General features: G+C 40.2%; 2 protein-coding genes across 3 annotated transcripts; one reads left to right on the forward strand and one right to left on the reverse strand.

The window, feature by feature from the left end:
• Nucleotides 1–24,759: 24,759 nt before the first annotated feature.
• ralgapa2 (Ral GTPase activating protein catalytic subunit alpha 2) lies at nucleotides 24,760–113,520 on the forward strand. 2 transcript variants are annotated; one of them, XM_079458709.1, is made up of 41 exons: nucleotides 24,760–24,964; nucleotides 44,318–44,428; nucleotides 44,997–45,046; nucleotides 54,237–54,294; nucleotides 55,579–55,622; nucleotides 55,761–55,941; nucleotides 56,799–56,914; nucleotides 57,019–57,157; nucleotides 57,991–58,193; nucleotides 58,341–58,571; nucleotides 59,699–59,872; nucleotides 59,950–60,084; nucleotides 60,249–60,397; nucleotides 60,488–60,599; nucleotides 60,687–60,924; nucleotides 61,604–61,777; nucleotides 65,808–65,918; nucleotides 65,998–66,086; nucleotides 66,162–66,252; nucleotides 66,723–66,899; nucleotides 67,444–67,563; nucleotides 68,548–68,741; nucleotides 68,829–68,927; nucleotides 69,006–69,161; nucleotides 73,390–73,518; nucleotides 73,598–73,726; nucleotides 74,120–74,178; nucleotides 74,320–74,428; nucleotides 75,941–76,051; nucleotides 76,125–76,193; nucleotides 76,329–76,466; nucleotides 78,211–78,394; nucleotides 80,254–81,055; nucleotides 82,703–82,774; nucleotides 84,247–84,370; nucleotides 84,454–84,609; nucleotides 88,216–88,374; nucleotides 89,102–89,229; nucleotides 106,296–106,420; nucleotides 109,313–109,349; nucleotides 111,142–113,520. In XM_079458709.1, the coding sequence occupies exons 1-40, from the start codon at nucleotides 24,859–24,861 to the stop codon at nucleotides 109,315–109,317; spliced, it is 5,757 nt and encodes a 1,918-aa protein (XP_079314835.1). In that variant the 5' UTR covers nucleotides 24,760–24,858; the 3' UTR covers nucleotides 109,318–109,349; nucleotides 111,142–113,520. The 2 variants fall into 2 exon arrangements, with proteins under 2 accessions (XP_079314835.1, XP_079314834.1); XM_079458708.1 differs by lacking the exon at nucleotides 109,313–109,349 and having other exon boundaries at nucleotides 24,767–24,964; nucleotides 111,142–113,130.
• A 2,509-nt stretch (nucleotides 113,521–116,029) lies between these two features.
• On the reverse strand, nucleotides 116,030–118,121 carry insm1b (insulinoma-associated 1b). The gene has a single exon (XM_079458133.1). The coding sequence runs from the start codon at nucleotides 118,043–118,045 to the stop codon at nucleotides 116,663–116,665; it is 1,383 nt and encodes a 460-aa protein (XP_079314259.1). The 5' UTR covers nucleotides 118,046–118,121; the 3' UTR covers nucleotides 116,030–116,662.
• Between the last annotated feature and the right edge of the window lie 26,058 nt (nucleotides 118,122–144,179).

Below are 144,179 nucleotides of genomic sequence, written 5' to 3' on the forward strand. Positions count from 1 at the left end.
TGCAAAAGCTAAATAAAATTAAAACGCTCAGTGAAGAATGTATGATTAATATCTTCCCTAAAGATGCTTGATATTGATCCCCCAAACTAAAAAGCGAAATATCGCTGACAGATCAAATCATGCCTGATTAAACTTCTCTAGGACACTAAGAAGCGACTGCTTCAAACAGACAGGAGACAATTGACAAGTGTGAACCTTTGCCTCCAGTGTCAGCCAACCAGAGTGGGAGTAGCCGGAGGGGGGCGTGGGGGGAGGCCATGGCTATTAAAAGATAAATGTATTTTCTCAATCCATTATTCATGGCAGGGCTAAGCATGGAGTCAGGGGCTTAGCACTGCAGAGAAGCCCACCCGTACCGGCCCTCCCAGACCCCCACGCTACGATAGAGGCCGAGCCAGCGACAGCTGGGAGAAGCAGGGAGAAAGGGTGGGAAGAGGGAACAGAGAGGTCAAAAAAGAGAGGGAGAGAGACAAAGCAGACACAAAAAAGGGTTTTTCGTGTTGGGAAAAGGAGAGGGGACGAGGAGGAGCGAACTGACGCAAAAAATGTGAACTACAAAGACACTTTTGAACCTTGTCTTAGTTCTGCAGACGATACAACATAAACACAATAGTTCACATTAATATTTGTACAACAGAAGTGATAGAAATGCACATTGGTTAGTTTAAATTACATTATAGCTTCGTATTTAACAGGTGTCTGGAGAAGGACAAGTGACCTGCTGCATCTGAACTGATCACGTGACTTAATTTGCATATAATTACAACATGATTATGCAATAAACTCCTCCTCTTTAAAAACAACAGTTGGGTTCAAAAGTCCGAAAAATATTTTTTATGATCATCATAATTTACATAGATTCCAAAATGTATTAAGTATTTGGTACAACCCTAATTTAGCATCATGCGCTCAATCCACGTTATAGCAGAACATCGTAGAGGAAAAGCAATATGTTCTTATTCTAAGCATATACCTGTCTGAAATTGTCTTATGATTGGTAATAATTGAGCACATGCTGCACGATTTACGTGATTCCTGCCAACGGCCATTTAGCGGTCCTGTTAAATTGATGCTCTGATTATAAGCTTTTCTGTGAGATGAATGTTGCATTGCTACCCATCACTTTCCCTGCTCACAGAGGCCACATGTTCTCCGTATGGAGCACAATCGGTGCCTTTATACAAAGAGACTCATCCATCAAACCTATACAAACATGTCTTCTATAGGTGAATGTTTGGATGCATACGTAGAAGACGTGTTCGATTTATGGACTCGCTAGGTTAAGCGGCGATAAGAACGATTTCATCAGTTTTGTTTCTACAAAACTGTGACATGCAGTATTTAAATTACGCAAACACTTAAACAAACTACATTCATTCATCGAGCCTGCAACAAGAGGCCACGTATCCTTTCTTCATCAAAAGCACTTCTTTCCAGGTCCACCGCGACTATATGATAAAGCACTGATATATTGGCATAAAATGCACACCCACGAGCGAAAGAAAAGAACCGCTACATTACATGAAGAGAGGACGGACTGAACAAGCCGCCATGCTGAGCACATTTGTATTTAGACAAGGGAGCACAAGGGTGGGAACAGAGAGTGCAGGGGCTGGAAGATATGCGGGCCAGCGGAGGGAGGCGGGGCAGCGACCGAGTTGTTTACGTGTGTTTGTGTATGTATGGGTCACCATGTCCATTTTTCCCACTTTAGTGTTGTGGGCGAAGCGAATTGCAAAAACAAAGCACGCTCATATTCGGGCTTTGACATGTCAAGGATTACTTGTTCCATTGAATGTGCTGCCTATTATCTGCTTATCACTCTCTCTGCTCTTTACACTCTTTCTTGTCCCTGCTCAATGGCTTCCTCTCACTGTCCGTCCCCAGCACACCCACCCAGCCCCTCGCCCACCCGCCCCCGTCGCCCTCCTTCTCTATCTTTTAACACTTACAAAACTGAAAAGATTCAGTCTGGGCTGGGCTCAGGCCACCTGGAAGCTGCAACAGAGTTTGCACGTTGGCCCCCACCCCGGCACCTCGCCAGCGGCCAGCTGTAGCATTGTGCTCTCCGCTGCCGTCTTAGTTAATTCCAGGCATTGGCGATTGTTGCCATCCCTGTTTTACGGCCCACCCCTCAGCAGCCTTCCCGGGCTCCCCCGGGCCGATTGTCCCAGGCCGTCTCTTGTTTAATGCTGTTTTGCAAGTTATTAAGCCCTGGAAGTCTATTAATCACAGTTCAGGGGCTGCGGAAGCCCACACAGCGGCGGCGGGGGGAGGGGGAGAGGACAGGCACGCTCGCTGGCCTGAAAAGGCTTAGACGGTGGTCCATTCAGATCCCTAACGAGATCATTACCACTAACTAAATACAAACCTGACCCCTTCGACCCGCTGGGAAATTACGTAGGAGGTCCCTCCTGGTGTGGGACATTAATATGCTGTCCCTGTAGCCCTCCCCGTTCCTTGTGCGCATCCCGACCGCACCTCCCCCAGCCTTTGCTCTTCTCCTCTTTCTCCAGAATGGCCAGAAAACTAAACCTATCATCAAAAGAAGTCTAATCACTGCTGTGATTGTGGTAAACCAAGCCTGACAGACATTTCACTGAGACCTCAATAGCGCACATGGGTGCGACCTCCAGGGCCCACCTCCGCCCCCTCTCTGGCTCCCTTATTTTCTCGCTTTTTCAAGCAGGAGCCAATGAGCGGCGAGTGAAGCTGGGAGCTTTTCAGATTACTCGACACACTGTGTCCACTTTTCGGGGGACCACCTGGAAAGCTCATTTTAATATAACGCCTTTCTTTCCCTCCGCGTCCGTCGCTCCTTCCTCTAATTCGGCCTCTCGAGCCGAGCCGTGACGGCGAATTCCATCTAATCCATTGACCCCGCTAGAACATTCCTGGTTAGCGTTCGTCGGAAGAGGCTGGATTTGGGGGGATTACATGGTTGTGGTACTGCTGGGTGGCACCTGTGACTGGGAACCGAGCGGAACAATTACGGCTCGCCGCAGAGAGGACGAGAGCCCCCCGCGAATCCCACCTTTTATTCTTTTATCCTTTTGCTTTTAAGGCAAGGGATCATGGACTATCGCCTATCTAATCTCTACCTGTGACTGTAGCCGTGCGCTCCCACGCAGGGCGGCCTGTGACCCGGGAGAACAGTGGGGTGACCCCGGGGTAAGGCGTATTTGGGAGAGAAAGTAGGACGGAGACCGTTGACAGAGTCCTTCTAGCTTATGTTAAGTTTCTGTCACTCTCAATGTTCAAGTGCCTCCACTTCAGGGTCTGAGAGCTTAGCAGCACCACTGAAAACGAGCGGGCGTGCCTAAAGTTATGTTCCCTGTCCTCGCCACCATTTTGTCTCGCTGTCCTTTCCTCTAATGGGCATTTGAAAAAAGGAAGTATAGAACATTCCTTTGCATTTACACTGTGGTTGAAAGAGCTGTAATATTTTAACTTCAGAACTTTATCCAACTTGTACAACTTTCTGACTTGAGATCGATGAATGCTTCAACACACGAACACCCATGCTTACTCAAAAACTCATCCTGCTAGACAAATTGATACTATATGCCAGAACACTAGAAGAACTGACAACAAGTGTGAGATGTGTCTCGGACTGTACCAGGCTGTGTAGCACCTGTTGCTCTTCATCTTCTTCTGAATGATCACAGCATTAGAAACAAGGATCTGAAGTGTATATTTAAAATAAGATCGCTCTGTACGGTTTATTTATAAATCTATGGGGCCAAAAGAGGATAATATTGAAGAATGGATCATCTACGTGTGTGTGTGTGTGTGTGTGTGTGAAAGAATAATGGAAAAATAAGTCAATCCTACAAAAGCCTCTTAAAATGACACAGCCTTCTAAATGTTTGAACCCAAGATCCTCAAAACTTATTTGTCTCTTCATTTATGTGGTAAAAAGCTGACAACTGTGTTTTTCCAGTCAAAGGTTGTACGTTTGAGATCGGAGCTCTATCGACTTGTTAATCTGTGATAACATCTCTCTCTTTACACACTTCAGAAATAGAGATGTTAAGCAATGAAGGAACATCATGCTTCGCCTGGATCTTATCAGACCCAAAACAGACATTTGATTCTCCATTTCACTACAGACAAACCACTTCTGTTATTGATGTCACTTTTTTTATTGATCGTGTCTGTTATACTTAAACTGCAGACCCACAATATTTGCTTGACATTGAGATCTCAAAAACTTCGTCCACAATAACTATTGCCTTACTTGTTGAATTATTATTGGCCTTTCATTCTAAAAATGCTACTGTAGATTGTTTCAAAATGTCCATATTTTACCCAATTTTGCTGTATGATTTTGTTTTAACGATTTTGTGTTTCACGTAGAGCTGAACTCCCGATTTGCTTTTCCTTTCCTCATTCACATGCGTGACCACTCGCATCCATCTGCATTCAAGCGGCCATACCAGGAATTAAGCGTTTCCGCCGATGTGCCATGTTGATTGTCCAGCGTTGACCAATTGGAATCCTATCATGATGATCTCCAGCATAACAAGTCATTTTAACCTGGCTGCGATGCACCCCCTTACTGCACCGCTGCTTGGCCTCACCCTACAAACACAAACACTCACCGGGCGCTCGTGTTTAAAAGCACGCTAATTAATTCCACTCTCAAGCACTTTTGCGCTTGCTCGGATACAAAGCATCAAATCCCCCTTATGCACGCAAATAAACACTCAGAACAACAAAGAGAACTGAAAAAACTAATAAAGCAATGTTGACTGAAGGTATAAAATGACGAATGCTCACGCCACCCCTTAAATTACCGTCACCTCCGACATTCCGCCAGATTTACGTATGGAAAGTCTCTTCACCACAATTATGCAACGAAACTAGTCGCGCGAAGGATGTCAAGCATTGGTTTACACAATGTTTTTGTTTTCTGAGCACATAGAGTGTGAAAACAAATGCACAAGGTCCCTCTCTGTAACACTCGCGGAAACACAACAACCTCACTTTCCCATCATGTCGGCCACACATGATCTGCTCCATATTTCACGCTCCGCCGGCGTCGCCATCTTCCAATTTCACAGCAGTCCAGACGGGTTGCATACAATCTGGTTGAGTAATTAGATGAAGCCCAACAGGTGTAAGAGAACCGATGGGCTCCGGGCTGTGACACCGCATCGTGCTAGTCATTAGCGTGGCGGCTGCAGCTAGCGTACAAGCCCCTCATATAGTATTCAGCAGGATGGGTTAGCCTGTTCTCATGATCGTCTCGCTAATCTCACTCACTCACAAAAACACAGAAACAGACGGCCCTAGCGACCTTCCTATCAGGGTTAGCTTAGCCCAGAAGTAAGCTCCTGTCATCAGTCCCTGCCTTTCCAGGTGAGTATCTTTCTTTTGGCGGACCAAACGAAGCGGAAACAGACTGTTTGTTTTCCCACCCTCCTCCTCCTCCCACCCTAGTTAGAGCTCATCAGCGGCAAGGTTCAGCGGACTGAAGTGAAGTGATAATTTAGTGCTCCTGCTGGCCAAGAGGGGAAGCCGAGGTGAGCTCTTGCAGAAAATGACCCTCATGCTGTGATTTTCCTCTGCCGCTCTGAGACGAAAACAAAAGCCGGAGATGGCGAGAGAAAGAGAGAGCGAGGATAACCAAATCCACACCGTGACATATTCATGTACTCGGGTCTCACACGAACCCGTGAAATCGTACACGCATGTGGAACGATCTTAGACGAAACCTTTTTTTGCACATGCATAAGCAACAGAGGCTCTGGTTCCCCCGCCATCGCTGTTCACTTTAGCAGAAGGATTAATTGGGCCGGCCTCGGCTCCGTCCTCTGAGAAACTTAAACAAAAAGCCGGGCTCTATCTGAAGATTACAGCCGCACATTACAGGCTGAATGAACCATGAAATTGCTTTTTCCCCACCTGCAGTGCGCTCTTTCTGAAGCGCGGTCACCGCCGTTCTTGGGAAGGGAGCGATGGAGAAGCATTGAAGTTTCCTCACTCTGAGATAATATAACAATCACGCAGACCGCCGGCTCATAACACCAGTCACTGTCCATTTGCCAGCACATGTAGGCAGTAGATTGACTGAAGTTGAGGAGTGTATTACGCTGTTAAACACCGCCGTTATGATATTGGGCCTGGAAATAATATAGGGGCTGAAAATGACAGGTATGAAGAAGAAGCTATACCGTGTTCTGACGTGTAAGTTTCAATGGCGACACAGGTTTGTGTGGGAACTATTTAGCTGTGTGTATTTTTCAACGCAGTGAGTTTACACTAACAAAATCGAGTTAGAAATGTGTTGTATTATTTGTTTCGTTATAAACGCACATGAAACTTCCGTGAACGCAACATTAGGAGGCATATGAGTGATTCTCACAAAATCTTGGTTTCAAGATCACCAAATATACCATTCAAAACAAGGTATGACATGTTTAAGAACATCAATTTCAAAACTTTTACTGACAGTTTAACACAATTTTGATTAACAAATGTTATTACCGTGAGCCTTTAAAACAGGCATCATGGCTTCTGCCATGGAAATGACAAAGCAAGTTTTTATTAATTATACAGAAGACATTAATGGTTTATATTTTAATGTAAGACGTACTTTTTTATGTGGAAAATGACCTGTATCGGAAAGGAGAATGAAAAAGTCCTGTACACAGTTTACACAATATTAAGTTTTTAACTGGAAGAATATAAAGTAATCTGTCAACCTGTTAAACATTTGAAAGGTATTGGCAGATGCGTTTCCTCGGAAAAAACGAGGTGTATGTGTGAGGAGGCGTCCGTCAATGGGTGTTGCTATGTTACCTTGAGATCAGCTGACAGTGGGGGGGCTTAACTTTACAGCAAGAGTGGCTCACTGTTGCCCTTTGATAGGTAGATTTTTTTGCACTTTTGTGTGCACCGTTCTTAAGTACGTAAGACAAAACGTGTCAACATCAAATGCAAAAAAACGTGCAAAAAATACAGACTAGCTGCAAACTCAGCTTAAAAAGTATTTTAAAAATAATAGAATCGGTTTCTCCAAATTCTGTAGTAGTACATTTTGCTTCTTTTCAGTAATGGAACACAAATAGTTTGAGCAAAACAAGTGTTTATGTGTGAGATTCATTTAAGCATTTAATTCAGCTATATATTTTTTAACATAGTTAACTACAACACCAGCTATTTTTCCATCTCACTGTGTTAGGTCCGTTTGGGCGGGCAGGAAAAGGATCAAAATGAAGTGAAATATCCTTTACTAAAGTCCACAGTGTGATTTAAAAAGCCTAAAATACCCGAAGAACCACAAGAGCATAACATACATCTGATATTAGGACAGTTGTAACCCTGGGGTTTAAATGTACAGAACGGATTAGCGCTCTAACAAGGAGAGACGCACCTGGGAAACCAATCAAGGGGAACCAATGAACAAAAGAACTACAAAGGAAACAGGAAATAGCAAATTACAAACTTAAAGTCCACCTAACAAGAACATGGAACATGTAACAGTGTGTTATTTGCATAATGCACATTTTGAAATAAGTATCACAACTTATGTTTTTTATGCTTTTATGGTTTTTTACCAGTAAATAATGAATGGGAGACGCATCTGCATTTACATTTAGTCATTTAGCAGGCGCTTTTATCCAAAGCGAATTACAAAGAATTTGGGGAGCAATAAGCGATATGTCATACAAAGAGCAATAGTACAATAGGTGCCAATAAAAAGTTACTAGTTTCAATAAAAGCTAGACCACTACCTGTTGAGAGAAGAGGGTTAGTGTACGTTTACCCAATCTACCCAAATTTATTCTGACAAAGCCAAAAACCCACTTGACATCTGTTTCTGCAAACCATTATTAACGCTCGGTCAGCACCCCTTTCATAATTATTTATGGTTTTACAACTTTAAATGAAGATGACTTGTCCGTGAATACATACAGTTGGCTCCCATTCCATTCCAAAAATAAACCGAAACATTAGCTAGAAACCTGTCAATCGCGGGAGTCAATACCGTTTCATGTTCAAAGCCAACGAAATGAAGCGATTTGCGTGCCAAAGGATGGAAAACGATGCCAAAGGGGTCTCATTCGCGTTAACAAGTGATGCCGACGCGCGCTAGCGTCCTTAACACCAGGGGGAACGTTCTGGGAACGTTACATTTCCTAATAAAGTATGGTCCCCTAAACGTTCCAAGAATGTTCTTTAAAGGTCCCCAAATAACGTCCCCCTAACCTTTAAAGAACTCCACATCATAACCTTCTCAGAATGTTCTGGGAATGTTACTAGGCAACGTCTTTAACACCAGCGGGAACGTACTGGGAACGTTACATTTCTACCAGGGCTGACCGAGCGTCAATATGCGAAGACTTGGGAGTGAGAATGTGTTGGTTTCTGCTGATGGTGTCTTTCCGGTCTTTCCATGTTTTATTTACTTATGGTTTGCTAGATTACCAATTTCAGCTTGATGGACACGTAAACGTAATTAAATGTTTTAACTTTGAAAAGGTTTCATGTTTTGATGGAAATCCACCTACTGCTGTTCAGTACTCATATTTGGAGTCCCCCTTATTTTTCTATAATGAACAAAGATTGTCCCTTAGTTTTCTAAGTTGACATAAATATAAAGTATGGCTGTCCAACGATTAATCGCATCCAGAATAAATGTTGTGTACTGTGTACATATTAATTTTGTATTTATACACACATAAACATACACATACATGAATATACAGTATATTTAGGAAATATTTATATTTATCTCTTTATATTTTTCAATAATTGAATTCACATCTAAATGTTAATTCATTTTTATATTCAAAACTTTTCTTAAATATAGGCATGTATGTGTATTCTTTATGAAAACTAAATTAACATGCACAGTACATAGACATCGTAACTTAACATGCTATTGCAAGGAATTTTTATACAGTGTACATCATCTGCAGTCCATAAAATCAGCTAAAGATTCTGGAAAAATATCTTGCTTTAAGCGACAAGGCCGTAAACCCACACTGAATGCCTGTGACCTTCGACCCCTCAAACTCGACTATTGCATCACTAGTTAGTATGCAAGACAAAAACTTTTATTTTTGAAACTTGTTTACTGACTTAACAGCAATTTGCTTTGGAATTTGTGCTGATCCGGTCCAGGGACTGTATTTCCAGCCGGGTTCGGGTCTAACTTTCAAATAATAGTCGAAAATGTGGACCGGAACCCGAAGAGACCCGAGAAATGCCATAAATGTACCACCCGGACCGACGCGGACCAACTATTATTTAAAAGTTAGACCTGAACCCGGCCAGAAAGACAGACCCTGGACCCGATCAGCACAAATTCCAGAGCAAATTGCTGTTAAGTCAGTAAACAAGTTTAAAAAATGTACGTTTTTGTCTTAGATACTACATTACTCCCTCGTACCGGATTGTGATGCAATTCATTGCCAGTGTGGTATCCATATTATTCCTTTCTTGCCAATTGAACGAGCAGCATTACTTTGTTATTATCTATGTGTTCTGAGCCGAGTCTGAACAACAATTAAAAAAATAACAAGACGCTTAATTTATATCAATAGAAACAAGGAATGGGATATGTTGCAATGCGCGCAATGGTGGAATATGTCCCATCTTATAAATAAAAGAGCCAATCGTCAATTGAGCTCCGGTTGCCATAGAAACATGACGTGCACATGTGCGTTAGCTGCCGGCCTGACTGAGCTCGCTCGTGGGTTTTTTCACCTAATTTTACCTAAAGTTACAAAACACAAATGGTGTTGAATTTGAATCAACTCGGGTCCTCTAGTCCAGACCTGTCTCCCATTGAAAATGTGTGACGCATTATGTAGGGCTAAATAAGACAACTGTTGAGCAACTGAAGTCGTACATCAACCAAGAATGGGAAAGAATTCCACCTACAAAGCTTCAACAATTAGTGTCATCAGTTCCCAAATGCTTATTAAAGAGTACATAACATGACACCATGACAACTTCATTTCATGTAGTGTGTAATGTTGCCGTGTTTGAAAGTAAGCTTCCAAAGTTATTGGCTTGGAAAAATGGGAGTCGACTCTGAATCACGCAAACGAGTCGTCAGTCCGAGTCGCGAACCGCCGCAGATTTAAGTCACTACATATATTGCTAGGAATACCCGTGAAAACTTCACTCTAAAGGTAAAAGGTAAAAAATGTTGGGAACGTGTTGCAGGCATCAAAATGAGTGAATATTTGCAAAAAACAATAAAGTTTATCGGTTTGAATATTAAATATCTTGTCTTTGTGGTGTATTCAATTAAATATGGCTCAAAAAGAATTTGAAAGTCACTTTATTCTGCTTTTGTTAACATTTTACACAACCAACAAATTTCATTGGAATTGGAGTTTGTATATTGGGTAAACACAAACCTTTATTCTGGATGCGATTAATCGCCAACGAAAAAACTTAAAAGACAAATAAACATTCACTTTATCACATATCAAATACCAACCAACTGACAATTGCATGATCATTGAAGACTTTTCTGTTTTAAAAAAGTGTGAATTTAAAGCTAAGGACTGTATACAAATGTTTTTGTGTACACTATTGCACAGGGTGAAGTTTATCACCTTCACCATGAACAACTCGAAAGTTTCCACATGGTTTTTTTTAATGTAAATTTTTTGAATAAATGGCACTTGGTTTGCCATATAATGCAAAGACATTCATATACATTTTTAGCGTGGCTTCAGTGTCAGAATTACTTTATGTGGCTCCTGTATGTCGTTCACGGGTTTAGATGTCGAGCGGCCAATGCAAAGACGTGGATGAAGCACTTCAAAAGAGCTAAAGCTAAATGTCAGCGAAAGAAATCAATTCTTTATTATTTCAATAGGAGAAACAAGTTGTATGGCTCGGATTCATCATTTAAGTCTCTTAAGCGGCATTCATTTAATCATTAGAGGTCACAGGGGATGAAATGTATGCTGTGTACGCATGCCACTTTCAGACGCATTCAATGCAGAAGCTCAAGCCCAAGAACGCGATGAATTAGTCTATTTTAATGTGCCTCCTTTTCTCTTTGCCGGGGTGTATCAAGGCTATGTTTTACATGGCATTCTAATTTATTTTCACATTATGAAATATCAGCATCAGAGGGAGGGAATAATGGAGAGGAGCAGGAAGCTCTTTTCTCTTTCTCTCTCTATCATCCAATCGCTCGCTCGCCGCTCAGACGGGAGACGGAGTTCAGGGCCACAAGCTGAGCGGGGTGACAGAGAGACGATTCAGAGCCACGATCGGCCATTCAGATTAAAATATTCTCTCCTGCCCGAGGACAGCTCTCCATACACAACCCCTCGTGAACAATCCATCTGCGAGCGCGTGGAAGGGTAGGAGTGGGGGTGGACTCCCTCCGTGTTTGAGGCCACTACCAGACACTTTTAATATCAATGGAAGCCTTCCAGTTACAGCTAAATATATACAAGCCTGTACTGCAACTCATTCCCTTTGTTTAACAATGTATATATATTTATATGTAAATGACATTCTTACTGACTTCATAAGGAAAAACATTGACAATTAGAATAGTGGCGTTTGCACACGTACACTTTATGTATAGACTTATGTGTGTATAATGTTTCGTTTCGTCTTATTTAACTTTTAATTTACATTCATTTAAGACAATTTATCTACACACAATTACATTTGTGTCTTGTGTTCTCTTTTGTAGTTACTATGACTAATAATAACAATAACATTGTTATTATTATCATAATAAAAGCACATTTAGAGCAGCTTTTTCAAGGCAAGTAGCCGAATGTTATAAGGCAATTAAAGGAAAGATCACAAACTACCACACAATGCATTTATGTCCTAACATTAGAGAAAACTCACAGAATTTTGTGAAGCTTATACATAAAAAGAATTTGCATGAATTTGTACGATCTGCTTTCGCGCTAGTTGGTTTAGGGGCGGAGCTTGATTATTGCCTTTTCCTTATATTGTGCGATTCACATTATATGAATTCATACAAATTAGCCTGCTCGTAAAATTGGTACGAATTTGTGATTTAACAGACTTAAAAAATGACAAACAGCTTTTTCTTGATTTAAGCACAAAAAAACCCACAAGACATAATATGTTGTAGCATTTTGTTTATGGGTGTTTAGATAATTGGGGAAAACGTTTTTTTTTTTTGTTGCAATGTATCAACACTCGCTATTTATTTAGTCATAAATGATCAAAAGAAAATATAAAGAAAATAACAATAATATAAATATATTTTTTTTAAAATAAATTTTGAGTTTAAGACCATTTCGGAAGCAGCACTGATCCGACGGCAACTGTTTCAGTTCTTTATAAAACTACACAAACGTTTGAACAAAATACAACCAACGGAACATTAAGAACCTAATGACATTTTTAAACGTATATCTTTAAGATTAAAAAAATAAAATGGACACCGGAAGTGCTCCTGGACCAGGGTTGACATCTAGCAAAGAGGTCTGCTGAGGTGTTGCTATGCAGTCGCTAGGGTGCCTGTAGCAAGCACTACTAAAAAGTAAAGCAAACAGTTCAGCCGTGTTGTTGACTTGCCAGTCTTTTAACTGGCGTGATTGACGGCAGAAGTAGAGCTTACAGCCTAGAGGCATCCATGAAGGGACATTAGAGCAAATCTATAGCAGTTAACTCTGCGTGTGAGCCAAAGCCCAGCGGGAAGCTAATAGACTGTTCCAGTGAGGCCCCTGAGGTATTATGTCAAGACCCTGTCTACACTTCACACTCATTACAGATCATGTGCCACCATTTCACACTACAGCAGGGGTGAGCCGAGTAAACTTTTACTGCTTTTATGCCAGTGCCATCCATCAATGTCAATCGATTCTCAATATTGGCCTCAACGAGCACTGTTTTCATTCATTGGTTGATATATCTTCCATTGACAGAGAAAGTCGGGGAGGGATGTGCGGCCTTAGGTTAGTTTTGTGCATATTTCTGCTGAACGTTTCACAAGTACACCACCATATACGCAACCTCAAACCATAAAGAAAACTTGAAAATACACATTTCGATTTCATAAAGTCAACGATAATGTCTCTATATGAGCCCTTGCGTTTGTTTATTCTATATCTATACAAGCATCGTTTTTGTTTTGTTGAGAGCTCAAACAGCTATCGAGGGTCCAGGAGAACGTTTCTCAATGCCCCACTTCACAGGCGTGAGACATTTCCACTGTGATTTTCCTGCAGTACTTCAGCGCAATTCTTCTCTCCCCTCTATTTCTGCAGCGGTGCGGCGTGCGGCCGCCTGAATTGTGTGTTATTACTCAGCTGGAGACAATATCATTACTACATATTTGCTGTCAAGGGTCTGCAAAGAATGGTACCGCCGTGGGCCTCGGTGATCTAACAAGCTCACACGGTGCGGCTGAATTACCCACTCCTACAGGGAGGAAGTCAAACACTAACCGTTTCAGAGATGACTGAGCAAATGAGCCAACCCCGGAGGTGAGGACACACCTCGCTTTTCTTTCAATTCTTTAAGGGATAGTTTATCCAAATACTACAATTCTGCCAGCGTTCACTCACGTTCATGTGGCTGTAAACCTGTGTATGACTCTTCTGCAGAACAGAACTGGTTTTGTGTTCATACGATGGAAGTCAGTGGAAGAAAGTGGTCAAGAAAGGAACTTTGACAGTCTTCATTTTTAGGTCTACTATCCTTTTAATTCCTTCAAAGTTTTTTGTAAACATGTTTTCTCTGACAAAATGAGACAATAACTCAATAAAAATGGATTTATAAACAGATGTTGTTTCCTAGACGACACTGTGATGATGAACTGTCATGACGAACATTTATTAATTAAGTGAAACATTTTTTACGTCATTTTATTAATGCAGTGTCGAGTCACTAGACTCCGCCCTCTTGCGGTGAGTTGTGGGTAATATCGTCGTTAAGTGTCCACGGAATCACACTTCTGAAGTGAGACAAGCAGCAAGATGTGACACAAAAACATTGATCTCTGTCTGAAAATTGACCAATTGCAAAAATCGTTAATGATGGAAATATGTTTATCAATGATCTAGAAATAAAACAACTAATATTTAACTACACTTTTTGTAACATTTGTTTACTGTTTATCTGCCCCGATAATGTAATGACGTTGAATTAACATTCTTTTGATAGTTTTTATCAGCCTACTGTATATTGATCGGAAGGATCAGGCTAGTCCTGGGGTGCTGAATCGAAGTTTACTTGGCAAGATGGAAGGCATCTTTTTGTAACTTTTGCGAGACGTTATAAACGATTCTATCGAAGTGAATACGTGTATGGGCAGACTATAGCACAATGCCTTTTAGAAAGAAGGCACTTTCATTTACTTTAACAAATATGGCTGTGAAATAGATCCATGCATGAACAATGAGTTTTCTACTTTCACGTCTCACAAAACACAGAATTCAAGCCATCTTTAAGCTCAAACGATTACACGGCAAAAAGAGAATGGCTTTTAGATATGCCGTCATTTTCACAAAGGTTATGACAAAAGCCTTTGTCTGAAAAAGAGAAAACCTGATTGTGAGTAGAACTGATGCGGAGAGATGACAAATATCTGCAGATTAAACCGTGTTATTTAAGACTGCACAGCTTCAGTCAGCAGCTTCACTTTCTTTCACGTTATGGGTGCCAGTTTGTCCACACTTTGAAATAAAAACCAGTAATCAAATCTGTCTCTTTTCTATGATTGATCAGTGAGCTTATAATAATGATTGGAGCTCGTGTACGATTATTTGACTTGAGCACACGAATAAGTACATAAAGTCATTTTGCAATTTTATGTATCAAAAAGAGATGGCGACAAATAGGCCAAACTTATGGATTGTTGCTTTAAGTGTAGAGCGGTATTACATGTATTGAACTATTTTTCAGCCTCAATTCTACAAGCGCTCGGCAATCTTTTAGCTTCATAGATCTAGGTTTTAAAAGGCAGAACTACCAAGCCACCATATTAATATATACTGTACAGCCGTCTGCCTGAGTATGTGAATGCCTGACGGCCAATATTTGATCTAATATGAGTATCTCATATTATCTCTGAGATCGTAAGCTTTCCAAGGGTTATTCAAAATTCATTTGAATACAACAAAACCCAACACAATATCGAATGTCAATTCGTAACTTTGATTACAAACATACTGAGAAGGTGAGGTGCAGATGAGGCGTCTTCAGCACACTTTGGGTATGATAATGGTGAAGAGTCCTTGATTCCTCACAACAATGAAAGAAGACCCGGAGAACGCAGAATTGATGCTTCTCCATTTACTTGTGTTTGACTTGAATTGTAAACTACATTTCAGCATCCGCGCAACACAAGTTATCTGTCGCCTTTGAGGGCCACGAGTCAAGCTCGCTGTTTTGTTCTTTTACTCTCGAAAACTCTTGACTTTAATGTTTATGAAAAGCTATGTTTGATTTCAAGTATCCGGCGACACACTTTATTTTGCCGTCCGCAATACGACTGGCGTTGCAAGTTTACTGATATTCATGGTAACACAAGCCCATTTAAAAGCACATTCTTGTCATCTGCGATCATTATGAATATGAGCATTCAGAAGAGCATTATTTGCTGCCCGCACAGAAGAATCACGACTGGATCGATTGAAGTGTACATACAGTAGACATTCGTGGAATGCAGTGTGTTGGCCACTTTAGTGGTCTTCTGTAATAATGTTCTTAATCCAGACACACACGTGACATTAAAAGTAAATGCACAATAGCTCATTAATTTCTTGAGGATTGTTATGTGATATCATCAGCAAAAATCTGATTCACATTCTGTAACCCCAAATAAAATCAAATAAATATAATAGATATGACACCTTCGACACATGTCGGTAGGATATCGATATAGAAGTCATCTCACAGTGGTAGCACATTAACCCAGTTTTAATGGGATTTCAGACAGATAATGGTACAAATGAATGTTCCTTTCAACTGAACGTGCTAACTTTGGCAAATTGATTCAATATTTTCTTGATTCCCTACCTTGTTCTGTCTATCATAAGAACCCACTCTATGCCGGACATCTCATGTTAAAAGCAGCTGAAAATTAAGACGGAATTTGGACTGTGAGTATGGATTATGGATTCACACCCGGGGATTTTTAATGGAACGATACACTAAAGTCATCCGCGGCCGACGGCGCTACTCAAACCCTTGGCTGCTGTTTGTGTGGGACAAGCAAAATGCATCATTGGGTCTTTTAAAGTGGGCCTAAACACAAACAGGCGTCTGGCGGCACCACTACACAGAAACAATATGTCCAGTCAAGCCCTGTCGCTTCTCCTTGCAGTGAATCTATGAAGAGAATGAAAGCAACAGTATGGTGCATTGTTCAGTTTGGAAACTGTTGTTCTGTGTTCACCGTTTGCTGACCAAACAGATGACTAAGCCTCGCTTTGTTGGTTCGTACCAAAAAGGAAAGCAGTGAACGAAACATACGCCGGTGAAACGTGTCGTGTATCACAAATCTGATATAGTACAAGAGTGCCAGAGTGCCATCTATATTGTTTTTTGGAGGGATGTTGACAAAACAAATAAATGGATTCATTTCTTAAAGAACAATAATGATAAATAACATGGCTTTAATAAATAAACAAATAATGACCTAAATCAATCAAAAAACAAAATGGCTTAAATAAATAATTAAATGACCTGAACAAACAAATAAGTAAATCATTTATAAATGGCTCGAATAAAAAAATAAAAATGGAATTTATAAATAACTGCATGACTTTACAAATAAACAATGGCTTGAACAAATGAACAAATAAAAAAATGAATTGCTTGAATAAATAAATACATCTAATTTGATTAAATAAATAAACACATTTATAAATAAATAATGTCTTGAATAAATATACAAAATGTCTTGATTATGCCTTGAAGGGATATTTGGGTTTTATTTTTGACTTTGACTTGACATGCTGGGTTGTGAGGGGTCTAAACCTGTGGCCCCCAAATAAGGATTTATAATCTTAATTTTAGATTATAACATTTACTCTTAAATTTGAATTCTAAACATATTGCATAACATATTCGGTTATACAATGCTGGAACATCCATTATTTTGGTTGGTGGTCTTACTTTTCTGATGTTTGATCGCAAAAACATTTGATACATTTCTATATTTATAAAATGAGCAAATCCGTGGTCCCCTGGATCAATATTGGCCACCAGTTTAAGAACCACTAGTCTAAACAACCCAGCACAGGTTCAATTATAACCCAGCGGTTGGTTCTGTCCATATCTTTCCCAGCCATGGGTTGAAAACAGCCCAGCATTTTTAGTGTGGATTTTTTTAATGTTACACCACTTGACATTTTCATCATAGTCATAAATCCAAATTTCCGCCCAAAGTGGTATAAACGGTTTTCAGAAATGTACTGCACGAATCCGACGTCAATAAAAAGACCACATTTCTGAGAACTTCACACGCTTTAGACCAGATGTTTCTCTCCTTTTTATCACTTCTCGCTGTTGTTTTCATGAAAAAAGGCAATCTCCAAATCAGAGAGGAAACCCGAAGCGCTTCTTTATAAAGATCAGCCACCCCTCTTCTAGACCCAAGAGGCTTTCAGAGTATTGAGCATTGAAATGCAGAGCTACAGAGACGAGGTCAATAAGGTTATGAAAGTAAGGTCGCAACTAAAACTACAGCGGCATGACAGAAGAGATCTGCTCTGTAACGCTGTTTCTTCATTCGCTTTTTGTCTCCATTCAACTCAGATCTTTCTATGACATCTATTGATTGAATTTATTGCTGCGTAGCCGTAGATGATGTTGAAATTGAAAATGAACAGTATTGAACCGCAGTGCAATATAATAACGCTAGTTAGCTATTCACTCCCGCCGTCGATTCAGTCACAGTTTACGCATTCTCCGCATCGGCTGCGAGGAGTCGCACACCTGTACCCCGAATATCCCCACCAAGGTCGACAGCCATCAAAACAGCGGATATTAAGGAACGCTCGTGGGTGCGATTGGAATTCAATTCTGCGAACGCTGACTCTACCTTTAAAAGGTTTTTCCATCGCTCGCTTCTTTTGAATAACGTGGCACAGCATTTATTCCCGTCCTTCACATCCTCCGCTCTGCAGTCGGCAGATTCTTTAGACGTTGCTTACTTGTCCTTAGAAATAAATAGAGGGGAGGTGGGGGTAAAACGAGCTATTGTTTCGCTCCGATTCCCGGGCAACAGTTCAGATACGATAAGGGCTCCGAACCGTGTCTGCCACAAGAGATGACGGCGGCAGTTTAATAGAAAACCCAAGGCACAACACATTCATAGGTGTCTTGCACTGGGCCGGACCAGAATTCTCTCGCAAGGTTCAGGGGTGTCGTCCGGGGCTGCGAGGGAAGGTCGGGGACCTCGACGAGGACGACCAATCTCCTCATTCAAAGGCTGCCTCCACACAGCTCATATTGTCAGTTTAAAGGAACCTTGAGCAGCATCAAAGATCTTTTCAAAGCCTTAATCCTAATAGGTCGCGGTTTGTTCTGTCACATCAAAGGTGCGAGCGAGGGAGGTACAGAGGGGAAGAATGCGTCAGGGAGGTTGGCAGAGATTCTTGCGAGGAAGATTGGCAGAGGATTTGTGGCGCGGCGAGCGCTAAAATCGGCAATATCGGGCGTGGAAAGCCTGCTGTAATAGATATGAAATGGGCCTTCTCAACACCATGAAAGGCTGACATTTGCTGAAAGATTGTCAGGAGAAGCCCTTTTATTCCTTGCCATCTATCAAGCGTTTGTACCGCCACCTTGTCCGCACTGGAAATTCGCAAGTGTCACTTCTGGTCGGGTGTTTTCCGGATTGGCCGTTTCGAACGTTTCTCTCTATTTTTTTTCACTGTATCTACATCCACAGAACATTCCAGTCAAATCTTAAGCGGAGAAAATAAATACGCGTGTTTACTTCTCACCTCTTGACACTTTAATCTGTAGTTCAGTGAACTGATACGATCTACTGACACAAAGCCACTACCTGTGGACCTGACGTGACACAAGTGTTTCGATAATTAGCCGCTCGTTGGAAAGCAGCTATCGATTTTCTGTCAACACGAGGCTTTTGGTCCACACTTGGTACCCGATAAACCGCGATGGGAAGATACTAATAAAACAAACCTTAGAAAGGAGGATGGATCGCCGAGCTCGCCCGTAGACGGGGGGGGGGGAGATAATGATGATGCTGGGCTCTCTGGCATTCTCACTGACGTGACTGAGAGATGGTGAATGCGTTTCAAAACAGTGTCCACGCCGGACTTTCATAGGACTGTGTTGGTGTGACGGCGACCGGCCTGAAATCCCTCCGGTGCTTGTTATTTCACACCCCTGCGGCTACAAGTTTGAAAACAATCCCTTAAAAACTAGCAATGAAACTTGCTGGGCTAACAGGGTTAATCTGAGGCTGAAAAGACAGTTGCTCTTGGTCATCTAAATAGGTCCCTAAAGAGCCACTTAAATGTGTCTGTTTTGTGGACCGGGAGCAGGAAAATATGGAAGGCTGTATTGGATAGCCGAATGGTGTTATGTCTAGTGACACAAAAAGAATCAAATTAAAGCCAGAAATCGGGTGATCTTTTGGATTGTGGTCTACATCTTGGTTAATGGTTGGGTTCAGATGCTTCACAGGTATTGCCGTTTACCCTTACACATCATCAACATATTCAGTAGAATCAATCAGATTGAATCACAATATGTTATGCTCGTCCTGTAAAAGAAATCCCTATGAACATTTTCTCTCAAACATGCTTTTAATGTTCAGCTGCTGTTGGGGATTGTGTGCATGGGTTGGACGGACACAGCATGTATTAGTATTCAAACTGCCAGAGCATCAATCAGTGTTGGAGAGACGGTGTGGAAAATGCTTTTTAAAGGTGGGGGTATGAAGGGATGTGATTGTGTGATGATGAAACAAGGTGGAATTACCTCGGAGGTTACGTTTCCTTATCAAACCGACTGCTGATTTCTGTATCTATATTAAAGTTTATTATTAAATTGTACTGGTGCATTTATGTTGCTTGTTGGGTGACACATTCTTGTAATGTTTACTAACATTATTTAATGATAGTGATGACATAAAAATAGACATTTGCAGAGATCCTTTCATCATTTACTCACCCACGCGCATGTGTGCGGTATACGTATTTTCTTCCAGATATTTTGACAACATTGACTTGCATCGTCTGAGCATTTCTCCAAATGAAGCTTATCTATAAGAACAACAAACACCTTTTCTGTATTTAAAACAACGTTTTGTTCAAATACAGAGAAGGAAAGCATGAGAACAATCTGATAACTACACAACTGAAGGACACTACCGTGGCATCTGTTTGTCAGATGAATGTTGCTCCTGGAATTCGAGGCTGCTTAAGTTTACGTGCAAGTTTATTTGTGTAAAAGATGAATAATGAACGCACACGTCATTTCCTGCCTTAACTGATGTACTGTTCAAATCGTGTCCGACCGCGACGTTAAAAGATAAGTGCCGATAAGGCATTTAATGTTACATTGAAATGAACTCAATTAAGAAGGAGATGTTTGGATTACACATCTACTATCTCACTCCCTAAGTGTCTGATGACAAGTTTAATTGGAATCAGATTATAGAGGAAGAGAAACTGAAGATCTGTTTGCTGTGCTGCTTTTATTACACGTTCAACACGGAGACCCCTGCCATGTATACGCTCCAAAACACCTTCACTCCATTATAAGAATTCCCCTCTCTAATGCTCAGTCATTTCACACTAGATTATCTGCTCAGATACATCTTGTTTTTTTGGGGGGTCTGTGGTTTTTAATTGAGTGTGTGCATGGGTTTCTAAGTAGGCATAATTCACCATTGCTGGAATAGGCTAGCCAACTGTAATTGTGTTTAAATACTATATTCCATTCATCCAATTATATTTGTTTTGTTTAACTATGATTATATTTATGAATCAATTACATTCTATGTGAATATAACGTCTTATTTAATCGATTTTTTACATTCATCTTTTTTTGTATATCACAAAATGCACGTTTGCCTGTATCTTTAACAATAAAACAATTCAATCAAAACAGTCACATGGCAGATCTATAAAAGCGACTGTATTAGTGAATTAAGAAATTTCTCTTTGACGGATGAACTTGAAAACGCCCCCTGGAGGCCAAGCTCGTCTTCTTTACACCGTGGGGAGAAGAAAAGAAATGCGAAAAGGGAAGCATTTCGAGATATTTCTTATTAACAAATGCACATTTTTCTTTAGAACATTGTTTTTTATATTTATCATTCGTTTATCATTTATAATGCATCATCACGTCTATATAAAGCTGTCTCTCTCAAGGTAAATCTCAAGGTAATGCAGGCCACTGGAAGTCATTTTAATAAAAGCTTCGTGGTCATTGAAAATGTGTAGGAAATCAGTATCGATTTGCACAATAATACAGTCAGAAGTTCACATTAATGGAGGTGATATTGTGTTTAAGAAGTGTTGTTTTATGAATAAATAATCTTCGCCGCATGTGTTTAAAGTTTGAATGACACTTCAACGTATATGAAGGAGAAAACATAACCACACAAAGAGAAAAGTCAAGTATTTCCAAGCTCTCCATGTGATTTTAGTAAAGGCAAGTGCTTCAAGCCTTTCATCGATGTGTTCAGTGAAGCTGAAGCAGTAGATTTATTCATGGAGTCATCTCGCCACCCTGTGGCCTCCAGAATTATTCATCCCGGTAATAAACCGTAGACACAAATCACTTCTATCACTTATCGAAATCATTTGTTAACACTTAAAACACATAAAGATGAAATTCTATTATAGCAGCGATGGAGAGATCATTATTCTATTGTATCATTCATTATCAATTCAAATTGGTTAAAAAATATTTCTAACCATCATTTTGAACCTTTATAATACTCATTTAATCCGTTTTTGATCATTAAGACCTTTTTGCTCAACGACGCCACCTGCTGTCTGTGTTATCCTTCACTTACAAATGCCACCTACTGCGTTATTAATAATAGCTTTACTTTTGCATTTAAATTCCAATGAATTGCATACGATTGTAATGGTAAATGTATACACTTTTCGTCTTATTACCCATATAGAAATGAACATCAGTAAATGTAGTTAAATACAAAAGGTGGCCATTGATGTACTGCAGTACAGTATGTTAAACTGGACGTTATAATTAGATCTGCTCTCCATTTTGCCAACACGTGGTAGATAGCCTACTGTCACATAATCTGACAACATATTATATTTTATATCAAATATATTTTCACAGGTTTCACGCAATGACCCTTTTATTAATTTAGATGTTTAGTAAACAATTTATTTATTCTAGTTCTAGATAAAGAGGTAAAGATAAACAGATCATGCTCGTGTTGCACACAATGTTAATTTGCTGCCGGGCTAATAAGGCGACCATGACAAGCTTTAGTCCACTGACACCACAGGATGTGTTTCTGTACGCAGCTGACATGATTGACGGCTGGTCGTGTGTGCCAATGACCCGATGCCCTTCAACTGCGCAGCATCCCGCTGTGAGCACAGAGGGACTCAGACACAAGCCAGTAACAAACACAACACACACAGAGACCAACTTTCAGCTTCTGTCCATGTACTGATTCGTCTGCATGGGTGTTCAAAAAAGAGAGATTGTTATATTTATTACATGAATATTGGAAACATTTGGTTTAGATTTTCACAAGCATGCCATTTTATTTATGTCTAACTGTTCTTTGAGTTCGATTAATACAGTAATTGTACTGGTTTCGTGTCTTTTCATTGCAATTTTCCCACGATTGAAACAACTTAAACTAAAATGTTATGTTTTATTTATTAGAGCCATTCATTGTTGCAAAATAAACCCATTAGGTCATCTGATCAATCTTTCAAGGCCTGCCATTTGCATTATTGACCAGCTGACCATACAGTATGTCAGACAGCAGTGGGAACATTTTTTAGAGAGCACCAGTTTTGCTGGATGTATTGTGGTAATTCCAGTCCGGTGTCTTTAGAATTTCTGGAATGAACAAACAGCAATGTGAAATACTGAGATAATATTAAGACGCATGAAAGTTGTGAAAAAAATCAGGCTTACCCCAGCATACATTACACATACGTACTTGCTTCCTTTGCGGATTTATTTTCCTATTTTGAGCAGTTGGCTAATAAATGCAAATAAAAAACTATATTTTCAATTGGAATTAAAAAGAAATGTTGTTCACAGAATGAAACAAAAGTGATAAATTCACTAAAGTTCACCCAAAAATGAGAAAAAATATTTTATTTCATTTGTTGTTCTGCATATGAAAAAGTCTTACAGGTTTGAAATGACAAGAGGTTGAGTCAATGATAGCAGAATTTTCATTTTTGGCCAAACTATCATTTTAAACATAGAAATAATCATTTCAGAAAAACTGAAAATAATTTTTGGACTGGTGTCTTATTTTTTTCCCTGCTACACAGGATCCTGTGTTTGACACCCTTCGTGGAAATGCATTTTTCTTACGTTACTTTTTAAAAATAAAACATCTCTTCAGTGAAACATTTCTCACAAAGCTTTTGATCAGAACAGAATGCTTAATTATGCTTGAATGTCTGAAATAAGTTTTGTGGACACAAATATAACCGTTTATTTAATTAGAAAACTACAATTTTATTAGATGGAAATGTGTTTGAATGGATGTCTTGGACTGAATAATGAACAAAAGCTGCCACTAAGAGCCCAAAAAACACATGGACTCCTTCAACACCGTTTAAAAGCATCTCAAGATAAAATGACAAAAGGACATTTCTGCCAATCATTCAAAGATTTGCTCCACTGACAAACAACATAGATTTGATGAATTTGCTAATCCAGAAATGTATGAAAAATTACAAAGAACGAATAAACGAGTGAAATACCCTAAACTTTTTAACGTAATCATAAATGTATTATTAGACCTGGAGCGTATAGTGTAAGTAAATGTGGATTAACGCAACGCAATAATGCAACATCGGGTGGCGCTGTAGTACAATCTACATAACACCACACCTGCTAAATGTCATTTGAGAGCGTTAAAGCAAACGCCTTGACGTAATCACGGCTTACTTTTATTATGAAAATAGAATTGCAGCGTTATATCATGGCACAGTACGACTAGAAAATGTGAAACGTAAATAAAAATACAAAATAAATGATAAAACATAGACTATATATTTAAAGATATCCACTGGATAATGTGTACAAATGTGCATGAAATAAAAATATTGATATTAATATTAGTGATAATCATCATCGTCATTTTTATCATCATCATCAACATCTGAATCTTTCACGGTTGCTTCCGTGTTTACACACCCACAAACGCTAAACATGTGTTGCCATATTTGTGCAATAACCCTTTATGTGTTTCTGCAGCAAACTGTTGTCAATATTTAAATATGTTAGACAGAATATAATTACACACATAATACATTTTAATTATAATACGTTTTCCATGATACACATTATCCTTCGCTGAAGACATTTCAATTCGGTGCAGTCCGAAACCAAACCTGCTTTTAGTTATTCAGTCGCTTTTTGTCACGTTAAAGTTGATTATTTTGTAAGTGAGATTTTATGTCAACAACAATATCATCCTAATAATGCGATAGTTGATGTGATTGTTCAAAACTAAACGCGTGAGGTTACCTTTGATGACTGAGGGGATTATTTCGCGAGCATCTGGCGCCCCGGTCGGTCGGTCGGTCAGTCGGTGAGGCAGCTGCTATTCTTCATTCACACACACACACACACACACACACACAGAGACACACGGGTCTGAATGGTGAAAGGAAGGTAAAACCCGGCCACAAAATCGCCTTTTACAGCGGAATGTTCACTCGAAGGGGTTATGGAGACGTCAAGAAATCTACACAGAAAGTTCTGGACCCAAAGAAGGATGTTTTCACGCGCTTGAAGCATCTGCGGTCGCTGTTAGGTGAGTGGGTCTCCTGACAGGACGATCAGAAACACGTTCCCTTCATCGCGGGTTCGTCCTGATAAAATCATCCCTGTCTGGGACTGAAATGTCGTTCACGTGCTGTCCAGACGACGGCCTGTGATATGTGCTGGCGTTATTTGTGATCGATAATGTATACATTGAATTATTAGCGTTAGCTAGCTTATCGGGCTACATCAACAACAGACTGACAGACTGATGTATGTGTGGACGTGTAAATATATTGACAGAATATATAACAACAGACTGATATATTTGTGAATGTATGCATGCAATTTACCTGACAGACTGTTGTGTATGTGTGCGAATAAATCCAAAATACATAACAACAGCAGCCCTGACACACTCATTTATGTGTAGATATAATATGATCGCATTGGCGAATGTGTGAATGTTTAATAAAATTAAAACAACAGATCCGAGACACTAAAATGAGTGAATGTACACATAATATATAACAACACACCTGACAGACAGACTGGTGTGTATGTGTAAATATACACAGAATATATAAAAGCAGAACTGACAGACTAATATATATGTGTGAATATAACGTAACACACAATATATATCAACAGACTGATATGCAGAGTATAGCATGACTGACAAACTGTAGCAAATATAGAATAAACATTACACTTATTATAATTATTCATCTAGCAATAGACCTTACTTAAGTTATTGTTCATAGCAGCAAACAGGCTAATATATGTGCATATACATATAATATTACAACAAACTGACACGTGTGAGTAAGTAAGAACACTGAATGATGTGTTAATTTATTAAAAAAAAATATTAGACTTGACATTGCGTGTGTTTATTCACATAATGTATTGTAGTGTTGTTTAGGTGCGTGGATCTCTGCCTCAAACCCATGAATGTTATCGTGGGTTGTAGTTAGTTATTGCATGTTTGTGTGATGGTTTTAACAATTGTACTTATTTCATTAATTGCCCTAAAATTAATCCGGCCGTGGTTGTGTTGAAAACAAATTCCGCCAGCGTCTTGCACATCACAAGCTGCCATGATGCACAAAATGTTTGTTTGTTTAGTTTGTTTTACCCTTGAAACTGTACTGTATTTATTCTACTCTTTTATTGTAAGGCATATCTCAATGACATTCAAAGGAGTCTGGCAGAGTTCAGACTTTGTGTGAGTGGTACTTTTCATGCTGACTCATTTCTGGTTCAATGTCAAGACAAGTGAGCAGAGGTCACAGGTCACAGAGGGACCTGTCTGGAACTTCCTGGTGTTTTTACTAGTCTGTACGTTTGGAGCTAGATAAAACCGGTCTGTTTTGCAATCAGCTGTAGTTAGGATCTCCATGTACTCTCACCCGGCTGCAATGTGACATGGTGCAGTGTTTTCTTGAAAGGAAAGAAGGATTTCCTCTTACTGGCTGCTTCCTGTGTGGACAGGAAGTGGGGATGAGTGATGGACACTAAATAGAAAGGACACTAGATAATAATTTTAATTGATTTTTCACAGATTTACTTTAATATCTTTGTGCTGTACCAGGTCAAAATTGCTTGTGATTTTGAATATGATTCTATATCGGTGGTTTAGAAATAAAGCAATAAGCCCCAAGAAGCAGTGTCTTACATTGCATTTTATAACAGCCAACGGCGTGAGACACGACGTGAAGCGGGATTCCTCAAAATAAAGTCAATAATAATGCAATAAGCCCCAAGAAGCAGTGGGATACAGTGCATTTTATAACAGCCAACGGCGTTGAGACACGACGTGAAGCGGGATTCCTAAAATAAAGTCAATAATAATGCAATAAGCCCCAAGAAGCAGTGGGATACAGAGCATTTTATAACAGCCAACGGCGTTGAGACACGACGTGAAGCGGGATTCCTAAAATAAAGTCAATAATAAAGCAATAAGCCCCAAGAAGCAGTTGGATACAGTGCATTTTATAACAGCCAACGGCGTTGAGACACGACGTGAAGCGGGATTCCTAAAATAAAGTCAATAATAAAGCAATAAGCCCCAAGAAGCAGTGGGATACAGTGCATTTTATAACAGCCAACGGCGTTGAGACACGACGTGAAGCGGGATTCCTAAAATAAAGTCAATAATAAAGCAATAAGCCCCAAGAAGCAGTGGGATACAGTGCATTTTATAACAGCCAACGGCGTTGAGACACGACGTGAAGCGGGATTCCTAAAATAAAGTCAATAATAAAGCAATAAGCCCCAAGAAGCAGTTGGATACAGTGCATTTTATAACAGCCAACGGCGTTGAGACACGACGTGAAGCGGGATTCCTAAAATAAAGTCAATAATAAAGCAATAAGCCCCAAGAAGCAGTTGGATACAGTGCATTTTATAACAGCCAACGGCGTTGAGACACGACGTGAAGAGGGATTCCTAAAATAAAGTCAATAATAATGCAATAAACCCCAAGAAGCAGTGGGATACAGTGCATTTTATAACAGCCAACGGCGTTGAGACACGACGTGAAGCGGGATTCCTAAAATAAAGTCAATAATAAAGCAATAAGCCCCAAGAAGCAGTGGGATACACAGCATTTTATAACAGCCAACGGCGTTGAGACACGACGTGAAGAGGGATTCCTAAAATAAAGTCAATAATAAAGCAATAAGCCCCAAGAAGCAGTGGGATACACAGCATTTTATAACAGCCAACGGCGTTGAGACACGACGTGAAGCGGGATTCCTAAAATAAAGTCAATAATAAAGCAATAAGCCCCAAGAAGCAGTGGGATACAGTGCATTTTATAACAGCCAACGGCGTTGAGACACGACGTGAAGCGGGATTCCTAAAATAAAGTCAATAATAATGCAATAAGCCCCAAGAAGCAGTGGGATACAGTGCATTTTATAACAGCCAACGGCGTTGAGACACGACGTGAAGCGGGATTCCTAAAATAAAGTCAATAATAAAGCAATAAGCCCCAAGAAGCAGTGGGATACAGTGCATTTTATAACAGCCAACGGCGTTGAGACACGACGTGAAGCGGGATTCCTAAAATAAAGTCAATAATAATGCAATAAGCCCCAAGAAGCAGTGGGATACAGAGCATTTTATAACAGCCAACGGCGTTGAGACACGACGTGAAGCGGGATTCCTAAAATAAAGTCAATAATAAAGCAATAAGCCCCAAGAAGCAGTGGGATACAGTGCATTTTATAACAGCCAACGGCGTTGAGACACGACTTGAAGAGGAATTCCTAAAATAAAGTCGATAATAAAGCAATAAGCCCCAAGAAGCAGTGGGATACAGTGCATTTTATAACAGCCAACGGCGTTGAGACACGACTTGAAGAGGGATTCCTAAAATAAAGTCGATAATAAAGCAATAAGCCCCAAGAAGCAGTGGGATACAGTGCATTTTATAACAGCCAACGGCGTTGAGACACGACGTGAAGAGGGATTCCTAAAATAAAGTCAATAATAAAGCAATAAGCCCCAAGAAGCAGTGGGATACAGTGCATTTTATAACAGCCAACGGCGTTGAGACACGACGTGAAGCGGGATTCCTAAAATAAAGTCAATAATAAAGCAATAAGCCCCAAGAAGCAGTGGGATACAGTGCATTTTATAACAGCCAACGGCGTTGAGACACGACGTGAAGCGGGATTCCTAAAATAAAGTCAATAATAAAGCAATAAGCCCCAAGAAGCAGTGGGATACAGTGCATTTTATAACAGCCAACGGCGTTGAGACACGACGTGAAGCGGGATTCCTAAAATAAAGTCAATAATAAAGCAATAAGCCCCAAGAAGCAGTGGGATACAGAGCATTTTATAACAGCCAACGGCGTTGAGACACGACTTGAAGAGGGATTCCTAAAATAAAGTCGATAATAAAGCAATAAGCCCCAAGAAGCAGTGGGATACAGTGCATTTTATAACAGCCAACGGCGTTGAGACACGACGTGAAGCGGGATTCCTAAAATAAAGTCAATAATAAAGCAATAAGCCCCAAGAAGCAGTGGGATACAGTGCATTTTATAACAGCCAACGGCGTTGAGACACGACGTGAAGAGGGATTCCTAAAATAAAGTCAATAATAATGCAATAAGCCCCAAGAAGCAGTGGGATACAGTGCAGTTATTTTTTTACTTCTGACTGTTTTTGATTCACTATTCTAATTAGGGCTGTGTATTGGCAAGGGCCTCACGATACGATACATATCAAGATAGATGGGTCCCGATTAGGGATGCTCCGATCTGATATTCGTATCGGGTATCGGCGTCGATACGTAATAAAATTCTAGATCGGGTATCGGTGCAATTTGTCACCGATACCCGATCTGACATCAAATTTGTGCTAGACTATGTAAAAGTTCATGGAGACACCGGCGCTTAAACTCTCTCGTGGGCGGCTGTGCTTTGCGCAACGTGTGACACCATACGCTAGCAACGTGTGACATCATACGCTAGCAACGTGCGACATCATACGCTAGCAACGTGCTCTGTACGCAGTGCACGTGAACAAGTGAACATATAGCAGCGAACAGCATGGAGCGAGCCAAAATATCTGTCATTTGGAGTTATTTTACAACAGCTACGCCAATAAGTTCCACCGCTTTCATTGTTATGGATGGGCAACCGCTGTCCGTCGTTGCGAATAATGGCTTCAGACTCCTTATAAACCACCTGGAGCCGCAGTACGACACGCCGAAGCATAAATATTTAACTCTACCTTGAACTGTACCGAAAAGTCAAAAAGCAAACACATATCCGAAAAAATTAAAGATGTCAATGCGGTGAGTTTTACAACAGATATCTGGAGCTGCGACGTGTCCCCCGTGTCGCTTTTAAGTTTAACCGCACACTGGTTGGATGAGAATTTTGTGCCACAAAATGCCACGTTAAATGCAACAAACATGTGCAGTTTTACTCAGCTAGGGAAGCTAGTGTTTTATTTATCTGTTTCTGTGTTGGATGTTAAATTTTATTTTCACTAAACTTTAGTTTAGTTAAGTGGACTTTGCTTTAGTGACTAAAGCATTAAAAAGATCTGATTCATGTTATTTTGAATATCTAAAGCAGTAAAGCTATTACTTTTTTGCTCAATTTCAGCAGCTTTTTTGCGAATTGATTTTTTAATTATTTTTGCACTTTCTTAAAAATTATTAAGAGATTTTGTTTCCATTTATTTATACCCGTTTATCAAGCTAGTGAAGCTGTTGTTATATTCAGCTGCTTAATTTGCACTTTAATTTTGAATGTCTTTTGTCCAAAGATAGTGAACACTTTTGTTTTATTTTTCATTTGTTTTGCACCGGTGCTGGTTTAATAAACTATTTACTAAATTTGTGAATCATTAGTTTGTTATTTTGTTTTACGGGGTCAGGAAATTTATGTTAAGTCGAGCCTGATGTCTTGCACAGCAATGCACATAGTTTATTAAGTAATTGTGCACTTTAAAATTTTAACCTTAGTATCGGATCGGTACTCGGTATCGGCCGATACTGAATCTCAGGTATCGGAATCGGTATCGGAAGCAAAAAAGGTGGATCGGAGCATCCCTAGTCCCGATACAATATATCACAATACATTCGATACGATACAAACATTCGATATATTGCAATAATTTGTTTTAAATAAATACAAATTAAGAGTGAGCTAAAAATACATGTTGGTGTGTACAATCTATGGTATTCTGGTATGTTCATCACATTATAGTGATAACTCTTCAGACACAAAAGATTCCATTCAATTTTATTAACAAAGCTATTTATAAGAGGTATTTGTCATCTTGCTTACACAGTGTTACTGAACAGCGAACATATAATGTTTAAAGTGCATATTTAGTCATTAAACATTTAAATGCAAATGCCACAAAAAAAATATTTTTTTCAGTATGTTGTTAATAAAAAACAAAGTACATTAAAATTCATTCATAAAACTGAAATTGTCAGTATGCCTCTCTTTTATGTCCCACTCCACCAGTGCAGTGTTCAGTAACTCCGCAATGTTTATGCTATCATGCATGTCTGTGGTTGTGATGTTATCCTAACATACGACTCAGTAACTCGAGAGGTCCACGCGTTGCAAGTCAGGGCCACTCGCTCTGCCGAGCTAAGGGACTTTTTTTACCCTTGTTTTTACCTCTTCGTAAATTCTGGATACTTCTACGTCCGTTATGTGCCTGCGAGTCGGAATCACATAACACGGCTCCATTGTGTTCACCATATGCCCGAAGCTGGGGTTTTCACTGTCGCAAATCCTTACAAATAAAATACACCACCGACTCTGTTATTTTCTTTGCATGAGCTAAGATATACAGAAGCTTGTTGGTGATTATTTTATGAATGAATCTACTTTACGCCATTTGCTTTCTCGCTCCCGCTTACTTTTGAAACATTGACCGTATGACAGCGAATTACAGCGACATCAACAGGAACGGAAAAAATGGTTATGTGATGAAACGTCATTTTAAATCCGTTCAAAACATGACTTATTTAAGGTATCGATACTATAGGTTGGACTATCGATACACTTATCGTAAAAAAAATTATTGCAATAGTTAGCTGTATCGATAATTTTGCACAGCCCTAATTGTAATATGACATTTACTGATCTTTTTTTTAAATATCTATGGGATTCGTATTAAAGCTATAATCATTGACTCAAATCGAGAATCGAATCGAGAGCATGTGAATCTGAATTCAATCGGGACATCAGAATCGATACCTAGCCCAAAACAGGGATTAGGCCAAAATAATCCAAACAAATCTACATATTTTATATTTGATAGTACCCAACAAAAGAGCGCTACGGCCAGCTGTCAGATTTGTTTACTCCATTAAGTATCTACCTACAGCTTCGATGACCAAACACGAAACGTTTATCATTAGAGAACATGGCAACACTGAGAGCACTCTGAAACAAAACACAGCGTCTCTCTTAGCAGTACTTTAGCTCAAGATGTGGAACATAACCAAACAGGATAAACTTTTGGGATTCAAGTTTCCTTACTGCTGTGGTCAACGCGTTGCTATAGTTTCAACTCGCAAAATGCGGGAGTTACTCCTGCTCCGTACAAACATGGAACGATTGTTTGGTGAATTCACTCCCTCATTTAAATGCAGTTGGCACTCCCAAGCTTTGCAGTGTGTATGTGGCCTTGCCGAACTGATGAGGATGAAAATATTTTGTTTTCTATAGATATAAGAACTTTATCCTGACATCAGATTACCAGGAAGCTAAATGAAACCTATTTACATGAGTCCTGTATTTGCATGTGGGTTTGAATGAGGCAAATCATCATCTGGACTTGTCCCGTCAGAGGTCACTTTTGAACCTTAAGCTGTTTGGTTAGGAACAGAGCTGTACAGGAGTCCAGCCATCAGTCTCAAGAATTCAAATATCCTTTGCAAACATTTACCATTGAAGCTCTGATAAATGTTTGTGAAATGTTTAGCTAAAATGCCGACATTAATGATTTGCAGGTTGTGTTGGTAAAGAATCGCCAACTAGGACAGGACCAATATGCAGGGCTGTACAGTTCGCACGTGCTACGAAATAATCGCTCTGTGCTAAGAATACATTTAATAGTGTAGCACGCCTGTGATACAGTCTGGCAGCTGCATTAGACAGAACTTGTTTGTGTGAAGTGCGTTTGTCATTGTGTTTGTTCGTGTGGAAGGTTAACTAATGGTGCACCACTATTTATTTTCCTTTATATCGAGTTTTTGCAATTAAAACCTGTTTTCCGGCTGCATTGAGTAAATTTATCTAGATCCCTGATTTGCGTGACGTGCGAAAACGTGGAAGGAATCATGAAAGCGTAATTCTACTATTTAAATACGTCCTCTGTTTATTCTGTGTGTGTATGAGTGAATGGGTTGCAAACTTTAACATGTTACAAGCGTGACACTCGTGGATTTGTCTGTATCTCACTGTACAAGGACATGACCACGTGAACTTTTCTGAGTTTTTTTTACAAGCGTTTCAATGTTTGAGTGAAGCCACTGTCAAACACACTGAACCTCAAGCGTCTTTGCGACGACCCGCCAAAATAAAAGTCGGGTTAATTTGAACCAGATGAAAAAAATATTAACTTGCAGTAAACACTTTTCAACATTAATGTCCTTTGTCATTTACCTGCTTATTTATGTAATGCACTTTTTATACTTGTGCTACAACTATTACAAAATGTTTAGCCTCTGTAGCAACGTTGCTATGTGCAAAAAAGCATACAGTACGGCCCTGCCAATATGTAAAGTGCCTAACTACATTTCACTTAGCTTTCATGCTGTTTAGGGACAGATACGTCTAAATTAGATAAAACAATACCACAATACTATAACTTAGAATAGAAAGCACCAAATCTGTTGCTATTTCAGATAATTCTTTTAAAGTTGGTGTTGTGATTTTGAAGATGATAAGGTGAACATTGACAGGTCCATTGAGAAAGGGAACGTTGTACTGGTTTGGTGACATTCAGAAGACTTAGGAGTGCCACCCATCTGCTGTTCCCACTTTCATGACAGTTGTAATAATTTTAATGTCATAATAAGGTATTTTTAGGGATTGCTATGCAGGAGGAACAGAGGGAGTGGAGTGCCCCTCCTGTTCCTGCTCAGCAGGCTATAGTGCCACTCCTGGACATTATTCCACACAGGCATGCTGCTCAGGTGCCTTTACTCATATAATAGAGACTATTGTCAGCTGTGAGGCTTCAATGCAAGAAAGATTAAATGTCAACTAGCATTAAGGTTCACTTTGACAGGAACAATGGCTCTTGGTTGCTTCTAAAAGTGACTCTAGCAGTAACTTTGTAAACAAGTTCCATAGTTGAAATTGAGATGACCCAAGCTTTGTTGGAGACATTATTTTCACTTCCCTGTTTGCTATGAAGGGGGTTATTATTGTGCAAAAAAATCAGGACAACATCAAATTAATTGTTGTTACGGAAAGTGCTGTCTAGAATAACAAACATTTGTTTCATGTACTCTTTTTTTGGTTTGTTCTGTTCAATTCTGCACAATTTCCTCTTAAATTGTGTTCCGTTTTGGTCATAATCATTGGTGCAATAAAAACAAACAAACCTGCAAGACATTTCAGGCTTCTGGTAAAGCCGATACATATAGCCTACATGCTATGGATAAGGTAGACAATTTTTGAGAATCCCAGAAGGTTCAAATGGTGTAAACAGCAGTCTACCTGGGCTGAATAAATCACAACCCTCGTGTGTTTTTACTTTGGTTTGTTTTAATTGCACGAATAACTGCACCAACTCTGACAGATGAAAAGGAAAGTTTATTTATTCTGATAAACAAGACAAAAGCTTTAATGTCCAATGTTACTGTCTCCCGACAAGGTCAGAGAGACCGCAAAATAAATAACTTTTCTCATCAAGGAAATTCTGTATTATCTACCGCATGTAGTTGTCTCGCGAATGCACATCGCAGCAAACAAACAGGCATGTGATATTGAGCAGTTATTGCTTTTACGGCAGCGTGCTAACAGGCTTTTGTTATTGAGCTTATTGATGTGGCAGAGCTCCTTTCTTCACCTCATGGTGTCCTGCAGGTGAAGCTTTATGACAGAAACTCGCAGCTCAACATGTTTTCTGATGCTTTCAGCATCTCCATGGGTCATGCGGGAGTTTGAGGAATTGCCTCTGTTTGGCATTGTGATGAAAGCTGTCTGTCCCGCTGAGGTTGATGAATTGATTATCTGCGGCTCGACTGTTGAGGCCGTTCCAAGAATCTATCAGCGTTCAGTGTAGAGCGCTATAAAGGCCATATCTTTACTGCCCTCTGCGTTCATATGGGTTGAGCTCCAGCTGAAAGCCATGGATTTGTTATTAACCCCTGTCACAATGTGGTCAGAAGCTGCGGCCTCTATCATTTTCTCAATTAACTTAATAGGCTGTTGCAGATACACGCTAGCTCCTGATGTCCACATGAAAGTGCACATGTTTCAGCTCACATAATGTAATTCGCTGCTGGTGTATTGACATACATGGAAATTAACCTTTTTTGTATTGTCACAAAAGGCCTGTCGGGACCCTGTCACAAGTCAAGTTAAATTCCCATTGAGAACCCTAAGTGATAAAAAAGGATGAATTCATTCTGATTGGTCAGTTGCTTGCTTAGGATTTGACGTTATGATAACCTTAAGCCAAATCATTACAGTTTCAGGATATGATGACAATTACATCCCTAAAATATGTTGTTTTAAATGTCTGGATAAAAAACATTGAACACGATATATTTTATTTTTAAGATACACTTAATATTTGGAACAGTAGTAAGCATAAACAAAAAATACAGTACAGAACTTGATTCCTACACGTTCCGTCTTTGATTCGTTGTGCTTTAACACAAAGCAGGCTCTTCTTAACACGTTCTTATGATGGTTATTAAGGACACTTTTCATCTTGTTCACAACACAATGTAAAGATAACGTCACATACACATAACAAGAGCATTCTCCTGTCATTCATTCTTGTTGTGAATGGATTGGAAATGATTTAGTGCTGTCTGAAGTAATCAACAGATAAATGGCGTATTCTGATATACGTCTCAAATATAAAATCCTTCATCCTCAGGGTCAAAAAATCTGTCACAGCGAATCGTAGTAATGCGCTCACGTTGTGTCTGTAAACTTGTCAATGATGAGCTGAGACCGATGTGACGACAGCGAGAAACATCAGTCACCAAGCCACGCAGGTACGTGTAGCTCTGTCTCCCCTTCTCACACACAGGCCTACACTGGTGGGCTTGCGATAGACTCGTCTTTCCACATGAGATATAACAACTAGAAAAAAAATCTAATTGGCAGGTCGCACATGCGCGAGAACTTGTAAAAAACGCTTGCGCCGTCTCAAAAACTGGTCGCAAAATGCCATTTAGTCGCAGTCTGGAGCCCTGCCTTGAAACCGCTATTCGGCCCATGCCTGGTTGCAACATCCGTGGAAAGTATTCCCAAATAACAACCGCTAAACTGACAGAAAACCAAGGGGTTTGCATTTGTTGGAAATGCAATTTCCTGCTCATGATTTATTTTGCGATAACAAACTTCTAGATGTACATTATCTCTTATATATTGAAATTCTCATTTTGGATAATCTAGTCAATTGTGCCAGATGCTTTGCAAATTGAATACAGATAATCAATGAACCAGATCTCCTTTCCATGTGACTTTAGAATTTTTTCTCTTGCATTCAGTCACGACAGTCCAAAGTGTGTACTAGTTTATTTATTATCTGCGGTTTATTTATTGTTACAGAAGGCGGTTAGGTCCACGTGTTTAATGCTTTGAAATTGGCATGCTAAAAGCATCTGTTTATCCATGAGTTTCCCAGAGAAGTCTAGCTGTAGTCTGTGATTTCCAGCCTATGATTTCTCTTTTGTTTTGAATATGTCTGATCACATAGAGAATTCTCCCTGCCTTAAATAGCTGTTATTTTCTCCCTGAACGCCCGCTCTGAATATTTCATGTGCCCATCAGCTCTTGCTGTAGGTTGTATTTTTCTCACTTTCCGTTCCCACGTGATAACTTAACAGATGCTGCTGGGCCTGTGTTCATGGCCTCAGGAAACAGGCGGACTGAAACAAGCAGCCCATTAGGAAACAACTCATAACTCATTCTGTGGCTCTCCAGTCTCTTTAAAATCGTTCTGCATGGCGGTGTTTTGTAAAACCGATAAGATTTATTTTGAAAAGCAAGAGGTGTCAAACAATAGAGTTGTTCACTTAAGGAAAAATTGGTTTGGGGTTGAAGAACTCTGTTTCTTTTAAAGGCTTTAAATCAAAAAGCTTTGCAGTATTTCATTACAAAGTGATATATATTTTGTCAGTTGGTAAAGGTCCAGCGTGTAGACTTTTGGAGGCTCTATTGACAGAAATTCAATATAATATACATAACTCTGTGTTCAGAGGTGTATAAAACCTTACATAATGAAGCGTTATGTTTTGATTATTTTAGAATGAGCCATTTATATCTACACACACCACGGGTCCCCTTGCATGTTGTTTCTACAGCAGCCTTAAACGGACAAACTGCTTTACAGAGCATATTTCATAAATACGTTATCGCCATCAGCAAAGCGAATACGTGCCAACATGTTTGTCTTGTGTCAGTTGCCGCAGTGCTTTGAAAGGGAATTCACGACCAGATGATGCTAACATCTCTACACTGCATCTTTAACTTATTTTTTTGTGATTGTTTCACATTCTTCTTTCTGGTGTACATTAGGAAATGTTAAATGTTGACAGTTTTGGTCAATGTCATCGAGGATACTTAAAGTTCAGTTTCTCAGGATGCTACAAGGATTTTTATTGGATCCTATTAGAAGATGTAAAGTCTATTTGCATTCACTACAGTATCATCAGAAATAACTTCAATGGTTAACTCAAATTTTGAACGTTTCGCAGCAGCTATCTGGCCTGTATAAAGTCAATTTTTAGTGATTTGGTATTGTGGATCAAGTCAATGACAAGAAAGCTGTAATTAAAGCTTTTCGGTCTAAATCCTGAGAAAACTGAGTTTTGGCGTCATCTAATGACAAAGCATTTGCTTGTTAAGATAAATGTGTATGTCTCTTTAAGATAAATCTTGTTGTTGTAAGGTGTAGTTAAGCTTGGTGATCAGTTAGATGTAGTGTTACAACCAGTTTTGTTATTACAGAGTTTATTTTATGAAACTTTGTTTGCTTTACACCTGCATGAAGAAAATGCATAAGTAGGCTTGGACTTCAAAAGTTTCAAAGCTTGATTCATGTTGGTCAAATGCAGGGATGATGTCAAGAGTGACTGCAAGAAAACACATTCCTCTAATATATCAGGAAATGTAGCTACCTTTCCCAGAACATTGTCCTGTATGAAGCTGATGGCCGTTGAACCCTGAGGCCTGATGCGAGAGCCAGAATTTAAGTGTCAGATGTCCTCTGTCATTACATGGACATAGTGTGTAAAGAAACAGTCAAACCCAGAGGCGAATATCAAGTGAGACTAAGACGAGATTTACTGAAAAGAAAACTTGAGCTGGTTCTTGATTTCCATTCCAAATGCATGAAAATTCTCTCCACAGTTTTATATTTCTGACATGTGGACAGGATACCTATCTCTTGCTTCTTCTGTGGTCTTGTACTGTCGGGCTTGACGGGTCGAGCTTTCGCAGAAGGGACATGTCAGGTTCTGATGGGTTTGTACATTCGAGCTTCTGGAGCAACACAGTTGAGGCCACTCGCTTCTGTTTACATCCCTTTTTGACTGTATTCAAATTTTTGTTTCTTTGGTTGTTGATTAATTTGTGTCCTGAAAGGACCTGAATGCTTTGCCCATGAAGATTTCTTTTTTGTTGTTGTTATAGTTATGGGCTCTTTGCCTTTATTTTGATAAGATGGTGGATAGGGATGCACCGAAGACCAAACACTGAATGTGGTTTTTGCATTTCTTCTATTTATTTAGCCAATTTTTTTACTATTGCATAAACTGAATGGTCAAAATGTGCATTTTATATAATACAATAGAACTTAAAATACAATTGAGCAAAACAAGTAAATAAAAAAAAGGTTGGCCCTCTCTCTTCTTGAATAGCATATATTAGGGATTTAACTGACTGCTGAAAGAATGTACTGTACTCTGTGCCCCTACAACAAAACACTTCATTCAAATGTCTTATTCAACATTATAAGCTAAAAATATGAAGAAACCAAAATGTTTGATTATTATAGGCTACACTGCAAAAAGGTTTATGGAAAAAAACATCCATGCATCCATGATAGTTCAAGTCACACCTCTCCTCCAAGCTCCGCCCTCAAAAGCTGAATGTTCTCTCAGTAGGTGCACTCGTGGCCGGGATGCACAGAACATACTTTGACAAGCTACTGTCACGCCGCCCGCTCCAGTCTGAAGTACACGAGTTACCGACCGGTAACGGTGGCAAGTTCCGTGGTGTCTTTCTCTGACACTTTAAAATGCTCAACAAACGACACTGCCGACATGTTTGCTGCATTAGAAAAGGGCGCATGCGTCTCTCTCTCTCTCCGCTGGTTGCTGCTTGATCATATCACATGTCTTGTTCAGTAAAATGTATTCGGCCATTTCTCTTATTTGTGTTTGGTTGCCGAACATTCGGTGCATCTTGACCGCACGAGACTGCAATCGAACTCGGGTGACCGTGAGCATACTAGCGCTGTATGTCAGCGCACTAACCACGATTACTTTTTGAGGTTATCAGTCGAATCTCCAATAACACTGTTGTTCTCCACTTCTTATTTTATTTGAGCTGTACACTGTTGTGTGCTAAAGAATGAGTATTATTATTAATTATTCATTTACTAATCATTAATAAATTACATTTCAGTTAGTGCTGGGAGAATTACCGGTTCAAACGGTAAACCGATGAAGAGTAGGAATTAAAAGAAATGGCTGACCAGTAGGTAGTTAAGTCAGAAGTGTCTTTTCTACAGCGCAAGCTTACGGGCTATTAGTCTTGTTTGTATTTGTTTACTGTTTTAGTTACAGTTTACAGCACAGTTCAGCGAGAGTGATGATGGGGAGGCAAAAACACGAGACTGCTTGTTAATAAAAGTTTATGATATAATATGAGCAACATGTACATTTGTGGTGTGTTTTCAATTAAAAAAAAATCCGGTCCTAAATTTATTTTGCAGATTCGGTTTACATTGGTTTATTGTTTACCTTCAGAACACTTGAGGATTTTAGTTTGATCATAATATTGATCCTTTTTTATTTGCCACCTGAATCATTGTATTGTTAATGTTCAATATGTGCCAGTTCTACATATTCTGTTCTTACCCCAAATACGTTGCTTAAATCCAATTTATTTAAAAATATCAGATTTTGTTTTATAAAACTCAGACAGACAAAAGTTACATTTAAATTGAACCTAGAACCTTGTATATCCCGACGGCAATGTTGTTATTGCATGATTAACTGTGCCGAGACATAAAAACACTGTCATATATGTATTCCGGGCCTTAATTTAAATGAATATAATGATCCAATGGGGAAAGAATTTCTGCTTGCTATTGTCCTATTCTTTTATTTGCGGAGCAGGGCGAGTGTTTTCAATCCATTCCCATGGAAGTTGAGCTTGCATGGCGCTTGCACAGCAGAGACCACTCCCAGACAGACAAGTCAGACAACTATAAGAGATTTTACCGTCAGACACTGACAGACAGAAATGTGACAGGGCAGAGGAGATGAAGCTTCACCTCACGCTGATATTTCTTTGAAATGTTTACTGTATTTTGAAGAACATTGATGGTGAATTTTTGATAATCTAACAGTGTTGGTTTCATTATTTTGCTGGATCTTGTCATAGTTTTATCTACATAGATGTTCAGTATTTGAAGTAAAATCTTTTCATTATCCCCATGACGTACACGCACCGCCCCCCCCCCCCCCCCACTAATGCCCCGCCCCTAATTAATTTAGTACTCACTATTATTTCTTAGCTCTTTGCAGACTGGACTGCTTGCATCATTATTTGACTTTGTCCTCACAGGTCTGTTATTGTGAAGTTGTTTATTTGTGATCTATAGCAGCCTCTAAATGCAAGAAAACAAACTGTAGTTGTTCATTATACATGTTAGCCAGACGATCTCTTTCTGCTTGATGGACAGAACAACCAACCAAGTGGGCAGGTCATGCATATGAGAAACTTCATGAAATGAGCTCAGATTTGACAGTTCAGCGTTGTTAGGGTGAATGACTGAACACAAGAAATGGGGAATGTGTTTTTTTAGGTTTAACATTAGTGTCTTTTTGCCTTATTGAACATTACACATCACATTCACATCTGAAAGTACAACATACGTGTGTGTTTGTGTTGACACGCCTCGGACAGCATGTCAGATGTCACCCATCTCTATTTGCACACGTTCATATAAAACTCAGGTTTCCTGGTTGTGTGAGGATGTTTCTGGGTAGCAGGAAGACGTTCGACACAATGAGGGTTGAAATGTAGAGCATGTGAGACTCTGTGATAAGAGACACGCCTGTGCCGTTACTGCTGATCTTGTGCTCTTTTCTGTGTTGCATGCGGTGTAATACAGATATATTTGATTTGTTTGTTAGTGAACTTTGCACACTTAAAGGGAAACACACTGAGAGCTAATATATTCTGCATGTCAGCAATGTCACCTGACAAGGCTTTCGATTCAAAATAGAGTTCAAGGTTCACTAAATCTAACTTTCTACAAGATTAAGAAATTATATTAATAACAGGATTTCAATATAAGGATATATACTGCTAGTATTATTAGGATCCTAGATATCCATTATATCTTTTTCCAAACTCATTTAATTCTTTCCCAAATAATTTTTTTTCCATTTAAGTTTGCTGGATTCTGTGTTTTTAGTTTTTTTACGATACAATAGTAATTTATATATATATATATTTTTGCCCATAAATACTGTTTAACTATAGTAATACACCTATATACTACAGAGTTTTTGAACCTATATATGGCGTAATACACATGTTAATATAGACCATCATCTCTCCTGTTTTTTACACACTTTAATTTAATATTTTTTTATTGTACATTTACTTTATTTAAGTTAATAATATAATATTCTTTAGTTTATTCATGTGGGTGTGTCATAGATAATTTGCTGGCTCCGGTGAGCTGTTGGAGTAATTTCTGGTCATATAACACTGTATTGGAAAAGGAGGATCTTTGGCTGGCAAATATGGGTGTTTTTTAGATAAAAAAGAAGAAAGTAATATATAAGAGATATGACAGATCCTCTTTACAAAGCTGAGCACTTTGTTAAGCTTGATAGTATTATAACTTGATAGTGTTATACAACCGGAAATTAGTCCGCAGACTCTGGCGTCGCAAAAGCTCACTGGCCCATTTCAGTTAACCAGACTGTTATTTTAATGGATTGTTTGCAAAGACCTTCTTAGTGCATGTTGGACGGTAGCTTTACTCAAATGAAGAAGTGAAATGCTCATAAAGTGGACTCTTAGAGCAGCTCTGGAGATGTGTTCGCTCGCATACCCATATAGTGAGACGCTGTAAACAGGAGTGTCATGCATGCAGTACAAAAAACTATATTTCACTTTGTCATATGCCACTTTATAACTTTATTTTTACATTGTATTCTGCCAAAAATAAAAGTCGCCTATAGACTGCTTCATATTTGCGCTTTAACACTTGCGAGCCAAATAAAAAAAAATTATACCTGTAAATAAAATGAAACATGTCACTGGCCTTCTTTATATGAACATTAACATTGTATTTAGTTGTATTAAAACACAGTAAGTTCAGAGGGTAAATGCATGTACATAGCTATGATGTCACAAACATGCTAATTAGCACGTAATGTAACCTAGCACCATAGTGACTGGTAAAATTAGATTATGACAGATTTTTTTATGAGCCTGTCTGTCAAAATGACAAACGATTAAAATGTCTAGCGCAACCTCCGACTAGACTCCGTCAAAGTCTCCATGAGGCAATGATTTGAGACAGCTAAAGTTATGAATCCAACCTTTGCTTCCAAGGCATAAAATCTTTGTTAAGTCATTTCTTTTTTGACCTGTAGCTCCTCCGTTGTGCTAGTTAAAGTAATGATGATGCAACTCATCTTTTTACGTCAGATGGTTTTCACATGGGTAGCTCACCCATCAAAATACATTTTTAGGTTTCAAGGCTTTTTTTGGCGGTAACATGTCATTTACATTTAGATGTTCTAATCCATTACTCAGAAATTGATCATATTCATAGGCCAATTACCTAAAATACACTGCGTCCCATCTTGAGCACTGCTGGCCCAGTGACTTCATGCACATTCATCGAATGGCCCTCCCGGTCTGGCTCCAGACGAAATATTATTTTAGCCATCAAATCCATGCCTCGTCATCATCCATCATCTCTCCCCGCTGCTATTAAAAATCAGGCCACACTGCTGCAAATGGGTTGCAAATGCCAGCGTTCCCCTGGAGCCACTCGGTGGACCCGTTTTGGAGAGCGCTATAGCTTTTGGTGCTTTGATGGCTTTGTTTTGGAAAGAAGAGATGATGTTTATGCCACAATAATGATACACGACGGATGAAATGTGAAGTCAGACATTAGCATTCGTGTATTCTACTCTCCAATCTGTCCTCCACTTTGTGAACCTTTTGTTTAGGAATGTAATCTCACACGTGTTCTCTGCGAGACGGGAGGACAAACGGGCGAGTGAAGTATACTTTGGGCTTGAGAGTCACTCCATCTATCTAAATAACCCCCTATATATAATGAATAAAATATATTTTAAAATGCCAATATCTTATTTTTTTCTTTTCTTTCTGTTCTTGCTATCTCCTTATCTGTGCAGTGATTCTAATCTATCGGTCAAGTTAGCTAGAATGTATGTGAACTTGTGTGTGTGTATTTTGTGTTTGCACGCGTGATGCATCTAGGCGATAACTCTGTATCATCTGGTGATCAAACAGACATATTTGACATCATTCAAAGCTTTAAAGGGTTTACATTTATTTATGCAGATCCACGATAACCACAAAACATTGTACTTTTGTAAAATAAAGGAAGCCAAAGGGATGCCCTTTCTGCCGCCTGTGAGCTGTGTCTCTCCATTTACGATATTTTCAATTGCATCAGACACTATAATCCCTGAACCTCCTAAAGTGCAACACTCAAGTGGTCAGAACGGATTTACAAAGCATATTTTGAATTTAACACCTGTTATAAACCTGTTATAAGCAATTATATTACCGCACGACTTTGGTGCTTGTCAAAAAACAGTAGGGATTTTTCCACAGGTGGTGGGAGAAAAACATTGACATTCTGTATTGTGGTGAGAATAAAAATCACAATTTACCCTTCAGTTAATGGTGAAAATATTGTACGTCCCTAAAATATTGTAATTGTCCCTATGAGAAACAATTACCATCCGAATAGGGCTTTAAACATATTAAAAGGAAGGTCCATGAGTTATGTGTGATAGTAATAGATGTTGCACATATTTAACTTGGGTTAAGTTTAGATCAAGAAAGACGACTAAATGTTAATTGTGTTGTTTTTGGTTAAGGTTAAAAAAGACAAAGCACCATACATAAATAACTCTGGTCGCTTCAGATCACGTTCTGATGAAAGGAAATGATTGAATGTTACAAACTCGACAAAAAGGGGAATTACGAAATGCCCTCATTGTAATGATGTACGGCCTTCAGACTTTTCCGTCACTGGTATATAAATACCGTCAATGACGGAGAATTTTGATTTAGCGCAACCTCTGAGCTATGCTGTAAATTGGATTAGCTGTCGAACATAGGATTACACTCTTTCTACGTCACATTCTTTATTTCACAATTTTCACGATATTTCTCTTTCTTTGTCCTTTTTCTCCACAGATAATACTGAGAGGAGTGAACTGAAGGCATTTTTTGAAACCAACTGCTCACAGGTTTATTTTATCTTCTATGAAAATTTCATTGCACTGGAAAGTAACTTAAAACAAAAAGGTAAGACACACGTCTTTAATCTCTTATTGGCTGCTCTCTGAGGGTTGAAATGGATGAACTATATCGGCATTAAAGTACATCGGTTTCAATCTAAACGCTGATGGTGACAGTAAAGCAATGAATGTAATGTGTTTAAGTGCTACATTTCTTTTGAGATAAATTCTATTGACTGCAGTGTGGTTTATAAGATTACAGACTTGACACAGGGTAGACTGAGTAGTCTATTAGATACTAGATAACAACATGGCCTCCAATGTTATAACATTATATAACAATGTCATTTCAGTGCAGATTTTTTATAAAATGTTGATTTTTCTTGTTTTTCATTCAGTGCTGATTTAAAAAAACGGTTCATATAAATGGACTGATTTATTCGTGTGGGTTGTCGATCTGCTTGTTAGTGTACAGTGTTATTAGCTTACATGCTAACATAACTCTATTGGAAATGCTATTCTCTCGTAGACGTATTTGTAACACAATTCAACACCGTAATTTAAATGAATGTCTTTGCTACCACATAGTGAATCAGAAATTCACTTCATAACCTACTTGTTGTCGCTTTTTTCAGGGAATAAATCTCAACGGGAGGAGCTGGACTCCATCCTCTTTATTTTTGAAGTAAGCTGCCTCCACACACACTTTGTGTATAGTCTTGTAGAAGATGCTATATTCTGCCTTTATCTCTGTTGACGTTCGCTTATCCTGCTGGTTTTGCATTCGTGCATTCGGGTTGTGAAGTGTTTGTTTGTTTGTCTTTGAGCGGAGCAGGTTTTTCCACTCTGTCCTGGAGGTGCCATCCTCCCTTTGCTTTTCCCACCTGGCTGAAAACTAGATTCTAGTTTGCAATACAAATAGGCAGTCGGGCACTCTCTGGTTTCATTCGCTTGGGGAGGCGAGCGGCGTGTCTCTTTCAGGAAAAATCGAGTCTGGGTGTGAGAGGAGAGTTTGCGTTACATAACCGAAAGTTGATTTAAACAGTCAGACTGGAGAAATGCTTTTCATGAGTTTGGCTTTTTGTGGAAACAAGTAGCTTTTGGTTTTCATTGAGTTTTCCTGAATTAACGCCACGCAGCTAACATTCACTCGCTATGGTCACTATTAAGTGTATGAATGCAGTAGCACTTGTTTTTGCAAAAGATGAACCGTAAGTGCATTAGTACATGAGAAGGATGTCCGAATTAACATTGGGTTCATGGATTGTAGGATGGGGATGTTTACTGTTATCAGATTATGGAAAAGGACACTGGGATCTCTTCTGAAACAATGTTTTACATTTGGCAAACTTTGGCATAGCAACAAGCAACAGGCCTATTTTGAATACATCTTGTAGTCCATCGAAGGTGCTTATTATGTTTACCAGTTATGTTCAAAAGATCAGATAAGAGCCAGACTATTTTTTGCATATTTAAATGAATCGTATAAATAACAATTTAATGTTTTCTAGTTAGGACTTTATAACATCAAGCAGTAGTACTATTCAGCACTTCGTGCTCAGGCTATCATAGTTTTTTTGCGTCATCTAGTGGTGAGGTTGCGAATTGCAACCAATGGCACACTCCACCCCTTCTTCCTGCCTTTTTTAGCACTACGGTTCGTTTCTTTGCTAAAGGAGATAACGTATTTACGAAACACGCACTGTAGAGCAGTTTGTCCGTTTAGGGCAGTGGTTCTCAAACAGGGTGGCCGGGCCCTCAAGATGACAAATATTAAAAAATTTGACAAAATTTGCATCGAAATACATGAAAAAACAAGACATTTCATATTATTTGGTCTTTTTATAGTTTAAAGTATTTCCTGGTAACATTAAGCACTAAAATATTTTATTGGGTAGAAATTGGAAGGGAGTCCTTTGAATATTATTGAATTCAACGGGGGTTCTGGAGTCAAAAAGGTTGAGAACCACTGGTTATGGGCTACTGTTAAATCGACATGGCGAATGTGCCTGAGGTGTATGTAGATAGATGTATGCGTATGTAGAAAAATAATGCTTCATTATGTAAGGTCTTAATACACCTATGAACACATAGTTATGTACAGTGGGGGAATAATTATTTGATCCCCTGCTGAGTTTGCCTGCTTACAGAGAAATAAAGGGTCTATAATTTTCTATAAATTTGTGGTAGGTTTATTTTAACTGATAGAGACAAAATATTTAAAAATTCAGGGGGACATTTTTTATATAAAGTTTATAAATTGATCTGCATTTCAGTCTGTGAAATAAGTATTTGATCCCCGAGCAAAACATAACTTAGTACTTACTGGAGAAACCCTTGTTGGCTAAAACAGAGGTCAGACATTTCTGATAGTTGGTCACCAGGTTTGCACATGTGTCCGGATACATTTGAGTCCACTCCTCAGTGAATCTTTAAGGTTTATTATTGGCTGTCGCTCAGCAAATTGGAGTATTAGCCACAGTATTCAGAGTATTCACAGATGTTCTAAAGGACTCGGGTCTAGAGACACTGGGTAGGACATTTAATGTGCTTCTCCTTAAGTCACTCTTTGGTTGTCTTGGCAATATGTTTTGGGTCTTGTTGTCATGTTAAAGTCACATCCACGACCCGTCTTCAGTGATCTAGATAAGTGGAGGAGGTTCTTGCCCAATATTTGATGGTACATGGGCCCGTCCCTCAGCCCCTCGATGCGGTGAAGTCATCCTGTACCCGAGCAGAGAGAAAGACCTAAAGCAGAATGTTTCCAACACTGAGCTTATCTGTAGGGACGGTGTTCTTAAGGGTCATAGTCAACATTTCTCTCCCTCCAAAAACAGGAGTCAATTTTACTTCCTGTTTGACCACAGCACTTTCTCCAAAGCCTTTACTGAATCATTTTGAGGTTCATGTCAAGCTTCAGACGAGCCAGGCCGGCCTTCTTGAGCAGGAGGACCTTGCGGGTGCTTCAGGATTTCAATCTATTGTGGCATAGCGTGTAACCAATGGTTTATTTCTTCTATTTCCAAATAATTATGAATAATCGGTCCAACAGTTGTCCCCTTCTCACAAAGCTTCTGTCTGTAGCCTATTCAAGGTTTGTGCAGGTATCCTTTGAAACCTATTTGGTCTTGACCATGGCGGTGGAGATGTTGAAATGGAAGATACAGATTCTGTTGGCAGGGATCTTTTATATACATACACTCTGACTTAGGAGTACTTTCTTAAAGTAACAGGACTAATCTGTGGTCCATATAGGCACATAACCAATCTGTGGAGCAAGAATTCTTGCTGGTTGGTAAGGGATAAATGACTTATTTCACTGACTGAAACGCAAATCAATTCATAACCTTTATATAAAAAATGTCTCATGATTTTTTTGTTGATATTCTGTCTCTATCAGTTAAAATAAACCTACCATAAAAATGATAGACCCTTCATTTATTTGTAAGCAGACAAACTTAAAAAATCAGCAGGGGATAAAATAATTTTTCCCTTATTTGTATATTATATTGCATTTCTGTCAAAAGATCCTCCAAAAAATGACACACTGGACCTTTATCTCAACTGATAACCTGTTGAACAGCAGTTCTTTCACAGCATTAGTGCACAGAGTATACAGAAAATCTATCTGTGCATGTGCAGCATCTACACACTATGTGTAGCTATTTCTTTTTTACGTTGCTTTCGAATGCAAGCCACTTCTCTGCGCGTGTGTCTACAGCTTTAGTGGTAACCTATTGATACAAAGTTCAATCTGTGTCGGCTAAAATAAGGCAGATACTTATTTTACATGGACACATTTAATGAACAAAACAAAGCGTGTTTTTTTATAAGACTCAATAGTGTACTTTGCTCTTTTCTTCACGCCTCATTAGTTTCCAAACTTCTGATAAGCATCTTGTGTCCTCATGAATATACGGCAGCTAGTGGAGCTCCAGCCTAGGGTAACAGCAAGAGATGTGCCACGGTTGGTTTCACGCTGTGCCAGCGTCACACTGTTAATGCAGCATGAAAGAACCACAGCCACCATCTTACACGAGCATCAGCAGCATCCTCATTCCTCCCTCATCCTTGCACGGTTGCTGTTGTGTGTTATGATGGTGCTGGAGGAGACGACAGCAAACTGCAGTGTGGTGGGTGTTTGACCCCTTTTTTTATGGGTCGGCAGAGGAGAGATGATCGCTCAAGCTGCCGTCGAGAGGGGGGTGCCGGTGGGGGGCCGGTATTGTTCAACACCTCCTCCTCCTTCTTGAGCTTCTCTCTTTGTGTCTGGCACCATCCACCGTGGATTTTGCCTGCGTTTCGATGTGTGTAATGGAACACATGCTTCAAATGTATGTTTTTCTGTGGATATGAAATCCTGACCAATCTGACATGTGATGAAGCAGTGTTCACATTATCCCATCGCCCTGCATTACAGCAATTGTTATTTGCAATGCAGAAATCATCAGAAATGATCCAGTTTCATTGTCGTTTTAATGGGGGACACCATCGACAACGTGTGTTAAAGTTTTATGCAAATGCATAGCCATGCGGCGACTAGCACTCGTAAGCTTGTGTGTTCTGAAAGCATCGGATACACAGACAATGGCTTCATGCTGTAAACAGTGTTAGTCATGAAGTGAGGTCAGGCGTTCGATCGGGCTTTATCATGCATTGCAGCGGTGCAAAGTTGAAGATCAACTATCTTCACTGTGTCTTTTCACGCAGACTCTAGAGTCATCTTGAACGCCCTTTTGTCTCAAACACTCATCTGATCACGGCTGGTCAGGAAACCTCTCAGATGATGAATGAGAGCACTGTTATCACCCTCTACAGTCATTAAGAGTTTAAGACAGCGTCTTTGGCATCCAGATGGGCACATAATAGCGGCTTCCTCTCTGCTGCCCAAAGCCCTGTCTCACACTCACAGGTGCCACACACACACACACACTCGACACAAACACAAAGAGTCTCTTATGGCAAAGAGAGAGAGGCAGTTGGCAAAAACAAGACACACATTCGGCTGGTGTTCCATCTCCAAGTACCGCTCTAGGTTCAACATCAATGAAATAACATTTGATGTCATTGATGTCTTCTATTTAAATACTTGTGAGATTAATATGTAAGTGCTCATGTTTTAGGACGAGGATCAGCTTCCACGAAATATGACTGCTGGTTTTACAGGAGAATGTTTGATTCTGTGAGAAACAACCCTGAACCGGTTTCTTACCCCTGTGGTCTCAGGCCCTTCTGTCAGTCACCATCAGACCTCTGATCCCTGCATCTTTAATCTCATTTCATGTGACTGGACTTGACCCTGGGTCAGCACTGTCCAGTAGACTTTTTTGCCATCTTTACTTAGTAGAGAAATTTGGACATGTTTACATGTTTGTTGTTCACTATGAATGTGGATATCAGACTTTCTGAAGACTTAATATCAACTCAAGCATCTAAAGCTACTTAAGGCCAAGGATGCTTAAGGATATGCGTTAGGATATGGTCATTTTAATGGCGCAATGTTGCTTTTAACATAGTTTTACTCTGATTATGATTATTATATCATATTTCTTATATATTCGGTTTGTTTATTTGTAGGAATGACTTCACATTTAGGTCGTGGAGCAACACTATGAGATTTCCTTCAGATTCATGCAGTCAAAGTGAATTGAAACATGTAAATCTAACTACAGCTGTGTTCACAACATGCACATTAGGCAAGGCTACATCATGTAAATGTTTTAAAGGAACAGTGTGTAAGATGTTTTGCATTAAAACACCCAAAACCACTCGCAAAGTCTATCTACACTCATTCACAATGTTTAGCTATGCCTTTGTTACTGTTTTGCAACCTCTGGTGGCAAAGATTACATGTTGTGCCTTTAATTGTCCTTATTTCTCATGCACATTCTGTAAATGTACTCAATGAAACAGATTCGCAGTAACCTGGACGTTCAAGAGTGATGCTTACTGCAGTGGAACATCAGCGTGTTTTGTTCAATGCTCTATTTTTGCTGTCAAGCTTTCAAGATTTGGTGTGTCACAGTATCTGCAGCAAAATGACGCATTGACATCTAGTGGTTGAGCTTGGTATCGCAAATATTGGATAGACAAGTTTAGCCGAGTAACGTTCCCTTTGGTTTCTTTTGCTTGCTATCAGGAATGATATACCGGCACTCGATTGTTCGTGGATGCGTACACGGGGTTAAGGGCAGTGCGCATTAACGTTTGTTTATGTTGATGCTTTGAAACCGTCTATACAACATGTCCCTGATCAATGAAGCATTTTGAGAAAAAGAATCACAATAGTGTCAGCACTCTCCTAATCTGATGAGAACATAACCCCGTGATCATGTGTTAATATGATACCAACTTCTCTACAAAATGGAAAAGGATTTGTAATACATTAGTAACTCATTGGCCATCAGCGATGTCTATTTAGGCCTGTTAGAATGTTTCAGTATGTAAATGGCCTGAGAAGGTCATGAATAAGGAGCTTGAAGAACAGTCTTCTACCAGTCTCTCTCTCTCTCTCTCTCTCTCTCTCTCTCTCTCTCTTTCATCGCTCACTTCCTCTTTTGTCATCAGTGCCAACGGCTACATGTAACCATCTGATTCTTGTGAAATATACCCACCTGATCTACCTGACGCTATTCTTCTCTCTCCTCCCTTTTTTTACAGTAGTAATAGGTGAACGAGAGGATGTGTTTTATTGCGAATATAGGCATGGCATTGTTTGTCCTTATTATTTGTTTGATTATCATCTTGTTTGTTTGATTTCTGTTAGTAAATAGCAAATATTAAAAACACAAAATTAAGAATTAAAAAATAATTATCAAGTGTCATTCAGTGAAGAGACTGAAACGGTATTGACTCACTGTTAAGATCTGTTATCAAGTCAACATGACTTATAACACATTATGCTCAATGTTTGTAAGAGTTAAACATGAAATTGTATAAAAATGTTTGACGTAAGTGTTGGACTTGAATTTTACTTATTGTAAATAAGTTTATCGGAGGTTGGAGAAAAGTATTGTCTATTTATTCACTGTTTTATAAAATCCGAACCCTCAGTATACACCCTTAAATACACCCTGAATAGTCTTTAATAAAAGTAGATTTATTTCAGTTAGTGATCTGGAAATACTGGCACATCCTGTTCCTTTATTCCTCTGACTGTATCCACTCCCTCAGTGTTTCTTTCTCTTGTTCTCTTTTCTAGAAATTGTAGACTATTAAAAAAACAAGCGATTAAATTTGGAAGTATGAACTGTATAAGATATAATTTGGGTATAGATCCAGATGCCATTCATCTCTCCTAATTTACCAAATGTGTGAAACTTTGTGTTTATAGTTCTGTCTCTTTATTTGATTTATTGGAGTGATCGGCATTGTCTTGCTTCCCCCTTCTGGGTCATCCCAGTATTGCAGTGTCATTTCTAATGAAGTTAGAGTATTCTGAAATGGGTCATTTTAAATAAAACCGTTGCTTGACGGTACTCAGTATTATGATTCATGAATAATGGTATGACATGTCAATGATTTCATATTTTATTTTTTAACTCTTAAAGATCAAAGAAGGTCAAATGACAAATAATTTTCTTCTTTCCTTTCCCAATATATTTGTTAAAATACTTGGATCAACAAATTCCTAAAATCCTGTTAAGTTGTTTTAGTGTGTTTATTCTGTGTCTGATAAGGATTTCAGTTTTTGTACACATTTGTGCAAAAAGAAATGCGAAAATGGACTTAAAGTAATTTTTATCATAATGCAAAATATATATTTCCCCATTTTAAATTCGAGATTACAGTGTCCTGACTTTTGTGCGAGATCACCTGCTGTCCATATGTGTAGTGAGGGTTATATAAGCTGGACTTAAAAGCAGTCGAAGTCATTTTATTGGCCTCCGGTGTGTGTGTGGTGTAAATAGAGTTTCTATAGATGTCCTCTTCTCCTCACACCATTAGGGCCTTTTTCTATTTGCAGTATTACAGTGACACACTTGCAGTGGCCATACTGTTTCATATGCTGTTCTTTGAGGAATAACAAAACATTAAGCCTTATGCCTACAGCCTTTGTACTCTGACCCTTTTGGGTTTATTTTGTCGACTGGCTGCTGGCAAAAAAGCGTGTTACCTTTTATTACCCAAACTGTCATTGTCTTGAAGTTGTACATTATTGTTACAGTAAAGGTGCTTGAAGTTTTGTACAGTTTTGCTTTAGGGGAGGACATTTTATCGCTTAATGGTGATTTTTTTATGTGAAAAGAGGTGTTGGCGCTGGTGCAAGCTTTTAGTAAATCTCGGCCTAAATCTTACGTAATCTTATCATTGTTACATTGTGTAACGTCTCTATACTCGCACAGGATTTGTTTTGTCACATGCTTTCAAATGACAGATATAGAAATATACACTGCCGGTCCAAATTGTCACTTGACTGAACTGTTTCTCATAAAAAAAGTGTTTCATTTGTATTCAGCTTCGGCCAAGAATTTTCATTTCGGTGCATCCCTAAATATTAGTCTATTTTGTCAATATTGATCTACTTCTCTTGGCGTAGTCTTAATTAACAGTCTTGTCAATAATCAGTTGTTTAAATAAAAAATGATTAGATCCACAGAGTAATAAAAAATAATAAATGTGAAAAATATTTATTAGTTGGAGCCGTAGTCAGAATGCATGTCAACCGCTGTTTAAATAGCATCTCAAGGTGAGACTTTAAGAAGCTGCTTTGATCAAATGATTTCTGCAAATTCTACACAAAGACTGACTACACTGAAGATCATCAAACAGAGGATGTTTGAGTAAAAAATGAATGAAGTAATCCTAAACTTTTGACTGTTAGTATAGCACCAATTGTTATTATTCTAAAAACAATTAAGAACACATTATTGAGCTTCACTATTCACTCTCCTATTAATAAACTGCCCAGTAGAGGTCTCCGTTCAGATATCAGATTGAAGTGCCTCATCGGCTGTTGGTGCCACTCAGACACGCCGCTTCAGAATATGTGGTGGCACGTGACGGCTGTAAATCCCGGACAGCGTGCAGGCCCATCACTCCTCGCCTAGTGTATTCTCAGTCATGCCCGCTACGTGGCAAGCACGTTGAGTGTGGATAATGCAGATGCAGGAACATCCGCTGTAATGCTTCATCCGAATGCTTGGAGAGCTGCTGCAGATTACCGCCGTCTCTGGCATCCGAAGCCACCATCCCATCTTGTGTTGCCGCACCGCATGGGGGTGTTTTTCGTCACGGCGACATGCAGAAGTAAAGAGACACCAAAACCTAAGCTTTCCTCCGTGGACCCCGAGTGTGCGAGCTTAAACAGACAGAAACTTCGCCAACGGTTGTTTGTCTGCTTCCTCAGCGCAATGACAGGCTGTTATCCAGAGATGTCGTCCTCTAGACGCGGCGGATCAATAAAAGCGTGCCTGAATGCTCTCAGCCTCATGTGTCATCACGTATCACATCAGCACAAGAAGTAGTCGAGAATGACAACGTGAGACAGGACAGTTCGCTTCTTGAGTGACGGCTGTCGCACAACACGTGAGATTATGTTGACAGAGAGGCAGGTTTACGTGTAGCGTGTCAAGGCCGACACTCTTCGAGTGTGTTATTAGAAGGATGGCGTAAAGGAGTGTTGACGGACTTTGCATTGTCAGAATTGATCCCTGGCCATCCTTGTTTGGTTGAGTGTATCATGATGCCATTACCCATAATGCACGGTGACTGATGACACGACCTTGTCTATTATCTACTTATCTCTTCATGCATTACCCTAATAGTTCACCTGAAAATAAATCCAAACCATGATTTACTCATCCCTATGATGTTCAGTGTGTGGAATTATGTCTAGTTGTTCTCAATGTTAACTTATGTTATTTTTCCTCTAGAAAATTCTTCAACTTCTACCTGAGAAAATCAACAGTCGATGGCAGTTTCACAGTATAGGTAAGTAACTCTAAACACCTGTTAGACTGTCGCAGTAATTCACTGAAACAGCCTCTTTGTTACTGTGAACCGTCGAGTGTGAGTTCCACGCGCATCTGCTGGTGACTCGGGTTCAGCGGCGAGTCAGTGTACCTGTTTTAAACGCTTCGCTTTTTGATGGAAAATAATATGATACACAGAGAGTGAGAGCGGGAGGTTAATAAATGAGAAATGCAAATGAGAGGCATGATTTGAAATGCAAATGACTAAATTAAAATATGCGTCTGGGGGTTTCAGTCTCTCGTACTGGAAGACCCTCAAAGGGGGGAATAACCTCAATTAGAGCGCTTTTTTCATATTGTCTCGATTCATTCCTCTGGGAAATATAGTCAGAGATTCATGCAACAGTTTGGGTGTCTTCGGGTATTTCCAGTAGTTTGTATATTGGGCAAAGATATTTTCTTCTGCTCTCCTCATACAGTCCTTCGGGCATAAAAACATAGAATAGCTTTTTAAGAGCGAGAGAAGCAAGTAGGGATCAGCATTTTTGAAGTACGCAATAGATCTAAAAGGAATAGTTTTAGTGCCGATCGTAGATGTCTGGGGCCCTAAGCAAACTTCTGAGGGGCCCTTGTACAAATAATTAAAATTAGATATAAACATAAAAGTAAACTATAACAAAATAATAAATCAATTTACACACTTAAACGAAAGAAGACTGAACACATGACAAATACAATTTACTCAAGAAAGCCAAGCATACGAAAACACAAATAATTTCCTAAATGTGATGGCACAAACTAAAAATGACATATTATCATTGGCAAACGAAATACAGTTGATCTGTATCAATCTGTACTGGAGAATTGTAAGATAAGTAATTTATTGCATAATTTGGCAAAACTAAATAAGATTTTAAAATAGTACAAAAACACGCCGTCTTGTTCTTTTGCTTTGCGTTATTTCGTTTTTTCAAGACGGACAGCTCTGTTATGACTCAATAGTCATATGGAAAGATGCATATCAGCACATCAAGCGCATTTTATTACCTGCCACCCACTACATGATATCCGAGTATGTATCAGTAATTAAATAAAGCATTAAAAAGGATATATACAAATGATTCCTCTAAAATGTCATTTGCAAGCTATAAAAATAGTGTCTTGTTTACATGATGTTTATGATTAACCCTGGTTAATATTATTAAAACTTAATTTAAAAAATGTCCATGTGTTTATGTGTAAGAAAGCTGTTGATGTGTGTTAACTGAAAGTATTCTCAGACACTGTTGTTTTTATCATTCAGGTTCAATTCTCAAAAAGCTTTTGCACACTGGAAACTCATTCAAGGTAGGACCAAAGAAATAAATGATTTTCTGGTTCATGTAAAACCAAAACATTATGATAATTGCATTTGGCTCTGAATCTGATATATGTGTAACCAGGTGCAATGCTTTTAAGGTTGTGATGATTTGTGTGTGTGTGCAGATCCGCTGCGACGGCATGCGTCTGTTCCTGCTCTGGCTGCAGGCTCTGCAGAACAACTGTGCCGAAGAGCAGCTCCTCATCTTCGCCTGTCTGATCCCAGGATTCCCTGCTGTACCCTCATCCAGAGGACCCTGCACACTGGACACCATCATATACAACCCCTTCTCCAACCCGCCTGACGGTAAAACACACACAACCACAGAGTTTTGGCGCACAACATGTATCAGCTGGCCCATTAAAGCGGCCCATGGGTCTGTTAATTCTGAGCGCTGGAGATGAAATGAACTCGCGTTCAGATAATGTTCGCACCCCCTTCAACAGAAGCACCTGGACAAATAGGTTAAAGTCAATAATAATGTTCAGCATAGGCCGCTTACCTCTAAAGTACCCAGTCACCTCTTTATTCCTTCCTGTTCACATATTTGCCCTTCTTGCGTTTCATCCCCACCATTTTAATAACCCATCTACTATCTTTCTGCCATGGTATGCAGTTTTTAATGGCCATTAATGCTCTTGTGGCACAAAGACACTTTAAGTCTACTATTAGCGCGTTATAATCAAATAGCAGCGCACAGACGGCGTGCTCAGGGATGGAGGTCAGACTCAGTTAAACTCTGAAAGGAAGCCATTTCCCTTGATGTTTCCTCTCGGAATAGATTTTAAAGATGCCCTTGAACTGGTAAGGACACGTTCGTTTCAAGCACGTCGAATGAGCTTGTGCTTATTTGAAATGGGTGAATTTTTCTTTCTGTTTGCGCTGAGTAGCTTTAATACTTTGTCTGTGAAAGACATATTCACGCTCAAGGTTTTTCCTTCTTTTTGAGATGTCAAAAACCGTAGGGACAAATGTGGGAATAATGTTGAACGTCAAAGGTGGCCTGATGTCTTATGCTAAATGTTGTGAAAAAAAAGAAGTAAAATGTTGTGCACGTATAGTTAAAAGGTGAAGTTTTATCATTTTAGAATAGGACTGAATAGAAGCACTGTCTGTGTTTTATTCGAGACAACCTGTGTGACTTCATGTTTGTGGTCTTGCAGCCAAGATCGTAGCAGAAGAGATCACCCCACTGGTGCCTGCTGTTCCTGGAGAGAAAGTGACGGAGGACCACATCTGCTCCATCCTCCAGATCGTCCTGAAGGTCATGGTTGTGCAGGTGAGACCGTGTTCGGTCTGTTTCTCAGCATCAGCTTAACGGTGGATGTGCATATTGCTCATAACCTGATTGTCATGACATTTGAGCGTCTGATTTCTCCACAGGCCTCCAGCTTAGAGTGGAAAAGCAAAGAAAACCAGGACACAGGCTTCAGGTTTCTGTTCTCGCTCTTCAAGAAGTACTACCTGTCTCACCTGTTCCCCGCCTTCACAAAACACACCAATCTCTACAAACCACAGTTAGGTGGGTTTAACCCCTGCGTCCTAAAACTCATTTCACAAGTAAATTCAGAACGTATGAATGAATACTAATTCCTTCAATGCAAACTTTGCGACATGGGAGCCACCATTACATTTCAAACCCAAGTGAAGGAAAAAAGAAAAGCTCAAATACTTAAAACCTCGGCCCTGCATAGCAAGGTATATTTAGATATCTATATTTATTTATTTTTTGCACCTTCAGATTCCAGATTTTCTAAAAGTAGTCCAAATATAGTGATATCCTGACAAATCGACCCAAAATGACTAGTTTTGTGCTCACAAATATGTAAAACAGATGTAATATTACCGAGTGAAATATTTGACATTGAGAGTTTAAATATTTTTTCCACATTGACTTTTCAGTTATTACCTCTTGTTATTTTTCTCGAATTCACGTCAAGGCACCAGGAAACTGCATAGTGCATCCTGGCGCCATCTGTTGGATTTAGTCTGTCAAATCAGTCATTGTGACCAACATTCTGTCTCAAATGCAGTAGTGTTTTATTAATACATTAGAACACCGGCAGCCAAAGTTTAGCCAACTTTGGTTTATATCATGAGAAATCAGGACAGAAGTGGACACAATAGACGGATTACAGCAGCAGGTGTAAACTGGTATGTGCGCCTTCGTCCACTTCTGATCCGATCGACCTAAGCACATCGCACATCTTAATACCAGGCATATTCAAGCCTTACGAAGACTTCAGGGAGCCGCAGCAGCGGGGCAGAAGACGACCCATGGCTTACTTGAATATTCGATTGCAGACTAACACTGTTGCGCCTGCCCATTTAAATGTTGTTCTCTGTCTCTCTCAGATCTTCCCATACACAGACCAAAGCCTCTTTACGTCCCCGTGACGCGTAACAACGAGAGCACGTACTGCACCAGGGACCAGTACCTGGCTCCCCGTGTGACCTTCATCACGTGGCTCGTGAACTTCTTCCTGGAGAAGAAGTATGTGAACTCAAACACGAGCAGTTCGAAGAATGGAGGAGAGGTGCTTCCTAAACTCATCCAGGTGAGTGGAAACAAGATCATGTAGAACTTCACCACATTGAAACTCCGAAACCCAGAGAGATGCCCGTTTAGCTACACGGGTGTCCTATTACTTGTAAATGCATCGCTGAGAATGACCTGGAAGTGTTGATCTGTGTTGTGTGATCAGACTGTGACTGCGGGCGGCATCAGTCAGGAGAAGGGCTCTGATTCTGAACCCAACGGTCCTGTGGATCAGGACAAGAGTCACTCAAACAGCAGCACGCTGTCCGATCGCAGGGGCAGTAACTCCAGTCTGTGTAGCATTGAGGAGGAACATCGAACCGTCTACGACATGGTGCAGTCCATCCTGCTGTCCACCAGAGACAACGTTAATTTCGTCAATGAGGTCTTCCATCAGGTCAGCACATAAAAATGTATAACAAATATCTTGAAGATTTATTCATGTAAAAACACAATAATAATAATAGTAATATTGGAACGGAAAGTGCTGCTGGACCAGTGTTTACAACATGCGAAGAGAAATATGTGTGTGTGTATATACAGTACATTATACTGTACACAAATCCTGTAGCTTTCCTGTAGCTCAGTGGTAAGATCGTTGTGTTAACAAGGCAAGGTTGTGGGTTGGATCTCAGGGGATTGCAGATACCTGTATAAATGTATAGGGTAATGCTATGTAAGTCACTTTGGATAAAAGCATCTGCCAAATGCATAAATGCAAATGTATTCTGTTCTCTGCTGCCACACTGTGGCCATATTGTGTTATTACAGTGTGATTTCTTTTTTCTGAATTACTAAACAGTTTACAATTTATAAATAATTGTTGTATTTATATAATAATAAAAATAAGTATATTTTTAATTTACTATAGTATTCTATAAATATTACATTGCATAATATTATTATATTAACTAGTATTATGCATAGATAAAAAGTATTGCTTCCTTAGCCTGAATCACTTCATTTGATTTTCTCATTTTTGTAAAACGTCTTTGCTTAAACGCACAAGACAAAGTTAAGTGTGTTTCGCCATGTTTTCTATACTAACAAAATTGTTATCTGCTGCCACACTGTGGCATATTGTGTTATTACAGTGTGAGTTTATTTTTAATATTAGTATTATTTATATAATAATCCTAATTATAATTTACAATAGTATCCTATACATATCACATTATATAATATTATTTGTATTCGTATTCGTATTACGATTACTTATTGCTATTATTATGCATAGATAAAAAAAGAATTGCTTCCTTTGTCTGAATCACTTCAGGCTAAGGAGGTTAACTTGTTTTTCTCATTTTTGTAAGATGCTTTGGCTGAAACACAGGAGAAGAAATATTGTAGTATAGCCTACTTTGATGTGGTGTACTTTAGTAGTTATATCATAATGTTGTATAATTACAGTGATATACCACCTCTTACCATAATAAATCCCCTGTTCTTAGACGAGAGGGTCTGCTAAGGGCCCAAATGTAAAGTGAACAGTTGTTTGAGCGTGAATGTTTGTGTGTTGTACAGGCATTCCTCCTGCCGTCATGTGAAGCCTCGGCCACCCGTAAGGTGATCAGAGTGTACAGGAAGTGGTTTCTGCAGGAGAAGCCCACTTTCATGTATGAGCCCGAGAGAAGCAGCCGGGAGGAAGACGGCGAGGAAGAACACCCCGTCTCTGAGACCGACAGCGCACAGATTCACGTATGTTTATACACAGAGACTGGTCTTTCTTAAACACTGAAGTGTGTTAACTTAGCTGTCCTCCTTCAATCCTGCAGGCCATCGAGACTCACGGACACAAACGATCGTCCAGCTGGGGGCGCACTTACTCGTTCAGCAGCGCCATCAGCAGAGGCTGTCTGACTGAAGAACAGAACCACAATGTGAAGGCCGGCATTCAGCCCACCCTGCAGGTGAACAGACAAACATATAGACACACATCATTTATATGGACCGATAATATCAAATCCAAACATCTGATGATCCCAGCTCACATCACACGGAACAGCAGAAATTCAGTGAGTTTCCACGTTCATCTGTAAATACGTCGTTTGAGGTCATGTGTGCTGGTTTCCAGGTGTTCCTGACCAACTCTGCTAGTGTGTTCCTATTGGAGCCATGTCAGGATGTGCCGAAGCTGATGGAGAACCAGCTGGAGGTGTGCAAAGGAGTGCTCAGCGTGTACCGCCACATCATCATGGAGCAGAACATGGACCGACAGACCTGGTCTGTCCCGTTTCCACACTCACATCTGCTTTACTGCTTATTCAGAGATTGACTGAGGCATTGTTAAAAGGCATTGTGGGTAATGTTTAGGGAGCAGTTGCTGCAGGTGTTGCTGAGGATCACAGAAGCAGTGATGAAGAGACCGCAGGAGGGCCAAAGAAAAGATATGTTCGCCCACAGCCTGGCCAGCATCCTCTTCAAAGTGAGTCACCCATCACTTAATTTATAGTGTTCTCTAGATGGATATAAGTTTTCACTGTGCGCATAACCTTTGAGTTGTTGATATCAGACGATCTTCGTGGCATGGGTGCGGGCCAACCTCACGGTGTTCATATCCCGTGAGCTGTGGGACGAGCTGCTGGCTGTGCTGTCGTCTCTCAGCCACTGGGAGGAGCTGGTGTTCGAGTGGGCCAGCATCATGGACTCTCTCACTGCCGTACTGGCACGATACGTCTACGGTCTGGACCTGCACAACTTGCCGCTGGACAAACTCTCAGAGCAGAAGGAAAAGAAGCAGCGCGGCCGGGGTATGTGTTTAAATGCCCGGTGCATGAGGGTGATGAAAACAAAAATCTGTTTTTGTTAACATGGTATTATTTACACATTTATCTCTATTTACATATTCCCTTGAAAGTGGTTAAAAGGGTATTTGTTGTATAAATATAAAAAATTAAAACAAAATGTAAATGTATGTAGAAAATAAAGTGACTATTAATGATTTATTGATTCTTCAATAAATAACGAGAAATGTAATGTAAACTATTTTATTATATAACGTGTATATATATATATATATATATGTTAAAAGTTCATTCACATTTATTGAAGAATATATTAATATTAACCATCATAACAACAAATGATAGAATATGGAAATTTCATGAAACGTTATCTGATATTTGTAAAAGCAATCTCATATATAAAATCAATTTATTAAAATCTATTTTTAAACTTAAATTCACTATTTCTGAAAAAATTCCAAATATTTAAGAGATTCTAGGCCTGCCCTGGTTTATCCGTCTGGAACATTTAAATAAACACTTTTTAACTTGTCAAGCACAATATTGGTGCAGAAACTTTATATTATATTAATGTAATACTGAATGTTTTATTACATTAAATTAATGTTATAATGTCAACGCCATAATCTCAAATATAGAACAGACCAATGTAAATGTAATCTGTCTCTGACTGTGTGTGCTTCAGGAGTGATGCAGGACTCTCAGAAGTCTTCGGATAGTAGTCGCATTCTCTCTTTGGGTTTGAGGAACTCTGGAGATCAGATGGGAGCTCAGGAGCCCATGAGATTCCGCAGCGCCACAACCACCGGAGCTCCGGCCGTTGAGAAAGCCCGCAACATCGTCCGACAGAAAGCCTCGGGTAAGTTCGCCCTGTTTCTTTGTGTCCTTTCAAAGCTTTCCGTTCGCTCTCTCTAGACTCAGAGATGATTGTATCTCTTTATGGTGGAGAGCTTGTTGAGTTTGGAGCATATGTGTTTGTTGAGACTGAAGGATGCCTCAAACGCCCGCAGTCGCGTGAGACACATGAAACGCTGTGGCTTTAAATTCCCTCCTTTCTTTCGCCTAATTGGATTTCTCCCATATTAATCTTCAAACGTTCAGAGAGCCGCCTCATCTAACCGCCTGCTCGTTTCTGATAGTTTCATTAAGAGCGTAATTAATGCTCATTAATATGCATAAATAGGTAAGTCGGAGAAAGCGATGTAATCTGGAAAGAGAAGGCAGTAATTAAAGCGGGAATAATAGAGCCCTTGTCTTTCATGGCTCTTCTCTAGACGTGACATGGAGTGGCCATAAAACACAACGCTAATATTTCGTTTTATCACAGCTGGCAGAGGAAACTTAAAAATAATGCTCTTCGTATTTCCTTCTTGAGTATCAAATGAGAACTCCTCAAAGAACGTCTTCTGTTTGACTTATTTATGTTCAAAAACGCTGAGCGTTTGAGTGTTGTGTTGTAGGAGAGGATCAATGATATTTTACTTTGAATGGTGTTATTAGTGTTTGCCAAGACAAATGTAACTGTTTCGGTTTTATTGAATGACTTTGTCAAATTATTGAATGACACGTAACTCGAATGAATGTTGTATTACGTTTCTAACCGATCTTGTGAATAAAGGAGGAATCTGAGGCACATCTTCAGGCCAAAGCGTAAATGTTTCAGTTATAAAACCCTTTATTTCAATGCCACTCAGAACACTTTAATAACCGCATAGCAAGATGATGTGAGCCAGTCCAATGCCTTAGCAACGGCATAGCAACACGCTGTCAACAACATTAAGACCTTAGCAATCAATCACTAAACACCTTAGCAACCACATAGCAACATACTATCAACCACACAGAACACCTTAAGAAACGTGAAGCAACAAGCCATCAACCACTTAGAACAATTTGCAACCGTATAGCAACATGCCGTCAACCACTCAAAATGCCTTAGCAACTGCATACCAACATGCTGTCAGGCAGTCCAAACGCCTTAGCAACCGCATACCGACATGCTGTCAGGCAGTCCAAACGCCTTAGCAACTGCATACCAACATGCTGTCAGGCAGTCCAAACGCCTTAGCAACCGCATACCGACATGCTGTCAGGCAGTCCAAACGCCTTAGCAACTGCATACCAACATGCTGTCAGGCAGTCCAAACGCCTTAGCAACCGCATACCAACATGCTGTCAGGCAGTCCAAACGCCTTAGCAACCGCATACCAACATGCTGTCAGGCAGTCCAAACGCCTTAGCAACCGCATACCGACATGTTATCATCAACTTAGAACACCTTAGCAACCACATAGTAGCATGTTGTTTAACACTCAGAACATCTTAGCAACTGCATAGCAATGTGCTGTCATCCTGTCAAAATGTTTTAGCAACTGCATAGCAACCATTAAGAACATAGTAAACCATTTAGGACATATTTGCCATCAACCACTCCGAACCCCTCTGCGACTGCATAAAATGATGTTATCAACACCCCAGCAACTGCATAGCCAACCACTGAAACTATTATGCTGTGTTCACACCAAACACAGACAATCCCGTTCAATACTCTTTATTACTCACGGGGAATGTTCGTTATTTTTGAGTGAGTGACGCAAGAAACATCATGCGATGGGGAAACAGCAGGTGTCAACATTTTTCAACATGCGCTGAAGACGCGTTTGGCCTGATTCGTGTCATTCTCATCGCCAACCGCGAGTTCGCATCAAATCGCTTAAATCCCTTGTAAATCGCTTAATTCGCGCATGGTGTGAACCCAGCATTCCGTATCTCACACTGTCCTGTAAACATGCAGAAATCTGGTTTTATTTCTGCTGTTGTCAAATAAATGAAGAAATTAAGTGTTATGTGTTTGTCGATGATCTTCTATCGTACACCCGGCGCAAGAGTTTTTGTTAGTTTCAGCCCGACGCAGATCTCATTTTCCCGTCCTGCGCTGCGTTGTTTAAATAGCGAATGCATTTACGCAACTGGCTCTTAAAGGGAATGGGAGATGACACTCTGATTGCTATATCGCACATTATGCCCATAAAACACCCATAACTCATTAAGAGAATCTGGACAACCCGTTTAGACCACGTGCCCAGGCACGGCGATCGGTTTCCTGCTGTTTAACTAGTAAAAGTGGATTCGGACACGCCCTTAAGTGCGCCTGCGCCGTGTGCTTTAAACCATGTGCTTAGGTCATGAAAATAGAGCCCTAAATGTTTATTCAATCACTGTTCTCCTTCAAAAAGCTTTTATTCTTCTGCTCTGCTGGGTGGGGAGGTATATTTAAGTTCAAGTTGATGTATTTTGCCCATAAGCTGTAGAATGTAATTGTTTCTCTATCTCTGTCTGTACCTTCAATCTTTTCGCTCGTCTCTGGCTGGTTCTGCGGTCAGCTAAGAGAAGTCAGTCTATCAGCAACTGTGTTCATCTTTGTGAGGCTTTGCCGGCCACTAAGAGTGTGCCCATGCTGCTGCACACTGTCAGCTCTTTCTTACCTGGCATCTCTCACACCTCTCACTGCTCTCACAGACTCTCAGGTAACTCCTGTCTCTTTTGTTTCCTCATTTCCGTCCTGTCATCTTATCATCTCAGCTGCTTCACTGTAAAGAAACGGACAGTTTTGTAATATAGAGTGAGAACAGCGTGTGAATGATTCTGTTTGTACACAGCTGAATTTGAATGAAAGTGTTGGTGGGAAAACACTCTTGCTTGCACGTTTGAAGTCGTATTAAAGCTCATTCTTGTTTCATTGTTGCTGAACACAATACTATGCCGAAGAGCTTTGATCTCGGTTGAGAAAACACCACATGTGGCTGAAAAATGGTTTCCTACTGTAAGCCTTTGCGAACAACCGTTTAATTGTTCTGTATAAAAATAAAATGCTGCATTTCACATAAATCCTAATTCGTTTGTCTTTTAGTCTTGTTTAACCTGTGCAGTATAAAAGTCAACTTCCTTTCCCAAGTTTGCCACCTGAAAACACAAACATTTAAGTAAAAAACTCCCTATTCCTCTTTTATGACTGAAAAGTGGCCACTTGTAGGAAATGAATGGGTACGACTGTAATGCAGATGGCATTTATTTTAGTTGTTTTTATCTAAATGTGTTTTTTCACTAGGATGTGACTAAAATGTTGTTAAACCTGAACAGCATGTGTGATAGTCAATACGATTTTGTCAAGAAAATACATAATGTAGAACCGAATAATACAGTAAGAATGAAGAATTCTGAAAAACGTATATATCACTGCATCGGATGTCCAAATTCTCAGTTTTTCAGGAAATGTTTTTCATGGCACTGTGGTGTTGGAAGTTGACAAGCTGTTTTGAATGCTTTTTGTTGGTTTGATATTTGCAAAACCCAGTGAAATTCACAAAATCATGAAATATGGAGCTTCAAAGCTTCAGAAGGACGTTAGAGAGATGTTTGGTTATATTCAGAAGCCCCCTCCTTACTCATCTACTCATCTTGCATTCGTATTTAATAAGTTCTTCATAAACTCTACCGATAAATTGAATTATTCATAATGAAAAGATTCGATCAGATTATTATTTGATGCGGATTGATCACAAACAGCAGCACAGGAAGCATCTGCAGGTTTACACGGGACAGACCATCTGTTTGGTTGCTTTGCCGATGCAGCTGCTTTTGTAAACAACACATCAGGTTGTACAGGCGACATGTTTGAAAGCTTTCAGAGCTTAAGAAATGACAACTCAATGCTCCATCAAGGCAAGAGTGATTTCCACCAGCGCTTTCAGAAGTCACTGAACCACAGCAACATCTGTAACTGTTAGCATGCGAGCCTCTAAATACACTCCCATCCATTCAGCCGTGATAAATGCGAGTGTTCAGTGTCAGACGATGCAGTGCTGATGGTCTGTCTCTCTGTCCGGCAGACGTGGAGGAGTGTCAGCTCTCTGAATGTGAGACAGGAGATGGAGACAGTCCCCTGGCCCGCAGCAGCAGCACTTCAGACATCACACAGCAGATCAACGACACGTTCCCAGGTATCCGGTCACGCTCACTCAAATCTGTGTACGAGTAGTTTCATGATGAATGATGAATGCTGAATTATGTGAACTTCAGGTCAGAAAAGAGAGGAGTCTCCACAGACAGGCAGAGCGTCCGTGCCAGAGACCAGCTCTACAGGGAAGAGAGAGAGTGATGCTCCTACGGTCAGTGACATCACCGGGTCACACATCGGTCTCTTGTGAATGATGTCATCATGTGATATGTGCATCTCTCCTCAGATTCTCATCCGGAGGAGCAGCAGTCCGGTCGATCTGGATTATCCGGCAGAAGGAGCTCACGTGTTCCTGAAGTCTAAAATGCGGGAGAAAAGTACGCCTAGTTTAAATAAAAGTCTTTGTTTGATAATGAGGTCTTACATTCAGTGGGGTTTCATTTAATTCATCAATTGTTGATTTTAATCAAGGTACTTACTAAAAAAACACGTGTGATGTAATGTTTTTCATTTTAAAGTCCCCCTGGTCCGGAAGTTTTGATCGTTTTTACGTCCTTATTTTGACCCCTTTCCATGTGAAAGTGAATTTCGAATGGCTTCCGTCTTTCTTTCCAATTTGATTGGATGTATAATAAAGCCATGGCATTTTGAAATGGAACTGGCAGCAGACTGACAGTTAAGGGGAGGAGTTAACGGATGCTCCGCCCAAGCCCTCTATACGTGACCCATTCCTTGAAGTTCTCCGAATTGTAAAATGTAGTTTTCATCTTATTTTTAGCACAGACTTTTGTATAATTCTTTTTTGTCTTGAGCTGTACACGTGTAACTTTTCTGTGTGTGGTCTCAGGTGAGAGCGTGAGCAGCGAGACATCTAACGGGTTTCTGAACGATGCTGATGCGGGTCTGCTGTCGTGGAATGCGATGGAGGAGTCGCCGGACTCCTCCTCTGCTCATGACGTGAGTGTTACCTTGGATACAGAGAGCCAGAGAAGTCTACTTCTGAGCCACACCGAAGCTCTCGCAGGTACCCGAAACAACACAAACACATCACCGGCTCCTCTCCTCCGCGTCACTTCTGTGATCCAAAAGTCAAATGACCTCCTGTGCCTCAGCCTCTGTGTTGTGTGTAAAGTCATGTGTTTGTTTCTTGATATTACTCAATCCTCTGTCACGTGGGATGTGTCAATGACATCAGCACTCAAATGTGCTCAAACATTAAAGGAATATTCAGGGTTTATGGACAGTACTCTTTTGGTTAAATGTCTTAAAACTGGTGTGATTATAATTATGGTTTTTACATTTAATAAAATAATTGTATTTGTTTTATTTAATAACCACGAAACAGATATTTGACTCTTATTCATCCACCACTAAGACACTTACCACAGATAAATGACAGATGCTGTCGATTATATTGGTTATGTGTAAACCTGGAGCATTCCTTTAAATCATTCGATTTGTTCGTTTGAGGTTATCATGTGTCTGTTGGTGACTGTGTTTGTGATTTTTGTGATCTCACCACCCCGCCCCATCCATCATCGTGTTGTGTTGTGTTGTGTTATGTGTAGGGTCAGATTGTGCGGCCCCTTCTTACTGTCCCCCAGTGTCTCCAGCTCTTCTCCTGCCTCACGGTGGCTATGAGGGCCCTCAGCTCTTGGAGGATGCCATGAACATGCCTCATCTTCTGGGTACAACACTCATCCTCTCTTCCTCCCTCAAACTCATGTTTACCTCATTCTACCTTCATCCTTCAAGCCATGCGTTACTGTCTGCCTTCACGTTTCACGGAGAAACATAGTGTGTCTTGTTTTTAATTAAATTGTTGTCAAGTTGTAGAGAGAATGAATAGCAAAGATTTGCATCACTCCGTTCAATGCCTGCCAATTGGTAAATCAATCACAGCAGACTAGACCACCTGACCGATCAGATCACAGTGGGCTGACAGCAAGGAGGGGATTAGAAGGATGAATCGCCGAATGAATCATTTGAGATTGAGTCTAGAAGTGCGGTTATTATAACTGCCTATTATAAAAAAAGTGGTTTTGCACCTTGTTTGTACGTAAACTTGTTGTTGGACACTCCATGAACCAAAGTAGGAATCACAAACTATTTACTCTTTAAACCATTTATGATTTTCTGACGTTTATATTCAAAGCCTTTCATGAGAACTCGCTCTATCTGAAATGGTTTCTGCATTTCTGACTGACTTGTAGAGGGCAGAATGCCCTTTTGACCAATACAAAACAACATTTCTACAAAACAACGTTTCCACGTAATGAGTGCGGTAGTGCAGTGGTTTATTGGGATTTGTTGTGGTTCAGACGTATGTTCAGCACGGTCAAGGATTAATAGAGACCCGGTGAGGTTTTTCCAGACCCATCTGACTTCTGCTTAATTAATCTCAAAGAGATCTCAAGCCCGACGTTTAAGCATCCGCAACCCAGAGTTCCTCTTGTTGTGACCTCTAGACCTTCGGAGATGATTTCTTCAAGCCATACTTATCGTTCTCGAGAGGAAAGATTTCTGCCCTTCTAGTGAGGGAATTAGTGGGCAGACGTGTAGTTTGTTGAAGCGTGATTTGTTTCCAACAGAGAAGCAAATCTGCAGAGCAACCAAAAACTGAAGGGAAATTTTTGTGAGCATCATCATATTCTGTGTGCTCTTCGTTACAGACAGCAGCGAGTTTCTGGCGGACGACATCAGCATTATCGCCGGGGGCAGTTTGACCGGATGGCACGCCGACTCCGCCTTCGTCCTCTGGAGGCGGACCCTTGGGATTTTGGGCGACGTTAACAGCATCCGCTGCGCCCGTATCCACGCCAAGGTCTTCAGTTACCTCTATGAGCTCTGGCACAAGCTTGCCAAGGTGGGTCACCATCAGACCCTGGAGAACCTTACATACGGTCACCTTATAATCCATGTGATTCATATCTTAATGTTTCTGATGTATCAGATCAGAGATAACCTCGGGATCAGAGTGGACACAGAGACAGCAATGGCCATACCGTTGTTCATCCCTCCTCTGCGCATGCTGGCCTCCTGGCTCTTTAAGGTAATGTGAAATAAAACAGTTTTTTTACTAAATCGAATTGTTGAGGACGTGATAGTTGACTGTAATGTGTTCACTCAGGCTACAATGCTGCCATCAGAGTTCAAGCATGGGAAGCTTCACGCGTATAAACTCATCTGCGAGATGATGACCAAACATCAGGACGTGCTGCCCAACAGTGACTTCCTGGTGCATCTCTACCACGTCATGCACAAGGGCTTTACCAGCGACGATCAGGTACTGTTCTTCATGCAATAAAGGGATATTATGCCTCAAATTCAGTGACTGTATATTGCCTCTTATTAAAGGAAATATATATTGGTCAATGACGTATAAGGATGGTCGTCATGCCTATTTTAAATCAAAAATAAGATCTATTGCAGTTATTGAAATATTACGAATGTGAAAACTTAAAAAATAGGCCTAATATTTGTCTTTAGCTAAATGATGGATGAATGCAAGAGTCCTATTCACCAAAGTTAAGGTCAGATGTTAGAATAGCGTTGTCTGCTTATAAACGCAGATTTAACTTGAAATGACTTTTATAAAAACTATTAACATGAAAATACACAGCGCTTCAATAAACTTGATCGCTTACCAACCTTTAAAACTCGGTGTGCTGTGTGCACCTGCCGTGCTCTTGCTGCGCTGCGGAGAAGCCTGTGTGTTTCTGTGCAGACACTGTAAACAGACTAACTCTAAACATTTATGTGCTTTTCTCAACAAAAACATTGTAAACAATCATAATCATATACCGACCCATGTTTTATTTATGCTTTTAACAGCATTACGTGCAATATGCTTTTGGCCCTGTTAGCAGGTTTTTCATTCGATCTTATTCCGAAATGGTTGGAAAATCTCAATGCTAAAAACTTTTCTCAAACTTTGTTTTAAAAACACTAAACTTATTTTGAAACTCACATGTTTCTACAGTACATCATATCAGTGAAAATTTTTACTGTGGCTTTTGTTAATGCTAATTTTTACTTGGCAGCATTCCGTTATATGTTTTCATTAAGGCTGTGTAAATCTGCACCGAACAAGCCTGAACAATTAGCTTTTATTTGTTTTCATATAACATTTTAGATTTAGCTCATCGCTGAATCTCGTTGGGGTAGAATTTCCTTGCATTCTTGTGCCTCATTCCTCTTAAATGTTGTTCTGCATTTAACAATAAAAAATAGAAATAACAAAGTTTGTTTGAAAATGTACGTCTTTGTCTTTTACAAAAGGCAACAATATGTGCTCAGAACAATAACCAAAAAAAAGAAAATACACCTCCAGGAATTATATTTCACTGTGATCGACCCTATTTCCATGAAGAAGAAAAAGTACACATAACATTACATTGCAGTATATTAGTATAGAAATGGAAGGCCACAGGAACAGGCCTTGTGAAGGAAAGCTGTGGTAGGCCAAACAAAATACTGGAAAGGCACAGGCGAAGGATGGGTAGAATGGTCACAGACAAGCCACAGACCACCTCCAGAGAACTACAAGAACATCTGGCTGCTGATGGTGTAGTTGTTCATCGTTCCACAATCCACCAGGAAAAGCTCATTGGAAGGGTGATGCGCAAAAAGCCTTTCCTGAGTGTTCATCACTAGAAGAGTCGTATGAGGTATGCAAAAGAACAACTGAACAAGCAAGAAGCTTTTTGGAAAAGATATTGGGGTCAGATGAGACTAAGATAAGAGTTATTTGGTCAGATCAAGAGGAGGTATACATGGCACTGAATTCCACGAGAAGAACTTATTGCCTACTGTGAAATTTGGTGGAGGGTCCATCCTGTTATGGGGCTGCATGGCTAGCACAGGTACTGGAAACCTTGTTTAAGTTGAGGGCCTCTCCGTATCAGCAGATTCTTGACAAGAATGTTCAAGAGTCGGTCACAAGGTTGAAGCTACGCCGGGGTTGGATTTTTCAGCAGGATCCTAAGCACTGTTCAAGATCCACCAAGGAATTCATGCAGAAGCAATGGCCAAAATACCACCTGCCGGACTTCAGGGACTTGTCTGTGGCTATAGGAGGCGTCTCAGGCTGTTATTGCAGCAAAAAGAGGCTCCACGAAATATTAATGGGAATATTTCTTTGGGGTGCCCAAATTAATGCACATGCCTGTTTTTGTATAAATGCACATAAAAATGATTTCCCTGCCGAGATGTTTCTGTTTCCATAAGGAAGTTGCGGCTTCAAAAGCTCAGCAAGTGACAAACTGATGCAGTGATTTTCCTAAGGGCTGCCCAAACTTTTGCATACCACTGTATGTGTACATGGCTTTAGTCATTCACAGGACCAGTGCGTGGGACTCATTGATATTCTTCTGCGGAGATATCTATCATGTGGAGATATATCTATCATACCTATCATTGATAGGTGTAGTCCAGGACCTGGTGTTCGCTGGGCCTGGTGTCAATTAAAGTTGTCTTTTCAGTAACAAGGACGTCTTCAGTTCTGACACTTACAGGATGTTCGTTCGGATGCACTGATTGGTCAATCAACCAGAGTAACAAATCAATAATTCCTCAATTTGTTCTGTACATGGGCCCTGCAGTGTCCTTTGACGTGACAGCACAATAAAAATAAAAATTGTTTATAAAATAGCATGAGAGATTTAGCTTTATTGTTAGTTTTTGTCTACATTTTTGCCATCACATCATAGGACAAATTCGCATATCAGCCTGTCTGCTACCCACATGTTGTTTTTATATTGTGAAATATTTCGGCCACAATCTTTGTGACGTAAAATCAGATATTTTGACAGCCCTAGTGTATACCACGCCTAGATATTCCTGTCATTTAATGCTTTTAAGGTATAATGGTCTTGTTTCTGTGTGGTGTCCGACCACTAGATGGTGCCGCAGTCATTTGTATTATCTGATGAAGCATCTGATGTCTGTTCTGTGTGAGATGCTTCAATCTTGAACAATCTTTGTGATTGTGACTCAGAGGTAGAAAGTTTGACTGCGTGTGTGTACATTTAGTGACTGTTAAAATACTGAATAGTTGATTGGAACTACATTTCCTGAAATAGAATAAAGTGTTAACGCTTGTAGAAATCTTCATCCGACTGAACTCAGGAAATGTGTTTATGCTCTTTGTCTGCATGGATGTATTGAAGTCACACTCCCAGCTTTTGTGTTTCTTGCTCTAGTTTTATACCGCGTCTAAAGCATTTATGTGAATCTGGAGGTTTTGCAACGGGAGAGACAGTAAAAGTGCTTTGGGGACTATTGTGCATGCTTTAAGTGTCTAGATGATGATCCCGTTGTGTCTGTGTCACAGCTCACTTCATTTCTCACTCACTTCAGGTGCTTGGATGTTTTTTGTGCGTTTAAGCTTTCGCTTGATGGAGTCGGTACAGCTGAGCTTAACTCGGGTTATGTGACGGGTCTGAACGGACAGTACACGCTGCCGGCAGATCGCAAAAAGGATTTTAGTTTTGTCTGCTGCGATAAAAACGTTTGTGGCTTTTGAAATAATGTGTTGAATAAGAAGGTGCGGAGGAGTTGGGCAGGGTGTTTCTGGTGTCTTCTTTAAGAAAACACACAGGCATCAATGGTCCTTCTGCTATGAAGAAAGATAATTAAAAACTATTGGTTTCACAAAACATTTTTGCAGTGTGTCAATTCAGACAAGAATTCATTGTTATATTATTATGTATTTTAGTTTCACTGAAGAAGTTTATAATCTACTTACACATTATTGTATTCGCTCTGTGCTGGTTTACCTTTGCATGTGCTATGAAATGTACCCGTACCTGTTCAAATAGAGTCTGTAGTTAATGATCAAGCCGTTCTTTGTGCTGCGCTATAGGAACAGGTAAGTCAACAAATAAGACCAGTGCCAACAGGTGTCGGACATGCCAGCTGCATCTACTCAATACACGCTGACCATCCACACACTATCTTTACCTCTGCCGGGTTTAGAGTGACGTAAGGGTCACAGATCTAAGAGCGTGAGCCACATGTACAGTCTTGCACTTTGTAATTTGCTTGACAATTCAGACTGTTAAACACACACACACACACACACACTGTAGATTTCGATTGGGACGTCTGTATTTACCGCTGCATAATAGACCCGCTTTGCGCAATTGCCGCTTCCTCCGAAATGCTCATTTTGGGTAATCATGCTGCAGTTTGGTGGCGCTTAATTACCACTGGTTGCTAAGCATTGCAAAGGTCAGTTATGGCAGAATGAGGGTAAAATGTCCCTGCAGATGCGCCGCTTCCTCCAATTTCACATCTCCCTCTCAGCAGGACCCTTTTTGTGCGCCTGGATTGCCAACGGCACAGGGCTTATTTTGACGGTGTTTACAAAAGATTCAATTAAGAAAGATGTTGCGGGTACAGAGCAGCCATGTTTGTTTGGTTGTACACATGGCGTAGGAAGCTGACAGGGTCACGTCATGTTTTACACTTTTACCTACGCCTTTTATTTATCCTTTCCTCATTTTCTTTAGGATGTGTTAAACACAATGATCAGTTGGTGCTCACCGCGCTTTTTCTTCCTGGGCCTGCCTGGCTTCACCATGCTCGTGGGAGACTTCATCACCGCGGCAGCCCGCGTCCTCAACACGGACTCCTTTGAGGTACCGTGCAGCTAGCTTTAAAGAGTTATTCACCCCTCACTGAAGCACACGGCCTGACATTGATGTCTTCTCTGAACAGGCTCCACGGATCGAGGCTCAGACGGTTTTGGGGTCTCTGGTGTGCTTTCCTAACCTGTATCGCCAGATCCCCTCGTTGCAGTCTCTTATGGGATCTGAGGACATCATGGTCGGCAACGAAGACATGAAGGTATATCATTGTAGAAGTAACCCAGTGAATCCAAACCCAAACCTGAATTTTGAGGCAAGAGTGGAGTTGCCATCTCCACTATAACAGGAGCGTTAAAGGGAAAAGTTATCGTTGTGATCACTTTCAGAGTGATTTTATTTCCAGCTCATGAATGATGAAACAATGAAAGCCAATCAGAATTCCTTCAAATGGCTTGTGTATTACCAATGTGAAACTGCAGTGCGAAAGCATAGAACAACGTTCTTATAACGTTCTCGTAACGTTAGCGTCTGTTGTCGTGGACGCTAATTGTGATCGCTGTGTACTTTAGTCTTGGTCTTACACGCTTAATCTTTGTTTCTGTATTAGAGTTGTTGTCAGGTGTTGTTTATTATCGATACTATCTGTCTTTAGGACTATCTTGTGAACATCCTTTTGAAGACCGCCCGCAGTGAGTCGTGTGAAGGAGCCAGGTAGAATCAAACCATTCTTTACCCATCATTCCCTTGGTTCATTTAAATAATCTATTAATGGTTTATTCAATGAACCTTGTTAAGAAGAAGAATCTCATGCTGTAGTCTGATGATGTTTCTTTTTTCTTTACCGCGCTTCAGGTGTGTAGCTATCTGCAGCCTGGGGCTGTGGGTGTGTGAGGAGCTGGTACAACCCGAAACTCATCATCAGGTGAAAGACGCCATCAACGTCCTGGGTGTCACTTTAAAGGTGAGTTTACCACTTTGTAGTCATTTGCATTGTCATAACGTGTTTATATTCTTCTAAGCAAGGTTTCATTTATTATCCTTATTTAAAAGAATAGTTCATCCAAAAATGAAAACTTATCCATCTCAGCTTTAATAACAATAACAATATTTTAAAGTCTCATCATGCTCTACATTTGCCAAAACACTCCTCATAAATAATCCATATACTGTACATTACTGAGGAACATTACTGAAGAAACATTGTTGAGCCAGTCATTTCGAACCTTTCTCAGATGACATTTCCCAATTTGAAACGATTCCTCATGGAACAGTTATAACGTCCTGTACAAGTGGACACAGCAGGTCAAGACCAAATAAAAGCTCACCGAGATCCCGTCTGTAAGCGCAGATGCTGTTTACCTCTGTTTACCAGAGCAGAGAGGATTGTAGGACATATAATAATGTATAGGATAATTCAATTTAAATCGCTTTGGAGAAAAGCGTCTGCCAAATGCGTAAATGTAAATTGTGGGTAAAGCATCTGTCTTTTACAGTAAACACCTGTTGAACAGAAATAAAGGCTGAGAAACAGAAGTTACACCAGTGCTAGCAGATATTTACAGATGTATGAGGGCTCAGGTCCATCTCCCCTCAAGCAGTAGTCATTCATGTATGATATTATTAAGATTTGAGTATTTCAGACTATTTTCACTGTTTTTACATTTATATTTTGAATTAGCTTTTTATTTATTATTTTTTGTGAAGGGGTTTATTTAAAAATTGTTAGCAATGTTATTGTTATATTATAATATTGCTATATAGGTTTTAATTTATATTTTATGTTCAGTTTATAATTTTAGTGACATTTCGTGATAATTAAATTTTGTCTTTCAAATTAAGTTTTAAAATAATATTTTATGTTGATTTTAATTACCAGAAAATTTTTAATGGTAACTATGAAACTATAATAAGCCTGATTACATTGCATTTTATTAATCGATAATACGTTTCCTAAAGACTTGATTCTCAATCTCTGCGGTCTCTGATTTTTGCTCATAGTATCGATACCTATAAATGTCTGCTATTCTATCCATGAAATACTGTAGTTCTTTCAAATGGTGAAAGAAAACATCATGATTTACCAAAGCTTTTTAGGTGCTTTTAATTAATTCACTTGTTTAACCAAAAGCCAAAGATAATCGTTTTCAAACTAAAATACCCAAAAATAAGTCTGTTAAATTACAATAATTGAATTGACTCTGTTGCTCTGGCTGAGACTGTGTTGCATCGCTGTCCTTCTGAAACCTCATATGTCCAAATTTGCTGTTTTTCAGGAAATGGAAAAAACACTAAACTTTTCCAATGATTGCACACTGTGTTTTTAATACTTTTATTGGTTAGATATTTGCAAAATCCAAACATAAAGGGTGACATATAATAATGATTTATGGCAAAAATATTGCGAAATACAGTATGGAGATACGAGGTTTCAGTCCTCGTCTAAGCTCTGAATTGATGCGTTTTTGTGTTTCAGTTTGGAAATAAGTTGGTGGCCAGTGTGGCCTGTGACATCTTTCAGCTGCTGATCTCTCATTGGCAGCATTTACAGAGACTGGAGTCATCCCTTCCCAAAAGAATTATAGAGGTATGAATGAAGCCTTCTGGAAAACACTTAAATAGTGATCCCTTCTCAAACTCACACTTATCTTGTTTTTTAGATATTTGTAGCAACCATTGCATTTCTTCTGCCCAGTGCCGAGCACTCAACAGTCGAGGCGGATAAAAAGGTAAAGCTGTGAGTCCATCTCTGTTTGTGTGCCACACTCCGTACTTCATTTGTCTTTCTTTCTTTTCCGGTTTATTGATTATTTTCTAGTGGAGTTATGAGTGTGTTGAATGAAGGATTTCCTTATGTGCTCTAGTTAATGGTGTCTCTACTGCTGTGCCTGCTGGACTGGTGCATGGCCGTACCTCTCTCCATCCTCCTGGAGCCCATCACAATGCCTGTGCTGGACGACCCCGCCTCGCAGAAAGCCCCTCTGCTTGACTACATTTACAGGGTGGGTACAGCGAGAGAGAGAAAGGTCACGTCCACAGGTCCACCGCAATAGAAATGTTAAAGCATGTGATATTCCGTTTAAAATGCACTTGTCTCATCGCAGGGAGAGGCGGCTCATTATTAGTCACCTGACACTAATGAGAGGGCATAAAGGGGCAAAGAATAAATGAGATATTAGTCCCTGGCTGTTGTGCAGATGCGGACAGACCCGAACCTTTGTGCAGATGTCATGCTCCCAGGAAAAAAATTGCCAAATTATTTAAATGCTCCATTGTGGGATTGATAAACTGGCCAATGAATGGCGAACGGCAGAATTCGGTTCATCATCATATGAGAGAAAATGCACCTGCTGCAAAGGGTAGAAGGGAAGAATAAATGTCCTTTGTTTTCCTCCGCACTCGTTTGACTGTTAATCATTTTCCTCCAGTTATTATACGCTCAGCAGGATTACTTTAATCTCCCATTTGTCAGAGCTGAGTGGTGTCTAATGCAAAGCACATGTATGTAACCCTGGGCAGTACTTGTGCGTCTCAAGGCCTGCAGCTACTCAAATATTCATTTGTGTTATCTGTCCTTTAGGGTCATGGACTCTTAATTCATTTGTGAAATTGCAGTGGTTTTATTTATTGACTTTTTCATAGACAATTTAAAATCAGTATTCATGACAGTTGAACTAATGAGCGAGTACTTTAAATTAACATCAATGTAATTGCTGATTAAACGTTCAATTAACAAAAAGCTCTGCTTAATAAATTAATAAACTAATTTGAAAATCGAATTATAAATGTAGCAAATATTTTGATTATCGTTTGGTATAGTGTCAAAATGAATTGACATGAAGGAAGAAGTTTAGATGTGGTCTAAAGTCATCCATTTGGAGCAGTTTACCAATAAGAATGTAGCACAAATGAATCTTGATTCATCTACTAAAACAATTAGTTGTGTAGTGTGCCATTGGTTACTGATTTACATTGAAAGGTCATCCATCACAACCTTGAATGACCCATGTCTCTAAAACATCGGCAATTTGCATTTGAACCAGATGGCACTATATGGCTCAGGGGTGGTGATTATGCTGCAAATTAAAGTTGGATAATTGTATTTTGAGGTATTTTTACATAGATTTCACGTTTATTTAGCTTACAGGGTGGTTGTTTGGATGCGAGTGTGCAATGTTTGAGAATGAGCCAAGGGATAAAGTCTTAATTAAATCAAACAGAGCAAACCTGTTCAGGCAGTATGATAAACTGTGCTGGACTGTGTCTTATCTTCTTCAGCCAATCGAGTCATGGCCATCTGTTTTTGCACATCGATACACTCCCATATCACACGAGAAATAGATTATTAGCCCATAAAGCCCCTCTCCCTGGGTTTGCTGGCTTAGCATTGTAAATATCGTCCCATCTCCATATGGCAACCCTGTAGCGCTCAACCACACAGTATGGGTGTGACAACGTTTCAGTGTATTACAGATTGTTTTTAATGCATCTCAGTGTTTTGCCAAAAAATAATTCATTATGGCTGGAGTCCACTGTTTGATGCATGTAATAGGCTTTCAAGTCCAAGACAGCTGTTTATTATTAAATAAATAGTTTTTCACATGTGATGTCCCCTTTTTTCTGAAGGTGTTCCTCAGAGTTTTGTATTAGGCCCTATGCAGCTTCGTAGTTGTTGTGTAATTTGTAAGCATATGTTATACGTTAGAATATTAATTTACGGTTTCTCTGCTCTCTCCGCTGTCTCAGGTGCTCCACACTTGTGTATCAGGGTCTAACCTCCACACTCAGCAGAGTCACTACCTCCTCAGTCTCGCCGATCTGTCCACAGATTACGAGCCTTTCCTTTCTCTAGGCCAAGTCAAGAGCTTTGAAGCAACACCTGTACACAATGCCATGGGAGACTTTGGAAATCTGCTTACTGTGGCTGAAGGTAAGGACAGGCGACAGTGTGATCATATTGTTGTATAATTATTGTATAATTGTTCATATTTAAAGTATTTGGGTGAAAATCACAAAACATTGAGACAATAATTTTTGTTCTGAAATGATTTCAAAGTGCGATTCCTAACAGGCCAAGCTGATTTATCTTTACATACACTATAAACACATACATATCATGTGTGTGCACTTTGATTTTGGGGTGAAATCTGACCCAGACACACAAAAAGACACTTTTATGTGTCACATGATATAATTATTATTTGTTTGGAATATTTTTGCCACACATCAAGACAAAGTACTCAGGGTATTTATATTTACAAAACATATTACAGCAGCTTTCAGGGTTTCATCCTTAATTGCGAAACTGCTGCATCCCCATAGAAAAAACAAAGAAAAGAACAAAAAAGGGACATTTTTAATCCGTCCCTTAAGTTTCTACTGAGCTCTGTTGAATCATATTAGAGCAAATGTAGCACAATGTGAAATGAAACAGAATTTTAAAGAGGTGTGCATTAGTTCCCTCATCCACTCAAAGTAAGCCCATTTATGCCAATTATTAAAGAAATGTTTTTCCTCCTCCGACCTTGCTTTATCCATTAGGCAATATTTCTCTTCTGTGTTCTCTACCTTGGCATGTCATCAAATGTCATGTGTTTTTGGTGGGCATGGGGGCTGGGGGGGTGTAGTGCTTTCTTTCAACTGCCTTTTATGACAATACATTTATATCTGCGGCAGAGAGGAAGAGAAAGAATGCTAGCTTTTGCAACTCAAACATCTCGGTCCATTGACGTGCCTTTTATATCTCAACGAAGGAAAAAAACAAAGAAGCCCAGCCAAAGAGCAACTCGCGAGCAATATTCCAGTACCTAGCTCATATTGATTAGCTCACTTCAAAGCTCCATGCATCCCTAATGCAACTTGCTCGTCTTTCCAAAGAGCTTTTTGCACTTTGATGAGGATGATAGTATTGATAGCACTGTCACAATGTGAGCACTTTGGCTTTTTTCCCCCTCTCCTCAGTCTCTCATCTTAATCTTAATATCCACTAATGACAACACTAGATTTCTCACTTGGAGAGATGTTCAGCCTTCGGGGGTCTTTAATTCATGCGCTGTTTTTCGAGCCCCATTCACTCGTGGCTAAAGGTGTGATGCTCAATAGTGCAAGCTCTTTGAGTCGGGTGTTAAGAGACTGAATAGATAATTTTAAGGTGTCTGGTGGGCACCCGTTAAGACGACTGGATGGTGCTAAAAGCCAGATTACAATATGTACAAGGTAATGCACAGTCATTCTGTTATAAGTGAATCAAATTTGATATATTGCACTATCCAGCTTATTCTACGACTAATAAAATATTGATTTAAAGCTGCAATCCGTAACCTTTGCCTCCCTGTCGCCATCTATATTCAAAACATAAAATAGCAATTCCACTTTAAGTTGTTATCTTTACATTGGATGAAGATGATACCAAACGCACAATTCCTCCAATATCAACGTTATAAATGATTATAATCTTACTTTTTTTGTAAGATAAGAAGACTGTTATTGTTAATGCGTGATAACTGTAACAGGTGGACATTTAACCTAGACGTCATTTACGAAATCAAAAATCTGCGCACCCCCCAAAAGGTAAAAAACAAAAAAACATATTCAGCATTTGCTTTTAATTTTCTCACACCCACGCTATCCACAATGTAGGTTACACTTTTTCTCAGTAAAACAATTATTTACTTTTCTGCTAAACAAACTGTCAGCCACATCTTCGATGACTTGAGGGTAAGTCATTTTTCAAATGTAAAGTGATTAACTTTACATTTTTTATTTGATATATATTGTCTTTTATTTCAGAAAAGAAAAGAAGAAGCTTGGAGCTGATTCCTCTAACTGCTCGCATGGTAATGACACACCTGGTCAATCATTTAGGACACCATCCTCTGAGCGGAGGCCCGGCCATCCTAAACAGCCTGGTGAATGAGAACCACGACAACCCTTACGTAGAGTCCTCTGAACTCTCCTCCGAAGTCTTCAAGAGCCCCAATCTACAGCTCTTCGTCTTCAATGACAGCACGCTAGTCTCATACCTTCAGATCCCCTCCGACAATTCCAGCACTGCTCCGGTTAATTCAAACCCCCGAGATCATTCCTCAGAGGTCCGCGTCATCGTTCGGGACATCTCTGGGAAGTACTCGTGGGACGGTGGCATTCTTTACCGGACGTTGGAAGGAGCCGCTTCGAATTCTGCCGACAGCAAAGAAGGCTCTTGTTACGAGACCATCCGGCCTGCCGCCGCATCCGAACAGATCTCCGTCCATTCTTCAGAAGTAGAGGTGGAAGATGGCGTGGATGTGTTGGATCAGCTGCTGGAAGACATGGGAAACAGTAGCCCGGAGTGCCTGCCGCAGCCCGAGCAGAGACTCACCCAGCCGCCGTCTCCACCCATGGGTATGAACCCTGAGATGGAAGGGCTTATCATGGATGCCATCCTCAGGCAGACGCAGCAGGAGGACGAAGAGCTGGCGCGGAGACAAAGCGAGGACTCTAGCATCAGAGCAGCCTGTCAGAGGGAGCCCACGCACCAGGAACCCAAATCACCGTTTTACCTTTGCAGACTTCTCCTCAATGACCTCGGCATGAACTCTCGTGAACGCAGGTAATTCACATGCGACAGAGGAAAATGCGTTTAATGCGAACTAATGCAGATTAGGTTCAGAATGATGATTAAAACAGAGTATTTGTTGCTTTTGTATCAGTAGATGCTGTACTCTTTCAAAAGATGTGTAACAGTGCCCCCTATTGTGCAACAGTAAAATGCAGGAAACATTGTCGCATAAAGGACCCCAATGGCGGCTGATAAATGATGTAAAATTCAGGCAGGGAAAGAGTTACAAAATGGCATTCAGAGTTTCACCGAACAATGAAAGTTAAAGGTAGAATGCTCATAATTACATATTCTTATACTCCAGATGTTGAGCGTTTTTAGGAAGTGTGCTGTCTATTTTTAGCCTATTCAACACATATAGACAACAACCACAAAGTCAGGATTTGGGCTTTACAAATGTATTTACGAACACGTGACTCGGACACTTAACAGGGCTTTTGTCGGGCTCTCAGACCACACAATAGCCCCATTTTCTGCCATTTTTCCGTAACCCAAGAGAAGTTGACAACCCAACATTAGTGACTGACAGCAAATAGTAACTACTGTAGACGAATGGCAATGACACAGTAGGTAGCCTAATGTCAAGTGTGGTTCTCTTAAACACAAAATTCAGTCCTGGACAATGAAAGACACTTCTGTTGTATGCAGTTGTCAGTACAACTCCAAGTAGGACGGAGAGTCACATTTGACTTTTGTGTAAACTAGAGGTCGACCAATATGGATCTTTCATTAGCCGATGCAGATTTTTAGAAAGGATGTTTTTTTAATTGACTTAAATATCCTTATTTAACCAAGGCCTTGTTCTGACTTAAGCAAATCCTTGTCTGGTAAACCATCTTTTAAAGTTTGGTTCAATGACGAAAAACATACCAAGCAAGGAGAATGTTTTCTCTCAGTTTCAGACAAACACTTACAGTGTTCAGCATGTCTCGCGGCTTTAGTTATTTGAAATGATGCTTGTTACCAAACAGATGTCAACCATCATTGACTTCCATAGTAGGAAAAATTACTTGTTGAACACAAAAGACGACATTTTGAAGAATGTAGGACAGCAAACAGTTCTGGGACACTTTGCTTTTTTACTACAATGGTGGTCAATGGGGGTTGAGATCTGTTTGGTTATAAGCATTATTGCAAATTGATTTCTCCGTGTTCATCAGAACAAAAACATTTATACCCATTTGAAACATATCGAAGGTGAGTAAATTATGACAGAATTTTTGGGTGAAGTATACATGGCTTATTTTCCCCTGAACTCTTTGTAAATCGCTTTGGATAAAAGCGTCTGGTAAATGTATTTCTTTAAGGAAAAAATGTTACGTGTACGTTTCAGCCAGAAGTTCCGTCTTTAAACAAGGCATGTCTGCAAAGTTCGAGTTGCATACATTTAGACTTAACTAAGTGGTTGAAGGCTCGCTAACAATAGAAAAAGTTACTCGCATTCTCAAGCATTTTCATATTTAATCAATAAAGTATAAAACGATTAAAAGGATACAAATAATGTAAGTCTTATCGTTTTCTTGTGAAGTTGAAATGATTTCCTGTGTAACAAATGTTTTATGTTACTCTTACCGTTTAAAGGTAAGCATATTTGTGGAACGTCTGGTTTCCTAACTACACCATTTTCTTATTCCAAAGGGAGAGCTTTCATCTTCTAAAGAAGAACTCCAAGCTCTTGAGAGAACTGAAGAATTTGGACTCAAGGCAGTGGTAAGGTTTTTCGTTTTTCAGAAAGCGTCCGTGCCTTAAAGTTTCCTGCTGAAAATCACGCACAACACCACAGGAAAACATTATTTTAACCCTCCTTTAGATTTCACAGCACTTAACGCTACAAATCTTAGCAAACAAGAGCGTGCATTTGGAGAGCTCAATCACGCAGCCTGATGCCAGTCTACAGAGAGCGGCTAAATCCTTTAAAAGCACTATTAAAGAGACATGTCTTAAGACTACTTTCAGATCCTCTGCTCCTCACAGCCTAATCCTGCTCACGTCTGGCTGATCACAGCTCCTCACTTCTCCGCCGGCAGCGATCAATGGGTGCTCAGAGTGCCTAATTACAGAGGCTTATTAAAGAATACCCCCAGGACCGGCCCACAGTTCCCTTTGGCGCTCAGAGCCGCCCCACACATAGCAACCGCTGACTGAGCATGCCAAACATCTCGCTGCAAGGGCATGATGCTTCCCTAGCAACACCGCTCGGAGAGAGACGCCGCTCGCAGGTTTTCACGCATACCAGTGGTTTGTTTATTTGCGACACAGAAACGCGGTGCAACAACGCTTCAGTTGTCTTTTCAAATTCACGTCTTCGTAAATTCTGGATTGTTTGAACACGTACGTTTCTTTTCTAGACCGTATCTAACTAGATTGAATGAATAATGAACATAAAATTCCTAGTACAACAAGTAGCCGGTGTAAACGCATCCATTGTTTTTGCCCGCCCTTGTCGATCCAACAATTGCTCTTACACAATTTCATAATTTGTTGAATTTTAGAAAAAATTTATTTCGTCATTAAATTCTAAATGATTTACTGAAAGTATCTTTATTTTTATATTTATTTGATATATTCTTTATTTCTTGCAACATGTGTAACGTCCCTATTAAAATGGGAAATACTTTATGAAATTATCACACCCCATCACATCATTTGGTCTTTTGAACTCTTCATTTTTATGATTTCAAAGGTGTTGTAAGAAAACTCTTATATTGAAAATTAAAATTTGACATTATTTACAAACCAACTTTTGGATTCCAGCTCGCTCCTACTAAGTAAAACTTCCCTATTAACCATATCCGTATTCATAAAAAAGTACCAACAAAAATGTAAGCAGTCTATATCCAAAATGTGTTTGTGGCTCATTTTTTAAAGATTTTAAATGTTAAATTTGTAATCTATAATGTTTGCCTCTCTATCGCCGTCTCAGTTTGAAACATAAATTTACAGATTATTATGGATTTACTTTAACAAGTTCTGAAAACAAATAACGTCCCCGAACTTATACTGTAAATCATTATAAACTTACAGTTGTGTATTGTGGCAAGACGACCGTTTACAATACTAATGTTTTCTGTACTTCCTCAGGAACAGAATTGAGTTCTTTTTATCTAAAAACGTTTGCAGCCTTAACAAACGATAATTATAATTTTTAATCCAAATGACTTTGGTTTGTTTTGTTTTTTCAGTCGAGAGACCCATAAGATTGCCGTCTTCTACATTGGAGAAGGCCAAGAGGACAAACGCTCCATTCTGTCCAACACTGAAGGCACTCAGGCTTATGAAGACTTTGTGTCTGGACTCGGATGGGAGGTGCGGCTCACATAACCGACCACATACAATGAAACCAACTTCAGCAGTCTTCATCTGTGACCGTGAATCTGTTTCTCTCTCAGGTGCATCTGGCCACTCACTGTGGGTTCATGGGAGGTTTACAGAGGAACGGCAGCACGGGAAACACAGCGCCATATTACGCTACCTCCAACGTGGAAGTCATCTTCCACGTGTCGACTCGCATGCCTTCTGACTCAGACGATTCCATCACTAAAAAGGTATATCACAAATCTTCACATTCACATCACCTTAGACATGTTCATGTGTATTAAACTGTTTCAATTAGTCGTGGGCAATATACCACTGTAGTTAAAAAAGAGTGGAAATGACTTTTTCTGTAACAACATGAATATCTTATTTGGGCTTATATCATCCACCCGACTCAGACCCTGATCATTTTTAAACAGTTGAGTTTAGCCTAAATGGTGTTTTATGGCTGGCGTGTGGCTCAAGCACAGCAGCAGGCGAGTGACACGTGTTTGAAGCGTGACTCCAGAGATGTTCCGCCGATTGCATGTCTCTGTCAGACCGCTGCTAGCTTTGACACCGTGTTGTCAGCGAGGGAGCCGAGCGCGTGCAGATTTAGTAACAGCTCTAGCTCTCCGGGCTCTCGCACGCGCTGTGACCGGGGCCCCGATCAGCACATTAACTCACACCGCAAGGGCCAAAGGCCTGCCGGATACCAGCAGGGCCCTGCTATCGAATTCCGCCCGTGTCGGCAGGATAGCGATTGATGTGCGTTAGCAGGTTAACGTTGGCAAAATGAGCCAGTGGGAACCCGCGTAGCTCAAGCGCTCGATTCGATCACGTGGCCTGCGGAGAAGAAAAATTAATCAGGCTACTGTCTCCTCCCGGTCTCAGTCAGAGCTGATATTAGCCCGTCTCAGCTGCACTACGCTCTCCGGCTCGTGTGCCGAGAGCTGCGCTCGATTCATTTTGGCTCCGTAATTACTCTAGGGGCGAGAGAGGGCGACCGGCGGGGGCAGGGCTGAAACGGCTACAGGCAGGAAGTAACTCCTCTAATTTACAAATGCAACTTTCAGAGACGGGGACAGAAAGGAGGGGCGACAACAAGAAAAACACAGGGAAAGAATTTCTGAATCCAATTGAGTGCTGGGGGCAGAAGGGAGCCGAGCAGCTGGCTGGCCCAGTAATGCAGTTACTGGGAGGGTGTTGCCATGCGAGGCCGTAGTGTCAGGAGGCAGCCGGTCATCACACACGCACACACGGTTCTTTGTTGCAGAGGGATGGACGCTGCTGTTTGTACAAGGCAGCATTTGAGCCTCAGGGCATCTCTTCTGTTCTGTTCAGTGTTAATAGTCAACGTATATGTTGTGCTCCAGGCAACGTTTGAACTGTTATACTCTCTTATAAGCGGTAGTTGATAATGCAAGCCTCACCTAAATCCACTCAAGAACCCTTAGCAACCACAAAGCAACACCCTGACGACCACTGTCGAAACCTTGAAAATAATAATAGTGGCCAGTTTGGCACGGGCAGGCACGGCTATATTGTTAAATGAAGTCAAATCCGGCTTTCTTCGAAGTCTGCGTTCTTTGACACCTGCTCCCTTTCATTGAGATTGACATCTGGTGCACACGTACAGTATGTCACGCATCTCATGTCTCCGCCGAACCTGTTTACATACCACCGATTCTTCTGCCGTCTCCAAATGGTTAGGTATGCGCCAGCTCAATCAGCTTGTTGTGGATTTGTTTAATTTTAGCCCATTAGCATAATTAAGGGCTTATGGGCAAATGTGCTAATTGCATTTTTTAGTGAAGAGGACATGTTTTTGTAATGGCTCATTAGGCTTTGGTGCATCGGCAGATGTTTGCCAACCCATTGAGAGGAGGTCGCGCCATCGCGTCCAATTTTTTTTCCAAAACTCAAAACAGGTCACTTTGAATCTTACCATTTTGGTAATAGTCCACTTAATTGTTGTTATTTGTTCACAATGAAGTCTTAATGGTCGGTCCTGTTTTTGTTTTGTTTCGATTTTGCACATACATGATCCCACAGGAAACAAATGTACAGTGTGTACGATACACGGTGGATGTGGATGATATAAGCAAAAAATCTAATGGTATCATATACATCATAGTATATCGGGATATCTTAATAATAGACATCTGTGAGATCCTTGAAAGTGCCATGTTAGTTGGGCCCATCATATAGTTCTTTCCAACTAACTCTTTTTCTTTTTTTGTGAATATTTTAAGTGACTGGTTTGCCTGTTTTTATGCACCACCGCAAAGGAAAAAAATTAGTTTGATCGATTTTGACGAAAAACTGCTATATTGGCCAATAACCTTGCCACACCACCCATTAGCAGCAGTCCTTTTCAATGGATAATGCATGTGTTTATTTGCAAACTTTGAGAAGAATTTGATTTATGTACAGCTTATGTATAATTCAATAGCATCCATATTGAAAATCCGCCATCCTACTCTCTAGATGCAGTTGCAAGAAAACGTTGGGTTTACCTTCAAAAACCCTTTGAATTCTGCATGATTACTGTCCATTATAGAGAAACGCAATCTGATTAATAACGCATAACGAACAGTCGTGTATTAAACCAGAAATATTAAGAGTCATGTGTTTGGATTAATATGAATGAAGATGTGGGTTGTGCAGGTGCCTCGTCTTTTAAGTAAAGACGCCTTGGTTGGTTTACTATTGTTTCACCATCCTGGTTCTGATGTAAGCCATCTCCTGGTCACTCCCGGACCCTGAAAGATATTACTGATGACAGAGAACCCAGGGGCAACAGTAGAATAACTCCAGAAACCCATGTCTGAACAAGTGATGTTAATACCACATCTATGTAAAAACTGCCTTGCAGCAGATCTCAAATGTGCCCAAGACCACCTGTCAGTTCCACAGTTGCTTCTGAAAATGTTGCGATGGGCAGTCTGGCAAAAATGCACAACCCCTATGAGGAGGGAAAAGGGACTTCACACCAGGAGAGCCTGAATTCTTGGCATCAAAGATAAATTCAAGACGTCTCACAGTAGAATGTCCATTGTTTTTATTAGACCATGTTTTCTGAGTTATTTAAGTTTTTCTTGCCACTTTAAAAGAATCATAAAAAAGGCCACACCCACTTAGGAATGATGCTTGAAATGTATTCTGGTTTACAAATGTTTACCTGTCGTAACCAGTATATTGCCCGACTCTAAACTAGTCTATACAAATCACTCTTCTGCTTGAACTTGACAGATTGAACAGGTTTTAGGGATGCTGGTACACTACCTATCTCTACACCCATTATGAAGATTTTCTTACAAGCATGTGAAATAAATGATCTGAACACATTACTGGTTACTCTCGGAGCTCTTGCATTTCGAGTCGCTACGGTTTTGGCAAAATGAGCTTGCAAAAATGCATTTCCCAGAGATGTATGTATATTTGTATGTAAAATGAAAATATAAGCAATTTTCTAGGTAAAATCAATTTGTTTAAATGATTGAAACATAATGAGCCCAATCTCTCCAGCTCATTTCATTTAAGATTGAAAATTCCCAAAATCATTTCAGGAGTTGTTACGGACTAAAATAGATGTTCTGCCTTTGCTCTTTTTTCTGGAATTATTGCTCCCTATTAAGAAAATATCTCTCCGCGTTTAAACATGTGTGCATATGTGTTTTTTTGAAAGCTGTAAACATTTGAGTTCTATTTTTCAGGCTTTTTTTCTGTTTACTCAACGTGTATGCACTCCACAAATGTATTTCTGCAATTGTTTTTCTCAGATGAAATGAATGTTTAATGTCGGCAACATTTTATGGGTTGAGCGTCAGATTTATTGATGCATTTTGCCGTAGCTTCGCCACTTGGGAAACGACGAAGTGCACATCGTGTGGTCGGAGCACTCACGGGACTACAGGCGAGGAATCATCCCCACCGATTTCGGAGACGTCCTGATCATCATCTACCCGATGAAAAACCACATGTTCTTCATTCAGATCATGAAGAAACCACAGGTATGTCCCCTAACGCGATCATAATGACATTACTTTACATTAAATACCGCAACAATCTGCTGTAATTCACCCGGTTTTTACGTCTTACGTGAAATTCCTCTCCAGAGGCGTCTTAAGATCAGGATGTGCGATGTTTCTCTGATTGGAGGAGATGTGGATTGTGGCTGGATGGGACAGTTTCTCTTCCTGTCTCGTTTCTGAGTGCACTAATGCTCAAAGTCCATTACTGCACCGTCGGCACGCCGCTCTCATCGCGGTCAAGCTGCCTTTCATCTTCCTCCTCCTGCATCAGCCTCTAGATCCCCAGAGAAACCCAACTTGCATCATTTGTCATTTCTCGTAAACACGTCACCGCCACAGAACTCGGCTGCTTTGTGCCGAGCGGCCTGCGATAATCAGACAGCGTCTGATGTACGTTTCATGCTCTCTGTCACCAGCCGCAATTAGTGAAATTCCCTCGGCTGTGCCGCCGTTATCTGCTTCTACTCTCAAATAACTCTTATTTCATCCACTCGATAAACACAAGCCTCCACAAATGGAAGTGCTGCATTATCTATCAACTGGATTCGTTTGTCCTGGTTCGAACTATTTGATTTTTTTCCTGCTTTTTGCACACAGCATTGGGATTAGACTTCCTAGGTTTCATAGGGGGTTTTGATATGAAAGTCAAAAACGATTCGGTTTTGCTTTTCTCACCGTGTCCTCTCTTCTGTTTTCTATCCATCAGGTGCCGTTCTTTGGTCCTCTGTTTGACGGGGCGATAGTGACAGGAACTTTGCTGCCAAGTTTGGTGCGGGCCACGTGCATCAACGCCAGCAGGGCCGTGAAGTCTCGATTGCCGCTCTTCCAGAGTTTGTATCCTTTACTTTTAAAGATTGTGAGATCATCACATTATCATCATTATGCTATTAACAGTATATCGACAGCATCAATGAAAAGAAAAACAGTGTCTTTATAAGATATAGACAGTTAGACCAATCAACGTTAAGAATCCAACAGAGCAAAGGGCCAACTAGCAGCACTCTGTAGCAAAGCACTTTAAGATTTTTGTAATCAGTGTTTAGTCATGTAATAAGCTCGTATAACACCTCCAGCGTGCAGTGGAAAAGATATCATGCCTTACATTTTTACCAAGTGTGTATGTTCTTGAAACGATATTACGTCACTGGTCATGTAATGCGTCTCCTGTGAATAGGGTGTGAACGGCCATTAAGGATATTTCGTTTTCACAGCTTCCTGCAATGACTTGATCCGTCCCTATGAATAATTGATCCGCATTTTACTGCTGCCTCTACACCACTACATCTTATCTGTCTGTCGTAAGAGCATCTGCTCTAGAGTCGCCACTTGTACATATCGGCACAAACGTGCATTCCCGCTCACTCACTGTTGGTCTTTCCATTACATCTCTTCTGCGACATTTTCCGGTCAAATCCGTCTTTAGTTGTTTTGAGGTTGTTAACATGACCTTTTTAACTTGGACCACTTAAGACACAGGGCTTAACAGACTGTTGTCCTAAACGGACCCAGAGGAGACGGAAAAACATGTCGTGTTAAATAATGACTTTCATATTTGAGATGTGACATGAAAAATACAACGATCTTAGTCTTGTTTTGTTAAACAAATGCCTGCAATGACTTAAATCAAGGTTAAAAGTCTAGTTTATTTTTTAGAATTTGTACTGAAAAAGGCCAAAAATACTAAGTAAGAAGCCCAGATTGAGCTTTTCCAGTTCACATTGTCATAAACAGGTCTAACATAAGGCAGGTCTACATCACATGTAAAGGGAAAAAATCTAATGTCCTCCATATTAAGCTGCGGTATGAACATAGCCTCTTCACTCCATTCCTCCCTCTGCTCTCGGTCAGAACAATGACCTTGCCTCTCGCTCTGAAAGGCGTCTTTTTTGTGCCGAGATGAAATCTTGGCTGGAGTTTTCTGCTTCACAATGGGTTGGGGTCCCTGCAATCTTCCCGCTTGTTGTGCTCGGTGCTCCAATGTAATTAGTTGAATATTTCTTCAAAGAGAGTCCTCGTGCACCCTGCGCCGGCTGATAAAAGCAGGTGTCTCTCTCCGACCCCGCCGCACTGATGGAGGGGACTCCAGCGGTCCGAACCATCACTCAGCTCTAATTGGATGGGTTTTGGTGAAATGACCACCAGCGCTTGGTATGGGGCACTGCAATCCACCCCTGTGCCCTACGCTGGCCTGTGCCCGCACTCTATTGTCTGAGATCGTACGCTTGTGTACGCAGGTGAATATGGATCTCTGTCACGCACGTCTCTGGGATTTCGTTTTTTCAAAGGGCTTAATGGGAGATGTTTGAACAGTCCCATCTCCTGCTGATACCATTCACATCGGGCTTAAGATGAAATAAGGATCCAAGATTATTGATTCATCAGCTGGAGTTTGATGCAGGCCAAGTTTTGCAAAACGGGGTATTACACAATGATAAAGATTTGTCTGATACAAGAGTCCCCTTGGTTTTAATTGTCTGCGACCGCTGATTTTCAGTTGTTGACCTTATTTGCATAATTGTTTTGAAAATGAAGTGTCGGCACACATGACTATGTTTGTCAGTGAGTTTATGAATGTTATCAGCCTCATCAGCTCAACTCCCCACTGTGTTTATTGACCAACCAACTATGTTCTCAGACTCCAGGAGCAATATTTTTTATTTTTGGCGGCAGTTGTTAGGCGGGCTTCTTTTGACCTTGACAGTGACCAACGCGGTCCTTCTGACCTCCGGTTCACACCAAATAACTCACAATCCATATTGTTCACGACCTGACAAATGTGGCGGGTAGTCGCAAAGCTCCCATCACAAACACTATGAGCCTAATGTTGATTTGCAGCCAAAAAATATGCCCTCAAGACCCTCAAGTAAGGAGTGGTGGGATTTCTCGGGCAACAGTCAACCTGGTGTTATCCAGTTACTTTGATTTGGCAAGGTGGCCGCCGGCTTAACTCTTCTGCCTCATCTTGGCCTCAAGTCAATGTCTTTTTGGCAGCCCCTCTCTCCACCTCTGTGCGAGGCAATATCAAGAGAGATGCTTCAGCCCATGTGGGCTTTCTAATGGCAGGCCGGTGGCCTTTAATACGTGGGGCAGAGATTCGCTGACCTTCAGTATCTTTTGCTGCCTCCCCCGCTGACTGAGAATCGATGGAGTTAGCCTGCTTCCTTCCCCGCTCTCTCCTCCCGGCTCACATCCATCTCTGGGCACAAATCAATAGCCGTAATCTGTTCCTGCCTGCCGTCAGTCATGCGAGACTGTGCTTTTAGCACCTGTGATAGCACGCGGGAGGATATGTAAGGGTAGGTTGGGGCGTTGTCACATGTAAAGCACAATTCGAATGCTAGCGGTTCAGGTCAGAGAATTATGAGTGTAGTTGTGGATAATGTCTTATCTTGCAGACGAGTGATGAAATTATTACAGTAGGTTCCCATAGGGCCTGATTGTGACGGCCAAGCATTCACATTTATGTTCTGGCCTGGAGAACGTCTCTGGCCCTGCAGAGCATCTTTGAGATGAATGGAGATGACTTCAGAGCCTCTAATCCCATTTTCATTCCGGCATGCTGTTCTTTTTCCCCACGTGGTTTTGTTTCGCTCCCCATGCTTTCCTGTGATGACCAACTCACCAGCTGTTGTTGGAGGACCTGACAAAGTCCGGCGCGTTAGATCACCGAGTTACGCCAGCCCACTCACACCCGCCCAAAGTCTTTTTCCCCCTCTCGGCATCGTTTCTGCACCTGCACACAAGAATAGTGCTCCCAATGTTGCAGCAATGTTTTGGATGAAACCTAATCTTTTCAATACCCAGATGACCTGCTGCATTCGCCATAATATGCAACAGACCACCCTGCAATGAATATCGTATCCCACAACGCAATGCACTTTTCTATTTCCAGTGCATTAGATTAACCAAACGTAATATAAGCAGTGATTTTACTCTAATGACTATTCACACCAAGGATAAAATCAGAGAAGATCAACAACATGGTCGCTCAATGTAGATCAACAATATGGTCGTTGATACTTTCAGGGCAATTTTTTCCAGCCGATGACTTAAAAAATATTGACAGCCAATCAAAATCAGTTTGAACGTCAGGTGTGTTGTATGTGTTATAACAACACATTTTTACTTTTCAATTTTACGATTATACTTTTTTGTAATTATTTTAATATATGTGAATAAAATGTGTACTAAAGGTATGCAGTAAGTTTCACTGTAGATACAGCTTAACAGATTAACATTTCACTACAGGTTGTTTTATATATAATGGCGTAAACAAAAAATACAAATCTTGAACAATCGAAATCTAAAATCGAATTATCTTTATAGTTATTGCTTTGGTGTGAACATTCTTGAATACACTTAAGACATATATTGGGCTTATATTGGATTGACGTCTATTTCTAAGAAGACTTAATTCAATGAAATATACGTTAAATGGAATGAGATCAGTGTGGAATACTGATGTCTGAATTATAAAATACTTTAACCTTACTGTTGAAATAATATTCCATTCTGAACAGCCTAACACGCACACACACACACACACACTGGAGTAGGGGGGCTCCCATCCACAGGCTTGTCAAGCCCAGCCATGAGTGGAAAGTCAGTTTTGCCCATATGGCATATGGCGCCTCACTGCTGCCTCTTTATATGAAATACTCAAGTATTCTTCCTCCCTCCCTCACCCCCACCCACCCTCTCTCTGTCTCTCTCCAGCACAGAATGACTCATAGCATTAGTCTTCATTCTCTCTCTTTACCCCTCCTGCTGCTCCTGATGCCTGGAACAATGAATAGTCACACACACATGCATTCATGCCCGTAGGGGACTCTCTCTTATGGTAAAGCCAGAACTTAAACACAGGTCAGTAAACAACTCAGTGACAGAATTAAAAGAGCTGGCACAAAACAGGTGGCAGATGTAATAGGTGTGTATACTTCATGTTTATCTGGACTCGGGTCGGCCTGGGCTTTCTTTTCTGCGCATTATAATCATGCTTGGAATCCTCAATAGCTTTTTTAATCAAATTTTCCGTGTGGAGCAGGAAGACTCGTGGGTCATCGAGTCGGGTCTAATTCGATAGGAGTACAGCATGCTACCGGGTCAAACTTCTTGGTGCGTTATCAATGTGAAGCGAAATACACACTCATAGTGTCTTTATTAGCGGTGTTTGCTAAGACAAGATTACTAATACTCCTACACAAGTTGAGAATTGAAGAAATAAGAATTAAACTAGTACCACATTGTTCATGTACATCAGATTTCATGATTTGCTGAGACAAGATGTACTTTTGCTTTTATTAATTATCAGACTAAATATAAATCAATAATAGAATGCCATAGCGACTGCATAGCAACATGCTAAGAAATGTTCACAACATTATAGTAAACGCAAGGAAAGTTATTTTCCTTTTTGTAATATTTTATTTCTTTTATTTTAGTAAAATTTAAGCTGTTTTGTCGTATTTTATTATTATGGATATCGAATGTATAATTTATTGTAAGTATCACATTAATTATTATTACTCCTATTTCCGTTTATTTCAGTTACACATTTAGTTTCTGTTAATAATTTGAGTGCCTCAATTTACACTTATTTCCCTTCATTGCTAGGTCAATATTTTTCATTTTTATTTCTCAAATAATAATTTGCCCTAAATTTGATTTGATTTAAATCAACGTAAATGGTAAATGCTGATAACCCCGTGTCCTGCTAACCCCCTCGAAATTGTTGCACAGCATTTTCTTCAAATCTACGGATAATTGTAGCATAATAGTGTTAAAGAGGATGAGGTTATAAAGAGTAATCGGGTGAATTCTTGAAGGCACAACAGCCGTGTATTTGTCATCAGGACATTTTGTGTTTGCATTGCATAGAGTTTAAATTAGACAGTGTACATTTAAATTTGAAACTCCTCCCATGTAAAAAAAAATACACCAGCACTCCATTAGGCATTCATGCTTGACATCTGTCTATGCCACTATTGTGAATGGAGGGGCCATTGCCAGCTCAGGGTGGGATCCCCGGCGAGTGTGTGTGTGAGAGAGAGAGAGGTAAAGTTACGCAGAGCTTGCTCCTTTATTACTGCTCCCTCAGGAGTGACGGTACTAAAGTGCCTCGTAAGCGTGAGAGCGGCTCCTGTTGGCTCCTGCCCACCCGTTTTTTTTGTTGTTGTTTACTTTGTGGCTGGATGGGAAGCAACCGTGATAGACACAGAATGCAGGTTTTTCGGGAAATGTTCGACAAGGTTGACCTGACCTCCAGCACTGATGATTCAATATGCTTAAAAAAGTAGCATGCTAGTGCATGTTAACATGCCACTCCAATGTGAATGACTTGTTGAAAAGCAGTTGCCCGTAATCAACGTTATCCAAGACAAAAGAAATGTTACTTCCATAATTGGACGTGAAGCGGTCGGCCGATTGTAGTTTGTTGTTGTCTATCGCTTATCCTGTTGGACGGACGTTTGGAACGGCACGCTAATTGTGATTTATGGCCGAGGAGGGGCGGACGAGTGTTAAACCTGCTCGTCTTCTCAGAGTAATTAGCATCCAGCTAGCGCTTCCATCTGTCCGCCCAAGCTCTGTTTAATTAATGAACTTTCTTCTCCTCCCTCCTCAGCCTGCCAACTCCAGGAGAAAGCTGTTAGCCCTCTCAGGTTATCCGAATGGACGCCTCTCCTCGCTCTCTGCCACAATGAGTGCGTTCGCATTGATGAGCTGCGTGTGGCTTTTGTCTCGGGCTCTCTTTGTCTATAGTCTTGTAAAGGGAGTGATAATGAGCAATTCTGGCAAGCTACGACACTTAAGTGCGGGAGCATCTGAACGTACGAGAGACGGCGCGTTTCCAGAGCACAGTGGCTTTGTTTTGTTTGTGTTTTGTTTTTCATTCATTAGAATTAAATTGCCCGCAGCAGCGGAGGCATTCTTCGCGCGATAGCGTCTCTCAAAAGATTTCTTTGGAGCGCTCCCGCGTCTCAAGGCTCGTGTTTGTTTGCGCGCGAGTGCGTGCCGTGATATATGTGCCTACGTGCCTTTGTGTTTGGGTCTTCATGCATGCCTGATTTCCCTCTCGCTAATCGTCATGGTTGTTCTGGACGGGCCCTCATTAAAGGCTGTATCTCATCTGGCTTTTTTTGTCCGCGGCCGTCGCTGATAAGAATACGGCCTCTAGGGCTCTTGTGATATGGAAATCCTCCAATGGTGAGAAAGAGTCTTCAATCGGAGAGTATCAGCAGTGCTCTGATTAGCATTCAATCTCCCTGAGCTCAGTTTTGTGTCTCTCGGCCTGAATGTAGACCGCCGTCCCTTTTTATCCCTTCATATACCACACGTATCCGATTCTTTCCTAAATGTCACTCAAATGTCAGCCGCCATATAACCCGGCAACTATATTCTTCTTCCTGTAATGTTTGGTTTTCGGTCCTTTTTAAAAATAAAAACTTTTCATAAAAAACACTTCATCTTAGATCATTTACTCATCCTCATGTCAGTTTTTTTCCCCCTCAAAACACTAAAGCACACCAAACCGCTGAGACATTCCTCAAAATATCTTCTTTTGTGTTCCTGCGAAGAAAGAGTCATAAATTACAGAATCCTGTTATTTTTGGAGAGCTTTCCTTTTAAATATCACAAGCTAAACACGTTGTTCCATTATCAAGAAAATAATTCCCATCTCAAAAATGGTTTCGATATCTCAAGTTACGTACAATTTTCGGACCCTTCTTCTGACATTTTTTTCCCGCAGTCATCTAGAGCACGCCACAGATGCTGCTCACAGACATTGTTGCAAATAACCCCAAACAGCTCTTTTATATTGGAAATCATTCTTTTGTAACATAATAAAAGCACGCAGAGCTTCACAAGGTTGTTTTATTGCTCGTTCGGGTCAGAACGGTCGATTCTTTAAAGACTAGCGCGCCCTGCTTCCTGGCGGATATCTTTAAAGAGGGAATTAGTTGATTATTTATAAGTTGGCCATTAATACCACTTTAAACAGTTCAAAGGGAACAGACGTCGTCTCCATGAGCTGTCCGCGATTGTTCCGAGCTAAAGGATGTCCTTGTGTTTCCCCATTTGCATGTTCGCACAAAACCGAGTCTCTCCGAAGAGGATAGGCGAGATAAACAAAACAACAACAACAACGAAATAATATGCATCGCGATATTAAAGTGCACGTCGTGCTTTTTTCTGTCGGGGCTTTGATGTGGAAATGGAGCTTGTTTAGGTGCTGAAGTGCAAGAGTGCAGTTTGTTCGGTGAAGAGCTAAGCTCCCCTAATGTTATCACGCTGGATGCCTGCATTTAGAAAATGCAAACCGATGAGCAATCTCGACAAAACGTGCAATTTTTGGATTACATGTTCATTGTAATGCAATGCCATTTTTCAGAACTTCGTTGGACATTTGTCATTCGTGATGCTTTTATTTTGGGTACTTCTTTTGATTTCCAGACATCCAGCGTTGTTAAAGCAGTTAGCGTTTTATTAATCAATAGCTGTTGTCATGTATATTAGTTTTTAATTATTTTTCAGTAGATATTTTGATAATGCTGTTATGATACTGTGACAGCCCTACTCACCTCTATGGCACTGTGTAAGCTGTTTTGAGTTCACAGAAGTGCATCAGGAATTTGTCCTTATTTGACCTCTGACATGTCTCCCATTACGTTGTGTGGATTACAATATTTTCTGTACTGTTGTGCTAATGCTTTGCCAATTCAACTTTCATACTTACTGACGAAATGTAAATCTGTGAAGATTGGCAACCTGGCGTTGCATAAATAGTTGTTTCAGTGTCAAACCTCTGTATTCAACACAAAAAATCCATGTTATAGAGCCGCACATCCATTGTAGTAAATCCACCCAACATTATTTTTTGATAATTCACTGTAAAAATGGATTTAAGGGTATCTAGCGACAATTAAATGTATATCGAAATACCATTTATTTGTTTAAATGAAAACTATTAAGTTGTAAGGTGATGTAAAATGAGTGTATAAATTGATGTCTTGTTATCTCCTTTTACAAAACTATATCAACCATTTATTTAATAACTTTTTCTATATTTACTTAAGATGCTTATTAAAACCTGCTCAAATCGTGCGAAATATAGGCAATCGATTTAACTTGTGTTCCCAGACTTTTGTTCCCCATAAAGCAAAATGTTTTTTTTTGCTATTTACTATAAATGATATGACCATTTACAACTGAAAGAGTAAAAACTGAAACCTAATGTGTGAGCAGGAGATTCTGTGGGATCAGTTTTACTCTATTAAGTATGAGCACAATAAGAAGTGTTACAAATAAAGTAGTGCGCAAAAAATAAGTGTAAAGAAAAATGTATAAACAGAATCCAGATACAGACACAAGATCTGTAGTTTCAAGGCAACACTCAAGAAGTAATTTTCAATATATATCGGTTATGTGGCAAACATTACAGCTCCTCCAGTATCGTATCCAGAGAAGAGTGCTTTTGAAAGCCTTGCTTTCTGAAGCCACCCCAAGTAACGTTCAAAATGTGTCTGCTGTGTTTTCAGCTCTCTTTCTGTGGGTGTTTGGAAAGCACATTGTTTGGTCAGCCCATTTAAGAACCCAGTGTGTGTAGCGAGTGAATGGGATTTGTGCGAGTACACTGGGCCAGTACGGGCCCTTTATTAACCCTGGAGTCACTAGCTAATGTCATTGAAGGAGGACCACCTGGTGTGGAGGACACTGTACAGTCAGCTGCTCCTGAAAGCCTATGAATGCCTCGGACCAGGTGCCGCCTTCCACATCCTGCTTAATTGTTGCCTCGTAATAGTGCGCTTGACTGCTCGGGACGCCTGCAGGCAAGAATTACCCTTCTTTAATACAGAAGTATATCAAATACAAATACCGTCATCGCCAGTTTAGGTAGGTCTATCTATTCCCCTCTTTCCGTCATTGACATATTTATTTATTTATTTGAACTCCTTTATTAATTAATCTGCGGGATACATTACAAGAGGTTCACCGATTCCATCTCGCAGTCCCCGGCCATTCACAAGCCTGTGTTTAGCTAATTATTCAGCACCCGATGCAAATTCGCATGTGAATTAATCTCATTGTTTCGGCGAGGAGGGCTTTATAAACGCTGGAGCTTTTTATCACAAAGAGCCTTGTGTCTGATACAAAAGAGCTCTTCAAAGAACCTGCACTGCCCACCTCCGACTTGAGATGCGTCTGCCTTGATGGCTCCATCTTATTATAACTTCCTTTAAAAGAGCTGCCTGTCACCGATTCCCTTTTATAGTATTAGCTCATTATTAGTGCATCTCATATGGAAGCCTTTAAAGGAGAGTTTTGAACGATGCAGATCGGATACACGCAAGATGGCAGCCTGAGAAAAAAGGTTTGTTGAAGTGACGCTAAGAAATATGAAGAATTTACTGACGTTGGCATCCATCGACCAATGACAACGTTCCGGTCAAGTTGTGCTTTTTTGAAAAATCCAATTTGCTTGCTTTTTTCCAAATCCTCAAAACAGATCGTATGCAGTCATGTTCGTCATACTTCAGACCTGAAATTCAGATGGTCTGCAGATGCGAAGAGCCGCTGAATCATGCACGCATCGTTTTCATCGACAGCTCTCCCGAGATCCACAATACGAGTGCCAACTGTATGACTGCTGTGGATCTTTCAGTATGGAGTAACCTATTAACCTTACCACATTCTCTCTCTCTGTCCCCACAAGCCCTCTTCCTCGACCCGTAGATCGGATCAATAGTTAGAGCGCCGTAGGGAGAGGAACCCTTTGTTTGGCAAGCTCAGGTAGCGCAGAGAAACGGCAGACGTTTGATTTAGACCGCCGTAAATCTGCGCTCAGACGCGGTCGGCATGGCAGCTCTATGTGGGAATCCGCATGGCCAGTGATGTCACGCTCGTAATTCTACGTGGTTGCGTCTCGTTCCGAGATGGATGCTGGAGAGGTGAGATGTGGAGGGTGTGAACGTGCCCCTGGAGGTTCAATTAACCTGTCTTAGATCCACGTCTCCTCAGCTCTAGTCTTTGGGCTTAATTAGCATCGGCTTATAGCGGAAGACCCACACGCACACATATCTTACTGACGCTTTCTGATGGTTCGACTCGCTCTTGTACACACTTGTTCGCTCTTGCACTCTTGATCAGTAATCATCGTGTCTTACTGGGAACAAGCTGACTAATGAGACACCAGGGCCTTGAGCTAATGACAAGCATATCAGCAGCATTGTTTCACTCGTCCCTCTGGATTGCCCTCTCTCCCATCCTCCCCCATCCGTCCCATAATCACCTCACACCTCCTTTGGGCTTTTCCACCGAGACGCGCTTCTCGCCTCCGTCCGGTACCGTGACAACAGGTACACTTACGGCAGTGCCACAGAAAGCCACCAATCAACACCTGCTATCCCACGGGCAGATAGAGCTGACAGTAACTGGCATCAAGTCCATTTGTCAGGAGCAACTCGCACTCTCTTTTTAGCGGTTTTATCTCGCCAGCGGCTGTTTTCAGTTGTGCTTTTCAACACACGTGTTTTTCCATCCCATGAAAGCCCTCGGAAATTGTTCATTAGTTGCAAAAGCGATACTTCAGGGCTTTTTATTGGCCAAGCATTTCCGAGTTAACATTTAAGATTGAGTGTACTTCTGTAAGTGGTGCGTGTTCACAAACAGCGTAATAAGCACGTTATGGGGCTAGCGTTTCTTGCGCTATTCCTCAACCAGTTGGAGAATTTAGATTGAAAACTGTGGTTTTCAGAGTAATGAGTCCGACTTATTTCCTCAAGATTGTGTTTGACATAAAAGCTGCAATCTGCAACCTTTGCCTCTCTATCGCCATCTCTGTGTGAAACATAAAACTGCAGGTTACTTTACGTAACTTATGACATCAAATTGACATTTCCAGCCAAATTTAACCCGAAAGCCCAATTCACAAATCATTATTTGAGCATAGCGCTTTGAATTGGCTTAAGGTTTTGCATTTGATTTTCAAGTTTATTTCATTTAAACAAACGTTGCGGATCAACACACTGTATTGAAATGTAATTATTAGATCTAGTTCAGTCTTGTCGAAAGCAAAACAAAATCCTGTCCTCTTACAGACTCTATCATGGTAATAATGTATACATACGAGTGTAAATGACATTGTGACGATTAGTCAGGGACTGTTGATGTCAGCTTGTTATCTGACTGTCGATGTCGCCACCTAATTAGTGCCCAAATGCAACAAATGCGGAAGGCATCTGCGGAACATTCTATGAATGTCAGCAGTACGCCAGCTTGGAGAATGTCCCAAAAGCAGCGGGGCTATTTTCCTAACCAGCCAATTATCCTCTTCCCCACTAGACGGCAAGGTCAATGTGATTGGTCGAGGTTAATGGCTGGTGCTTGGCTGGAGTGGAGGTTGAGCATGCATGGTCACTCTCCGGTTCTTCAACTTTTTCGTCCTCATATAAGAGCCCATTCAGAGGCCAAATAAGAGACGTGTATTGTTAACCTCTATAATTGCTGCGTTGAAATGATGGAAATTTGCATCTGTGCTCGAAACTTTAAAGGCTTGATCTTACACATTTGTGTCCATTATTATCATATGGCCTTAGTAAGGGTTTGTTAAAATAACATGTGATCGCAGCGTGAGGAAGATCCCTGTTTTGTTGTTTTTCACGACGCGATTGTTGTAGCCAAACAATTTCACAATATCAAAATTATGCTTTTGAAGTAATGCAATCATTCCATTTGTTTTATTTTGTGCTCTCTTACATTGTATTATACTATATAGCATTTGGTTCTGTAATCATTAAGGGCGTCACAGTATCTCAATAATTCTCAATGCTGCTATATTGTAACAATCAACTTCAATTTCAATTTATATAGCGCTTTTTATAAAATATAAAATTTTCATTATTACAAAGCATCATTACATGAAAACATGTTGATTATAAGCAATACATAAAATTTATAAAATACAAAAGGTATCAAGAGAAAAGTGAATGGACATATATACACATACACACACATGCACAGACACAAAACCCATATGCTTGCCGGCACACACAGAACATAACTTAACATAACACACATACATGCACACAGACACACGCGCACAGAGACAGCCGAGAAAAACAGGTAATATATTATGCAGACTATAAATTCTTACATGGGTAGTAATATTTCATGCAAAATGTTACATTTAAAATAATATTAACAAGTAGAAAATTCTAAAGCCAGTGTGCAAACAGTGGTGAGGAACCCCAAAAAACCTCATCAGATCCCAGTCCCAGCCAGGGGAACCAGTTCTCCTCTGGCACTACTGCTGCATCTCTCTAGTTGTGCAGCTCGACATTGCTTGCACAATTCGGCTAAATAAACCAAAAAATCTATAAAAGAGGAAGGCAGAAAACATGGAAGTCTGCGTGACAAAACATTCAAAAATCGCACTTCTGCATTTGTTTGATTTATCATACCAGGCAAAAGTATTTTTGTGGCGCTCAACAGCACGACAACAAAGATTCAATCGTACGCTTCAATACGAGAAAGACAAAGGCACTTAAATGAAAGATGTTCATCATTGTGACTTTCCGGTGTCAGGCCCTGCAGTGCGGTCCTCTCTCCTCAGGCTACAGCTCTAGGCTCCTTATGTTTCAATTACAGTCTCCGCCTCTGACCAGACCTGGCCTTTCTTCCAGCTTAACCAGACTCAGCAGTGCAAGGCCTCAACCTTCTGTCTGCTAATTGACTCCTGCGTTGCTAATAAAGCATTAAACCCAACTGTCAGACCTCTGCCTCCACCTCAGGCCTCTGGGTTACTCCGTCCATCTGTGTTCTCTTCACCTCGTCTCATCCAAATCTGTGTGCAAATCTGTGTTTACGCACAAATTATAAAAAAAAGAGTTGAGATTGTCAGTGAAGCAGAAGGATGGGTCACACTGCGAGGTTATAGTGTACTACAACTATTAAAACATTTCGAGTCCAATAAAATATAGGCCAAAATATTGTTTTTGAAACTTAAATGGAAAGTAGAAATGTGTAATAAAAGAGTAATAAACTGAGATCAGTTTGAGACTCTAAAATGTTTATAAAAACTAAGCTTAAACTGAAATGAAAAGAAAAGTAATTTTAATATAATATTAACATAAATGAGAAAATAACAAAAATAGGCTTAAGCACAATGGCTGCGTTGCATGTTTTTTAAGGCTGAACTTTAACTCTTTCCCCACCACTCAATTTTCCATTTATGACACAACCTTGTAGTTTTTATACTGATACACAACAAATGCTGGAAAGGAAAGAGTTGTTGGTTGTCAGTTATTCACCTCTTGATTAGACTCCTTCCGTGCCATTTATTTCTGATATGAAATATGACATCTACTTTAATATTCAATATGACAATATGATCTTCATAACTCTTCTTTGCTGTTCGCCCGCATTATCTGCTGCTCTATGAACATGTTAATGTCCGATTTATGCCTTTTGCCAAACTGCCATTGTGACCCAGTCATTGGTGTGTTATATCCAGGCTGAGGTGTCCTGCGGGGTGAGATCTTTTGTTGTGTGGACAAAGGGGAGGGGTTTTAGGGTGGGCTGGGTTCAGAAGGCGGTCCCGGGGGTCCGGGGCCTGAGCTGACTGCTAATGAGAAGCCATCTGAGGCCCTTCCAGTCCCCGTGCACCTTGAACATGGCCACTACCGCCACCTGACCTTGGCTTTGATCTGCGAAAGTGTTTGACCTCTCAATTCCCCACCGGCCACCCCTTGCCATCTGGACAACAGCACACATACTCTTCACACCCTCTCATAGATATCAGAAAAAAGCAATTGTTTCATGGTGGCTAATTGGGTAGCATTCGGGTACAATAGCGTATAAACCCATTAGAATGATTTTACTGTAATTTTATTCAAGTTGTTAAGTATACACACAACAGTTGAAGTTTGTGCGACTGTGTTGTGCTCGTCCATTCTGGTCGAAGACCCAGTTGAATGAATTGTTTTGGACTCTTCTTGAATACTCAATGAGTCTGTACGGTCCCCGGGGCCTTTAATGCCTCGCCTTTGTCACCTGGTGCACCGCGGGGCGGAAAAGTGGCTGCCAAGAGAGTGGAAAAAAGCATTTTCTGCAAAATAATTTCAAGTACGCTTTTCCTCAAAGTGGATTTTCAAAGCCTCTTTTTCTCCGTCTAGCCTAACCACGCTATTGTGCGTTTTGTTTACATGATTTTTTTCTTTGTCCATTTCTCCCATCGCTCTGACCTGTGCTTGAATGAGGTCATCGTTTTATTTTACATGGGGGTTAGAGGAGGGAGTTAAACTTGCCCTTTTGACATCACGTCCTTCTCTTCACGCAGATGACGTTTTTGGAAATTCCCACCTCAACACTTTGCTGCGTTTCTACCTGAGAGGAGAGTTTTTATATCGCAGGTGCTGAAATGGTGACTTAAATTACATTCACATTGGGAAATCCCTGAGCTTCTGTTCGCTTACTCGTCCAGGTCTCGTGCAGGTTCAATAAAGAATCTCTCATGTTTGTTTTCCTCTCAGCACAGCCGTTGTGGTTTGCTGGAGCGGCGTCCTGTGAGCGACCTCTGCCCGTGCAAACATTCCGAGCTCAATGTTTCGATATAGCCGCCGGCCTGATTCACCGATTGTTACCCGCTAACCTGCGTCACCGTTCTCTGTTTTATTAAATTAATCCACGACATCTGTGAACCCTTCTCATTCAGCGGAACAACCTGTGCCACAACAATTAGAGCTTCAGAGAAACCTGAAACGGAGATGTTAGATAAGGGCGACCAGCAATTGAGTTGGCCGCCAGATTGCCAGTCAAAGTGTGATTGTTTTTATACTCGAGTATGGTTGTATCTGGACATTCGCTTCCATTTGTCTTAGTACAAAGCTTGTTTACGAGTGAAAAGCCAAATTCAAAGTGTGTGTTTGAATGTGTGTTCAGAACTGACGGTCGTCAATGAATCTGCGGTACGATGTGTTGTATGGGATGAGCGCTGTGTAAATGTGTTAAGATGGAAGGTTAGTGTCTTTTTTTTCTCCTCGGGAAGAGAGAGTGCAGGTTGGCAGCGGTGACTGCGGCTGCGGTCAATATTTGTTTTAGGAATCTCAATAGCCGAGCCACGCTTAAGTCATCTGCATCTCTGATAATGGAACGCCATATGGCTCTGTTGACCTAGTGGGATCAGGCTTATTATCCCTTATTCTCATCCCCCCCCCACACCGTTGCCTCCCTTCCTCTAGTACATACACTTTCCTGTACACCTATTACCTTTTTCTCTTTACGTTGACCGTGGACAGTTTGTTTTCATTACATTTTACCAGTTTTCTGCTTTGTGCGCTTTTCCCTGCGAACTGTGACCCTGTTTCCATAGTAGCAAGGCCTGATTTAGAGATCCCTGAGAGCAAACGAGGCGGGGCGGAACACCGTGTGTCGCCGAGCGGCTGTTGCAACTGATGCCCTGATCGTTTTTATTGCGAGGCTAGGCCGTAACGGTCGTGTAAAAACTGCGTGTTTTAAGCAAAAAAAGCGTCCAGATTGCTCCCTCCTCATGTGAAGCCTGCAGGCTCAGGTGCTTGTCAGTGCTGGGTTCAGACGGACCTTTACAACAATTTGTCACGGTTGCCTCGGCCCCTGCTGCGCCGGCACGTGCAGCGCGCACACACGCCGGAGTGCAAAGGCCTTGGCAACAGCCTAGCGCCTGGCGGAATAAGCAGCTTTCCTAATGAGATGGGAATGGCATCAGTGGGGACCTCCAGAATTTCAGCCCTGGAACGCCCCTGCCTTCACTGCACAAGCTATTCATTAGACATCGGAGTGTGCGCTCGTCCCTTTATACATATAAATACAGCCGTACAGGCAGATTGTACACGTGTATTGGTTATTAGGCACGAGTTGGTGTGCGGAGGCAGAAACACCTGCTCCTGGGTTTGTTTGGATGGTTGACGGACTGGAGCTCTGTAACTGAACAGGTCACGCTCGACATGTGTGTAATGACTCTAGAGCCGAAGACTTCACGAGTCTGACGGAAGATGGGATTCATCTGCCGTACAACCCGTGCTCACGTACAGTCTTATTTACTGTAAAAAAAACAAAGTGGGATAGGATCAATCCCGCAAACTGTGCCCAGACCTCGATTTCTTTGGCTGCTCTTGAAAGCACAAGAGGTCTTTATATGTTTGTATGGAAATTAACAATAAATGTTTCATAAGTCACTCGTCATCATGTTGTTCCAAATCAGTTTCTTTATTCAAAAGGAATACAGAAAAAACAGTGACCAATGACGAATGTTTCCGTGAGAGAAAGTAATAAGCTTTGACCAGTCTGAGCGAGCTTAGACAACAAATGACATGAAATAAATGTTTGGATAAAACAAATTCCCTTTCCATTGTCGCTGGGTATGATTTTGTTACACATGATGCTGTATAGGATATTCAGGACTGATGCCTTATTATGAATTCAACTTCCATTTAAGGTTTTAAGAAGAAAAAGCATTTAAAAAAACTTTTATACTCTTTTTCTATGTTTTTATGGAAACACCAAATCATCTCTGGTCGTCAGAAGTTTTCATCTTGCAAATTCTGTATGGTAAATATAATAAAGTCCATACGGTTTGATCAAATAGTAAAGATTGACATTGTGATTCAGCTCAGTGTTTTGTTGGTTATATATTGTTGTACTGTTCAAAATCTAAAAAAAATTAGTTTACATCTTGTCAAATAGTTTCTTCAATAATGAGTACATTATTTCAATGAGATGAGAATGGCATACTTCATTAATGAGTTCACATTTTCTCTTTACAATGATTTTTCTGTGTTCCCTCTGTCGTTCTATCTAGCCAGGTATTTTTGACCCCTGTGTTTATTTCTTGTGTTGTCAATCACATTTTCCTTGATGGCCTTTCTCAGTTATGAAGAGAGGGCTCTTTACCTGGAAGCCATCATTCAGAATCATAAGGAGAACATGACCTTTGAGGACTTTGCTGCCCAGGTCTTCTCGCCCTCTCCCAGCTACTGGCCATCAGCAGGTGCAGGTGAGAACCCGTCTGTCTGCATCTTATCACATTCTTCTGCTTCTTACCACACAGTCTCTTCATTTTTGTCTCTTTCATTCCTTTCTGTAAACATACTTTAAATTCTCAGCATTGGCGTATAGCAACTATAGTTTGATCACTTCCTCCAAGTGATAAAACCGGTGAACCAATGGTAGTAAGAAGTGTCATTTCAGTGGTATTGAATGAAAAACAGACCTTTGAGTTGGTGGTTATTTATTGAGTTGTCGAGGGGATTATGCTGTTAAGAGAGCACTTGTCTACATGAAATCATGGGGTGAAAGAAACGCATCCCTACACGGGTCATCTGGATCTGAACGCTACATTTTATGACAGCAAACACAAAATCAATATGGCCTGTGATCCTTATTCATTCGGAGGAAGAAAACAGGGGTGTGTGATGCAGTACATCATGCTGAAAACACACTGCATTACAGCTTTATGAATCATGGGTTTTCTGGTGATGTCCATGCTCGTATAAGTATTAACCGTTTCCTCGGACGCGTGTGCAGGGACTCCAAATAACTTCCGGTCTGTGTTTGGCTAGTGTCTAGTAATACGACCATTTATATTTTATTGTATAATAACTGTATTAAATAAACGATTTGTTGAATTTAGTTGTATGTTCATTTAATTAAATAAACAATTTGTTCCAGTAGGTCGGTCGAATTTAAAGAAACTTTATGGTACATGGACATCTAGTGGTTGAGCTTGGTATCAGAGTCTAAATAAAAAAATATTGGAGAGACAAGTTTAGCCAAATTGCGGTTCTTCTCGGTTTCTTTGCCTTGCTATCAGGAATGACCTATAGGTGCTCCATTGTTTGTGAATGTGTACCGGAAGTTAAGGACAGTCCACGAACGCGTGCATGCAGAGTAACGTTTGTTTATGTTGTTGCTTTGACACCGTCTATAGTCCCCCTAAAAAAGGCAATTCTTTTTATTTACTCGCCCTCATGTTTTTAAAACCTTACTAATTGGGTTTCATGTATTTTTATTTCAGTATTGTAAATACAAATGGCACAAGTATTTTACGGATGTAATTTCCAGGCTTTAGAATGTTATATGAATTATAAAATCCTAAAAATAAATAGGTTTTTTTTGCTGAAGTATATGCTATAGTGATAACACAGCCTTATTTAAACCTAACATTCCCTAACTCTTTTGTTTAGTTTTTGTGTAAGTTATACATACGATCTTGTTTTTATTTTCTTTCTTTTGTGAAAATATGGACAGCAATAGTGGGAGATGCATCATACAGTACACAATCCTAAAATGATTGAGTCAAAGCTTCAACCGTTTTGATTTCTAAAGCGACACCCATTTTATTTCCTTGAGGGGCGTTGAAAATCACTATGGTGACCTCTTTGGACCTGTCACAAAGCTGCATACTAAACAGCTCAAGGACACGCCCACTCCGAGAGAGAGAGAGAGAGAGAGAGAGAGGGAGAATGACCCCATTAAACACATCAAACTCTATTTCTTTTGCATCTCCCTCGATTTCTTGTTGTTCAACCTTCAAACACATCAAATGTTTTTCGCCAATTATCCAGATCGGTTTGTTCTCATGATTTTCTCATGTTCATACTTTCATTTGCTTAACCCGAGTTGTCGTGCCTGTTCTCCTGTGTTGTTTTCTGCAACGCAAAATGAAACATCACGTGAAAAGTAGTTACTTACCATAAATAAATAGGTTTAATTATATATAGTATAACGTATATTATTCTTACCGAGTGAACGCTAGTCTGTCACAGGAGAGTCTCGCCTGTCAATAGAGAACAATTGAATTGAAGAGACGGATGAGATCTTAATAACCATTTACCTTTAAGTGACTACATTTTCTATTGGAAGAAATGGACCTTTGCTACCTTCAAAGCACAATACATGCACATATTTACGACTCTTGATACTTCCTGTTGCCTAAAATGATATAAAAGCTCACTCAATGGCTTATATGTAAAACTCAAACATCCCAAATGTTTGATAAGACCACACAGACTGCAGAAGAAGAGGTTTTAGCTGTTGTGTGTTTTTGGGGGTGTGTGACGCTGCTCCGTGTTTCATCCTCATCTCACCCATGACAGCGGGCAGGCGTTGGCCAGGGATGGTTTGGGACATGGATTACCACTGGGCCAAGCTGGACTGTAAGACTTTTCTGCCTGCTTCCTCCATTAGGCATGTGGCCCTACACATATGTCACCAATCCCACCCCCATTTTTCAGATAACCTGCATGTCCATCCCTTAAAAGTGAATTGAGCTCACATTCAGTCTTGATTTCTTGTCACCCCAGCACATCATTGTTTTTGAGTTAAACAGTGAGTTGAACCTCAGATATAATGCATGTGCTGCGGGTCAGGTGAGCTACATCAGCAGATTTCATTAATGGTCACTTCACCATACAAATAGCATCACGTGATGTGCACAAAAGTTTTAATAACACTGCAAAGAAATCATTTTCACGTCTTGTCCAGTATAGACATCAGATTTTTCAAAAAACAACTGCGCCTAGAGTCTCTCTGGTGCGGACGACTGATGTTATAGCTGCCCAAGTTTAATGAGCATAGCTTTCTGAAAAGAGTCGCGTTCAATGTGGTTTTGCCTTCACGTCCCACCGTTTTCCCCCCTGTTCAAGACATTCAGTGTTCTTTCATTCCTGAATGACACAAAGAGCAGAAGTAGGACAGTCTGAATGGGCACTCACTTTCCATGTGTTATTTGTGTATTTTAACATTCTTTCATCTTGTACTCATCGGGAGTGATAACTAACACACACATTTTCACTCTCTCTCTCTCTCTTTACACATATACACGCACAGTTTTTCCATGATGGTGCGATCTTACGAGTTCCTCTATTGTCTTCTCTCCCCCCTGTAGATTAAATGTGTTACAGGTGTCAATACAGTAACCGAAGGTAAGAGTCTGGGGCCGCACAGAAGCCCCTCCCCTCCTCCCCCGGCTCGTCTCCTCATCTTTCCCCTTTTTATTTTCACTAATGATCGGCGCGCGCTCGCAGCTTTTAAAGGAACACGGAGCGGCGGCGCTGGGGCTGGCTGATCTGAGCACTCTCGGAGCGGCGGCATGAATGAATGAACGAGTCTCCGTCCTCTCCTGCATGTCTCTGCTTTATTCCCTCTCTCTGTTTTCCACTCTTTTCTCCTGTTGCTTTGTCTTTCGGCGTGTGTCTGTTTGCCTGAGGCCGCATCTGACACTAACACCTGCCCTACTGGAAAATGTCTTTGTCACTTACGCCTTTTGTTCCGATTGCTGCAGGCAGCCAATGGGAATGAGGTTACCTTACATAATGCTTACTTTATAAACAAGTTAACGTATGTTTTTATAAGGGGCCAAATAGGAAATAATTGTAGACATTTGGAATATGTAGTTGGTTATATACTGTAGGAGATATTTGAATACGTCTTTATATCACATGTTTGCCAGTCAAAAGTTTGGACACGTGGAATTTTCTTTGTAATCTTTTGATGTAAAAGATTCTATTTAAAAGTTGTTTGTAGAGAAATTGTGCTTTTTAAATGATTATATATTTGTATCTAATATTTTAATTTAAAAAAATCATTTTTAAAAAGTGCCCAGCACACATTTTCAAAGCGGTTAGAGAACCAAATCTCAAATATAAGATTTTGTTTATATTGTAAACACCTTGTAACACATTTTCTTATAAACACGCTATGTTTCAAATTTTATTGTGCTATTATTATAAAATGTGGAGAAGTGTTCAATCGTTTGACTGGTGGATAGCCAAATCAATAGTTCTCGCTCCACTTTGCTATTTCCAACTTAAATATATTTCTGAATTTTTGTTTAAAATGTGATTATTGTAAAGTGTTAAAATAAGAAACAGTTATGCGTGCTTTATCTAGTTATTTTATGTTTGGCCTCCTATAATGGTTATCTAGTTTTTCTTCTCACACTTTCACACGACAAACACATTGTCCTCTCCATGATTTTCGAGGGCACTTTATGGGTAAAGATAAACTCTGGGTGCTTGCATGTTTGGTTTGATTCACACACCTCACCAATCTGAGTTCAATCTGATGTTCATAGTGCTTCTAAGACAAGCGTAAGACCGGGAGATATAACTGTGATCAATAACTGGCAGACGTCCCCCACATAACTCTCTGTCACTGTGGGTAAGTGTGGATCCTCTCTGCCGGCATCTCAGGCCATCCCGAGATGTGTGCGGTGGTCTCTACGGACGTTTACACCTCCCATTTTCCTTTCACATGCTGAGACTCCTCCCCCTCTTTCAAAGAAGCCCTGGAGTGGAGGTCCTCTCCAATGAGCGCATGTTCCCCGCACCATCTGCTCGCGGAAACTTGAGACGCCCGTAAAAAAAAAACACAGAAAACGGTCGAAGAAGAAAGAAAGAAAATAGCCAGGCAGATGCCATCTTGACAAAGCAGGAAGCTTGTTTAATTTAGATGCTTTCTAGAGTGTCGCACATCCATAGTTCGCATTTGCTCTTCACATCACAACATCTGAATAAGTACAGCAACAACCTTCACGACCGATTATAATAATAACGACTCATTTCCAGTTGAAGGAGTTAGACGTGATTGATATTTCTTGAGTGTCGTTCACATCCGCCTCTGTCTGAGCCAGTAATGGCATGCTGTTAGTTTTAAAGGCATCATATTGAAAGCATCGTCGCTCCTTGTGTAATATCTTCGCTTCTCATTCGCCAGGTTCCCTCAGCTACAGCACAAGCGCCGACCTCAGCGTTACTGTGACCGACTCCGGCGACCAGGTCTCGCCCACCATGCCACGCGCCTCCAAGAACAGGGTTTCCGGGAAGATCCGCCGCTCGGCCAGCGCCATCAGCAAGTCCTCCAACTGAACGCTTCGGACTGCAATGTCATTCAGCTGTGTGGATGAATGTATTCGTGAACTGATTTTATTTTTGGTTTTCTTTCTGAGTAGCACTGAAAGACGCAACCGTCACTCGCAATAATGCATCGTAATGCATCACCAGTCACGTTGAAAGATTCAAAGTCAACCAAGAAAATCACTGTTTTTTGACTGCAATGCCGCGTCTAACTTAATTATGTGGAAATCTTTTTACAAAATCGAGGCTTTGGCTAGTTTTCCTCAACCTTTTAAATACTCTGACAAGCTTTTTTAATGTTTTCCAGGTTTGGTGTATAGGAATGCGGAATAAAATAAATGACTTAGTGTGGAACACTGAAAACTGGACCAATGACAGCGAGTGCACTGAATGTCCGTACCAGCACTGAAATGTTCGTTCAAACAGAATACTGAACATCTTGAAGACGCAATTCAGACAAGGTTTTTCAGTATTCTCACGCGTTAACCACGAAAAGTTTATTAATACTAATGTGTAAACGGAGCGGACAATCAGTGACATCTTTCAAACTACAGTAGGATGCAATGAAATCGTTGTTTTTTGTTATGAAATTCTTTTAAACGACTCATTTGATTGTTTGACGGACATTCATCGATCGGATTGTGTTCTCGTGCAAATCTACTCTAACATTCCAATGTTTTTCTACGTGTTTTTGCACTCGGCCAGTGGCGCAGATCGATGTTTCATTTCTTCCCTCGGTGATCAGATGTACATTGCTTTGCGTTTCAGTTAATAATATATATTTGTTTCGTGTGTATATACGGGAGAATGTTTTCCATGGTAATGTGATGTACACCTGACTCAATGGAGATGAAGATTCCGGCAGAGCCTCAGGTAAACCTGAACTCAATGCACTGTGTGTGCACAGGGAGCTGTAAACGGCGCCTGTGTAATACTCGTCCATACTGGAGCGTGATTGCGTTGTTTTTTGTTTTGTACTGTTTTCCGCAACTTTAATTGTTCCGGCATCTTTTCCCTGCGAGCTGCTCTGTTTTGTGTGATCCTTACATTTCAGAGGAGTAAATTGAAGGAGATTGTCTGTGTTTGGTAAGAGGCGCTTGTGTTGATTAGATGCTGGATAGGGGTTCTTTTCCACCTGCTTCCTCTGAATCCCGCGTGCCTCTCCGAGTGCCCTTTACCGTACCAGCAGCATGCCAGCGCTTCTCTCTCCGGCTCCCCCCGCTCGCCTACGCCCCGCCCTCTGTTTCCGTAGAGACCCATCCAGGTTGCCATGGATGCCAGGTGTTGCACACGCTCCACCCGAGCTGCAACAGGACACACACTACTTCGCCTTACCTGTACACTTTTCTCTTTGTTGTCTTGTGTTGCCTGTTTGTTTGTTCGGATAACATAGGAGTCGTCATCTCTGAATGAAAAACGTTGGACGATCGTATGCAAATCGATCGACAGCTCGAATCCGAGCCACTACTATGATTTGAAACGGCCCGTCTGTTTTGGGGTTCAGCCTGCTGACGTGGCGCTCGCCGGCGACGTGTCTTACTGCACATGGCCTGATTCAATTTGAATGATAACGTTCATCGTAGACTTTGCCGTTAGCCTTGTATATTGTGTGTCGGGATTTTCTTTGTTTGTTTGGGTTTTTTTCTGAATGCTACGAATTCTGAAGGATATAAATATATTAATGCCTGTAATATAATCTTTGTAAAAGACCTCGAGGAAGCTTGAAGAGTTCATTCTGACTTGTTAACATATCAGACTGTTTTTAATAGACAAATGCAATTACTTTATCTTTACTAGAAATGTGAAGAATTTGAAACATTTAATTAAATCGATTTGAAATCATGTTTATATGCATTGTGTGCGTGTGTTTCATTCATGTCTTTGCAAAAATCTCTGTTGGGTTTGTTGATGGGCATGAAGAGTACGGAGGTGTTAAGTGAATGTAGAAGGTGGAGGTAAAATAATCTGGATTGGAGTCCGTTTGATGAAATGTTTGAGTTCATATTGAGATCTTAAATAATATTGTCTGAAAACTGACAGACACATTTGTCCGATTTCTGACTTTCTCAGGAGAAAGACCTGAGACGCAGATGAGACTAATTTAATCCCATGATAGAGATCTGTGATTTTGCTTTCTTATGGTAAGCAGTGTTTTCTAATTCTTCTACAATTATCATTTTTACGACATTAGATTTACAAACCACATGGAATTACAATAAAATGTGAAACTATGATTGCCAAATTCTTTGTTTTGGGGACTTTCAGTGTCGAATCTTGTGTGAATCTATCATGTATATTATTTCAAAACGCATCATCACTGGAATCTCGTATGTCTCTCGCATTCCTACCTGTGAGCGGGTCAAAGAACCATTCATCACATCCCGTATATTTTCACGTGTGTCCAAAATCCTCGGTGGCTTTGTGCTCTTGTGAGAGAATGCTTGGACATATTGTGTGCTGGAGCGGGTGGGCGGAGGTGAAGCTCGGGGTTAGAGGTTCTTCTGTCGCTGAGGGAATATTGAGAGTAACCTGAACCTCCTCCCATCTGTCTCCCCTGCTGCTGGGCGAGCAGAGAACCGTCCCCTCCTGACCGTCTCACCAGAGCACAGGTGCACACGCACTCCAACACCTCCAACTCGTGCAGGTGGCCTCCATCACACTCACATGTAATTACTGCCTACCTGTGTGCGTGCAAAATCCACACACATTATCATACAAAGATCATTTGTACATGTACTGTTTTTCACAGCAGTTAAATAACTGTTAAGAACTTTGAGGCGAGACATGACAGGCTAGTTTTGTGCATACTGGTCGATTTTGCATGTATAAATGTCCTTTTTAACAGTGATGCATTATAAATGACAATGTTCACGATAAAACTAAATATTTTAGGTGTTTTGTTACTCCCATTGCTTATGTGTCCTCATCTCATTGCATCTTTAGCAGACGTTTAGCAGAATAAAAAAGGCTTTTTTTCAACGTTCTGAACCAAAAATGTCAATTTGTGTAGCACTCGTCTAAGCTATACTTTCCATATTCATTCTTAGTTATATTCTTTAACAAGGATTCAACAACAAAATGTTTTTAGCCGCTTTACATAGCATTTTGGGGTCAACAAATGTGGTGATAATTACATCATAGTACTATTATTGTTTTAAAATCTGAAATTTGCTCTGTAAAAATGTTACAATGTTGTTTAAATGAAACAATGATTACAGGTGTAACGGTTTTCAGTGTCTAGATTTCAGCTTTTTAAATATATGAAATGATGCACATATTTAATGAGATATTAGCTCATTTGCATATCAAAACATGTTTTGTCAGAAAACTTGCAATGCAAAAATTGTAATTTAATTTATTGATAAAATTTCAAGTTAAAATGTTTTTAAGTCCAAATGATCCTTTTCACCTGCAGTGTCTCGCCTTAAAAGTGCACTAAATCACGATAGTCGTACAGATGACAGAGACTTTGAACTTTACACATCTGAATAATGCGCACACGTGATTCACTTGTTTGCTCATTCTGGAGAATGTGTGTTCTCTCTGGCTGTGATTCGTATGTGTAATTGATCTGCCCCCACATACACTGATTTTATTTATTTAGTAACAGTATTACTGTAAAACTCTGGATTATGATGGACGGCCTTTTGTAACCACTGTCAGAAATGGTCTTTAAAAGAGGCGTGATGAATCCGGCTCAGAATCAATACTGCCTGTGCAGAAATGCATCACATTTGTACATTTCTTTGTTCATTATCACAACAGTTAATGACTCGAGCTGAATTGTCGTGAGCCAAATGCATGATTTTATTGATCGGGTCAGGCTTGCATTGGGAATCAGGATGACCGGATACACATTTAAAATCAATACGGCTGAACAAGGACAGGGTTTACAACACAACGGACACAGAGACACTAACCCCACATTAACAATAACTTTATCCTTCAGAGCTAACTATAACCTGTCCTTTATTTCTACACTTTGTTCAGTTTGTGTATTTTAGTATTCCGTAAAGTATTATCGCTATAGTAAATGTATCAACTGAAGAAAATACTTTATTATTAAGTATTCACTATAGGAAATTGTAACATAATATATAGTAAATAATTGTAAGAATAAATGATATGAATTACTACACTTTGAATTGTGCAGTGTAGTGTTAACAATCATTAATTTATTAACTGTTGTATACTATATTATTTACTGTGGTATACGGTTCCAAAACTATAAACACTATAGCATGTAGGAGTTTTACTGTAATAAATACCTAAATATGATATTTTTATATGGGTCATTAAAATCCTCTCTGACACCTGTAGAAGAATCCCTTTGTTTGTTTCAATAGTTGTTTTTCAGAATACACTCAGATTTTGTAATAATCAATAGATAAAACTTTACAGAGCATTAGGTTATGTGTGATGTATGGTGAATGGGGGCATCTGGCCCTTGGGATTTTATTAAGGGGCCCCTTGAAGTTCATTTGTATTGAAATCCATATGAAAGAACTATGAGTTGCCATCTGCTGTCCACATACAGTGGCTGAGACGGAGAGAAACGGATTTCCTATACAAAGAACCCAAACCAAACTGCATCATCTGATATTAAAGTTGAAGCCTGAAACGTGTTTACAGTGCAAGAATAAATAAAAGAAATAGAAAGCTTTTCGTTTTGAAAATATTTTATTTGAGTCGACAACATGGACGCACACGTGAAGCGCTAGGTAGCAAACATTTAGGAAAATAGGCTGTATACGTAGAAAAGGATTGCATCTATAAGAGCTTTACGTTTCAAGGGAGCGCACATCCAAACTTGACACCACCCGAGACTTTGACAAATGATTCGACTGCACAAAACAATAATTTAGGTACACAGAGCCATTGAAAATAAATAAATACATAAATAAATAAAATAAAATATTACAGATAATAAACATATTACAATAATTTTACAGCATGATAGCAAGATATTACACAAGTCATTGTGTGCCGACATTCAAAAATCAAGAACAATCATTTCAACGCTTAAGAGTTCTTAAGGCAGTAGTTTGTTGTATTTCTCTCTAAAGGCATTTCTGGCTACTAAAGGGAAACTTTTGAAGATCGATTTGTTTTTCTGTCAGTCCCGTGATTCACATACTAGATTAAAGCTACAGACGCGAAACGAACAGCATGTGAATTCAAGGCAGAGGTACACGAACGTGTCTTAGGTCTAGAAGCTATTACATTACCATGATGTGTGCAAGGGTTCTAGAAAAATACCTTTGTAGGACCAAACTAACACTTTTTTGTTTTGATTCTCCGGGGTTCTAGGCGAGAGGAAACTGATGAAATGTAAGAGGACACGCGTTGGTGTCGGTTTTGGAGACGCGTGCGGGTGCCCTTCAGCAGGCGTTGCGCACTGGCATCTGGAGCAGAATGACCTGCCTGTTTTCGGTGGGGTGGCATTTGTTGATGTGTCGGGTGAGACCCGGGGAGCTGTAGAAAGTGGCAGGACAGAACTTGCAGGGAAACGCCTGAGAATCGTCGTGCACGAGGCGCAGGTGTCGCTCCAGACTCGCCCTGTTGGGCAGGTTCTCCCCGCACGCGGGACACATGAGACAGTCCACGGGGCTTAGATTGAGTGGACTTTGGCCGTCCACGACATCGGGGCTCTCCGCTCTCCTCTCCGCGTTGTGAAAAGCGTCTCCCGTCATTCGATTTCGGAGCGCTTGGTGTCCCAACATGTGCTTTCTCAAGTAGGCTTGGCGTTTAAATCTCTTCCCGCAGTGCTGGCAGTCGTACAGCCCGTCGTCCGAGCCGGACTCTGACAGACCCGGACTCGGCGAGTCTCTGTCGAACTCCTTGAGCACCTCTGGCAAAGGTTTGGCGGGTTGGATGGCTTGTTTGGTGCTTTGCGAGCCCGGTGCGCTCTGGGCTCGCGGTTTGTGCCATCGCCGGTGAGAGGCCAGGTTTGCGGGACAGCTGAAGACTTTGTCGCACTCGGGACACCTGTACTCCACCCGTACTATCCTGGAGCACTTGTGCTGTGCCAGAGAGAAGGGATCCGTGTATTCTTCTTTGCAGAGCTGGCAAATGAACTCTCCCAGGGGCTTGTTGGTGCTGTTGCCCGAGGCCGCCCGTGGTTTCAGCTCCACCGGTCCCTCTTTGATTCTCAGGCCCAGCACCGGGGACGTGGTCACCTCATCCTCGAAATTCAGTTTGCGTATGGCTTTGGGTTTCTTGGCGCTTTTGACGCCGCCGTTTTTGCGCTCGGCGTCGGAGGAAGGTCTTTTGGTGCCAGTTCTGACGGACGGGGGGGCGTGCGGGACGCTGCTCGCCGTTCCGCTCCGGTTGCTGTTGCTGGTGCCGATTTTCAAGTCAACCGGAGCGAACAGAAGATGGTGATGGTCAAGGCTGGTGAGAGAGGCGGGCGTGGGAAACGATTCGGCGGATACCGGCGAACCCAGATTGAAACTTCTCTCGAAATATTTTCTGTCGTGTTCCTTGCTTATGGGCCGGGTGGGGCTGTACAGGGCTTGGTAGACCGTCTCCGGGTTGCCGAACTGCACCGGCTTCGCGCTGTGGACCGGCACCGGTGCATCTGCTCCATCTGACGGGGATGCTGAGATGATTCTGTCCGGCTTGGAAGCGACGAGCGCGGGCAAAGACGTCTCCATCCGAGGGATGTGACATTCTGGAGCTGATCCTCCTTCCTCATCCGTGCGAATTCTGTAGGAGACGAGCGATGACTTCTTGTTTCTTTTCACTAGGAATCCTTTGGGCATGTCGGCGGATTTATGAGGCGAGGATGACAAGGCACAACAGGACGAACGGTATATGATCCGGAGCAACAGAAGCGCCGTCCGCCTCCCTCCCTCTGAGAGATGCTTTTGCTCTTTAACGCATAGCTGCACTCTTTTTAAGCGGGGATGATGTTATTGTTCTCGCCCCTGCTCGCTTCCTCCTCGTCCAATCAGAGGCGAGCGCCGATCTCTGTGGAATTGCCCGTGGGAGGGCTGAGAGATTCGGACCGGGGGCTACAGAGCAGATGTACCTGGCCTTTCTTATAGCGATGCGCGCTGGTCTCTATTCACGATCTGATGGACATGTATGGAGAGGCGCGCGTGCCGCGGCTATAGGGGAGCGAGGGAAATGTCACTCACTGCCATCATCATCAGAATTTCAAATGAGTGACAACAAAGAAAGTTGGTTTCCAGTGCTTGTTTTAGATCTGATTATCGGACATGTGTACTCAACTTTGATCTGTAAATCAATGTCGGTGCTTTTCCCTGGATGGAATATACATGTTACATTTGGGGTTATTTTAGTTTTTCTTAAAAAGAATAAAGATCCGTTAAGTTGGAAATACAGCAAAACTGTTCTGTTGGGAAATACAACTGTGAAAAACATTTGATTTATTTATACTTTTGAACTGTATCTATCATATTATTTTACAGAGAATGAAAAGTATTTAATTGTTTTCTATTTTGCATTTGGAAACATGTTTAGGTTGGGAAATTGTATTACGTTTAAGGTCGCTCTAACCAAGTATCTTCTCCATAAAATGCGATGTGAATATTGTTGATTTATTCATCAGTACTTATGAAACATGAATATTTCGAGTGCGCCCAAAGTGCTTTCCCTGCGTTGTCTAAGTTTGCTGATCCGACCGTCAGGAGGCATTTCTAATGCCACGCGTCTGTCTGCGCGCGGCATAAATCAGCTGGCTCACCCATGCATAAGTCATCAGAAGCAGCTCTCGTCTCATCTCTGGACACAATGGCCGCGTCTGGCCAGCCGTCACAGCCTTTTCTGTCTTTGAAAAGCAAATTGACCTCTGTGCTGTGAAACAGGGGTACACGCGCAATCTGGCCAAAAGGGAGACGCGTGCTGGACGCAATCAAAGATGCGCGCTGACCTCGAGGTCAAGCCAGGGGTCAGCCATCATTACATTACTCCAAACCGCCCTCGCCAACGACAACTCAAGCCAGGATGCTTTGTTATGCGGTGCATTTGTGCAACGCGTTGCTCTACAATTCGAATAACACCAACAAACGACTGGAAGCACAGAACAGTTCCTTCAGCATTATGCCGCTGTGATGCAACTTTTCATACTAGTTTACTTACAGACATAAACATTTGATCGAATGCGTTTTTATATAGACTTTCAGAGTTTTGATTCACGTCAGAAATGGAATGCTGTATTTAAAAGTCTTGAATTGATTTTCCATCATGTGTTTTCGTGCGTCCACGTTATCTAAAGGTTCAGACTATTTTAATTCTGTGAAACAGTTGCTTTAAATTCTCTTCTGGGCGCATAATTGGACAGACGTGTTGCGCGGGTTTGCATTCATCTTTTGTTCCCCTCATTAGCATAAAGCTGCTGTATGACCCAGTCAAATAATTGCTCGAGCATTCAGATATGCGCCTGCTGTTATTCCCCCCCGCACTTTCACAAACATCATATGATACACAGTTTAACAATAATCCTAAATAACTACACCATATTAACATGATGTCATTAGCATGTCTTAATGTTTTAAACGTCACCACATTTAGCCCTTCTCATCAATATTTAACATCTTACCTCACTTAAAGATTTGTCTTTCTGTTTACTTTTCCAAACAAGTTTCGCTTGTGTTAACATTATGAGAAGTTCGTTCGTTTGTTTTGGTTTAACTGAGCACAATGCACTTCGATGGCATTTTGATGGTATTGTGTGCGTGCGCACCGGCCGCATGTGCGCCTGTTTGCTGTGCGGCGCGTGCTTGTCGCGTCTCATTTGCATACAGCTGCTCGGCCGGCATCCCCCCCCCCCCCCGGCCACGAGCCTTTTCTTAATACTATCAGAGAAAAGACTTATCAACATAATAAACACAATACAGTCATAACCACACAAAGAGAAATGTGGGTATGTTGACAAACGTGTTTACAAGCGTATACGAACTGACAAGAAAGGATTTCTCGGAGTTTCGAGGTTTACTTATTTTTGTGTCATTTATTCGGAGAGAGATTTTCAAACAGTTAATCGCACAGACAGCTCTACACATTCTAAATTTGGCCCAATGTAGAAACGATCCTAAAGTTGCAACAGATACATAGTGTATGTTTAGTAAGGGTCACTTGCACGACTCCATCTACAGGTTGACACGTGCTATTACAACCACTACTCAAAACACTCTTGCTAAACCATCTAGTTTTTAAAACCTCAGTAAGAATGTATTGCCACTTTCTTCTTTTAGTTAAAATGGTAAATATGTAGGGCAGTTTAGTGCAACGTTTGGCTCATACTGTATATTAAACGTGTATGGTAACATTAAATCTGACAAATAATAATAAAACAACACAACATGCCATCACATCATTATGACTTTGTTTCTTCTACAAAAGACAAAAAAGAGGATATTCTGAAGAAGAACAACAACATTGAACCCCATTGACTTCCATTGTATGACGTTTCTTAAAATGTGTTATTTGGTGCTCCGCGGAAGAAAGAGTGACGTACGGGTTTTGAAACAGCAGTCTGTGTATTGAAGTCTCAGAACAGAGCCGATGCCGTCTGGGATCGTCGCTGTGACTCTGTGGCTGCTGTCCATGGTTCTGAAAGCAGCTTCTCTTCGCGCCGCGTTGACACCGAATAAAAAAGACGCGACAAGAATGTCAAACACTCGTTTGCGCGCACACGCAGCATGCAATTACGCGCGCGCGGCCGCGTGGAGAATGCCGAACGTCGCATTTCTCAAACGTCGCATTTCCAGCGTTGACACGTAGCTCGTTAGCTGGCGTTATTTGCATTCCCCTATAATAGTGCAGCATCCTCGATCTGTTTACGATCTTCCATTGCCCGTGTAATGGGGTTAATAAGACCCCGCTCATTGCACTTATCGTTCCTGTGCCGTGAGAAGGCAAAAACAGAGCCGGGACTTCATTAGCCGTATCAGTCTTTTCATCTCCAAGAGTAGCGCTCCCACACCAACATTAATATGATTCTGCAAATGGAGGGAAGTGCTGCAGCCTGGCCCAGAGACATAAAAGATCGCACTCAAATTAATTTAGGCCTAATTAGGCTGTGGGCGTCAGGGAGTGGTTTGCATAATAAGCCCTCGCAGATGAGATCGGGCGCGCTTGAGGCCATGCCTTTGCAGCTACTTTAGACGTGACAAAGACGGCGAGCCGGGGTCGACCGACGCCCTACACTACACTGTGTGCGGACGGCGAGGCTTCGGGGGAACGTCGGTTTTGTCAGACGCCCGATTTCCACCTCAATAAGACAAACGAGGGGAGCTGGAATCAGGGTCGTATTCACGAGATAGACTCGAGGGCCGAGACCGCGTTCAGGATGTTAATAGCGTCGAGATGAAGTGTCCATCAGTGGACGGGCACGTTAATCACCAGCACGCTCTCCATCTCTGGAGCTGATTTTGGCCGCCGCGCTTCCGTGATGAGTCGCAGAGCGCTGATGGGTAATACGAGGAATGTGATTAGACAATCAAATCCCAAACCCACTTTAGATGATGTTTGTTGGGCTTTCTCAGGCTTGGACAATCTCAGGCTTGTCGTATGTTTGGCCGTACAAAAGTTGCCGCTGTGATTTTAGGATGGAAAGAAAAATCACAGATCATATCTTACTAATGTCTCCCATATTTCTCCAAGACGTCTCTCAGAAACTTCTCCTGAGAAACAGAGGCAGAAATGTCTCCATTGGAGTCTCAGAAGAGATCTCAGTGTCATAAATGGAGTCGAGTTTGGTCAAGTCTGCGATCAACATTGAAGATCCCAACGTGAATATAAACATTTCTCATTAAAATGACTCAAATCCTCTACCATCTGCATTCATCTATCTAAATGTGTTTGAGGTTTTGCATACACTACTGATATAATGAAGCGTTGCTTACAAGCAACCGCTGTCTATCACTCCAGAGTAAGAAGCTTAATAAAATGAAGCCGTTAACCCCAGCTGTCAGTCACATGTTAAAGGTTAATGTGACGGAGTCCGGTATTCTGTAAATGTTTCTGATGCACATAATGGAGTAATGCAGAGAGAAGGTGTATTTCAGTCAGATGGAGAGCATCTCAAATGTCACGTTGAAATGTCAATGGTATCTCAGACGGCAGTTGGGTCTAATCTCGGATGGATTCCTTCAGCATTGCCAGAAAGATGCTCGGTGAGATGAACGAGAGAGACAATGACACAAAGAGAGAGCGAGAGAGTCTTACTTTCTACAAAATATACAGTAAGAAAACTCACAAATCAGATCAGATCTTTGTATATGCAGTAGTTGGTGTAATAAAGAGTTTTTCATGAATCAATTTGTCAACCTTTTTATTTGTATATTTAAAGCTGCAATTCATAATTTACTGGTTTAAATGAATAAAAATCGATTTTTGTTTCGTTTATAAACATTTAATGTTGAAAACTGTCTTCCTTTAGCCCAATTCACAAGGGTATGTTTATGATAATATCATCTGAGTGGTGAGGGATTCAGAGGGAGATGGGGAATATTTTATGTTTCGAATGAAGACAGCAACAGGGACACAACAGTTAAGGAATGCCGCTTTAACCAGAGAAAACCATTATAAAAAGCTTATTAACTTTGACAGCACAGGTTTTCATTATTTAAAAAAGACATTGTTTTTCCATTTACGTTATTATAATGTTTTTCTTAAACAGCAACAAGACTAAAATAGAGAGCAAATAGATTTTGGACAAATTCCTTTCACGTCTCTCTCATCTAGTTAAAACGTATTGCTCATTTCTTACAGAGCATTTAGACGAAGCATTTAGCCAGAGCAAGGAAGTTTAGTAGAAGAAGAAGAAAGATTATTTTGAACTCAACAAAATGAGTCTAAATGTGGTACCAACAAAGATTCTTTTGTTGACTCTACTCAGATATCTAAGTCATTGTCCAAAGCGCGTCAAGAAGTTTGACCAATTCGCCAAACTGTGTAATCTGAAAAAACAGTTCTAGTGTTTGAAAGTTCCCAGCATGCATTGTAATTATTATCATGATTGCCATTTTAGTGTTTGCTGGCTATATTTTTTGTTGTCACTGTAAGTTACCTTTAGTATTTAGAGTTTCTTTTTTAACTATATGATGTTTGTTGAGGTCAGTGAATGACACAGCGAGGCTGCTACTAAAATGTTTAAAACACAAAGAACTCAAAGAGCAGTTTCTTAGGAAGAGTGTGTATGTAATGAAACTATTAAGTAGAGTGAGTGTATAATAGTACAGGGCTATTCAATTACAGCTCCAAGAGGTCCGGTCTTTATATTTTCATCCAAACGTTGGTCCGGACGATATGTTTTTAAAAAATAAATAAATATTTGATAAATAAAGCCCCCTTCGATATATATATATATTATGGATATAATCTTTTATCAGGCAATTTATTTAATATTTTGATATCCACACAGTATGTATGTTCTGTATGTATGTATGTATGTATTGTAGGCTCTGTGGCTAGGGAAATGCCCTCTTAATATAAGTCTGATTATTAATATGTGTCCATAAAAAACTATGTGAAAAATGTGAACCTGCTTGTGTAAAGCAAGCAAAAGCAAAAGTCTTTTACATTTTTACATATGTTTACGTCAAGATACTTTTTTTGGTTATTGATTTTATTTATTTGTTAAAATATTAATAAATAATAATAATAATTGTTCGAAATAAAAGTTTTTTCAATTCAATCCTATAGAATATTGTGTGAAAATATATATGGCAATGCCATCTTAAAGATTGAAATATTGGTGAAATGAATGCTTGAAATTCATATTTGATGCTTGTTATAGGAAGTTAGATTTAGATATAATTTTATAGCTGTATAGTCACTGTACGTCAACAAGTAAAATTTCCTTTTCTTGACCTATTGTTATTCTATGAAAGTGTCCATCAAACAACACTTTAGCATCAAATACCATCTCCGCAGTCCATTACATCTTTTAAATCCTGCTCGTGTTTGGCCTCCAGCGCTGACTATGATGGATCTGATGACAGGCTCATGTCGACGGCCCCAAACTTGACCTGAACCCCTTGCATTGACGTCTGCCATTATTAGCTGGTGACGGACGCCCATGCTGACAGCCAATGAAGGGAGAAGGTTCATGCTGGAGGCAGAGCCTCATTCGTCTCTGTCCTGAGGACTCCGGGTAGGGGGTCCAGGCGGAGCTGTCTCTGTGAGTAATGCGAAGAGAGCCCTTTGTCTCGCAGCACATGGTCAGTATAAAAAGGCCACAGGGTCAAAGGGCAGCTGGTAAGGCCAGAAGAGAAGGTGGTGGATTTATGTTTGGTGTGTTATAGGCTTATTATGTTGTGTTATGTGCTTTAAATGATATCATTCTGAACTAATAAAGGTTCAAAAGTCGTGCAAAGTTTGTCGCTGCTAAAGTGAGGACAATAATGAGACGCTTGTGATTCTGCATGTCTGACAGCACCAAATGCCTCCATACGTCACTTTCACGTTTACATTTAGCAGAAGCTTTCATCCAAAGTGACTCAAATGAGGTAAACAATAGATGCACTTTCATTGCAGGAATCCCAGAGAAAAGTTGGTCAAAGTGCAGTCGAGAAAAAAACAAATTTGTCAAAGCAGCTTTACAGTAAAGTTGAAGGAATAATGTTGTTTATAGATATAAACGGTTTTGTAGTTGAAATAATGAAGTAAAAATGTTGGACATTTTCAAAAAAACAATAGACATCTTAAAGCAGTTCAAATGTTCTGTTGCAGTGTTGATGTTTCAAGATTTTTTAATACCCTACAGGTCAATATCTGTCATGACACAGCTTCAACATTATTATCATCATTGCTTCGTGACGTATTTAACATCATTATTATCAATTACATAATTCCGTCTTGTTTTTAAAGGAGCAAAACTTTGCTTGCACTATTAAAAGTGAAAGTGCTGCGTGTGTAGGGATTGTGTTGAGTATTGGCCTTCAGTTTTAATCACAGGAAATGGATCAGCCATTGTCATGTTCAGTGAGACTGTGCGAGCAGCGTAATGTACACAGAGATCTGATCCTGTGTTGACAGAGAGCCAGGTGCTCAAACACACGCAATCCACAACACACGTCCTATATCATACGAGACTTTAAACGGGGCATTCCACCCATTTCTCACAACCATGAATACACAGGGATGCCAGCATATTTGAAATATACTGTATGAGCACTTTCTTTTCTGATGATACGCGTCACTTTTACTGATATATTACAAATGTTTTTGCTTGGGTCATTAAGATAGACACGTTAAAATAACAAGGGATAACACACAGAAAGCAGATTATACACCAAAACAATAGCTAGCGTCATGCTATATCACGGCAACGTCATGCTAAAACATGCTACATCTTGTTAGCATAATGCGAAAAAAATGCTATCATCAGGTTAAAGCATTCTAGCATTATCACCGCCTTGGAAAATTATGTTATTCTGTTACAATTTATTTACATTATGTGAGTTTTTTTACTTTAAGTTGTTTTCATTTTGGGACTTTTCTCAGAAAGCAAAAAGGTTTTATCTACATAGTCAAATCGAATGCAAAACTTTTTAAGCTTATTTTAAAACATGCTACATCTTGTTAGCATAATGCTCAAAAAATCTACATTTGCCAGCATCATGCTGAAACATGCTAAATCATGCTATCAGCATGTCAAAATAATTTAGTAACAGTAAAGAACACCATAGCAACACATGGGAAGCAGATTATAGAACCTTACAACACCTAGCAACGTGCTAGTATCATTGTTAAAGAATGCAAAATCATATTAGCATTATGTCAAAACGACATGTTAAAACACGTTACATTTAGCTTGGATCATGGTTAAATATGTTAAAGGGACATGCCGTCGAAAAATGAACATTCTGTTATTAATTGACTTACCATCAAGTCTTTCGATAACCTAAGGGCCCATGTCTCTTCAGAACGCAAATTAAGACACAGCTTCACGAGAGCATCTGAGGTCAGCATCGCACGACACATGTGCGTCACCCCGAATGCACTGTCATCGCGGCTTGGTGCTCTCGTGAAAGCATGTTGGAAACTAAAAATTTTTGTTTGTTTGAACACAAAAAGTATCATCCTTGCTTTATATAAGTACGGGATGATCATCCCATTGTCTGTGACCCAGAGCTAGCTGTGATCAGACAGGTGAAAATTATATATATCATTGAAATCGGTTCATATTTTGGTCAGTTAATTTCCAAGATTGATCAAACTGACTGGAACTACCAGTTCATTAAACGTTTTAATGGACACCTTTCAGCCAATCAGAATCGAGTATTCAAACAGACCATGGTATAATTAAAGCTGAACCACTGGAGTACATTTCAATGATGTATTTACTCACTTCAGCGCTTTGAGATGTGGTTGCATTGCAGTCAATGAGTCAGAAAGCTCCTGGAGCGCTACAAAACTTAATCTTAATTTGAGTAACGAGGATAAACAAGGGTTCTCAGGTCGTCGTGGATGCGTTATTCATGACAAAAATTGTCATTTGTTTCACACAGTATCCTTTTAAAATCATTCCAGGACATACTGGCATTATGCTTAAACATTTAGGCATCGTGCTACAGTACATTATTAAAATTGTTAGCATCAGTGTTATAATGTGGCCTGAAATTTGCCAACACTTTAAATAAATCGAATTCCAACAGAATTGAACTTTTTAGTTTGAATGGTTTGAATTTTTTTAATCTGGAAAATAATTACAGGAAAAAGTCCGCAAATTTACAAGAAAAACAGGGAAACGTGCAATTGTACAGGGTAAAACTGTTATTTACAGATAATTGTCATTTACAGAAATTTTCCCTTTTTTAACAAGATTTTATGTTTACAGTTTGTTACTTTACAGAAAAGGACAGATCATTTACAAGAAAAACTGGGATTTTTTAAAATCCCATATCCTTATAGCCTTAGAAATATACTGTAAAATAAAAATAATTCCTGTAAAATTACATATATGTCAATCCAGGTCCTTTTTACATAAAACAAATAAACTATCCAGAATTTGTATTACAGTTCACTGTTGTAAATATTACACTTTATACAACCGTACTTTATGGTTCTCGAATCTGATTGGCTGAGAGCCATGTGATATTCCACCATAAATGTAATATTGCTCTCATAGTTGTGTGATAGTGCTCTTATATCAGCGGCTGTGATTGGCCCTCCATCCTCGTGCCTCTTGCCTACTCACAGCCATGCTGATATCAGATCACTACCCCACCCCTACTACATCCTATAGTATTATTTTCTTTTGGAATAAACGTGTCTCATGAGTCTTTCTATGCTAATCTGCCACAATAAACCGAGTCGTCCATAAGACAAACTGGTATTTTTATAGTATAATTCATCTCATATAGTCCACAGCAAAGTAAAAACCTTCACCTCCCTTTATATGTGATTTTGAATGGCTACACATATCTGCTCATATCTGCCTTCTGGATGCTAATATCCTCTTAACAATTCCATAAGCCTAATAAATCTTCACAAGCCAAAGCCTCGAAGCCATCGGTGCAGAGGATTTGATAAGTTCACCTGTTCTGCACACCACTGACCGGTAAACATGCCTCTATCCACACTTGTTTGAGGACCCATCTGGTGCATTGTATTAAAAGCTTCTCTTTAAACAATGGAGCCGGAGAACGGAAAGGGCAGATTGTGGCAGAACCTCCAATAAAAACAAGTGGTGCATGACATTTACCTCTTCGCCCGCCCCGGCCTGGATCAGCCCGGCAGTTCCTGCTAACCGCCTATAAAAAAGGCAATCTCAGGAGATACACCTCAGTCTTTCTCTTACGTATTTATATTACGTTATTTGTCGGCGGCCGAATATACAAGGCTTTCACTGGAGTTATTTACATACGGATTTACCATCGGCTCGATGGCTTTCACATGCATGGAGAAGTTTAGACTGTTGAACGAGAGAAGTTGGACTTAGAAAAAGCACAGAATAGCTCAAGGCTTGAGATTGCTGCCACCTGCTGGTCAACTACCAACACTGCTCGTGTGAAACGTGCGTGACACCAGTGGCATTCAATGGGTTTCAAATAGATTTCTAATTCGGTGCAAGAAATCACACTTTGCTTGGTTTATCATTTCTCAAGGTGAGACCTCAAGAAACATTATGAGGAATTCTACACAAAGACTGACTACACTGAAGATGATCAAATACAATGGAGATTGAATTCATAATTTATATATTATTGTTTGTTTCATTTATAGTATTATTTATCAAATTCGAATCAGGTTTGTGTCGTTGCGTTGCGTCACTTTGATGACTTTATTAATATTTATACACTTTATATTAATAAAAGACTGCATAAGTGACCCTCGTTTTTTATACATTACAGTGTCGGTTTGCCCTTCAGAGCGTTAATGATGACCTCAAGAAATCCTCCATGCTGATAATTGTGTTACAAGCGAGCTCTCGCCCACACGGCCTCTCTGTAATTCTATTTCAGCCACATAATCACTTTATCTGCTTCATATGCTCAGGAAAATGAACCGAGGGAGGACGTCTCTCCACGCCGCTGTGAGGTTATGCTGTATATCATCACAGAGCTCTCTCGTTCCTGCCACCTGAACTCCTGCTGAGCGCTACAGAAACACACAACCGTGTGCAGACAGACAGACAGAAAGTCATCAGACGGGAGGGACTGAACCGAGGACGCTCATCTGAGGATTACATCATCCCTGAAGATCTTCATCCTCGAGTCCTGCTCTCTCGCTCTCTGCTGGAAGTCATGTCAATTTATGGCAAATGTAAGACCAGTTTAATGCCGCTGTATTTAAGAGCTCCTTAGACAGAATAGAGTCATGATATTGGTCTTTTCCTTATATGAAAAAAGGATCAATTTCAAAAGATTAAAGGGACATTTCACTCAAAATGAAAATTCGTCATTTGCTCGGCATCGTGTCATTTTAAACCTGTACGACTTTCTGTCTCCTGCAGAACACAAAAGAAGATATTTTGAGTTAATGTTGGTAACCAAACAGCCTTGCATACTATGAACACAAACACCTCTCATACATCTCTCAACATATCTTCTTTTGTGTTCCACTGCTGAAAGTGATCTAAACCACAAGAGGGGAAATAAATGTCAACTATCCCTAAGACTTTTTCGACTTCATCTCCTCTATGATGTGACTATTTACACATGACGATATGATGTCACTATGTGATGAGTGTAGATGAGAGTTTGGTTCAGCACTAGTTCAGTCGGTCATCTCTCCAGAATCTCTTTAAATGAGTTTACTGATGTGTGTTTTCTTCATTAGATGTGCTTCTGAAAGAAAATATAGAATGAGGTGAATAATCGGAATCAGGTTTTCTTGTTGACATTTATCCTAATAGAGTTCCTCAGAGATGACAGTCTAAATAATGTCCGTGGATAACAAACCCTCCAAATATTTTCACGCTTTGATCTTTGACACAAAACACACCATTTAAATCCTGCTCGTGATTTTTAAAGCTTTACCGTGTTTTAAAAACGGCGGTTGCTAACAAGTTGCTATGCAACGACTACATTAAATGTCGTCAGGCGTAGAAATCTCACAAATAGTACAACGTGGCCGCAAATCTGGAAAAACCTGTATGGAGATTCATTCATGGAGTAAGTTGTTTGAGGATTGGTGGTGGTGACGTTGACATCGAGCGACCGTATTTGTACTCTGTTTATAGCCTCGTGTTAGCTTTTCACTTTTGACGATTTTATTTAGGATTCAAATATACTAAATGTTGTGTAAGATGTGTAAGTGTCATAAACCTTAGAACTTATTTTTTGCAATTTTCCAAAAGTCTTGACGCGGTAACAAGCGTCGCTTACTTCCAGGTTGGCCTACAGAAATACAAAATCTCCGCTCTTTATTACAGAACGCAACAGTTGGCAGATTCACAACACTTACATGCACGCACAGTTTATCAGACAGCAGACAGCAGTTACTCTGTTTATTGCTTAAGATGAACTTGATATTTCTGAGATATAGTTCACTTCACCGAGAGATTAAATGCTGTTTAACGTGGCTTCCCATTGACTTTCATTATACGGAAAAGTGTCTTGTATCGTTCACAGAAGAAAGTCATACAATTCTAAAAGAATATGAGGATGAATTAACAATGAGGGGTGAAACCATCAGGACTCGTGGAAGCTGTTGTGCACATGGCTGAGACATTTGTGCTCGAAACGATCCATAAGGAATGCTTCCTATCATGCGTATCTAAATGAGCGCATTAAATAAATGTTGTCACAAACACTTCATATCACTTTAAAGTAAAACTGATCGTAGGTGTCTGTCTTTTTTTCCTCTTAGAAATATTGAAATATTTCGAAAGGGAGGAGCAAGGGGTGGGGTGAGCTGTTCCCCAAACTCACCGCTAGATGCCGCTAGAATGTCCACATTGCTCCTTTAAAGCAAAAGGAATAAATGCCAGGATCAGGGTAACAGCACACGGCTGCTTAGCCCACATTGTGCATTGTGTCAAGATGTTTAAAGCCATAATGTGCATTGTTTTTATTAATTTTTGAATTGCATTTTCAGCAAATGATTGACTCTCTAGAAAGAATGCCCACTGAAAGAAGTTTCGCGGTCACGGCGTGTAGTGGTCAAAATGATTTATGACAGGTTTCCAAGCATTTCCTATTAAATATTGTTTATTCATTGCATTTGTTCATAATCTGTCAACTGTCTTCTTTTTCCATTTCCAACATAGCAAAAATATTGATGCTAAAACTGTAACGAAGGACACCGTGCAGAAGCGTCGCCTCTGTTTGATGATGCTAACAGAGATTCTATTGAAAAGTTGTGTTCACTTCTGGCCCAAAGAGATTTACTTACGTATAAATGATCTTCCTCCTTAAAGACACACATGTTGCAACAGATGCATTTATTATTTAACAATTATTTTTAGAAAAATGTGAGTTTGTAGAACAAAAACCATCTGGAAGCATTTGATACAATCTCATCCAAGAACAATGAATTCACCCATCTCATCTGCAAGTCATAGAAACGCTTCATTGTACTGTGAGGTGTTCTGGTTTTGTGCGACATCTTTCCTGCAGACCTTTTCATTCTCACAGACGGACTTTTGTTATCTCCGAAGGCAACATCAGACTCCACAATCTACAATCTGATAAATGTTGATTTTGGAGAATTGTTATGAAAAGCCATGGAAAATACCCTTCAACCACCAGACTGACGGAGAAGGAAAGCTTTTACAACAAAGTCAAATATAGAGAAACAGAATGTACCTCAGCAGTCATTCACTTGAATTTAACATTATTTAACGTTATATTATAATGACCTTTTACTGCAGAAGTGTCGATGATGTCACTGAAATTCGGGCAAAATCGGCATACTTTTTCAAAAGCACCACCTTTGGGTCAAAATTGAACGTGCCATGTTTTTAGGAATTAATTCATTTGAATTATCCTTCAAACCTTTTTGAATGAAAACAGTTTGATATGACCAGGCCATCGATGGGCTGTCTGCAGATACAGGCCTATGTTTAATCTGGCTTTGTTTGGCATTATGGGCTTTATTTACTCTCACGCCCTCTCAAAACTTTCTAGTTTGACTTCATTTAATCTCATTGAGTTTTGCTGCCATTCTCAAAGGAAATTGAGATGTTTGTTTCATGGAGAACAGTATCAGATCTCATGAGTCTCCGAGGTAATAGGAAGCAGCTTTGTGCTTTGTGATAAACTGCTCCCGAACCCTCCACGTGTTGCTTTATGTCGGCACACGCTAACGCTAATCATTTCAGTATTTATAAACACACATGTATGTGGTCACTGTTTTCAATAATAGAAAACATATGTGCACAGAGAGTCACCCAGCCAGTTGCACTTTCTTCAGTAAATAGAAATGTGTATAGTGAAAGTTGAACACTAGGTGGCAGTATTGCACACGTCCTGAATTGTGCGCAGTAGAGAAAAACTTGAACGAGACATTTAAATCTTCATTTATGTCTTCATTTAAAACGATGGATACTATTTTTATCATGGCCATGACCAAAGTATTCCAGTCCGAAAAATGATAAATGAACGAAGGTGTTAAATGAACGTAGATTGTACAATAATATTTGGGTAAATTGTATGTGAAATGTTGAGCTCATATTGAGATCTTCAAAAATAATGACTTTTGATTCCAGATAAATCTGAGCTCAGTTTGTTTCATTTCAATCTGATCAATTTCATTGATACCTAGGACACATTAAAGACATCTCATCTTTCAGGACACCTTGAACAACTGGCCATCGCTTTAAACGAAGAACCTCACGGGGGTCCAAACAAAGACGTTTACTGTGATGCCGGTCGCGTGTCAGCTACGGGGGTCTCTTCTGTGTTTGTCAGCAGGACATGTTAAAGTCATCAGGGACACATATGGAAAATTCTTTTGACTCTCATCCCACCCAGACGGCCTATTTACACAACCTCTGTATTGTACCGTACACGTCATGCCGTCCTGCACAGGCCTGTTCATAGCGCAGCTGTCATTTATAATGTAGAGCTTGAATTCACTGACAAGAAAAAACAATCAGAGATGAAAAACTTGAAGCACTTAGAACCCCAAAGCCACAAAAATCGGAGTGAACATGTTGCCACACCCGGATGTTGCCTCAGGTGAGCACGAGATGAGTTATGGCTCATTCTGTCTTTCTGCTCAGACGATGACACGTTTAGGACTCTGAACACACTTTTGAGCAATAATAAATAGCAGAGGGATTGTTTGAACTGTCAGTACAATGTAAAATGAAACGTTTAGAATGCTATTCTGAAACATTTTCCAACTTGAAGGTGGATACTTACCGGTGAACGTGTCATTTGTTTGGCACCTTTTTTCTGTTACACAATCATTTTTTATAGTCTTCATGAATTATAATTGGTGGTTTAGGAAACTCTGTAAGTGCTTCTGCAAAAGTTTCGCTGGTTATCCAGGAGCTCGCATGTCGGGTTCCTCAAACAAACAGAACAATGTTATGAGAGCGCCACAAAGCCGCAGTGCTTACGTTCTTCACAAAGTCAAGATCCTCGATACACATCGGACTGGGCTAGAATATTGTTTTAAATGATTAGTTTCTCCCTCTGTACCCTTTTATCATTTTATATTAGTAACTTTGTATTGGCACCTATTGTACTATTGCTCTTTTATTTTGACATATCGCTTATTGCTCCCCAAACTCTTTGTAAGTCGCTTTGGATAAAAGCGTCTGCTAAATGACTATGTTAATGTTAAAATGTCTAATCTTTTTATACGGGGGTCAAGATGGCCAAAAGCCAAAATTAAGCACAGACACCCACAAAACTATACCAAATACATGTTTAAATTATGAATATTCTAAACGTAAGTTCGGGAGGAGCCTAAACATTCAATCATCATTAGGGCGTGTACAAGTTAGGACCTTGCATGGACTTAAACTGATGAAAATTTCTTAAAAAAAAAAGATAAAACTTTACCTTTTAATTGGTGTGCTGTCTCTTTAAACAATAAGTGTGCATTACACATACGCCTACATTACGTTACAGAAGCAGTACCGATTGTGATGAAGTCGTTGCGAGCTCTGTCTCTTTTATACAAATATTTAAGGGCAGAATTCACAAAGCCACCGCACACTTCCCCTGTTTCATTTGCTAAATGAGAAACAGGCGAATCTTGGCAAGACGCTCTCCTCAGCCACGATAAGCACGTGGGGGTGTAGAGAGCAAGAGACCCCTGTTGCTTGTGAATGTCAAAGCATCTCTGTTTAATGAGTCTGGGCATGTGCTGAGCTCTCCGTGGCTTTGCGTTTCTATATCAAGTGGGAAAATGAAAGAGGTCTGGCCGAACAGGGCTGGATGCTGATACGGAACCCAAACGCGGTAGCAGAAAGTACAAGGTTGATGAATAGCTGGGCTGTTAAAATAAACCCCTGCTTACTGTTATTACAATGACGTATGGGATGGTGGCTATAATGAAGAACGTCCAAACCTCTGAAATGCTGAAAAAGACAATAAATTCCTCCTGCAGACATCAGAGGGTTTCCTTCCCTCGCCCCTCTGGCGTCCCGGCAGCTTCTTCAGGGCCCAATGCGTCTCCGCGAGACTGAAGGAGCCGAGCTGTTATCTTAACACTGCGTGTCACAATCTGAAGACTTTTGCAGGAGGAATGAGGGGAATGAATTCGGTTGGTATGAGTTTTGAAAAACGTTCCTATTTTCATCCATTCCATTCTGAGGCTAAAATCAAAGAACATTGTTTGAGTCATATATTGTATTTTTACCCATAAATATTTGTGACACATTTAAAACCTATAAATGAACGCTGGCCTAAATATCCCTGCGCTATAACCAACCCTGACATTTACGAATGCAGTAAAGGCTTCATGTTTATGGCATTTCAAATATGTGTCTATTTGATGATTTCCTTATAGACTCGCAGCATGATGTTATTCATATGTCTGGCAAAGTGTTTCCCGATTCAATAAGGATTTGAACGCCAGTTTTCCACTCTGTGATGACACCAAGTATGTTGGAATGTTACGTGTCACCATGTCAAATAGTCTGAATAATGCCTTTCCCATCACCCCGACGTCAGTATTTCGTGGACAGAAATAGACGAAGAGAGCTCTGAGAATGACCAGGGCTTTTAAACGTCTGCGTTTCTTCCATAAGTTAAAATATAATTTATTTGCTCACAAAAGAAATCTGCTGAAGGTTTAGTTGAGCTGTGTTAGCGAAGTACCTTAAAAGTGCTTTATGGATCCATAGGTTATCTCTGATAAATTGATCATCTGTCATAAGTCGCATACAGTGAGGACCAACAACTTTTGGCACCTCGGTTGTGTTTGGATTGCACAAAATACCAAAGTTTCAAAATGTTCCCCGAATCTGATTGTGGATCTGTATCGCAAACGATGCCGGTTAAAAGCCCACACAGCAACTATTAATCTGCACACCATTACGAACCCATAAAAAGTGCCGACCCCCGAGTCTCCTAAAACACCAGACCGGAACATGCAATGCTGAATGTTTGTGATCCATATACAATAAATCTCTGTGTGGTCCGACTACACACGCTCGAGAGAGAATTAGAGATGAGGTCATCATTTACTGTATGGTCTCCGTACTACCATTTTTAAACCCTTAGTCACATGAGATGCAGAGAAAGGTCTGATCCACATCTGCGCTCAATAAAGTGAGAGGCTGGAGAGGCGGACAGACACAGCTGTGGTCTTGCAAATGGGAGCCTTGATAACCGTTTAAATTGAAACGCTAATGATTTGCCTTCAATGACCCTGAACGAGATGGGTGATACATACTGTGAGAGTTCCAGCTGTTACTGTGTAACATATTATTTAGAAACGGCAAAGATAGAAAGATCGGAAAATATGACGTGTTAACGTGCAACTATGCAGAAGAACTGGTGGTTGGAAAGCAAAAGGTTTTTTATTCTCACAGGTTTTCGCTCAGGAGAGGTGATGGATTTCTCGGTTGCTTTAGATATAAACTCAATCTCAGATGTGTCTAAAAAGCTTAAAGTATAGAGGTGTAAAACCAATCAAGTAAAATAATTTGATGGTCAACATTATTGGCTTTCGATTGAACCCTCGGCAAATCCGAGCTCAGTTTGAGACATTGTTGACGTCTCTTCTGAAACTCTAATGGAGACATTTGAGAGGCTGGGAGAAATATCTGAGATGCAGATGTGACTTAAGCAAATGTTTCCATTTTTGCTTAACTTTTTTTAGAAGAGATCTCAACAGTGTCTCGAACTGAGCTAAGATTTATCAAGTCTGCAATCAAAAGTCAATATTATTAAAGATCTCAATAGTAACGCAAACATTTCTCATCAAATTGACCCAAATCCACATTATTTTACGTCATTCATTTTACACCTCCATACTCTTTTGCTTTAACAATGGCAGTTTTGTTTCTGTTTTCATTTTAGTTTTATGAGAAACATCTGAGGCTTTGTTGAAACCTAAACGAAACACAACTAAGAAGTTCTAAACAATAACATTTTCTCTCTTCAATGGTGAATAGTAGAGGGGTATTAAATCAAAAAGAGAAGATGATGTTTAATGCATTTATCTGAAGCTATTATCTTGTCTAGACAGCCAATGATACAATAAACTAACCACATGAGTTTGGAGTTATCAACAGCAGGACACGACTTTCCAGAACAAGTCATGACACATGTTCAGGGGCCGAGAGCAGAGATGATCCGTACTGAGTCATGGAAAGATGGCCGGCTTAGTAATGGTTCAGTGAAAAATGTAAGAGGCTTTCTGAAACACAACAAACCAGGATCTCATTATACAACGGAATTAGTTTTCTTTGAGAAAGAAACATATATTATCACAATAACATTTAAATTAATCTAGTTGAAATGTGATCCATTTCCGCAAAACATCAGTTCCATGATTTATTTTTATTTTATTAGTTATTACTGATGCACAGGTGACTAAAACAAGTTTTCTATACTTAAGTGGTTTCTGAATTTAAGGCAGTATGTTTGAAACGGTGAACAATGAGCTGCACAAACTCTTATCGTTCCATATCTGACACTGTTATCTGTTTCGAACTGCAAACTGTGAACTGTTATGATTACACCCTTGTTTTGACTGTTACGCTGAAGTAATGGAAAGGTTGAAGCCATTTTAGCAGATCATCTCACAGTCGGGATTATTCGTGCCAAGCGTTATGTGGATAAACGGTGTACTTTGCATTTGTTTTGAAGGAATTGCTTATGCTTCGTAATCCAATTGAGGAAACGTTCATTGCATGATGTGCTGAAACTTGTTATGTCTCATTTCGTTCCAAGGAAAAGTAACACTTTTCATCTCAATTATGTAAAAGTAATTGGTGTTGAGTTTGTACGAGGCAAGAATAAATATTGTTGCATACCCTTCTTTTTTGGGTGTTTCCTATCCTTTACTTGCTGTGTAAGTTTTGACCATATGACAGGGAACCAACCGCCACTCATCGGTGTGAGGATATCTTCAATCTCTGAGGTATCAACAGTGTAATATTTATTTGATAATCAGAGTCTGGTCAGATAATAACATAGTTATGCCTTAAATGCCAACTCCACCCGAAAATGAAAGTAGTGTCATCATTTACTCACCCACAAGTTGTTTCAGACCTGTATGCATTTATTTTTAGTGAATTTATATGAATTTAGTTCTTTAAACGTGAAACGATATAAAAAGACGTTGACATTTCAGAACAGTTAAGTACTGTTACATATCACAATGCTTCTCATTTTGTACAATTTGTGAATCCAGTGAGTGCAGAATGACATCCTATATATTGACAGAAATACCTTAACTGGCTTATCAAAAACCAAGATGTAACCGTTCACAGGGTCAATTATTGTTTTGCTACCATAGTACTTCAATACTGAACAGTGTTAGCACAACCGTAGATACAGTATGTATTTGGCCCATCCAGACGTGTTGACGCGTCCGCCATCTTGGAACTGTCAACTTTACTGTCATCACTGTATCGTGTTTACGTACCCTAGTATTTTCAGATACTCATAATACCGCAGTACTTTCTTGATGGTAATCCACATGAGGATATGTGTGTTTTGGGGGTTTCCGTTACAGCTGCATAACAAATGTGTCCAATCAATTTCAAGAAAGTTTTCAGTAAGAAGTGGCTGCGAATGTGCCCACCTCGCCTCCCCAATTCACTTTAAGTGGAGTAGTGTGTGCTTCTGTTCTGGGTTACGTAACCGTCTTGGAATGTTCGTGTTGCTGACAGCTGTTTTCAAGCTTATCAAACACTCCGGCGTGAGTAAACGCGCTGCCGTCATATTGTTGAATCCTGCCGTGCATATCTAATGACCACAGGCAGCTCCCGGTTTCAAGCTCTGACAATTTCTCCACCCACGTCGGAGATGCGACCCACAAAATGCATTTTTCATTCGTTCATGGCATGTCCCATGTCGTCAGCTTTAGCCACAACAATGCCTGAAGTGTGGATTCAGCAGTGCCTATGTCTCCTGTGATTCATGGACTTTATGAGCTGCTGATGGAGATTTCTCAGGACAGAAACTCTGTTCACGTTTGTGTGTGTTGGGCTGTGACCCAGACGTGTGGGAAAAGAATTAGCCAAAGATTTTGTCATTTATATGAGGCCTATTGCAGATTGGCGTTCAGAAGACAAGCATTGCAAATACTGTATATCGTACTTGGTGTTACAAGAAGCCTAAGTAGAAGGCATTTAAGTCAAGCATGTAACTCATCCTGCATTTCTTTCTACAAATAAGTTAAATGTGAACATTCTCCAAAGTATTCGACTGAGACTGAGTATCCAACAAACACACGGATAGAGTTGTAGTTTATATAAGAAGGGCCTATACCATACAGCCCGCCATTAAACGTCCATGTGGAACTCATTTGCACAAAAACACTAATTAAAATGATAACACCGTTCTTGAAGTTGGACACAATGTGTTGGTAAGTGTAAAATGATAGAATCCACGAGCAAAAATGGTGTGTTTCAATTGTATTGTGTTTTTCGGGGATTCCAAGTGTGTGAATGTGGAAAAGTTTGACCCTGCTCCATGTAATTAGCATCGTGCATCTGGAGCTCTAACGAAATTTTATGGCCCACTGGCTTGAACTTTAGGGTGAGAGTCATGGGGAATCAAAGGTGTTTCAGTGATCCTGTTGACCAATGCAAAGACCTCTCCTTTCCGGTCTTGGACTGAGGTCCCTTTCTCTACAAAGAGGTGGCTGGCAGTTGTCCTATAGCATCTGATGGCACTGGACATTTGTTGGTGTTAGTCCAGTAACAATAGAGCAGGCACCGAGGGTTAAAAAGGGGCCCTGCCATAAACCGGGGCCCTGGAATTTTCTCTGGTTTTCTGTTCAAACAGACTTATATACATATGCCTGTGTAACTGCCTCAACAATCTAATAGGACTTCCTGTACTTTGAGACGGCCAAACTATCTTCACATCATTGCATAAGCTTTGCAGAGATTGTGGGTTTGATCCCCAGGGAACATACATACAGACAAAACTAAATGTAAAGCTTCAAGTCAGTTTTGATAAGAAGACACCCTTTTATCCTAGCCTGACTTAAGTTAGAAGAAACAAACCAGCAAGGAAACTCCTCTAGACATAAACAGGGTAGATAACAACTTAAATACATGAACTACCCTAGGCTGAAAGCCCACGTTTGGCAGATGTCCTGTAAGACCAATACACTTCAACAAGTCCAACAATTCATGCTAGAGTAAATATGTAAATACAAAATGGCTCGCTTCAAAGCAACAAATTGAATCAAATTGAGCGGCCGTAAGTGTCCAGATCCCACAAATCCAACATGGGCATCCAAGAAGACACTATTCCACATGTTTTCTTCATAAAGTATAACAAGGATAAAGGATTTGTGCCCAATTTAGCAAAAACTAAGATCTGACCACATGTGACTGTAGGCTGTATCATTGGACACTCAGTTAACTTCCGGTTTGTGTTTGTTCATCGGTCTGGCTAGTGATTAATAATATAACTATTTGTATTTTATTAAATGTATGTTAATATGAATTATTATTATTATTTTGTTGTATAATCATTGTATTAAACAATTTTGTTTAATGGGTCCTGTAGTTTTTGTCGCATTTAAAATGTGTTTGAGATTGGTTTCACAGCCTAAATTCAAACTATTGGAGAGGCAAGTTTAGCCAAGTAGCGGTTCTTCTCGGTTTCCTTTGTTTGTTTTCAGAAATAATCAACAGTCACTTTATTATTTGTGAATGTGTACCGGAAGGGCAGTCCACGAACGCGAGCATGCGCAGAAACGTTTCTTTATGTTGTTGCTTTGAAACCATCTGTACTCCACAACTGCAAACACAGGCTGTTGAACTAGTCCCATATTTGGTTCCATGGCAACCAGAAACCTTGTTTCTGTCCCGTATGCCAGGAAAATCTAGCTTTTCCACAGGTACCTGCCATCCTGCAGATGGATTCCTGGGCAGCAACTTGGGCATTGACATGCACCCAACCAGTCACGCGGCACAGCTCCTGGAAGGTCTCTGTCTCTGGCTTGCCCATGCCCTTTAACAGGTCGGCTTGGTATTTCTGCTTGAGTGCCATTGCGTGCTCGACCAAACCAGCCTGACCAACGAGCAGTGGCGTTGCTAGTTAAAGCCCCCCTAAAGTTCTATTTTAGCCCCCTCTAAAATATTGTACAATTTAAGTACAAGTCTGTACAAGTATTCAAGATCACTTTATAGTCCTCTTTAAAACTCTTATTATGAAAACGGATGAAAGCGCAGATCGATCGATTAATGTGATATTAAATAAAATAAATTGTCTTTAATCTGCATATTCTTTCTGAATTATTTATTTTAGTGATGTAAACAGTATGTGGTGCTAAGAGAATCGCTATGTATTATTTATTTATAAATATCATCATTGGAGGCTGAGCCCCCCTAACATTGAAAACCTAGTTCTGCTACAATCACGATTGAGGATTTCTCAGAAGGTAAAACGGGCAGTGTTTTCCTGTGAATAAGGGGCCACTAGAAAGTCCTTATAGAAAGACTTCAGGATTTAACTAGATTCTACTTGTTTAGACTTTCTTCCTGTGAAGCTGTCTTGAAACAATGCAACATTGTAAAAAGAGCTATATAAATGAAAGTGAATTTAATTGAATTGAATTGGTTGTGGTTTTACCTGCCACTAAATCATTCTCATTGTTACGGGTTAAGGTTCGCCTCAATACCAATTCATCTTCAGCTAGATTTCCAGATTTACAAACGTTCATACATTTTTTCACTTAATCGATGCAGCCATGTCCATGGGTCTTAGATAGTCTCCATCTAAGTATCATCTCATGTGTATATACTGTATATATATTTTCTTTCATCTTTTGAAAACCACAATTCTGTTGTTGTATTGCCTATAGAAAACAGACATTGATGTGCAAAGAGCTGGATTTAGAGAACTGTTTATAACTACTACAACTGTTTGCTAGTACTTCAGCGCAGGATCGCTGTACACTCGTCCACATCTGGCCTGTGTTAGACTATGATCCATTCAGTCAAAAGAAATATAGACAGAATAGTGTACTGCATTCATTTAGCTAGAACTAACAACATTAGGACACATGGGAGATAGATCTGTGTACGACAGTGAACCACTGATGGTGTCTCTGTGGACTGTTAAATAGTTCGGGTGTTTTTACAATCAGAGGGCACCTTTGAGTGTCCATAAAACATGAGGACCTGGGAAAGTCAGACTTCAGGAAGTAACAGCAAATAAATGGCACAGCCGTGCGCTTTAAAGCTTCTATATACATCACGTCACCATTGCTTAAAGGTTCTGTAAGTAGCTGACGTCCTAGGAATTTCATTCTGATGTCGTTTTAACACATAACTCTTAAAGCCAGCCTCCCAGACTGAATGATCTCATCAGCAGTGGGTTCTGTGAACGTTGAGGAAAAGCGTACACTCTTCGGTGGAAAGGTTTCCAGCCGGTGACCTCGGTAAGCCAGTTATGGCAACATGCATGAGCGATGACCATCCATAAGAAAGACAAACCACAGATGAGCTTTATACTGCGTTTTAGATATTTGTCTTGAGAAAAAGAGCTATACATCTCTGTCGTAAGTTTCAGAAGGGTTCTTAACAACGTCTCAAACTGAGCTCAGATGTGCCAAGTCTGCAATCAAAAGACAATATTAATGAAGATCTCAATATGAACTCAAACATTTCTCATCCAATGTACCCAAATCCACATTTTTTAAATCTTTACCAACATTCATTTTACAGCTCCATACTCTTCATGAATTTCAATTACTGTCTTGATTTCTACAAAGCACTTTTAGGAGAAACACCTATATGATGCACAATTGCTCTTTCAGATCTTCTTATATCTCAGCGTAATATCTCAGTATAGTACAAACCTTTTGATACAGATTTTCTCTAAATCTCTAACTTTTTAAAGACCATTAAAGAGAAACTATTTCTGTATTAAAGAGATCATACTTTTCCTCAAAATAATGTTTCTTTGAGAAAACACAGAGAATACGCTTCACCACTAAGTGTCAGTGTAGGTCTGAGATGCGTGTTTGGACATATTTACAAAAGATCACATGGTAAACTTTTTACAATGTGTCTCTGATAGTCCAACTCCCTCTTTTCTGTGTTTTAATTCTCTGGATCTAGACACAAATACGTAAGTACAGGACGAACGGTGAGGGAGACGGACAGTGTGGTTTCTTTCACTTTCATACTTATTTCCATGAAATGGCAAATTAGTTTATAGACAAAAGCAGCTCTGTTCGCTTTATAAAAGCTTAAAGACGCTGGACTTGATTTACGCTTAGAAATGCTCATAACTAACTGCATGTGACTATGCGCCCTATCCTTCCCTCAAACGGGAACTTATTTCCCTGGAAAATGTAATATTGATATACAACACGACAATTTAAGAACGTCCGTTTTGTGATTTGAGAAATGTTTGTGTTTGAGTCTTGGCGATACAATCCACAGAGAAGCACAGAGAGTTTGCAATTACAAGCATCCGTCAATGCAGGAACACAAGGCTTTCATTGCACAACTACATTCATTAACCTTTATTCAGAAAGATTCGGTATGCATATGAACAGTTTTGTCTTTGTAACTGGAAATTTAAGTAGCTGTGAAATGCATGTTTGGGCAGCGCTATCGGACAGCTTCATGCACCCAATTGTCAGATTGTGAAACTTCCCGAAAGCCACGTGTCCTCGTGTCACGGCATATTTGTGGCCCTGCAGCTTTTCTATCACATTCCAGTAAAAACAACCTTAACCAATGCATACATTTGGTTACTCAATTGTTTAGCAATGACAGTGATGTTTTATATTTATATTTTGACATCTAGTTGTGCTGACATCTAAATAGCTTCCTATTTCATTGGTGTTAAGGTGTATTTTCTTCATCGGGAACCATCTATAACAATGTGTCCAAAGCGTATGGTGACATTGTGCAGATACATTTCTCTTTGCTACGCTTACACTTACGCTTTAGTTTAATGCATTTGTTGTATAGTTGAGGATGAGAGACGGATATAGGAGGCTATCACATCGCATAGTTGCTATTTGTAGCCAATTTGTTGGAAGTAAAACAAGATGTAATACATTCAAAGATAAAACGCATTAGGAAGTGTTTTACTCACATTGTTGTGTGTGTGGTTACGTTTAGGTTGTGTTATATAGTCAGTCATGGAAAAACACGTGTTGGTCTGAAAGATTCCCGCAGGAATTTACCTCAGGCTCTGTATGAAGGATGAAGGATGATAGCAGACGTTTGCCAGAGTCGCTCAGTCTGCAGACTTTCCACACCATTTACATAAGTGGATCCGAGATTTGGTTACGTTACGTGTTTCTTTCTTCTCTACATGTGAAAGGCAATATATTATGTAATTACATGGCTATACCAATATAAGTACAGCCTTTGAAGGGATTGTTCACCCCGAAAATCCATCATTATTTTACTCGCCCTCATGTAATGTGAGGTCTGTATCATTTTCTTTCCTTTGCGGAACACAAAAGAGGTTTTTAATGTCCAGAGCTTTCAAATGTATCAAAGAAGTACTTTTAATGAAGTCCATTATTCTACAAACATTTTGTAAGAGTTTCAGTTTTAAAAATATGAATATGAAATATGAATACAAATGATCCAACTGGTGAAATAGTTATGAATAGCCCATGTGACTGTGTCAGACAAATGGACAAATTGCAAAACGTTAAAGCCTATGGCCCGGTTTCAGACACGGCTTAGCTTAAGCCAGGACTATACCTTAGTCGAATTGAGATATTTATGCTGGTTTTATTAAAATGCTTTAGAAGAATACATTACCGTTCTACATCTTGAGACAAAACAATGGGACATTTCTGGGCAAGTTATATTGAGTTAAGACGGATCACAATTCATTTTAGTCT

Source organism: Barbatula barbatula, assembly GCF_947034865.1.
Source record: "Barbatula barbatula genome assembly, chromosome: 6".
Lineage (NCBI taxonomy): Eukaryota > Metazoa > Chordata > Actinopteri > Cypriniformes > Nemacheilidae > Barbatula > Barbatula barbatula.

What these genes read in the sequence shown, in the direction of transcription:
- insm1b (XM_079458133.1), bottom strand. Translation starts at nt 118,045, where the DNA reads ATGCCCAAAGGATTCCTAGTGAAAAGAAACAAGAAGTCATCGCTCGTC.
- ralgapa2 (XM_079458708.1), top strand. Translation starts at nt 24,859, where the DNA reads ATGTTCACTCGAAGGGGTTATGGAGACGTCAAGAAATCTACACAGAAA. An exon ending in TGAAGGTCATGGTTGTGCAG is followed by an intron (nt 56,915 to 57,018) that starts GTGAGACCGTGT and finishes ATTTCTCCACAG; the next exon opens with GCCTCCAGCTTAGAGTGGAA. An exon ending in AGATCATGAAGAAACCACAG is followed by an intron (nt 88,375 to 89,101) that starts GTATGTCCCCTA and finishes TCTATCCATCAG; the next exon opens with GTGCCGTTCTTTGGTCCTCT.